Source organism: Spermophilus citellus (genome assembly GCF_964194105.1).
Source record: "Spermophilus citellus genome assembly, chromosome: 11".
NCBI lineage: Eukaryota > Metazoa > Chordata > Mammalia > Rodentia > Sciuridae > Spermophilus > Spermophilus citellus.
The window spans coordinates 88,862,210-88,981,521 of NC_138192.1; the positions used below are offsets into that span (position 1 = coordinate 88,862,210).

A 119,312-nucleotide genomic window follows, 5' to 3' on the forward strand; every position below is an offset into this window, starting at 1 on the left:
AAAATAAATAAAAGAAAGGTTTTGTGTCCATCTGCAACTAAAAAATAAATAAGTGAATGTCAGAAAAGCAAAAATTTTAAAGTTGAAAATATGTTCCAAATATCACATGGAATATAGATATAGTGAAAAAGTATTTGTTTATCTGAAATCCAAATTTAACTGAGCATCCTGTATTTTTATCTGCTAAATCTGGCAACCTTACATATACTCCCAGGAGTCTTTCTGCTCTCTAGGCTCCCCCAGTTGGAAAAAAAAAAAGGTGTATGTGTGTGGGGCGGGGGGGGAAAATAATACCATAAATGGCCAAGTAGCTGTCCTCTAAACTGTCTAGACTAATTGACTGTAATGTTGTTTCTCTTCCAGCCCAGACATCCAGGACTCTGTGACTTCCCCAAGCCAGGCTGATGACTCATTCAGTTGGGAGAGTAATGGGAACTTTACTTGCTGACTCAGGAAGACACAAACCTTGGCAAATTTTCCTTCAATCTAAACCAAAAGAAAAAAAAATACAAAGTGCTAAATACAGGAAAATATATTAAAATGTTTTAACTTGAGGCAGGATACATATTAATCACGTTTCTTTTAATTGATTAAAAATATATCTTTTAAATGATATTTTTGTGGTTTATTTGATTTTTTCAATCAAGTATTTTTCTTGAGAATCGCTGCTATTTAAGCCCCCTCAAAGGTCACTCTCCAAGAATGCATTTTAAATCCGTTTTCTTGATGCTGTATACAGTTTGCAAATACAGTGGCAAATATTTGGAGCCAAGATTGTGTGTTGGACAGTTGCCCTTTCTTTGTTAACTAACTCAAAACAAGCATTGCAACCATTGGCAAGTCTGATATCTCAATCCTTCCTCCTGAAATGAGCTTTTAATTCATACTCTGTATCAAACTTCTCAGACTGGCTTCAATCCTTCTTTACCCTGTTCACTATTTTTATGTTTAATTGAAATCTTTTGCTGTTATCAGAATGGCTCAAGGATAAGCTATGGCAGAAGAGAAAATTAAGTTTGCATTAGCCAATTCTGACTTTATTTTTCATATTTTGAAGTTTTCAATGGGAAAGTAAGTACTGAATAAAAATAGTTGTGAATAATTACACAATTCTGTTGAAGTATTAACGATGTTTCTTAAATACATCCATAGTTGGTTTTGAGAAGGTCCACAATGGAAAGGTAGCTACCAACTCTAGCGCGCGTACGTGCTCTCTCTCTCTCTCTCTCTCTCTCTCTCTCTCTCTCTCTCTCTCTCTCTCTCTCTCTCATGGTGCCGGGGAATTAAAACCAGGACCTTGTGTGTGCTAGGGAAACACTCTACCACTGAGTTTCATCACTATCTCTTGTTCTTGTTCTTCTTTTTGTTAACTTCTGAATATTCTCTGCTGAGTATGGACCTTTACATTTGATGATTCTATTAACCATGCTATTGACAATCATGATTTTAGGACCTGAGAGCAAACCAGCCTGTTCCTAGCAAATATTAGCAGAAATTTTGATCTCAAATCAAAGTCCATAAATTCCATATTCTAGAAGTTTCATAACCATTTCAATCCTTGTAGATATCATAGTAAAAGCTCAAAGTATAAGTGCTGTGGCATGGAGAAGAAATAAATACAGCTACAAATGCTTTGCACATCCTAGCAAGATTTCCTTTAGCACAAAATAAATGGAGCTTATTTTCTCATACTTTGAACCTGGTCTAGACTTATAACTTGCTTTTCCAATAAAAGTGGTAGGGGGGCTGGGGTTGTGGCTCAGCAGTAGAGTGCTTGCCTAGCATGTGCGAGGCACTGGGTTCAATCCTCAGCACTACATAAAAACAAATAAATAAAATAAAGGTACTGTGTCCAACTACAATTAAATATATATATATATATATATATATATATATATATATATATATTTTTTTTTTTTTTTAAGTGGTGGGAATTCTGGGTAAGCAAGCCTAGACTCAAGAGACCTTGCAGCTCTATCTTTGCATCTTGGGAAGCTTCCTTACAATGGCTGGAGATGAGAATTCATGAGAAGGAGAACTGGGGTGCCATGTAGACAGCAAGCACCACAGCAAATACAGGAGGGAGGCCATTTTGGACTTTCCCAGTCTTACATGCCTCAGTGATGTGGCTTGAGTGAGACCAGGAGAAACCAGATGATAAACTTCTAATCAACCCACATAGAATCATGAAACATAATAAATTGTTGTCTAATGTACCTAGAATTGGGGAAAGAGGTTGTGATGTCACAATAGGTAATTAAAAAGGTGAAATACTCAAACCTTAGTGTACATTAAACTTCCCATTAGAAATTGTTAAAAAGGAAGATCCCAGGTTACCACCACAGAAATTCGGATTCAGTAAGTCAGGTTCGGATCCTGGCATCATACTTCGTATATAAGGATGTCAGATAGCAGTAGTCCTCAGTCAACCCTTTAAGAGGACAACCTACTAAGATTTCCTTTAGCACAGAAGAGACCTGAAGCAGGTGGCTATGTAATTGTGCATTGCCCTGTGTATAGTGCCACTGGAGTTGACATCATCATCATTATGCACTGTCCCAGGTAAAGACAGATGCATTTTTAAATGTTTGTATGAAAAATAGAGCATATAACACTGTTATGATTTGGATTTGAGGTGTCCCCCAAAAGCTCATGTGTGAGACAATGCAAGAAGGTTAACAGGAGAAATGATTAGGTTATGAGAGCCTTAACCCAATCAGTGAATTAATCAGCTGATGGAGATTAACTGAGTGGTAACTGAAAGTGGGTAGGGTATGGTTGGAGGAGGTGGGCATTGGGGCATGGCTTTGGGGCATATATTTGTATCTGGTGAGTGGAGTCTTTCTCTGCCTGCTTTCTGATCATCATGTGAGCCACTCTCCTCCACCACACTTTTCTGCCAAGAATATAGTCTTACTCTGAGCCCCAAGGAATGAAGCCTGCTGTCTATGGACTGAGATCTCTGAAACCATGAGCCCTCAAAATAATCTCTTGTCCCTAAAATTGTTCTGGTCAGTTCTTTTAGTCACAGCAAAACACACTAAAACATTCTCTCTCTCTCTCTCTCTCTCTCTCTCTCTCTCTCTCTCTCTCTCTCTGACACACACACACACACACACACACACACACACACGCTAGAAAGAAGATTATTTCTTTTCTTCCCCATAACCCATTAATCAATGGATTATGAGGGCAGGGATCAAAAGAAGAAGCAGACTCTTCACAACCTCCTAGGGAAACAGATTTGATAGGAGAATTTGATTGAAACTGAAATGGGCTAAAGTATTGAAGAAAAAGGCTAAGTAATAAAAATGCAAGTAAGCTGAATGCAGTAGCCCACATCTATAATCCCAGTGATTTAAGAGATTGAACAGAGACCCTGAGCCTACTAGAAGAAAAAGTAGGCCCAAATCTCTATATGTTGGTTTAAGAACTGACTTCCTTAATAAGACCCCTAAAACACAAGAAGTAAAATCAAGAATCAATAAACGGGATGGAATCAAACTAAAAAGCTTTTCCTTAGCCAAAAAAAAAAAAAATCAATATCGTGAAGAGAGAGCCTACAGAATGGAAGAAAATCTTTGCCAACTGCACCTCAAATAGAACATTAATCTCCAGGATATACAAAGAACTCAAAAAAAACTTAACACCAAAAAATCCAAATAACTTGATCAGTAAATGGGCTAAGGAACTGAACAGACACTTCACAGAAGAAGAAATACGATCAGTTAACAGATATATGAAAAAAATGTTCAACATCTCTACTAATTAGAGAAATGCAAATCAAAACTACACTGAGGGGGGCTGTAGCTCAGTGGTAGAGCGCTTGCCTAGCAAATGTGAGGCACTGGGTTCGATCCTCAGCACCATATATAAATAAATAAAATAAAGGTATAAAAAATATAGCAACAAAATAAATAAATAAATAACTACACTGAGATTTCACCTCACTCTAGTCAGAATGGCAATTATCAAGAATACAAGCAACAATAAATGTTGGTGAGGATGTGGGGGAAAAGTTACACTCATACATTGCTGGTAAGGCTTCAAATTGGTGCAACCACTCTGGAAAGCAGTATAGAGATTCCTCAGAAAACTTGGAATAGAACCACCATTTGACCCAGTTATGCTACTCTTCAGTTTATACGGAAAAGACTTTAAACAGCATACTACAGTGAAGCAGACACATTAATGTCCATAGCAGCTGAATTCATAGTAGCTAAACTATGGAACCAACCTAGGTGCCCTTCAACAGATGAATGGATAAAGAAAATGTGGTATATATACACAATGGGATATTAATCTTAAAAAATAATGAAATTATTACATTTGCTGGAAAATGAATGGAGCTAGAAAATATGCTTGGTGAAATAAGCCAATCCCAAAGAAACAAAGGCCTAATGTTTTCTCTGAAATGTGATTCTAATTCACAGTGTGTTGTGGGGGCGGTCTAGGGGAAAAATAGAGGTACTTTGGATTAGACAGACAGGGGGTAGTGAAGGGAAGAGGGAGTATGGGGGTGGAATGAATTGGACATTATTACCCTATATTACATGATGGGTGTAACTCTACATCATGTACAACCTGAAGAATGAGAAGCTATAGTCCATTTATGTGTGATATGTCAAAATACATTCTAATATTATGTATAACTAATTAGAACAATTAAAAGAATATTATGCCAGTGATAATTTTAGTTTAAAAACAGATTTCAGTAACAGAATATAATATATATGTTAATATATATTATATTATTATATATGTATTGCATGTAGCTTATGCAATACATAATTATATAACATATAATTATATGAAAAAGAGAAAATTTTATCTGAAAATCTGGAAAAGAATGCTGTTAAGTTAGGGTAAGAACATTTTTAATTTAATCATATATATTTATATATAATTATATAATTTTCACAGTTGGTTTAAAAACAGATTTAAGCAATAGAAGAAGGACTAGGGAGATAGTTTTAAAGTTATCTAATCAAGATAACTGATTTATATTGAACTTAAAAATTTGGGGCACATTTAGGGATCCCTTTCCCCCTACATAAGTACCAAGAGTTTTATGTGAAAAATTTTTTGGGAATTAGACATATTTTTTCTTTTAAATTCTACTTCCTATATGTATTCGATTCTCACTGTATTGGCTAAATTCTTATATATATATACAATATATAATACACACACACACATACACACACATACAGATATGCTCATCAAACTTTTTTCAATTACTTTTTTATCTGTACAGTTACATGACTTTTTTCTTATATAGGTGGGGTCTCCCTGTGTTGCCCAGAATGGCCTTGAACTCTTGAGCACAAGCAGTCTTCCTGCCTCAGCCTCCGAAGTCGCTCCTAAATATTATGGAACAAGAATCCTGTGAAGTTAGGGTAAGAACATTTTTAATTTAATTATTTACTTGAAATTTTGTGTCTGGCAATATAAAACCTAAATGCAATTTGTATAAAATAGGACAAAACAGACAGATGTCTGAATTGCTCAGCATGAAATGTGAGAGAAATTTAGACATAGTTTTGGCCCGAGACAAGAAACAGGGACCTGGGGATGAGAGGAGAAGGAGATCTGGTAGAGGTGGGTGCAGACAGCAGGATATGGTCACAAAGGCTGAGGAGACCCATGGAAGAGCTGGGTGCAAGCAGCAGAATGAGGTCACAAGGCTGGGTGAGAAGTTCCCATGGTAGAAATGGCTGAGGACTTTATGGAACAGGGATATCTAATATTCAGCTGCAAGTGGTTGACTGTCCTCCACTGCATTAGCCTCAAACATTAGTCTCCAACTTTGTGCTCAAACTTTCTAAGAAATTCTGCCACATGTAACTGTCCTATATTTGGGTTTCTTTGTGGAATAATTTAGAAGAGGCCATGCTGCATCACTGGGTGAGAACAGTGGGTGTGCAAGGTTGAATGAACAGATCAGATGCAGAAGGTAATGTGCTCCTGAGACTGAGAACTCAGCCTTGGCTTAAGTCCTTTTGAGAATCTTTGAAAACATTGAGAAGAACACTTGTAATAGTAGGAATTACTTGCGTTTTGCAATCCTAGATGTACCACTGATATCACTTTAAAATCAACTTAATCTCACTTAAACCATCATTGTGCCTATGTGACCACATCAGTTTCTGTGGCTCTGCTCTTTGAGCAGAGGAATAGCTGGTAAACCTGAATTCCCTGCATTTAGGGCTTGGTCTGCAGCCTGGTACCTTGTCATCAAATTTGAAATGGGAGATGTCCCAGAAGGGAAGAGCTATTGAAGTCAGTAAAAAGGAAATGAGAGAAGGTCAGAAATGTGGATGCCAAAACAGCTTCTGTTTTTTTCTGCTGCACATGAAAAGCTATTATTTTGTGATGCTTAAATTAGTGAATGAAAAATTCCAAATATTAGAAATGGAAAAATTTGATGAAAAATGAAGCAGAAATGGAAAAAAAAAGTTTAACCACCAAATTTTGTAGCTCTGGCATTGAATCTGATTCTTTCATGTTTCTATGAATGCCATTTGTAACTATCTGTCCAATTTGGGAGACATTAGCCACACGTGACAGTGCCACTTTTTAAGAACTGCATTTCAATTTCTCAGTCATTCTAGTCATATTTCAAGAACTCAAAAGCTACAGGTGGATAATACAAACATTTGGACAGTATAAATACAGAATATTTCCATTATTGCATGAAGTTCTATTGGATGGCACTGATATATTACATCCCTATCAAATGACCATAGAGCCTTACTTTATGTTCGTTTTTTATTTATTTATTTATTTTGGTGGTACTGGGGATTGAACCTAGTGCCTCGAACATGCCTAGACAAGTGCTTTAGCATGGAGCTACATTTCCAGTCTTTATTAAATTTTATTTTAAGATCAGTTCTCACTAAATTACTGAGGCTGAACTGGAACTTGTGATGCTCCTGCCTCAGATTTTGAAATCACTGGATTCCAGGCATGTACCACCACACCCTGCCAGCTTATGTTCTTCCTAGTAAGCATCACTCACTATCGAATTTTGGTCCCACCATAATTGTTAGGCAGTCCTTGAAGTTTTCATTTTATATATTTATCTTAGATTTTTTTCTTTTTGGTACTGGGAATTGAACAAAGGGTGCTTTATAATTGAGTATACCCCCAGTCCTTTTTATTTTTATTTTGAGACAGGGTCTTACTAAGTTGCAATCCTCCTGCCTTGGTCTCCCCAGTCACTGGGATTATAGACATGTACCATGTCTATACATGGCTAAAAGTTAACTTCTTAAAGTATTTTTATTATGTCTAATAGTGCAATTAATTCATATAGCCATCTCCTTAGTTGCTATCATTTTTTAAAAATAAAAAAATAGTTGTAGAAATACCATGTTGCTTCACAAAAATGTTTAACATGTAACAAACATTTAATTCTTCTTTGTTTTTATGAGCTAAACCTAAACCAAATTATGTAATAAGAGCTCTGTGCCTAACTCCTTAAGGAACATAATCATTTCCTGTTAAATCCAAGTATTTAACATTTTATGAAAATGAAAAACCATATTTTCATCTTGTTTGAAAGGTGAAGATCCTTAATTAGGCTTGATGTTTTAGAGGAAGCAAGACTGGGAGATTTTAGAAAACTCCTCAAGTGAATAATTTAAAAGGTACAGAATTATCTGGACACATTATTAATACCACAAGACATAGGGATTTTATTACAAAACAAGACAAGGTCAATGAATATTGAATAGGTAGCTAGCACTCTTTATCAGAACAGGTGTACTATCCTTTCCATTGTTGAACTGGTTACATTTTATATACATATTTACATTGGAAACAGAGTTGTGTAGCAGTAAAGAGCAGAGTAGAGTTAGTGATCCTATGTTGCAGTTTGTTTTAGAGAGATCCAGAATATAAATGTTATATGCTAATAACAATATTGCTGCTAACTAATAATTATTACTAGTCCATCTATTACTGTCTTAAGTGTCCCAGTTGGACTATGAGTTGTGTGGTCACCTTAGCCATAATAAACTGGATGATACCACTTATACATACCAACTCTGCTATCTTAGCAAATTACTAACTTCTTTATACTCTTTGTATTAACTCTCTGCTACTTAATAACAAATTATTCACAAAATATTTTGATTCCAACAACAAATGTTATCTTACAATATCCATGGGTTATAAATTAAAGAGCTGCTTAGATGGATAGTTCTGGGTCAGTATCCAAGGGTTGGATGTTGGCAGGAGCTGCAGTCAGCTGAGAGGCTGCTTGGGAAGGAGAATCTACTATGAAGATGCTTTACTTACCTGGCAATTGAGAGGAGACTTCACCTTCACACGCGGACCTCTCCATAAGACAGCTTGTGCATTTTCACAACATGGTGGCTGGTTTCCAAACCTAGACAAGTGAAGGAACCCTGGGTACCTTTTAAAAAATTATATACGTATTACACACATACATACACACTTAATTTCATATATATATATAAATAAATATATATATATTCACACACATATATACATACATACACATATATGTATGTATATATTATGGACCTTTAAAAAATTTATTGATATTCAGTGCTGAGAATCAAACCCAATACCTCACACATGCTAGGCAAGCGCTCTACCACTGAGCCACCACTTCAACCCCAACCTGGGTACTTTGTATAATCTACTCAACAAGATCTCCCCAACACTCTATCTTTATTCTAATCATTAAAATTAATTCAGTCAGTCCTGCTCACACTCCAGGGGTAGAAAAATAGGTTCCTCTTGAAGACAGCATTTTAAAATCAGTACACTTATTTTTCTCATCTGTATAATGATAGAAAATTACTCTCATTCAGCAACTATATTGTTATTATAAGGCATAATTCATATAAAGCATTTTAAATTTTTTCCTATAAAGAACTTTTTTTGTAGATGGACACAATATCTTTATTTTATTTATTTTAGTGAGGTGTTGAGGATTAAACCCAGGGCCTCACTCATGCCAGGCAAATGCTCTACCACTGAGCCATAACCCCAGCACCCCTATAAAACATTTAAAAAATATTTTTAGTTGTAAATAGACACAATGCCTTAATTTAACTAATTTATTTATTTATTTATTTGTGTGGTGCTGAGGATCAAACCCAGTGCCCCAAGTGTGCTAGGCAAGTGCTCTACCACTGAGCTATAACCTCAATCCCATATAAAGCATTTTAATAGAGTACTTGGGACATAGCATTCTTATGTTAACTAATAATATTTATCTAAGTGTTCTTCTAATCAAACTTTAGGGTTTATTTATTTATTTATTTATTTATTTATTTATTTATTTTGAGATGGGAAAATCCCAATGTGTTGACTGGTCTCAAATTTTTGGGCACTAGCGATCTTCTTGTGTCCCACAAGCAGCTTAGACAGTAGGCATATACTACTACCTCCAGCAAACTCTAGGTTCATGAGAGGGATTGTATGTGATTTATTTTGGCAGATCAAGCTCCAATTGAAATCTTGCGCACATAATTTGGGGTGTGTGCTTAATAAATATTTGATTAAATGAATGATTAACATATCCTATAATATGACCAGTTAACTGGAATGTTTCTCTATATAGGAAAAAAAGTAGTGCAAGAGTCATGTAAACAAATTCATTTTATTGGTGCTGGGGATTGAACCAGGGCCTTGTGCATGCTAAGCATTCTCCACGACTGAGTGAGCTATATTCCCGGAACCTCTTGGTATTTAAATTTTCTCCTGAAAAAAAAAAAAGCATTTATGTAGACATGTCTAGCTAGACTTTTTGAAATGTGAAGATTATTTTTACTTACTAGCAAAGTATTGCAATAATTATTTAGATGACATGTTACTAACAATAGTAGGCTTAAAGTATGTAGCAAAAATAATTTCAGGAAATATACATTATTATATAAAATGTGCATTTGCCATTAATGACTCATATTCTTGTCATTTTTTTCCAAAGAAAAAAATAAACATATGTGTAACTTCCTAGATTGTAGTTTTAAAAAGGTCTTTTGGTTCTGAGTATTTACATTTATCATAAGGCTGAAGGAAATAATTGCTAGAAGTTTGGATCTATAAGATCCAGTAACAGCAAGACTATATTTGTACAAAATGATTAGTTGGAGGAAAGTATTAGCAATCATTTATCAAGTGCCAGAAACATTTTAGATTATCCCACATGATTTCTTTTATGAGTCATGACATGTGTAAAAGAGTGATTTTAAAAATTATGTTTTTTTTGATACATTATTTTTTTTAAATTCTATTATCTGACTCTAAACATACCATTAATGCTTTGCTTTTCTAGTTTAGCTTTTGAATGATAGAATGATAACTTAGCTTTATCCTCATCCAAACCTGATTCTTTCCTGTGATATAAAAGTGATGTAATGAGAAATGAGAAATTATTAGCACCCATAAGAGGTTTCAACACTTCATTCCAGTTTTCAAAGCAAATTAAGTCTCCTTCAGTTGTTACGATGTAAGAAGAGGCTGTGTTTTTTTGTTTGTTTGTTTTTGTTTTGATGCATTAAGATGCATGATCTTTCTTCCAAATTGATCATTTAAAAAGAAATTGCAAAAGTCACAAATCATGACCTTAACGTTCAGAAAGTCTGTCTGGAGAACAGATATTCTTGCAGTGAGGCACAGAAAACACTAGAGAAGTACACAAGACATTTGTTGCTATATGTGATTAATTTTGTTTCCTTCATAAATCCCAAACCCTAATCCTAATTGCAACAAGGAATGAAAAAACACTACAGAAACTAAGAAACACTTTCAGGATGTGAATAGCTGCTTATTGTAAAATGAATTTACTAGATATTCTTGAACTTTTCTACTTCTTCAAAACAATGTACTCATTTATGGAAGACAACTTATTATTACCTTCACTTTATGCATTCAATTTATAAAGATGCCAATTGCTGATTGATTTTGAGGTGCTGGGGATCAAATCCAGGGCCTCAAGCATTCGTTAAGCAAGCACCCCACCACAGAGCTACACAACCATCTAACTAATTGCTTTTTTTAAAAAATATTTTTTTAGTTGTTAATGGACCTTTGTTTTATTTATTTATACGTGGTGCTGAGAATTGAAAGCAGTGCCTCACACATGCTAGGCCAGCATTCTACCACTGAGCCACAAACCCAGCCCCCCAACCAATTCTTTTTAATTCATACTTCCCTTCATTTACCCTTCAATAAATATATAATTGTGGGGCTGGGGATGTGGCTCAAGCAGTAGTGCGCTCACCTGGCATGCGTGCGGCCTGGGTTCGATCCCCAGCACCACATACAAACAAAGATGTTGTGTCCACCGAAAACTAAAAAAAAAAAAAAAAAATTTAAAATTCTCTCTTAAAAAAAAAAATAAATATATAATTGTCTCTTGCTATTTGGTAATAATTGTGCTGGACACTGTATATTAAATGATGGATACCATCAACATGTTTGTTTTCCTGATGGAGTTTGTAGCAATTCATTGATTTCTTACTGATTTTTTAATATATCGGTTCAGCATTGTGTTCAATATTATGGAAGTATATAAAATTTTTTTTTAAATTACCCCTATATTTAAGGAAGTGTTAATTTTATCAGGCAATATACCTGTCTGTAGATGTCAAGAATTACTGTTAAATAGAATGTGTTCAAATGCTGTCAAAACCACCAGGAAGTACAGACAAGAAATTAATTGGATTCTAGACTGTGAGTGGATTAGACTTGGAAATATACACCATTTTTAAAAGAAAGGAGAAAAGCCATTTAAAGCTCCCTGAAGAGGATGAATCTTAAGCTGACTGCTGATGTTTGGAAGCAGTTGGAATAGGACAGCAGCTACAAGAATGGCATTCCAAGGGGAGGAGGAAAGAATCTTGGGGACAGGAGCACTGAGGAAGCAGTGAGCAAGGAATACTTGTAATAAAGGAGGTCTGCGTAGGTGCATAGCTTCCAGAAGCTTCCAGCCCCCGAGATGTGCTGCTCAGTTTCAGGTACAGATTTTCAAGGGCCTGGAGAGTATGAGAGTTATCTTTTGGGTGTGAGTGTGATACTGAGGATTGAACCTAGGCACTTGAATACTGGGCATGAATTCTCCCACAACTGTATCCCCAGGCCCCCAGAAAGTTAACTATTGTTTGTGATTTCTATTCTGGTTCTTGGAATCTCACTTCCCTGCATATCTTTCATTCTAGTGTTATCATAGATAGGGAGGAAATTAGAGATGATCAGGAATGGTAAAACAAGTGAGAGAGAGAGAGAGAGAGAGAGAGAGAGAGACTGATTTAAAAGGGCCTCTGATGGGCAATTGACCCAAAGTACTCAGTCATCATCATATGATACTATATGGACATAATAAGTTCCTGCTCCCCTTGTGTGAGTGGGGTGATGGAAGGAATTCATCATAGGAAGATGGGCAGACTACTCAGAGCCACCAAATGGTACCACCAATCTCCTCACCCACATTTATGTGCACATATTATGTCCCCAAGGTCACACACATGCCCACAAGTTACCACAAGGGTCATTTGACCATAACATGACCTTCTGTTGGATGGCACTAGATTAGAAAGGGCAAAATGGCCCTTTTGTAGGAACATGCTGTCAGTTTTTTACACAGCACAAGCTTATGACTTACCCCAAATGGGCAGTAGTAGCCGCATGAGCACTGAATCCTAAGAGGCATAGTTACCTGCTACTCCAAGGTTTCATGCCACTGCAAGTTAGTAACCTCTACCCTAACAAAAATCCAAAGCCAAATTCTGTCAGTGCATTTCCATCCCTTGTCAATCTGCCCACCCCAGTCTCCAGGGTGTATCTCACTTTCTTTTTCTTTTCCCTTGTCTCACCTGTGGCCCACTCAGGTAAGATATACCGCGTTCCCCTGTGAGTAGTGAGCTGGCGAAAAATCACACAACACAGAAATAATTTTGAAATGCGAGGGCATGATGGGTCTGTGACCTTAAGAGTCTTGCTTCTACACTGGAAGGAGAGAGTGAGCCCGTGTTTTTTATATTTATATGGGGGTTACACAAAAATCTTTTCTATAGAATATTCTTCACCAAATAAGGCAAGGGGTGGGCTGCCCAAGCCCAATGGGTAACACCAAACTCCACAGCTACTACAAAGCATCCTCTATAGCCCAGCAAAGACTGAGGTCATGTACTTTGCATAATAAGACATAACCAGACAGAAATCTCCTTGGCTTCAAGGCCAAGTAGAGGCTATGCAAATAGCTCAGAGGTGGCCCCCCACACCCTTGCTTACAATAAATGTCATCTAAATACTGTCTTTGACTTGCTGTACTTCTGCTTCCATGCTGGGGTAAAATTGTCCTAACATTAGACATAGTACTACTGTAGGACTGAAAAATAATTTCTTTTTAAAAAATTTTTTTAAGTATTTTTTTAGTTGTTGATAGACCTTTATTTATTTGTTTGTTTATTTATTTGTTTGTTTATTTATTTATTTATTTATATGTGGTGCTGAGAATCAAACCCAGTGCCTCACACATGCCAGTCAAATATGCTACCGCTGAGCCACAGCTACAGCTCCCTAAGGAAGAATTTCAATACTCCACTTTAAACCTCCAGGAACAATAACTTAACCAAACCCTGAGAGATTGTTTGAAAAAGAACTCTTAGGGCAATAGAACTCCAAGGAAAACACTTCATAAATGTGCATATATAGGAAGAAATATGGCTGTCTATTTAGAACAGAAGTTTGATTCTAATAGAAACAATAAGTTTTAATGTGTATTTTCTTCTTTTTCTTGTGTCACTTTGGATTGAACACAGGGCCTGGAACTCATATCTTCTTTCTTGATAGCAGTACTTTGATAAATTAAAACCATTTTTAATTGGGTACAGAAATGCATGCCTGTAATCCCAGCAGCTCAGGAGGCTGAGGCAGGAGGATCAAAATTCAAAGCCAGACTCAGCAAATTAGTGAAGCCCCAAGTAACTTAGTAAGACTCTATCTCAAAATAAAAGATAAAAAGGACTGGGGATGTGGATCAGTGATTAAATCATCACTGGGCTCAATCCCCAGTACCAAAAAACCAAAACCAAACCAAAACAAAACAACAACAACAAAAAACCTATCATTTTTAGTCTTAAATAAAAACATTGATCCAGGTCTACTTTCATAACTTCTTGGACAAACATGGCACTTAGAACTTATTTTGATGAATGCAACCAATGACAAAATTTGATTAAGACTTTTTTTCCCCCTGTACTGGGGATTGAACCCAGAAGCACTCAACCAATGAGCCATATCCCGAAGACCTTCATTATATTTTATTTAAAGATAGGGTCTCACTAAGTTGCTTAGACCTTGATAAATTCTTGAGATAGGCTTTGAATTCACAATCCTCCTTCCTCAGCCTTCTGAGCTGTTGAGATTATAGGCATGTGCCACTGTGCCCAGTTCATTAAGACCTCTTATAGACAAAAAAAAAAAAATATATATATATATATATGCTATAAAAATTTCAAATAAAGTTGGGTGAGGTGGTAAACTCCTGTAGTTCCAGTGACCCAGGAGCCTGAGGCAAGTTAAAGGCCAGCCTGGGCAACTTAACAAGACTCTATCTCAAAATAAAATAAATAAAAAGGGCAGGGAATATAGCACAGTGGCAAAGCACCCCTGGGTTTAACCCTCAGTTGTTGTTGGTGGTGGGGGATCAGTTAGATTTAGGGAAAGGAGACTTTGTTAAGTAAATTCTCAGATTACTTTAAATATATTGTCCTTCTTTTTCTTTGTTCATTCTTGTACTGTTACATTATATATTTTGATATTATGAAGATTTATGCCACACTAGCTTTGTGATTTTGGAAAATTATTTCATCTTTTAAGTAATCAATTTCTTCATCTTTAAATCGAGAATACTAATAGAACTTACCTGATAAGGCTTGTGACTAAAAGTACCTTGATATATACAAAGATTGCTTAGCACAATGCCCAACATAAAGTGAACAGTTAAATGGAAATGTTAGTTATTAAGTCTCTGGACAATGGAAGTAATTCCTAAGGCCCCAGGTGGAGCGCAAAGGATAGAAAGATAACACAGAGAAACCTTTCTGGAGGACGTGAGGATGTCTGATGTGAGTCTAGAAAGAAGAGCAGGAACTAGCCAGGTGGAGGAGAGTGTGTAGGTTTGTATGTGACAGGAGGATGGGGCTGAAGGAAGTGGTTAAAGAGGGAGGCTAATGTTTTCCAGGAAGATGGAGTTCTGTGAACAAAGATGGTGCTCTGGAAAAACGGTAGATATTTTAATACAGCTAAAGCTCTTTTGTGAGCTAGAGTGTTAAGAAGTGATAGTTGAGAGCTCAATAATAAATAAGCTCACCCAGGGCATGAGAAATGCAGTGAATCAAGGACAGGTACTCAGATGGGTAGTTTAGGGAAAAGGTCCAGAAAGGAGACAGGTTTCCTGCCTGCCTTTTCTTGTTTACCACTCATCTAAGGATCATGATACTGGTTGGGATGTTTTCTGATACATACCAGGTAGGGAAAAGGAAGCACTGGTGCTAGAGGTGCAGAGAGAGAGGCCATGCCAATTTCCTAATAAATATTTGGGAGTGGAGAGGCAGGAGAGAGTTCAACAAAGAAAGCAATACAAACTCTAGGACTGGGTTCATGAATTAAAGGTTCTGCAGAAATGCAGGGTGGTGGATAGGCATTTCAGAAATGTTTCTGTGCGTTATAGCTCAATTTCCCTTGCTATTATTTAGGAAATAAAAGTTTGAAATTTCTCTAAGATTATCTTGGTATAACTGAACTGAGCTCCTTTGTATACATAGGAAAGCCAAATGGAGCCTCAGTTTGATTATGGTCATTAAAGGAAGCATTGGCTAAATAGTAGGAGTACTAATACAGTGTAATAACAATCATCCAGATTAACTATTATTACTGTACCGAGTATTAGTGGCAACGAATACTGCTCAATTCTAATAGATAGGTACAATTATTATTTCCATTTTAGATAAGAAAATTGAGGGACGGAATGGTTGGATTGATTTTCCTAGGGTCACACAGCTAGAACTTGGTGAAGCCAAACATTGAACCTAGACACTTGAATTTACACAAGATTTTAAAGGACAGCAGATTTTAAAGGACAGGTAGAGGGTAACATTCAAAACCAAAAATTTTAAAGGACAGACAGGCAGAGGGTAACATTCAAAACCAAATTTTTTTTTATTACCTAAATATTTATTTCCTCTGTAAAAAGAGCAGTCAGTATTAATGTAGCTATCTTAGGCACTTCTCCTTTTAAGATGGAAACTTGTGGCAGTGTATGTATTTCAGAGTAGAGCTGTATGGGTGGAGGTGGGGCACTGCTTTTTCCCCCCTTAGAACAAAACATATTTTTTCCTTGTCCATGCACAAAGTACCCAGCACAATGTGGACTTTGAATAAGTGCTGGCTGAATTGATATGCTCTATAATACATTTTGCAAGGCACTTGTGTGGATGACTGCTCAAGCATGGTCACACAAAGATGCCTGCCTTTATAACCCCAGGTTCGTTGATGAGGGTTAGTCTATTTCATTGTCTCCTAATATAAATGCGTGTTGTTTCCTCCTCCTCCTCCTCCTCCTCCTCCTCCTCCTCCTCCTCTTCTTCTAATACAAAATGCTTGACTTGCAAGGCCTTTAATTTGAAATAAAGTCATAAAGAATAATTGCTTTTAGTAGCATTTTGCAGGCCTAGTTGAGGATGTGTTATTCCCTTAAGTTTTGGTGGGCACATTGTATCACCATTCCCTTGTTCCTCCCTTTCCCTGGTCCTCATGTTTTCCTAGTTTGTTGGACTTCTACCCTAGAATCAAGAGTTGAAGAGGAGAGCTGGGCACAGTGGTGCCCTGTACTCCCAGTGACTGGGAGGCCGAGGCAGGAGGATCACAAGTTTGAGGTTAGCCTCAGCAACTTTTGTGAGACCCTGTTTCAAAATAAAAAGTTAAAAGGGATGGGGATGCAGCTCAGTGGTAATGTGCTCCAGAGTTCAGGCCCTGGTACAAAAAAAAAAAAAAAAAAAAAAAAAAAAAAAAAAAAAAAAAATTGAGGAAAAGGAAGCTTACTGGGTCTACCCACATTCTAATTTGCCAGGTGTGTGTGTGTGTGTGTGTGTATGTGTGTTACTGGGGACTTTTCCACTGAGTTACATTCCCAACCCTTTCTCTTTTGGTACCAGGAATTGAACCCTGGGGTGCTTAACATCCACATCCTCAGCCCTTTTTATATTTTATTTAGAGACAGGGTCGTGCTGAGTTGCTTAGGACCTCACTAAATTGCTGTGGTTGGGCTTTGTACTTTTAATCTTTCTGCCTCAGCCTTCCAAACTGCTGGAATTACAGGCATGCACCATCACACCCAGTTTCCAACCCTTTTTATATTTTATTTTGAAATAGGATCTTGCTAAATTGCTGAGAATTTGTAATCTCCTGCCTTGAATTTATAATCCTCCCTCTTCAGCCTCCTGAGTTACTGGGATTACAGGCACACTGCCACATGGGTCCCAGCTAGCTTCACTTTAAACTCTTCTGCCTTCCCTAGCTGGATGGACCTCCATGTGGATAGCCTCTCAGATTTTTAAGGTATAAAAGATCCCAGAGTTTAGGTGTACATATTCATGGACTCTTGGATGTATTAGGAAACACTGAAGAGAAAGATGTATAAGATACCAAATACTTTGCTGCATATCTTTTTGTAAAATTTAAAAATGAAGATACTTAATGTAATGTTTAAACTTCAAATTGGGAGATACATATATATTATGTACTGGTTATTAGCTTAATGCATATTATGATTGAGATTGAGGATTTTTGTTTATTTGTTTCAGACATAGGGTCTCCTTGTGCTGTTCAGCCTGATTTTGAACTCCTGAGTTTAAGGGATCTTCCAATCTCAGCCTCTCAAGTGCTGAGATTGCAGGGATGCAGCATGCCCCCGCACCTGATCCATGATTGAGTTTTAATAGTCACTAGGGAAAACTTTGAAATTACTGTTCCAGTACTTGTAAAATCAGGTCCACATAACCTATTTATATTTTATCATTTTCATCAAATTCTTTAACAAGTGATGCACAACATGGGAAAGTCACTTCTCTGAGCAAAATTTACTCATCATTTTATCTGCCATTCATTCACTGATGCGCCATTTTATTGTTTATTATTTGCTTGGCAAGGTGGTAGCAACTGGGAGTATAAAGAAAAATGTCAGGGTTTTTGTCCTGCAGAAGTCTCTCAGTCCAGTGTTGCCAACAGCAAGGGAACTACCAGGGGCCTTTGTTTCTGTGGTGCATATTCCTTCCTCCAGCTCTCAAAGTATGTCTATCCAAAGTCATCGAATCAGTTTCCTGAAATTATACAATTTCAACTAACAAACCGGGAATTCGACTATTTTGATTTGCTTTAAAACGATTACTACCGATTCTCTGCCTCACCAATCTTTTTGTCAGCCACTGCAATTCCGTTTTAACACACCTCGCTTGTGAGAGGCTGTGCTAGCACTCTGGAACTTTATAATTATGTTCAGTGTTTGTGTGTGGGATGGAATGGGGAGGAAAACGACAAATAATTATAGTTTCGCTGGTGAGAGTCTGCCAGGCTAAGTAGTAGAAATACGAGAAGCGGATAAAGCTTTCAGCATTCTTAAAAGTCGTAGGGAAGTTCCTGGCACGACCGGGGGACGTGGGGTGCCTTGCCACTCCTGTGAACGCGGGAGAACACTTGACCATCACTTGACCTCAACTCTGCGTTCTCGGTTTGAGGCCATCGTCAAGGAGTACTGCCGCTAACCCGGGCTCTAAGGGATTGAGACGGCACGGGAGCCCCGCTCTTGGGACAGGCTGCGACAGCGCGCACGGAAGTGCTTTTGGCTCTCTCCAGTCGGAGAACGACTCTTCCCCTCCAACTTCCTCCCGGGGCTGGGCTGCTCGGCCTCCCTAGCCGGCTCCTCCTCCTGCCCTGCCTCCTCCCCCTGCCCGCCGCAGCTCTCAGGCCCGAGGTGCGGCGCTCACCCTGGCAGTCCCCAGCCCGTGACGCTGCGTTGAGCCGAGCTCAGAGGAGGCGAGGGGCACTCGTGCTGCCGCCCCCGCCCCGCGCACCCTGCGCCCCACTTCCAGGGCAGCCACTTGGAAACAGCCCCCCCTGCCTCTCCCAGAGCTGTCCCTGGCTAGCTGGGAAGAGAGCGGCCGACAAGTTTGGGCGCGCGCAGGCGGCGGGCCGCTGGCACCGTGCGCCCCGGGAGGGGCGGCCGCCGCTCTGGGCTCGGCGTCCCGGGCGCACTTTGGCTATGGATTCTCCCGTGCGAAGGCGGCTGCACCTTCGCTCCCGCCGCCTCCTGCTTCTCGTCTCCGGACTCCTTCTGCCTCTCTGCGGCGCCTTCAACCTAGATGTGGACAGTCCCGCCGAGTACTCTGGCCCGGAGGGAAGTTACTTCGGCTTCGCGGTAGATTTCTTCGTGCCCAGCGCGTCTTCGTAAGTGGCGGCACTTGGAACGCGAGCCCACCCCCTCCCCCACCGCGCACCCACCCTGCGTTTCCCCACCCTCGGGCTGATCTCCCCCGAGGATCCCGGCGTCTGTGTGTTCCAACCGTACCAACTCCGGGGTGGCTTATATCCGGAGTGGGAGAACGATCGACACCCAGTTCCATCTCTTAAAATTGGTTGGGGGCAGAAGGAGAGAGAGCTTTGAAGCAGATCTGTTCTTAAAATTTAGGAAAAGTGGGAAATCAACAAAGACTGGTCCTGCCGGACTTCGCCCAGCTTCTGTTTTGGTTAATTTCATCTCCCAACTTCTTTTTCTCCTGTACCAGTTAGCCCTTTTCTGCTTCACAGATTTAACACTCATTCTTTTCTCCCTCCCCCACTTTTTCCGCCTCTTAGTCTGATTCTGTTTCTTCTCACTCCTTTTCCAGACATTCTGATGACTAAAGTGACCATATTGTTGTATTAAATTCATTGTGTCTTATCTTTGGGACTGTCAGACATTTGAGCATTTGAGTTGAACAGATGAATTGAATGTGTCATCTGCGCTTTTTATAGTGATTCACTATTTAGGTCATTGTTCAGAAAGAACAAGAGTGTTTGCTGAGTTTTCACTCGCTGCAGGTCACTTGAATGCTGCATTATTTTTGCAATTCAGTTATGTTTTCAAATTGGCAGCGTTCCGCTTTGCAAGGACCCTCAGGATTTGAAACAGTTATATATTCATTATTGGATTGCAGATTGTCTCTGACTCTACTGAACACTGACATCATTCTCACCCCCACTCCACTCCCATTTTAGCCTTAGAAATACTGATTTAACGAGTGTTCACTGCATAAGTTATGGTGTTTAAATCTTTTCAAGAGGGATACTGTACATTCGGATCTAAGTTTTTAGAAGTTTTAACATATTTTTGTTTCTACGTTTTCTCTGTTAGGTATCCTTTTTTGGGAGGTTAGGAGGAAGGTACAGGATAATTTGGATGGTCAGTACTTAAGACCATTTTCCCAATACATTCATGCCTAATTTGAGGGTGGTCTACATATTTTTCTATGACTGTTAGGATATTCTTTAGGATTTGTTCTTGTCATTTTTTTTTCTGAATGTTACTGAGTATCATTCATTTTGATAACAACTTTTGCAACAATACTTAGATTGGATGCAGTTAGTGGAAACTAGGCATTGTTTCATGTAGCAGACTTAGATTTGTTTGTCATTTCCAGTCACAGTGGTTCTTGTATGACCTGAGCACAGATTTTTCCAAAGTGGTAAAAATGATAATAACTTAAGATAGCATTTACAACTTCACATTCTATGTAGTGTTTTTTAGGGGAGGAGGGAATACCAGAGATTAGATGAAAGGGCCTCATATATGCTAAGAATACACTCTATCAGTGTGCTACTTCTTGATTTCATCATTTTAGCTAGTCTTACCATTTAAAAATTTTTGTTCACAGATATTTTAAAGTACATATCCTTTGACAGTATAATACATTTCAGTTGCTTCTAAGGATGCACCTTTAGATTTAATTTGTTTAGAATTTCTGATAATTAAATGTATAATGTGTCTTTTGTGAAAAGCAAGCATTTAAATACTTCAAAACTGATGGAGAGTTTTGCAGATATTCTGCAACTATTTCCTTGAGTTCAGTGTAGGGATACTTGACAAGATGACACACTTTTAAGTATTATTATCATGGAAAACACAGTAATATTTATTATTGATGATATTTGCTGTTGCAAGGCACGTGGCTAATCTTTGGCCAGTCATTATGATCATTGAATATACTAGGACTTCATACATCTATATGACCTCATATGTTTATATAATCTCACCTGTTGGCCTTTAATGGTAACCTAAAATTGAAATAGGGTTTAAGTTCATGTAATATTTTAAAGTATTCATCAGCAACTTTGTTACTAGTACAGTAGGAAACCCTAGTATTAAAATTAAATTAAAAAATGAAGCAAATGGAAACCTTTGAAGTTTTTTAAAAAATAAAATATATAAACAAAGGTTTCTACTTATCTTTTCAGATTAAACACAGATTAATTTTAAAATTATGCTTAATTTTGTAGAAACACACTTTTAAATTTAATAAGCATTGAATCCAAGGTACATGGGATGTCATTTACTATATTGCTAGTTGGATTTATTATTGTTATTTGGTGTTATCATAAACTAATAAGAGGGAAAAACACATAATAAAAGGTGTTTGCTATTTAAGGAATTTCTTTCCTGCATAGGAGGAAGAATTAGCAAGCAACAGTTATGAAGTTTACTGCTGCCCCTTATAGTTTAAAGTGTCCAAATATCTTATGCAAGCTATAGAACTGTTTTATACCTTATTTTTATTTCTTCTTATTTTTTAAACTAAGATAAAGATGAACTAAGATACACAAGTAGTAGAAAAATTATTATTGAATTATCTCCATATTGTTGTTGTGGGCCAATGTTTATTAAAGAGAAGGGAAAATGAAGTACTAAGCAGAAATGTTAAGGTTGCTACTCAAAATATTGCTCCATAGATGAGTCTTAGGTTTGAAGTTGGAATTTCTAAAAATAGTTTTTAAAAATCATGATCAATAAAATATTAGCATTGCATAGTTTTCTTTTTGTACGCATTGACTTATGGATACAATGTTGTTATATTTACATAAAATTGAAAGATCAGATTAAGGCCAAGAACTTAATCCTGTTTTTCTTTTTTTTTTTAATATTTTTTTAGTTGTAGATGGACACGATACCTTTATTTTATTTTTATGTGGTGCTGGGGATTGAACCCAGTGCCTCTCATGTGCAAGGCGAGCACTTTACCACTGAGGTACACAACCCCAGTCCAATCCTGTTTTTGTGTGTGTGTGTGTGTGTGTGTGTGCAGAATAATTGGAGAAATTAAAAGCTGAATACTAGGTTTGAAGTACTATAATGATATTTTACATTGGTGAATCTATTTTACAATTTGCAAAGCGCTTTTACTTATATCTTATTTCAGTACAAACCACCAGGGGAAGTAGGGGAAAGGCCATGAACTAGTTCATATAGACAGGGAAATAGAAGCCAAGAGTTTAGTCTTAAGTTATTTGAGCAGCTTGGTGTGGGGTACGGATAAGGAAGGAGCAAAAGATAGCCTGTGTAATTCAAATCCCACTTGCTTTATGTCTTCAAATACTGCATCCTGTCGTGTACACCCTCCTACCTCTCTCCAATCCCTGCCTGCTGGGGATCAAATCCAGGGTTCTATGAATGCTAGGCAAGATCTCTACTACTGCACTACATCTCCAGCTTACTGCTCTCCACCACCCAACTTTTTCCACAAATAATGATTTCCCCCTCCCCCCCCCCCCCTTAATGACAATTGAGCCCAGGAAGGGTTTGCCACTGAGCTCTTTCTCCAACCCTTTTAATTTTTTATTTTAAGACAGGGTGTCCTCAGGTTGCTTAGGGCTGTGCTAAGTTGCTGAGACTGGCCTTAAACTTTTGATCCTCCTGCCTCAGGCTCCCAGGTTGTTGGGATTACAGGTTTGTGCCACTGTGCCTGGCTCCACATAATGATTTTTTTTTTAATATTTATTTTTGTAGTGTTAGGTAGACACAATATCCTCATGTTTATGTGGTGCTGAGGATTGAACCCAGCGCCTCACACATGGTAGTCAAGTACTCCACTACTGAGCTACAAGCCCAGCCCCACATGATGAAGTTTTAAAGAAAGCAATTTCCTTATGTATTCTCAAAGTAGTATGTCATAAGGGTCTCATTTTACATACATATCTACATATTGTACACATATTCATTCTCCAAGTAGTATATAAAGTTCTCATTTTAAATATATGTGTGTACGTATACATATATATATATGTATACATACATATATAAATGGTGTTGTACATTATACACACACACACACACACACATACACAAATAGTGCTATATAGCACTAAATTCAAATTTTTGGTTTTTTCCTCATTAGAAACAAATGGATTTGGGCTGGGGTTGTGGCTCAGTGGTGGAGCGCTTGCCTTGAACGTTTGATCCTCAGCACCACATAAAAATAAATAAAACAAAATAAAGGTATTATGTCCATCTACAACTAAAAAAAATATTTTTTTTTTAAAAAGAAACAAATGGCTCTTTTTTATAGTTACTGTGTATTGCAGGACAAGGGATGGATGAGTATTTTATGGAAGGAGAATTTACTTTTAAACCTCTGGAAGTCCTGACATGGCAATACCTGGAAAGTTTTAAAACAAAACTGCTGCCCTGGTTGCATCTCAGATCTAAAAGCAGAGCTCAGTTGTGATATTCCAGTGGATTGTGGCTCATTTCTCCTTGATGAGCCCATCTTAATTCATTCTGACTAAATGTGAGCTCCTTTTTACCAAGAGATCTCCGTGGTATCTCTGCTTCTATTAGTGGTGCCATCATTTTCACTGTTGCCCTGGAAATAATTTCATATTCCTCCCTCTCATTTTCTATTTTCCTTTTTCTCTCCTACTGCACTCCTCCAGCGTTAGTCAGTGCTTAGTCACCAGCAGAAGGTCTCAGAAGTCCCTCCTCCGTTAAGGTTTCCTGGTGTCCCTCTCCGCTTTCCACTTCTGTTACTGCCTTTTTTATCTCGGCCCTAGTCATCACAGGTGTGGCCCCTGGTGCTCAAGTCGTCCCTTCTCCCTCTGACCATCATGTGGCTCTTGGGGATGTATCAGACATTGTATATGTTTCTTTTAGTTTTATATTTCAGAAACATCCATTTGGATCCTAAAGTTCTTCTGCCACTCAGGTTCCTTCAAATGTGCTTGCATTGCCAGAGGAGTCCAGACTTGTCAACCCAGATAAGGCCATTGTGGTCTGCCTCAATCTGTGTGCACTTCTTAAAACTTCTCATTTCATTTCTCCCTTTACCATTGTAAACATTGTCACGACACTTTAAAAAATGACTTCAGTTCATAAACTTCAGTGTGGCTTTGGCTTTGCTGGCTGATTTTTTTTTTTTCATCATAAATAGCACCTATGTGGGGGCTACAGTCTTTATTACTTAGAAAGCAAATCCTAGGTAGATTACTCCTGATTAAGACCACAGGTTCATAGGACATTAGAGAAAGGAAAAATCTATGGGATTTTCAGTTACTGTTTCTGTTTTACATCATACAATTGCTGATTCTAGTATATTTTTTAAATAAAGGTAAATCTGAAACTGGAATTATAGCTGTGAGATAACATTCAGCACTACTTTATCTACATTGCTTTGTACATGCATGTATGATATATTTTCCCCAAAATTCCTTTTGGTGAAGTCTCATTGGTCACCTCAGAAAGGAGCTAAATATATTAAAACATGTTTTATCTTGAAAAGGTCAGTGCTGAAAGCAGCCAAATAACTTAGTTCATTTGGAGGGCTTGAAAAATGTCCTTGTCCTGGTTTGGCAGGTTGCCCTCCCTTGGTAGCCAGGGTCACATTCCCTGAAGCAACTGCCCTTCAAGTGCTCCTTGGATGGGAAGTGCATCCAAAGGCCATCTTCCTGGTTGGTTTTCGGATCCTGCTGTCTGTCTCTCACTTCTTTTTCTACTTCTTACACCTCTTCCCTCCCCTTTTTCCCTTCTCTTCTCTTGTCCTCTTTTGTTCCTTTCCTCCTGTCTCCCTCCTCCTGCTCATTCTTCCCCACACTCTCTCCCTTGCTATACTTTCCCCCCTTATCTTTGAGCAGTTCTTGGCATGTTATTAATAACATACCCTGGGGATATAAACTTTAATTTTGGAGTCCTAAGGAGTCACTTAAAGCTTAGGAATCCAGTCATGGCAAAAGAATGGTGCAGACGGGGATCCTGATATTATTCTTGGGCAAATTTTTTGGAGAGAGATGGAGTCTGTCAGGAAAAAGTTGAAGACATGAATTAAAGTTGTTATTCAGCCATAGATGAATAACTGTATATAGCCATAGAATGATGATTTCATTGTTCATCAGTGAAATCTCTTGTTAGCTTTCTGGAACTCTGTGCATACACTCAACCTGTCTGCTTTGTCAGAAAAATGTTGTAAGCTAAATTTTCTATCCTTTATCAGTTTTTCATTCATTTGAGTTACTGGACTCAATAGCCCTTTGAGAAAACTGGCTTTTCGAAACATATTTTTAGTTTTATATTTTCTACTTTGTTAGGGAATAGTTTATTAATTGTATTAATTGTCATTGATAGTTCCGATGCCATCATCTTGTATTTTTAGGATGTTTTTGGATTGTCTAAGTTTGCAGTTGTCTGCTATTCACCTTTAGAAAATTTTTCTTATAAATAATTGTAGTGGACATTGTTATTTACATTCACTGGAACAGGGAACCAGGGACTCAGAGATTTAAAGTGACTTCTTCAATTGATTTGCAGTATTTATAGCTTTTAATGCCAAACGTTCCATCAGACTGTGCTGCTTATAGTATGAACATTTTTTTTCTGGTTTGTTACCTCTCTCAACTGAATTCAGCTGTTATAGCCATATATTACACATTCTTAGATGAACTTTAAACTTACTTGATTTTTTTAAAAATAAAGCATTTCATAAACAGGCTTTTCATTTTTGCAACATGTATTGCTTTTTCTATTCCTTAATTTTCTCAGATAACATCTTTTACCATTCTATATGTTTTATTCTATGCAAATATTTATTTTTTTCACTACAAAGCTCTCTCTTAAGACTTTAACATATGTCTAAGGTAGTCTTTCTTTCTCCATCTCTCTGTTTCTCTCTTTTAAAAAATGCTTAAATATCTTAAAAGTAATTAAAGTATCTTTAGCTTTTTTCTTCTAGTAGGCTAGCATTTAGGTATTCCTTTTATATTATTCTACTATTTTTTGTGTATTTCATCAATATACAAGACTACACATGAAGGTATGTTTAGGAAAGCTGGGTGAGCATCCATATTAGTACATCTAATTACTGTCATTTCATGCTTATAATGTGCAAATGGTCTGATGAAAAGCGGCAGCCTTGTTTGTAGTCTTATTCAAGGAACTCAAGCTATGTGCTGCCAACACAGTGCTGTTTTCATTCCGAGGACTCTCCTACTGCGTCCTTTCTTCTGTCTTTGCTGAAGGCTTAAAATCATCCCAGCTCTTTCTGTCTCATGGTGCCAAGTAAAGAAGATATCTAGAGTCCAAAATTGAATAAAGTTTAGTTTTTTTTTTTGGTTTTGGGTACTGGGAATTGAACCTGGGGTGCTTTACCACTGTGCTACATCCCCCAGTGATTTTTCTATTTTTTATTTTGAGATAAGGTCTCTTAAATTGCTTAGGACCTTGCTAAATTGCTGAGACTGGCCTCCAACTTTCATCCTCTTGGCTTAGCCCTCTGAGTTGCTGGGATTATGGGCGTGCATCACCATACCTGTCTTTTTTGGGGGGGGCAGGGGCGGTGTACCAGGGATTGAACTCAGGGGTACTTCACCACTGAGCCAAATCTCCAGCCCTATTTTATATTTTATTTAGGGTATCATTGAGTTGCTTAGCACCTTGCTTTTGCTGAAGCTGGCTTTGAACTCTTGATCCTCCTGCCTCAGCCTCCTGAGCTGCTGGGATTACAGACATGTGTCACTGCTCCCACCACTGTATCTGTCTTTGAATAAAATTTTTGAATAGGGAAATTGTTTTAAGGATAATTAAATGGTTGGACATTTAGTAGAGGATGGTTTCTACATCCTAGGGATATTAGAGAGAGCATACTGGAAAATTACTTTTTAAAAATATGTGATTAGTTTGAGAACTATAATTATTAAATTTGCTTATTACTCCATTATGAACTTATATATGTGGCAGGCATAAGGGTGAATTAGAGCCCCCTATATTCGAAGAAGCAATTTATCATAAGGTGGGAACAATAGTTTTGACAAAACATAAATGGTTCTTTAAAGTGATAATTGATACCAATCTAGAAATGAATTTGAATGTAGGTGTCAAGGCAGATTCTGTAAACTAGTCCTAACTTCCTGGAGCCTGGTATGGTCCACAACACTCAAAACATGTCCATACCTGTGTATTACCCTTCTTAGGACTACTGCATAAATGACCCAATCCCTTTTCAAGGTATAGCCCTTGAAATGCACACTTGTGTGAAATGTTATTTTTCCTCAAGATATACAGGAAAAAAAATATTTAATTCAAATGATGGACAGTTTTGTGATTTTTGTGATCATTTTTTCTTTAATGGTGGTGGAGCTATAACTAGCACTAGACTTTCATGCTAGGCAAGTACTCTCTTACTGAGCTACATCACCAGCCCTGTGGTCAAAGTTTTAACCTACTGAAAGAAAAGAACATTATACATGTAATTTATATATTTACATAAATGTAAATTCACATACATATGTAATTTGGCTATGTAAATCAGCTCTGCTCTAGGAAAAGAATAGGGGGTTGTGGTATGCATGTGGGGGGTAAGGGTCAGGAGTAGGAGTAGGTGGCAGTTCATTTACTCAATCCTAATTTTTTTTACTTATGAAAGATTCTTACTGAATGAAAACTAAGTTGATTTCCTAACCAGAATTATTTTGTTATAATGGAAGAGACCCAGCATTGGTGTATTATTGATGCCAAATTTGACTGCATAAAGCTTTATTAAATAGGGCGTGGTTTGCTTGTGAGTTTCATTTTTATTTTCAATTTGCAGGTTTCAAGATAAGTGTCAGACAGGAAGATGCTTATAACTAGTAATTCACACAGCCAGTTATTTGTCTAGTCTAGATGAAATTCAGTAGCTCCTGCCCAGAATAAATGAAATTGAAATTGAACTTAAGAAAATTAAAATTAGTGCATTTCACATTTAAAATATAGGTTTGCTCATAATTTCACAAAAGGGGAAAACAATTGTAAATATACTCAGCATTTAAGGAAATGAATGATAATGACATAGCATTTACTTAGTGCTGTGTCTACCCATATCCTGTTTTTTCTTCCTCTGCATCTCAATCAGTTTCTTTAGAAGACTGAGAGTCTCCACTGTATCCTCTTTCTCCTGTGAATTCCTGAGAGTAGTTCCTCTTTGGAAAAGTGTTCTCCTAGGATGACTTCTCTTTAAAGCTCCTCCGGGGGTGAACTCATCTGTTTTATGATCTGATACTCTCAGCACACTATTTCTCAGGCAGAGCTTTCCTCAGAGCTCCAGGCTACCAATTAGGTGTCTCAGACATCTCAAGTTGACATACTGAGCTAAATTCATGAGTTCCTGTAAATACTTAATCTGCCTTCCACTCCTAGACTCTATAAGCTTCCCTCGAATCCATGCATGCAAGAAATATCCCTTTCTTCCATCTTCAGAGCCACCAACTCTCCCTGTTTATTCTACTGCAGATTTCTTCAATCTGCCCACCTTCCTCTCTCCACCCACCTTCCTACTGCAGGTCACTGTCACCTCCCGGCACTGTTGCAGATCTCTTGCTTTCCTTGTTCTATTTTTCTCTTTATTTTTGGTACTGGGGATTGAACTTGGGGAGCATTCGACCACTGAGCCACATCCCCAGCCCTATTTTGTATTTTATTTAGAGACAGGGTCTCACAGAGTTGCTTAGGCCCTTGCTTTTGCTGAGGCTGGCTTTGAACTTGAGATCCTCCTGAGCCTCTGGGATTATAGGCGTGTGCCACTGTGCCCATATTATTCTTCTCTTTCTTTTTCTTTTCTTTTTTTTGGAGACAGGGTCTCCCTACATAGCCACAGGTTGGACCTCAAACTTGTGATCTCTTGCCTCAGCCTTCAGAGTAGCTGGGATTACCAGAGTGTACCACCATACCTCGCTGTATTCCCTTCCTAATGCTTTCCCCAAAGGGCATGAAATTTAGTTTTCTAAAGGTTGCAAATGACTTGTGCCAGACTCCCAAACTGTTTTTCTGTGCCACTCCCAGCTTGCTCTCACTCCAGCCACACCTTTTCTCCTGTAACTCCTGCAGACTAAATTCTTTCCTGCCTGGGATCTTTCTGTCTTGCTTGGGGTTCCCCCATTAACCACTTCCTCCCACTCCCTCATCCCACATTTCTTCTCTGCTCTTCCCTCACTCCGATGCTCCTGAAGGCCCACTTTAGAATCTTGTTTACCCATTAAAAAAAAAAAAAAAAACATTTTACTTTTTAGTTGTAGTTGGACACAATACCTTTATTTATTTTTATGTGGTGCTGAGGATGGAATCCAGGACCTGGCATGTGCTAGGCGAGCGCTCTGCCACTGAGTCACAACCCCAGCCGGTTGTTTACCTCAATTTATTGTGAGTTTCTGGAAGATCATTTCCCTGACTGCTTTTTCTTAAGGAGGCTTCTCTTCCCCATTCTTTAAAGACAGCTTCCCTAGAGAAAATTCCTGTCCATCTAAAGGAACTCTGCTCTCCTTCATCCCTTAGAAAGAACCTTCCTTTATCTGAAGATCTCCTCTCCCTATTCCCAATAATCTTTCTTGGCCAATTGTTGGTTCTCTTCATTATAATATGAGTAATTTGTTTCTTTGTTGGCTAGTTTCTTGCCTCCAGGGGAATGTGCACCCCACTGAAAGCAGGTGTCCCTAGTTCTGCACTGCCTTTATGTAGAGGAGATGCTCAATTCACACCTTTTTTGAATGAATAAAGCACAACAAAAGACAGCATTTTCTTATACTTAAGATTTTTGGCTACTGATTATTTTGTCTTCAATTTATTTTATGCTAATAAAAAATGAAATAGTAGTCATACATAATCTTTGACCAGAAAGCCACTAGATTACTCTTGTGAAGAGAAATTTTTCAGTCACCATTAAATGAAAGGATCGAGATACAATAGTTCTAAACAAAGATAATTTTTTAAAATGGAAAAATGGTAATATTTATAATTATCATACTTTGTAATAGTCTATGTAGACTTATTTATTTTGCTCTGCAAAATATAGAAAGTACATAACAGGGCACTAAATTACAATTAGGTGTAGGAAGTTCTGGTGTTCTGTTGCACTGTAGGGTGACTATAGATAACAGTGTACTCTATACTTCAAAAAGCTAGAAGAAAGAAATGTGCATGTTTTCACCTAACAGAAATGATAAAATGCTTGTGGAGATAAATATGTTCACTCTGATTTAAATATTACATAAAGTATACTTGTATCAAAATGTATCACAGTGCCTCATAAATATACACAATTTTTATATACCATTAAAATTACATTTAAATTCAAAAAATGAATATCAGATCACATAAATTGACATAAAACTTCCTTGACTTTAGGTAGAGATATGTGACATACAATAATTTGTACATATTTAAAGTATATAATTTGACCAATGTGCATTTTTAAATGAATGTAGCCCTGAAGTTATCATGTGATATTTTTTAGATGAAGTAGACCAAATAGTACATGTATGTAAGAGAATACCAAATGAACAAGGAAAATTATGCCCTCTGTGAGTAGTTTTTAAAAGTAGTTGTGGATAATATCAAGAGAATGATTCCTCCTCATAAATTATAAGAGATTGCTGATGCTTGGTGTCAATTAAAATATTGTCCATCCCTTTTGTATTTTAGTAGGATGTTTCTTCTGGTGGGAGCTCCCAAAGCAAACACTACCCAGCCTGGGATTGTAGAAGGAGGGCAAGTGCTCAAATGTGACTGGTCTTCTAGCCGCCGGTGCCAACCAATTGAATTTGATGCAACAGGTAAATGTTGATACTGTGGCCTGTTCTCTTAATTTACATTATTTGTTTTTTTTTAAATGTTTTTTAAAAGTAATATTCGTTGTGTTAATAAAGTAATGAATATAATCACCACAGACCCTCAGGGATAGTTGTATAAGAACAAATAATTTGTGTATGATTTCCTCCATAATTTTGTGGCATAAGAAAGCATTAAAACTACATCATTTCTGGACTCAAACTAAAAAGCTTCTTCTCAGCAAAAGAAACAATCAATGAGGTGAGGAGAGAGCCTACGTTTTGGAACAAATTTTTGCCACACACACATTAGATAGAGCACTAATATCCAGGATGTATAAAGAACTCAAAAAATTTAACAACAACAACAAAAACAAACAACCCAATTAATAAATGGGCTAAGGACAGACATTTCTCAGAAGAAGATATACATTTGATCAAGAAATATATGAAAAAATGTTCAACATCTCTAGTAATGAGAGAAATGTAAATTAAAACTACTCTAAGATTTCATATCATGCTAGTCAGAATGGCAGTTATCAAGAATACAGACAATAGGGGCTGGGGATGTGGCTCAAGCGGTAGTGTGCTTGCCTGGCATGCGCGCGGCGCTGGGTTCGATCCTCAGCACCACATACAAATAAAAAGAATACAGTCAATAATAAGTGTTGACGAGGATGTATAGGAAAAGGCACATTCATACACTGCTGGTGGGATTGCAAATTGGTGTAATCAATCTGGAAAGCAGTATGGATATTACTTAGAAAACTTGGAATAGAACCACCATTTGACTCAGCTATCCCACTCCTCAGTCTATACCCAAAGAACTTAAAATCAGCATACTATAGTAACGTAGCCACATCAATCTTTATAGCAGTTCAGTTCACAATAGCTAAACTGTGTAAGCAACCTAGATGCCTCTCAATAGATGAATGGATAAAAAAACTGTGATATATACACGCATACACACACACACACACACACACACACACAATGGAATATTACTCAGTATTAAAAGGGAATGAAATTATAGCATTTGCAGGTAAATGGATGGAGTTGGAGAATATCATGCTAAGTGAATAAGCGAATCCCCCAAAGCCAAAGGCCGAATGTTCTCTCTGATAAATGGATGCTGATCCATAAAGTGGGGAGGGGAGGCATGTGAAAAATGGAGGAACTATGATTGGGCAAAGGGGAGGGTGCATGGGGGCAGGAAAGATGGTAGAATGAGATGTCCATCATTACCCTAGGTACATGTATGACTGCATGTATGGTGTGATGCTACATCCTGTATAACCACTGAAATTAAAAGTTGTGCTGCAGTTGTGTACAATGAATCAAAATGCATTCTGCTCTCACATATACCTAATTAAAAATAAATTAATTAATTAAAAAAATATATCATTTTCGTTGCTTTAGATGTCTTCCAATTTAAATTGATAGTGTTGGTGCAGAAATTTAAGGGACATCTATTAATGTGGTTTTGCATTTCTTCTAAGAACAAGGAGATCATAGGCCCAGAAAGCTTTTTGTCATTTCTCTGTCGGCCAGATTGAAGTATGACTTACTGATCATTATGGAAGATTAAGCTCCCTGATCATGACTTCTTCCAAGCCTTGGGCTGTGCTACAGAAACCAGCTGAGGAATCTTTTATATTCAAGTAGATTTAGGTGACTCAAAACAAACAAACAAAAATCCCTCTTATTCAGAATTCACTGGGAAAATTGTATGTTGTCTTTCTTTTTTTTTTTTTTTAATATATATTGTTTTAGTTATACATGGACACGGTATCTTTATTTTGTTTATTTATTTTTTATGTGGTGCTGAGGATCGAACCCAGTGCCTCACACGCGCAAGGCAAGCACTCTGCCACTGAGCCACAACCCCAGCCCTATGTTGTCTTTCTGGTAACAGGATAATTTTATCTTCAGGGAAAAATTTCAGAGTCAAGATTGTGATAGTAAGGAGAAAAATTGCATAATTTAAGTTTTAATTTATATCATTGCAACTAAATATCCATAATTCTTTGTACATTTATATTGATGTATGAAAGTGCATGTATGTGTGTATATGTATGTGTGTATGCTGACATATTTACATTTGTATGAATTTAGTGAATCCTCAAAGAAATAATGTGACATTTCTTCTAGTCTAATAGTTGCCCCCACTCCATCTACCACTAAATCTTATCCCTAGTCCTAGTGTAATGGTTTTATACAAATTTTTTAATGATTTTTGATTTGTTGCTTTGATTAGAATGCTTTAAGATAAGCCTGAATAAAATTAATCCATTTTTTTCCATATTGTTGTTTCCTCCTGGTTCAAAAATATATTATTTCTGGGAATTATATCAGTGAAACAGGAATCATGATGTAGACTGTTCCATTCCATGTGAGGGATGAGTGCCAAATGACGATCAGTCATTAATCCTGTTAAGAGGAACCAAGTCACGATGGTTCTTTTCCATTTGAAATTATCAACATTAAACTCTATTTTTTTTTCATGTGACAAAAACTTGGAAAACCTCCAGAGTTTTATAAACAGGCACAGTTTTAACACAAATAGAAAAATACCTCTTATTCAGAATATTCTGGATCAGAGGATTTATCTTCTAATACAATATGAATATTAATAAAATGAAATGCAGTTCAATTTTGATAAGATGAAATGTTTTGATATATTTCTGTTTTCAATACCATGAGTTTTGTATATTTCAAGATAAATTTGTTGTTGTTTTTTGAAATTTGGCTTCAGATCGTATTGTATTTTTTGAAAAAATAAAATATGTACATGATAATAAAAATTTCAGTCTGTCCAAAGGGGGATAAGATGAAAAACAGGATTCTTAAACTAGCTTACCCAGAGGCAATGTCTCTTATCACAGCAATTTATCCTTCTAGAATTTTTTATACATGTATGCATCCTTAAGAAAAAAACAATTCATAAATAGAAATGTACTGTTAGACACTGCCCCCACCTCTGGAGTTCAATCCAATATGGCAAGCTTACTTTCAGCTTTGCTTCCTGAATAATGTTTATATTTTAGCAAGCATAAAAAAATGGAAACCTCAATGTAAAATTTATTATCATTTGGATTTGTGAAATTTGGCTTTGAAATATTTTTGTTAGTTTTCTTTTAAGCTCTTCTGACTTACCACTTACTTATCTTCTGGGTTTTTCTTTTTCTCTCTGATTTTCTTGACATATTATGTAAACAAAACCACAACTGGGATGCAAAAAAAAAAAAAGAAAGAAAGAAAAGAAAAAGAAAAAGGCCCGGTTTCCTATTTTACATGTTTATGCAATGACTGAAATATCACAGCAGTTGCCTTCTTGGAATTTAAACCCTTTTATCCAGTAAATTCTCATAATTTGTAGACTTTTAACCAAGGTCTATATAATATCTGAAAACTGATTTTTTTCCCCCAAATAGTCATAATAATTAGAATTTTGAGGCATTATAGAATTAGTGAAAACAAAAAGATCATTTTGGGGCATGGTTTTGTTGTTGTTTTAGGCTAAAATGACTGATCTGTAGAAAAATCACAATTTTTCTGAATTTGAACATGGAAACAGAACTGAAGCCACAGATTAGCATATGATTTAGTTTAGGAATTAATGATCTATATATTTTTGGAAGTAAATGTATTCTGAAACTATATTGGGCTGTTATATAAAACAAACAATATGGACACTATTCATGTAGCAGACTAGGGCAGTCTAATCTCAGTTTTGTGTATGTGCTAGTCTTCGTTTCCTATTGCTTTTGTCATAAATTAGCACAAACTCAAGTGTCTTTTCTTTTTTGGTGCTGGGAGTTGAATTTATGGCTTTGCACATGGAAAGCATATGCTCTACCACTGAGCTACATCCCCATCCCCTAGATGTCTAAAAATAACACAAATTTGTTATCTTCAGTTCTGGAAGTCAGAGGTCCAAGATGGGTGTCACTGGGTGAAAATCAGTTGTTCATAATGCTGCATATCTTCTGCAGGCTGTAGCGGGAGACTTCGTTCCTTTCCTTTTCCATGTCCTAGAGGCCACCAGTGTCCCATAGCTGGTGTCCCCTTCCTCCCATCATCAAAGCCAGCAGTGACTCCAGAGTCTTTCTTGTATTGTATCATTCTAACATGGAATCATCCATCTCCCTCTCGGGGTCACACAGATAATCCAGAATAATCTTTCATTTTAAGTTTCTTAATTTGATAAACCTGCAAAGTCTTTTTTTTTTTTTTTGCCATTTAATGTCACTTAATCAAGAGAAAGTTTCTGCGAATTAGAATTTGGATACCTTGGCCAGCAGGTGGAGGATTACTCTATCTACCACAAGGCCATTTTAAATATCTTGTTAATTGACATTAGTTTATTCTGAAAGCTATTTCCAGGCAAAAAAAAAAAAAAAAAAATCTGCTGGCTCAGATTCAGGCTCTCATACTTACTAGGTGACCCTTGGGCAGGTGACTTATTTATGTTTGCCAGCCTCAGTTTTGCCATTTGTCAAAGAACCATAATATTTACCTCTCACATTGTTGAATAGACAAAGGAAATCATGTCTTTGAAGGTATTTTGTAAACAGGAAGCACCATACATGTAAAGAAAGGATGGTTTATATCAGGCTTATAGCTAAACTAAGGGAAGGTGAATAATTAAGGAAGAGGAAAGACATAAAGATAATTATGGGTGTGGATATTAAATGGATTATATATTGGCTTACATTTTTAACTTCTGTTATTGTGACATTTGGGAAAATCCTGCCCTTGCAACATATTTTCCTTTTCTAAAGGAAGCAGATGTTACTAACAGACTGATCATTGCCCAATTTTCTCCACAATATGTATTTTCCAAAAAAGATAGACTGCCAGTCTCCCTGGGAAAGGAAAATATATATTACCTGGACCTGCCAAAGACTCTTTGCTTAGAAATACAGGTTAATGGTATGCTTGTGAAATATGTCCTTTAAAAATAGGAGAAGGTCCTACTTCTATATGCCAGATACCGCGCGGATGTCACCTTTTGCCCACCACGACCATCCTAGAGAAGGTCAGAGGTCAGATTCTTTTTTGAAATATCTTGCTGCCACTCTTAGCTACTTCTTCAGAATGGCTGAGCTTTAGGCTGTGGGTGGACTGGCAGCGCTAGTTCTCTGTCAAGAAAGATGCTGTGGAGTGTTTTCTGCACATTACAAGACTTTGTATTTAATAGAGAATAAGTGGCTTTCTAGTCTCTGAGCCATACAGTTTGCATCTCATTGCAATTAAAACACTCAGATTGACTCTAAAATAGCCTCCTTTAACTCCCTCCTTTTGGTGAATTTTGTCTTCCAGAGTTATGTCTACAGTTTTCTACTATTGCAACAGTCCTGTAAATTTATAAATTAAGAACAAAAATAGTCTCCCTTCCTTGTTAATAGAACATAAATTTATACTAAGGATTTTTTATATGAAAATGTTTCTCCTGATATAATCTGTAATCTCCTGATCCTGAGTTATGTAGTTAGAGAACTGGTAAGCACCTCAGAAATGGTTTAGCCCCATTTATTTATCACTAATTAACTAACATTCCTGCAGTTAGTATTTTATTTTCAATGTTTTGCTGAAACTAAACCCTCACAATCCTTTAAAGTATGACTTCTTTGCTGTGCACTTTGGTCTTTGATTTGACTCACCCATTCTTCAATACTTAACATTGGATTGGATTTTTTTCTTTTTCTTTCTTTCTTTTTTTTTCTTTTTTTTTTTTTTTTTACATTTTCAGTAAAGCGTTTTTGTTTTAAAATGTTAGATGCTTTCAGGACCATTTCCTTCTCATCAGTAGGAGAAAACAAACCAGCATTGATAAAGCAGTGGGTGCTTTCAAAAGGCCTGTATTCTTTGTGCAGGATTCTAGCAGAACCAGTAGACTTACTCAAGGAAGAAGGGAGATTTTGATTCTCTGTTTCTGTGGTGGTGATAATTCAATAAATAAATAAATATCAATCCCAGTGAAACAAATCTTATCCTGTTTTGTTCTGGATATACTTTTCTGATGCTTTTCATTCATTTCTAGAAGGTATCTGTATCTTATGTTATGTACAAGACTTTTTTTTTTGTATAGTTCTGTGTAAATTAATTATACTTTCTCATGTCTATGGATTATGATTTCAGACTACATCTATTTATCTATATATGATTAAATTTTTAGTAGTTTGTGATTTGAAACACATTGGATTTAGGGACCTTTGTTTCTTGTAGAGTAGTTCAAAGAACTTTTGATGTTTATAAAGCAAATCAATACAGTTATGCTTTTAAGAGCATTTAAAAACATTTTAGAAGTTTATAAAGTAAATCATCCCCTCATCAGGTTCCCAGGAAGTTAATGCTTAAAAATGCAAGGAAGAGCTTTTCTAATTGAAATGTTCTTGGATTTTATGAACTAAAATTCATTTGTGTGTATGAGTTGAAAATGTAAATGTGTGTGTGTGTGTGTGTGTGTGTGTGTATAAATACATAAAGTCATAATTTACTCAATCTGTCTCCTATTATGTTAGGCATTGTGCTGCCTTACTACTTTAAAAACTTTGAACATGCTGAACATTCTGGTTAGTTTTAGTTTATATTTAAATGACTCTTTAATGAATTTCTAAATATAAAATTTAGAAGTCAAAGAAATATTTTTAGGACTTCCTTATATATTTATCAAGTAGGAAGATATTGATACAGCTTATATCTTTGAACCAAATTTGATACTGTCTTTTTTATCTAACAAGTCAAACAGTTATTTTGTTTAATTTATATTTCTATTCTTTTGGCGAATTTGATTTTTTACATGCTTATTATTTTTTTGTTGTTGTTTTGTATTATCTATTCTTATCCTTGATCTATTATATTATTAACATATCTGTTTATTTATTTACTTAATTTGCAGTGCTGGGGATTGAATCCAGGGCATTTTGAATAATCCACAAGTGCTCTACCACAGAGCTATATGCCAAGCCCAAATATAATCTTTTTTATTTCTATTTTTTTCTCTCTCTGTGTGTGTTTGTATGCATGTGGTGGTGGTGGTGGAGGTGGTGATACTGTGCTATTGCTGCTGGGGATAGAACTCAGATCTTAGAGCATGACAGGCAAGTGCTCTGCACTGAGCTACACATCTCTAGCTCCAAATCTGTTTATTTTTTATTAATTTGGAAAATTGGTCTTTATCATAAACATGCATTTCTGTTCGGTGTTGCAGCTGCTTTTCCACCACATGACAGATTCATTACTTTCTTCTTCTTTTTTTTTTTTTTTTTTTTTTGGTATCAGACATTGAACTCAGAAGCACTTAACACTGAGCCATTTCCCCATTTCTTTTTTGTATTTATTTAGAGACAGGGTCTCACTGAGTTGCTTAGTACCTCAATGTTGCTGAGACTGGCTTTGGACTCATGATCCTCCTGTTTCAGCCTCCTGAGCTGCTGGGATTACAGGCACACCTGGCCAAATTCATCACTTTTAAAACAGCATTAATAGTTAAAATTTACAATAAGATTCACCTATGTTAAATCTACAGTTGAATGAATTTTATCATGTTTTAAAACTTTCATATCATTACTAGAGTCTAATTCCAGAGTATTTTGATCTCCCTAAAAAGAAATCTTATGTTTGTATCAGTCTATCCCCATTTGTACTTTATCCCTAAGCAACATTAATCTTTTGTGTGTATTTATATTCTCTTTTTATATTTCATATATATGTGTAAGTATAAAATCCCCAATCAACCTTTACTTCTTTCTGTTGCTGAGTAGTATTTGTTTAATGGATAAGTATTTAGTTCATTCCTCATTTTGCATTATGCACAGATATTGGTTATTTGGCTACTGTGAACAGTGCCACCGTGAACATTTGTGTACAAGTCTGTGTGGGTATATATTTTCATATTTCTTAGGTACTTAGGAGTAACATTTCTGGGTCATACGGTAATCTACATTTAACTTCTCTGAAAGCTGCCAATCTGTTTTCAAACACCATAGGACTGTTTTGCCTTCCCATGGCAATATATTAGGGTTCCACTTTCTCTACTTCCTTAGAGACACTTGTTCTCTTTTTTATAATAGCCATCCTGGTGAGTGTGAAGTCATTTTTCATTATGGTTTTGGTGTGTGTTTACCTGTTGACTAATTAAGCTGACTATCTTTTCTTAGGCTTATTATTATATTCCTGTTAGAGAAATGTCTGTTCTTCTAGTTCTTTGCCCATTTTTAATTAGGTTTTCTATTAAGTAAAACTGTATTTTTTTTTGTATTTGTTTTTATTACTTTGGATACAAGTCTTTTATCCAGTGTGTGATAAGCAAGTATCTTTTCAGTTTTTTAATGGTATCTTTTCAGTTTTTTTTAGAGAGAGAGAGAGAGAGAATTATGTAATATTTATTTCTTAGTTTTCGGTGGACACAACATCTTTGTTTGTATATGGTGCTGAGGATCAAACCCGGGCCGCATGCATGCCAGGCGAGCGTGCTACAGCTTGAGCCACATCCCCAGCCCCTTTTCAGTTTTTTAAGCACAGAAATTTTAATTTTGACATTGTCCAACATGTCCAATCTTTCTTTTATCAGTAAGCTTTTGATTTCCTAAACCAGTCTAACCCAAGTCATGAAGATTTATTCCTCTGTTTTCTTCTAAGAGTTTCATAGTTTTACCTCTAATATTTTAAAATGTCTGAGATTTCATCTAGTTTTTTTTTTGTATTGTTTTGAAGTAGGATTCCAAATGAATCATTTTGCATAGGAATATCCAATTATTCCAGCACCATTTATTGAAAAGATTCTTTTTTATTGATGTTTCTTGGCACCTTTGTTGACTATAAATGTAAGGGTGTCATGGGTGTTAAAACATAATACTAATCACAAATGTTATTTCCCCATTGACTAAAATACACATTCAGATGTCAGAGATGTTAATATCTGAATATTAGGAGCTCCAATTTGAGGAAAGACATTTTTTTTCATTACACTATTAGGTGAATTCATGGAATTAGTAGCTATCTTACTACCTCGTCATTATTTTCCCTCAAATACATTTTATAGTGTTTGAGACTCTCTGAAAATATCTTATTGCTTATATAATTATTTATTATTTATTTTCATTGAAAAGCAAAGATCTAATCTCTCTTATTTACTGCTGTATTTTTAGCATTGGACATAGGAGTACCCAGGACTTATTGTTTAATGCATGATCAAAGAGATTTTTTTCCTCAGACCTGTCAAATTTTACACAAATAAATAAGCTCTATTGGGAAATTTTTCTTTGAAGCAAATTTGATTTAGGAAGTACAACTGAGCAGAAGTGATGTCTAAGGTAAAAAGCTGCTTGAGGAAGTCTGCAAATTATCTATTTTATTAAAGGACTGATATGGATGGCATTGCTTTTATAGTTTTTTTAAGCAAAAAACTCAAATTTTCTAGAGACCTAAATAATTTTATTAATCATAGAAATCATAGAAATGAATGGAAACCAAATGACTAAAACTGCATTTAGCTTCTAAATAAAAGTTTACTCTCTTTTTTTTCTAATGCTTTGCCATTCTTCCTCACTTTGGCCTTTTCAAAAATTCTTATTCCAAAGGATGGATGTTATTTAGGCATAAAAAGAAGTAAAAAGGGCTGGGCTTATGGTTCAGTGGTAGCACGCTTGCCTAGCATGCGTGACGCACTGGGTTCGATTCTCAGCACCACATACAAATAAATAAAATAAATATTTAAAAAAATATTAAAAAATATTTTTAAAAAAGAAAAAAATTAGCTCTAAGGTAACAAGGTAGTTTTTTTTTTATTATTAGTTGTTCAAAACATTACATAGTTCTTGACATATCATATTTCATACATTTGATTCAAGTGGGTTATGAACTCCCATCTTTACCCTGTATACAGATTGCAGAATCACATCGGTTACACATCCACATTTTTACATACTGCCATACTAGTGTCTGTTGTATTCTGCTGCCTTTCCTATCCTCTACTATCCCCCCTCCCCTCCCATCTTCTCTCTCTACCCCATCTACTGTAATTCATTTCTCTCCCTTGCTTTTTTTTTCCCTTTCCCCTCACTTCCTCTTGTATGTAATTTTGTATAACCCTGAGGGTCTCCTTCCATTTCCATGCAATTTCCCTTCTCTCTCCCTTTCCCTCCCCCCTCTCGTCCCTGTTTAATGTTAATCTTCTTCTCATGCTCTTCCTCCCTGCTCTGTTCTTAGTTGCTCTCCTTATATCAAAGAAGACATTTGGCATTTGTTTTTTAGGGATTGGCTAGCTTCACTTAGCATAATCTGCTCTAATGCCATCCATTTCCCTGCAAATGCCATGATTTTGTCATTTTTTAGTGCAGAGTAATACTCCATTGTGTATAAATGCCACAATTTTTTTTAATCCATTCATCTATTGAAGGGCATCTAGGTTGGTTCCACAGTCTAGCTATTGTGAATTGTGCTGCTATGAACATCGATGTAGCAGTATCCCTATAGTACGCTGTTTTAAGGTCTTTAGGGAATAGTCCGAGAAGGGGAATAGCTGGGTCAAATGGTGGTTCCATTCCCAGCTTTCCCAGGAATCTCCATACTGCTTTCCAAATTGGCTGCACCAATTTGCAGTCCCACCAGCAATGTACAAGAGTACCCTTTTCCCCACATCCTCGTCAGCACTTGTTGTTTGACTTTATAATGGCTGCCAATCTTACTGGAGTGAGATGGTATCTTAGGGTGGTTTTGATTTGCATTTCTCTGACTGCTAGAGATGGTGAGCATATTTTCATGTACTTGTTGATTGTTTGTATGTCCTCCTCTGAGAAGTGTCTGTTCAGGTCCTTGGCCCATTTGTTGATTGGGTTATTTGTTTTCTTATTGTTTAATTTTTTGAGTTCTTTGCATACTCTGGATATTAGGGCTCTATCTGAAGTGTGAGGAGTAAAAATTTGTTCCCAGGATGTAGGCTCCCTATTTACCTCTCTTATTGTTTCTCTTGCTGAGAAAAAAACTTTTTAGCTTGTGTAAGTCCCATTTGTTGATTCTTGCTATTAACTCTTGTGCTATGGGTGTCCTATTAAGGAATTTAGAGCCCAACCCCACAATATGTAGATCGGAGCCAACTTTTTCTTCTATCAGACTCAGAGTCTCTGATTTGATATCTAGCTCCTTGATCCATTTTGAGTTAACTTTTGTGCATGGCAAGAGAAAGGGATTCAGTTTCATTTTGTTGCATATGGATTTCCAGTTTTCCCAGCACCATTTGTTGAAGATGCTATCCTTCCTCCATTGCATGCTTTTAGCCCCTTTGTCAAATATAAGATAGTTGTAATTTTGTGGATTGGTCTCTGTGTCCTCTATTCTGTACCATTGGTCCAGTTTTTTTTTTTTTTAAATAAATATTCCCTGTGTGATTCTCCAGCAAGTTGAATGCTGAATGTTTGACAATGGCTTTTGAAATCCTGAGGAAATCAGAAGAGTTGGCTGCTAATAAGGAAGTTATGACAGTCTGCTCTTCTCATTTGCTTCTGTCCTCAAACATTTAGTCATAGGAGTCTGATAAAATGAAAGTCAAAAATATCAAAAGCTGAGATATAGACATTAAATTTTCAAATCTCTAGTGATTGACTTGCTAATTAATTTCAAGTTTCTCTAGCAGCATTTTCCTCTGTACTTTTGAAAGTGAGAGTACAGAATCTCATGTTAATTTTTATTCCACAGGGCAGAGTCTTCTCCTTTATGTCATTGTGTGAAATGCCCTCCAACATGGTGTGTCATTCTGCACAGCAATCTTTGTAATCTTGATCATTTCCAGAAGAAAGCATTTTTTTTTTTTTTTTCCTAGCCCTGGAACTTCTGCAGTTATCTGTATCCCTTTTCCTTTTCCAGGGCGGTGGCACACTCCAGGCAGTCTGGGGAGTTCCAACATCACCCAAAATGGTGACCTCAGGGCTGACTCAAAATATTGACTTCACTCATGTGTCCCAGAATAGCTTCCAGTTTTCAGGCAGGTCATGAATGAACTTCTTGTCAGTTTGTTTGGAGGGAGTTTTTCCTTTTCTTTCTCCCACCCATTCTGTTCATACGTCCTTTGAGGGAAACTTTTGCTGATGTTGAATCAAATATTTGAAGATATCTAAAAAGAAAATTCTGGTTAGTAAAGAAAACCTTCCTTTTGAGCACTTCATGAAAAGATGTTAATTTGAGGCTGTGACTGTTGAATCTGGAGGCATTGAAAACAGTGTGTGATTGTGTGTGTGTGTGTGTGTATTTTTTTTTTTCTTTTTTGAAGACTGTTGAATAAATTTGGGTGCTAATGCATGCTAATTCATTATATCCAGTTATGTTTGAATTCTTTCATTTGGTAATGTAATTGAAAACATATTTAATTACACGGTGCTTTCAAATATGGCTGTTGGTTTTGAGCAGATTTAAGTTTTAGTCAAACTCCTCAAGTTTACTTTTGAAATTCATCCCTGCCCACCATGGTGCTACAGATGGAATTTAGTATTTGGTACATTGTTATTGGAATGAGCTTTTTAAACTTACATTTTTATTAAAAAGAGTCACATTGTGTGATGCTTTGCTTTTTTAAAATTTTTTTTAGTTGTAGGGGGACACAGTACCTTTATTTATTTTATGTGGTACTGAGGATTGAACCCAGTGCCTCATACGTGCTAGGTAAATGTTCTACCACTGAGCTACAACTCTAGTCCTGATGCTTTTTTTTTTTTTAAGTTTTTTTTTTTTTTTTTGGTACTAGGAATTGAACCCAGGGACATGTAACTACTGAGCCACATCCTCAACTCCTTTTTATAATATTTTATTTTGATACAGGGTCTTGCTTTGAACTCAAAAATCCTCTTGCCTTAGCTTCCCGAGCCACTGGGATTATAGGTGTGTGCTACCACGCCTGGCTAAACTTACTTTTTCATCAAAGAGAATTACATTGTCTGATGCTTTTCCACCTCTGTGTGTCTTCATTTTTATTAATTACCACGTAGAAATAACTATTGATTCTTTTTGTTCCATAATACTTGTGAATGCATATAAAAGCAAAAATATAATAATAAAATTTATTCTTATTTTTTATGACACTTTCTAGCTTATGCTAAGCCTGATATCTTCAAAGACAGGTGTCCAATAATCATTATAGCAAGGGATGTTTTCTAACCATGTCTTTTAAAAAAAACGCAAATAGAGCATGGTACCTCTGATGAGCACAAACTACTTGACAAGGCACAACAGCATCTTATGCCACTACATACACATTTAGAGAAAAGTATATTTGTTCAGAAAAATATTTATGGAGACAGTTTTTCAAAGTGGTAGGGAAATAATTAAATAATAATTTGCAAAGCAGGAACTTCTGCCCAGCTTTTTAGTGATATAATAATTGAAGAAATATTGCTTAGCATAGAGGCCACTCAAAAATCCCATGAAGCCCCTTCTTAGCATAGCACAGATGCACTTGACAACGACTTCTTTAGGTGTTTCTTTCTAATCACAATGAACAATGCACACTTCTCTATAAGACTTCAGTATTAACCACTCTTCCTTTCTTTGCATGAAGTTTTCGGGCCTACAAAGCATTTTTCTCCTTTATGCTCTGTCCTCTTTCCCCATAACTCCTGACACATCCCTAGTCTACAGTTTGTCCACTATAATTGCAGGTTCCATGATTGTGTCTTGTGATAGACACATTGAGAGGTAGACGCCCATTTCATCATGCACTGAGGTCACAAGTGGACACTCACAGCTAAATTTCCAGGTACGCTTTGAATCTAGAATGGAAGGAATAAAGTTTTCCAGGCAAGAGAAAAAGGCCTCTGAAGAAAGACTGAGCATGACTTCTTTCAGACTGAAGACTGAGAAGAAGGGAACTCTTACATATAAAAGTAAACATACTTTGGAAACTTAACAGAAATGTATCCACTATTCTGTTTGACATACCATATTCTTGGGGAGCTTATCACTTTAATCTAGCAATGAATCTATGCCTGCCCTGAATGACGTGCTTTGCTGAGGGTCTTGTGTAAAATGGAGGAGGATGTAGATGTGACTTGAGAGAATATTGGTCTCTTAAATCAAAACAGAAATATTCCCAAATTTGAAACAGAAGGAGGTACAGGGGATTGTATGGGTGTGTAACGGGTTACTAAACCACAGTGAAAATGATGACATCAGTTTATCATTTCTGACATATTATTAAGGGGAAAAAGATACATGTGTGCTCTCACACATAGTTATCTTGTAGTGATATTGGGTCTATCCCATTGTACATTTTCTTTTTAACCTTGGAAATTTTAGAGTATAAGAAAATATATGGAGCCTTAGTTTGAACCTCTTTAATGTGACAGTTCTGTTCAACCTGTGATTTCTTCTACTCTTAAAAAAGTCTTACTTCTGCTTGGACATCTTAGAAGTTTCATATTGCTGAAAAGTCTGTGTTTTAAATAAAAGCAAAAGCAGGAGGTAGCAATTGTAAGAATATTACTTGTGGTTCAAGTACACTAACTTAGAAACTCAGTTCCCTTTTTAAACTTGCTGTGATTTCCTTAGTTTATGGAGTTGCTTTTTGTCTTCAGATACAAGTTAGTGGGGGGGACTCTTTCTAAGGTCAGCTGTTTTTTCACAGTCATACTCTGTTTCTCCTGCTTCATTGATGTGAAGGGGAAATACTCTTATTTCTGGAATAGAATAGAATAAAACAGAAACAGAAAAGAATAGAAAGCCCACAACAAAGTGAGAGAACATAGTTATCTTGTGTTGGAATAAACAAAAAATTCCCATTTAGCAACTGGTAAGTATGATTTTTCTTTAAATAGAATTCTTTGTGTGTGTGTGTGTGTGTGTGTGTGTGTGTGTGTGTGTGTGTGGTGCTGTGGATTGAACCTAGGGCCTTGTGCATGTGAGGCAAGTGCTCTACCAACTGAGCTAAATCCCCAGTCCCTATAAGTGTGAATATTTGATTAAAAATTTTAAAACATTATCAATTGAATCTGGTTCTTTTAAGGGCTATGTTTCTTTGTGGTTATTATTCAGGCTCTGTTGGAAATAGCATTATGTGTCTAGTACACACTACACAGTTTGTGCTAGGCTATACTTCAGTGAAAACATTTTGCAATTACAAACATAGGACCAAGTCTGTTACTTAAAAATAAGTCATTTATTTCTTAGCTACATGTAGTGGCATACACCTGTAACCCTAGTTACCTGGGAGATTGAGGAAGGAGAATCACATGTTCAAGACCAGCTCAGCAACTTAGCAAGATCCTGCCTCAAAATAAAATAAAATACAAAAAAGGCTGGGATATAGCTCAGTGGCGGAGTACTTGCTTGGTATGCTTGAGACACTGGTTTCTACCCTCAGTACTTAAAAAGAAAGAAAGGAAGGAGATTATTTCTTGCTCATGTCCCCATCTAACAGGGGTCCTGGGTGACCCAAAGACTTGGACCAAGGATGCTTCCATCTAGCAGTTCGACTAAGAGCCTCATGGATGGGAGAGAAAACATAGAGGACTCATCCACTCTTTACTGACTGGAACTGCTTTATCTTCTCCTAGCTTAGGGACAACAGTTAAATGTTCTGAATTAAACTGTGGGAAGATAGGAAATGTAAGGGAGCACATGTACTCTCGGGTGGTATATAGGTTACTTGTGTGTTATTTCACGCACAGTGAGTGCAGGCTTCAGAGGCAAGCCAAGGGAATACTCGGTTTTCATGGTCAATAATGCATATTAGCTACTTCCATTTCTTCTCTTCCTTCTCTCTGCTTAAAAAAGGGTGCCTTCGCAATCCCTGACCAAAAAACCTGGTAGTTTAGATTCCAGTTTGAGGCCTTTGGAGACTGACACCTTTTTTTTTTTTTTTTTCAGAAGAGGAAAAAGCTAAAAGAATAATATAGTGAATAACATTACAGGTTCCACCTTACATAGGATACCTGGTATTATTGAAATTCTCAATAATTATTTATAACTCTTTAGTTAGTCTTAAGTCTTCAGAATAGAATTGAATAACCATAACCACTATTAGTTCTATGGTGGTTAGAATAGTTACAAACGTAACCACTAGTGAGTAATTTCACTATCTTGGGTGGGTGGTGGTTGCGCTAAACCTCTTGATGACATTTACATGTTGGCTGGCATTCTTAAAATGGATATTTGTCTGCTGAAATGTCCAATATAGTTATTTAAACACATATTAATAAAGAATTATGACAACAGATTTAAGAGGAACAAACCTGACTTTAAAAATAGTCTCTTCTCAGAATAAACTTTCATAACTTTTTCCTTGAATAGATCTAGGGTTTTTCTGAGGAAAGGATTTATATACTTTCACAGTGCTTTATGTTATTAGTTCCTGGCACATTGGGCATAACTTTCTCAATAGTGAGGTACTGAAATATAAACGTTTGAATATAGTATGTCAGATCTCTATTTCCTGCCAGTTAAATTGCATTTCCTGGTTGTAACTTTTTGATTCATACTGTCGTTGGTGTTCATCTTAGCCTTGTCATTTACAAACTGTGTCATACAAAAGAGTTTCATAAGCTTTGATTTTTCATAAATATCCTTAAGCCATAGAAAGAACTTTTGGCAGTATAATAAGTGATCACAGTATTTTGTTGTATAGTTATGTAATGATTTAGTAACTGGGAAATATAATTTTTAATTACTTTTCACATGTGAATTAGGATATTTGCTGGGGTTCAGAGCAACCCTGGATCTTGTTTTTCTGGGTTGCTGAATATGGTATCTGACTAAACAAAGGTACACCATTCCTAACCTGGCTGGACAGAAATAAACTTTCTTATACTAAGACCAAAATATTTAGTTTTTCATCTCTCACAATATTCTGTTTTTTTTAGGCAACAGAGATTATGCCAAGGATGATCCATTGGAGTTTAAATCCCACCAGTGGTTTGGAGCATCTGTGAGGTCAAAACAGGATAAAATTTTGGTAAGTCTTTGTGATATTTCTTTTTAGGTGAGATGGATAGCAAGGGTGATGGTTTCAAGCTCATGGTGAAATTCAGCATTATCAGGCACACGGAATGTAGTGAAATAAGGTAGCTGTGATCAAAGACTGCTCCTCTGAGGATACCACGCTCCTGATTTTTCTACCCTTGTTTCTGCGTTGTTCTTTTTTCATGCCCCACTTGATAGCTCCCATCAGTTTATTTCTATCCACTCAAGTTTAGGAGTAGCATACCTGTGATTAAGAGAGCTCTAGTGCTCCTTCTTCTTAAAAAAATATAGCAAACAGTTTTCCCTTTACTTCCCCCATCTTCCCCTCTGCCTCTGCCCCATTTCTCTGCATCTCTTCTCATGGAAAGTGCTCTCTCCAGTAACTGTCTCCACTTCTGCTCCTCTTGTTCTCTTCCCAGCCACTCCTGTCGGGTAGGCAAGGCTAAGCTCACCATTCATTGACTGTCAGATCACTGAAATCCACTGGTACATCATTTTGTATATGTGTTCATGATATATATATATTCCCCTCCCCCCACCAGTTGTACTTCTTTCTTTCTTGCCCCTCAGCACCATTTGACAGGGTCACTGCCCCTACTTCCCACCTTTTAAAAATACATTTCTTCCCTTGATTTCTGTGACACCATACTTTCCTGATTTTTCTTCTTACTGGCTGCTCCTTTGCATTGTCTTTTCATGGCTCCTCTTCTACTCAGTTCCTAAATGATGAGGTGTCCTTAAGCTCTATTCTGGACCCTGTTCTTTTCTCATACCTTTTACCTAGGGGCTCCTATCCTGTACCATGTCTGTAAATACAAACTATATGTTACAACCTTCAAATCTGTATCTCTGGCTCTTAGTTTTCTCTAGATTATTTATTTATTTATTTTGTCCTGAGGATTGAACTGAGGGGCACTTGGCCACTGAGCCACATCCCTGCCCTATTTTGTATTTTATTTATGGACAGAGTCTCACTGAGTTGCTTAGCATCTTACTATTGCTGAGGCTGGCTTTGAACTGGAGATCCTCCTTTCTCAGCCTCCCCAGCTGCTGGGATTACAGGTGAGAGAGTTCCACCACACCCTGCTTCTCCCTAGACTTTTAAAGGCACATTTCCTAACTATCTATTTGGCATTTCCCTTTGGCTGTCTAATAGATTATTGAAAATGAAAATGGTGCAAATAGGACTCCTGTTACCCTTCATCAAAAAGCATAAAGAAGCACACAAACTTATCTATTCCTATACAAATCTTCCTGGAAATTGAGAAGCATGGCTCTCCCATCCACCAGGGAACCCTATCAATTCTGCCTTCAGAATGTATCCCACACCCATCAGGAGATCTTCATCTTCATCACTGTTGCCCTGTAGTGAGCTGTCACCACTCTCGCCTGAGCCTGAGCACTAGCTCTTCTCGTCCCTCTGCTACCTTGTTGCCCCAACTACTGTCTATTCTGCATAGAAGGACTGAAGGGAATCAGTCTTTCCCTTTGGTGAAAACAGTCCTGCACTTTCTGTCACTCTCTGAATGAATGTCAGAAACTTGCCCTGGCTTGTCAGCATCCTCCAAATTGGGTTTTGGCCTTTCTCTTTGGCATTTTCTCAATTCATCTTCATACTTCAGTCATACTAGTCTTTCTGTCCATTTATTCCATACATGGAGTCATTTCTGTTTGTACCTTAGTGTTTGTGTGTCCTCTGCTTATAACAGTCATCTTGTTGATTTTCTTTCTTTTTTTTTTTAAGAGAGAGAGAGAGAGAGAGAGAGAGAGAGAGAGAATTTTTTAATATTTATTTTTTAGTTTTCTGTGGACACAACATCTTTGTTTGTATGTGGTGCTGAGGATTGAACCTGGGCCACACGCATGCCAGGCGAGCGCGCTACCGCTTGAGCCACCTCCCCAGCCCCATCTTGTTGATTTTCAAAATCAACTCTTTATTATTTGTACTTCAGCTTTAATATCATTTCCTTGGAGAGTCCTCACCTATTTTAATTATCTGCTTAGTATTTATTACTGTCTTTTGTTTTTCAAGTGATAATGAATTTTGGGAAAAATTTATTCAAGAGGAGAATTTTTATCAAGACTTTAACAATTTTAGACGAAGGATGGGCTTGAGAAGGGGGGCATGTTACGCAGAAAGAAGAGCAAGGAAGCAAAAAGAAGCAGGAGGAGCAAATCAGCTACTCTAGAGCGTCACATGTGCAGAAGTAAAAATTCGTACTTGCTGTTTTATCAGGGTGGATATAAAATAGCCTAGTGTTGAGGTCTGAAGTATTTACGTTAACACTTTGCTTCAAGGAGTATTATAGAAATCCATTACACTTTTTCAGTAAATTGAATTGTCAATGCTTTTCGTAGATTTTGGTGCCATTAAAATGTGCGCTATTTTATGGCTTCTACATGACATTGAAATTAGAATTCTGAAAACAAAAAGTTCATGATTTACTTGGAAAATAAATAAGCACTGCAAATTCTAATTACTCAGTAAACTATTTACTGTATAATTTAAGGGTGTATCCTAAATACACTGAGTGTTACTGAGTTCAAAAGTTGATTTGGTCTGTGACCTTCAGCTTATTAGCACATAGCATCAGGAAATATGTTACTGCAGGGCTTGGTGATTCACACCTGTAATCCCAATGGTTTAGGAGGGTGAGATAGGAGGATTACAAATCTGAGTCCAGCATCAGCAACTCAGTGAGGCCCTATGAAACTTAGTGACACCCTGTCTCAAAATAAAAAAAGACTGGGAATGTGGGTCAGTGGTTAAGTGCCCCTAGGTTTAATCTCCAGTACCAAAAAATAAAAGTAAATAAATAAATAAAAGAAATATGAAATAATATCTTTTCTAATTATTTTGAATACACATATTTGGACCACAAATGTGGCTTTCAGAAGTAAATGAGAAAAATATTACTTTAAAAATTATTATCTACTACTATGATAGGATAGATTGATTAATCTTAATTTTAATTAAAAAAATTTTAATAGCAGTGGGATTGAACCACTTAGCTATATCCCCAGCACTTTTTATTTTATTCTCAATCAGAATCTTGCTAAGTCACCCAGGCTGGCCTTGATCTTGTGATCCTCTTTCCTCAGCCTCCCAAGTCATTGGGATTATTTATAGGCATGCACCACTGTGCCTGGCTTAATTTTTATTAAGGTTTAGAAAGTGATACTATAATTTTTTGGAGACTTTTTGTATCATGGACTGAACCTTTGGTTTCAGGCCTGTGCTCCCTTGTACCACTGGAGGACTGAGCTGAAACAGGAGAGAGAGCCTGTTGGAACTTGCTTTCTTCAAGATGGAACAAAGACTGTTGAGTATGCTCCATGCAGGTCAAGTATGTACAGGAAATTGTACCAGCCTTTAACAAGAGGGGCGGGAGCCCAGTTTGTTAAAAATCGGTGTGTGAGTGTGGGAGTGTATGTGTGATAAAACATGCAGGTTATGAGAGGAAAATGAAAGCATCATATTAATGAGAGCAACTGCAAATATGAAGTAAATAAGCTTATTGTTTCTAAGAACTCCTTTCACCTTCCTTTGTAAGTAATGAATATCTGACTTTGTAACTCTTGAATTCAATCATGGTATGTCAAAAAGTGCTCAGTTGAGCTTCTTTAACAGAGATGAAGGACCCTACAACTAAAGATTTTGATTCAGTAGGTCTAGGTTAGGCCAAGGTACATGCATTTTTAATAAGCTTTACAGGGTAATTTTGATGTATACCAAAGTGTGAGAACCTTTGCTTTACATTAATAATGATGGTAAAAATATGTCTTAAAGAGCCAGATTATATAGTTTAGGAGTCTTAAGTCTAAATTCTTAATCCTTATTTGGAGTTTCTAAGTAAATTAGCTACTAAACAAGTGATATAAAAGTTTCATGCTTTTCACTAATATTAATTGAAATTTTAAATGAAATTAATGTTGTGACTAACCATGATTTCAAGCTCTTATACATTTGATTATGCTTTTCCAAACTCTGCACATCTTTTTCCTCTTAGAGATTCCAGTCTTTTTGCACCCCTGTCTTTTGTTCAATTAACTGCTACTCTAAATCCTGTTTATTCAAGAAACATAAAAATAGAGGATCAAAATGCCTAGTCTGTGGAAGATACATTGCAGGATTTCCCATGAATGTTCAGAAACAGAACCGAATCCTCTGTGCTACTATGTTTTTCATACATACCTATGATAAAATTTAACTTATAAATTAGGCACAAATAAGAAATTAACAATAATAACTACTAATAATGTAGAATAGTTATAATAATATCCTGTGATTAAAATATATTTAAAATTTATAAATTGTTTATTTCTGGGATTTTCCCCTTAATATTTTCAGACAGTGATTGACTTTGGGTAACTGAATCTGTAGGAGGCAAAACCATGTCAAGAAAAGTGGACTGCTGTATGGTGTTTTTACCTGGAGCCCTTTTTAAGTTAGTTCTTTTTCTTTTCTTTTCTTCTTCTTTTTTTTAATAATACATTTATTTATTATATTTATTTTTAGTTCCTGGCACATTGGGCACAACTTTCTCAATAGTGGGGTACTGAGATATAAATGTTTGAATATAGTATGTCAAATCTCTTTTTCTTGCCAGCTAAATCACATCTCTTGGTTGTAACTTTTTGATTTGCTGAGGATTGAACCCAATACCTCACACATGCTAGGCAAGCACTCTACCACTGAGGTATAACCCTAGCCCTTAAGTTATTTTTTTTTTTATGTCCCTCTGGTCACCACATAGTTGAAAAGAGAGAATTCATAATAAAAATTCAACTTGTAAGACTTTTCCTGCTAGATTCCTTTTCTCCATGTAAAGCAACATGTAACACCAGGTCTAAGGAACTATTTGGTCCCCAAAATTATAAGTAGTTGAATCTCCAGAAAACTGCAAATTATTTCATTAAACACTTATTTCTTAGCCCACCACCTTGATTCTACCTATTGTAAGTGGAAAGTAAACATCCAAAGAATGTCTCCCCTCCATCCATTTAATGTGTGAATAAAAATTAAGTCCCAAAGCATCCTATACAGGATGGAGGGATTCAGAAGCTTCATCCTCAGAGCTTTGTGCCATCTGTCCTATTGGTTTTTGTGTTGGTTTTTTTGTTCATGGTACTGTTATTTTTGGTAGTGTAGAGAAAATCTGAGGAATAAATTTGTAATTTCTGTATTGCAAAAATGTTCTTACTCTGAGAGGATAATTTTATAGCCATGAGGAAGAAGCAAACTATTGTATGCCAGAATATAATTTATCAATTATACAACACACATACAAACACTCTTATTCTCATTTGAGAAATGTAGAAACAGATTCAGACACTTGAAAAAAAAATTTTCACTTCTTATGGGTACTGAGTGGTCAAATGAGGATTTGAACTAAGAACTGCCTTTTTTTTTTCTCTCTTTTTGGTGCTGGGGCTTCAACCCAGGGTCTCATGTTCACTAACCACAAGCTGTACCACTGAGCTGTACCCACAGCCTCCTAGGTCTGTCTTGTTCCAAAGGAACCTTTCTCCTGCATTACTGACAACAGAAAATGCTTTCTATTTCAGTTGCTTTGGTTTAAAACACAGCTTTTCTGCAAGGAATACATCCTGTGTCTTTCAAGAGAATAGATCTGGATAATTCCCGCAAATGAGACAGTAAACAGAAACTTCCTGAAAATGTGCATCCTAATGATTCCTTGTGGATCTATCACATAATGCTTTTATTATTTGGTTTAGGCATAGAAATTATAAAGTAATTCAAAACCTTGTTTTCTAAGGTATTTAACATCTAAATCTGATTGGGGAACTATGGCTTGTGGCCGTTTTTGTAAATAAGGTTTTATTGGAATAGAGCAACACACATTCGTTGGCATATTATCTGGGAAAGTTGAGTATTTTCATACTTGCCATGCTGTATGGCCCATAAATCTAAAATATTTATTATCTGGTTCTTTATAGAAAAAGTTTACTGAACTCCTACCTAAATAATAAAACCTCAAATCTTAGGAAAAGCTTGGAGAACAATCTTATAAACACAACAGCAAAGTGAATATTTTTTTTTTTTTCCTCACAGGCCTCACAGTTACCCTTGATTGTTGTACATACTCTTTGATCCAAACTTTGTAATGCTGAGCTGCCTTTAGGCTCAAATTAAGAGGGGCAGCTTATCCAGAGAAAAATCTCAAAAGTTAAAAGCTTGAAAACCTGAGTGATAATTTCAAATTCTGGTAATAATTAACCTACAGCTATGGGTTATTCACTTAATCCATCTGGACTTTTGTTTTCTTTTTGGTAAAACACTAGTTCCAACAAAGCATGGCAGAGGTACTGTTTTTATATATATATGTGTGTCCTCTATTTTTCATGATGATGTGGGTTTTGTAGGGCTATATTACCAACTTCTTGATACCTTTGCTTGTCTTGGTTGTACTTAGTTTATGTTTTTTGTTGTTGTTGTTTGTTTGTTTGTTTCTATTTGTGTTTTGGTTTGGTTGGTTGATTGATTTTGTTGTTAGCATGACCTGTGTGGACAGTCTGGACTAGGAATTTCCCTATCTACTCTCAGTTTTCCTTGTTACTGATTACAATTGCTTCCGGCTTTTCATAACTGTGTCTATGACCATTCTTGGCGTTATTCAATAGACCAGATGTCCAATCTGTTCTAGTCGTGCCTGAGCCACAAATCACATGATGTAAATAAATACTCTTTCAACGCCATGCAAAAGCTGAGTTCTTTGTTCCTTCTGCTCACTTTTTGATGATAATATTATTTGAACATAGATTTTTTTCAGTTTGGATTTCCAGTTCCTTCCATTTTTTCAGTACTTAGAGAATATTAAGTACATTGCTGATTTGAGATAGTAGAACATAGTAGTGTAGACACACCTGGATTCAGATCTGTAACTCTTTATTTATTTTTTTATTTTTTTAATATTTATTTTTTAGTTTTTGGCGGGCACAACATCTTTGTTTGTATGTGGTGCTGAGGATCGAACCCGGGCCTCACGCATGCCAGGCGAGCGCGCTACCGCTTGAGCCACATCCCCAGCCCCATCTTTTGTTTTTGTATGTGGTGCTGAGGATCGAACCTGGGCCGCAAGCATGCCAGGCGAGCGCGCTACCGCTTGAGCCAAATCCCCAGCCCCTGTAACTCTTTATTTGATCCAGCTGATTCAGCATGTCAAGTTACTTAATTTCCCTAAACATTAATTTCCTGATCTGTACAAACTGTGAATAATATCTTCTAGGATTGCTGTAAACATTTTAAAAGGAAATTCCATGTAAAATGCTTTAACATCGTATCTGGCTCACAGTGAGAGCTTCGTAAGCACTAGCTGATACTACTATTGTAATCAATAATATTCATACCTATAGTATCATTGCAAGGTGAAACAAATGAGAGAAGTATTAATTATCTGTAATAAAACAAACAAAACAAAGCCTTCATTGAAATATGTTCAACATGAAGGGTTTTGAATTGTTGGAAACACTCCATTCGATAGGTACCTGTTAAGACAATTTTAAGGAACAGTAATGTGTTTTAGCTGGATGTTCTGGGAAAACAAAGCAGTGAGTTGTACATATCATAATCAGAAAAGAATGTCTTTATAAATAGCCTGAAATAGTTCCCCAGATGCAGCTGGAATAAAAGAAATAAATGGCTAACTTGAGGTTAGAGCAGAATTCCTTGGTATGATTCACTAGACACTGGAAATCCCAGCCCCACATTTTCCCACTCTCTTTTGGTTAGAAAAATTTACATGGGGGTAGTATTACACTCTTGTGGCCATTTTCTAAAAAAAAGATTTTAAATTTAGATATTCAGTATGTAATCTTGGGGCACTTCCCAGGTTTAGAAATGGATTCAAAATTTTTGATGGGATTATTTTACACAAAATTCTTAGGAGTTGTCCTTATGACTAAATGTATATACTTTTGGTTCCTATATTTGGATGGCTAATACAGTAATAAGTTTTATATATTTGTAACATTGGTTGCAATAATTCTTTGATAATTGAAGGATGGTGCTTTCCATTGTTCCTTGCTCTCCTTAAAATAAAATAAGGAGGGCTGGGATATAGCTCAGTTGGTAGAGTACTTGCCTCACATGCACAAGGCCCTGGCTTCAATCCCCAGCACCACAAAATAAATAAATAAATAAATAAAGGAGAAAGTCTTTAGATTCATCCTGACTTCTATTCTTGGTAGAGTAGTACTCATGGCTAAAGCTAATTTAAATTAATTGGCTAATTATATAATTCAAAGTTAGTTTCTTTTCTGAGAACTACAAAAAGGGGAAGATAACTGCAGAAGAGCAAAACAACTTTGGTTGGGAAATACTTGAAGATGTCATGTTTAAAGATGTTCACTCTAATTAGATCCCAGTTTTAAATATGTTGTGAGCACAGTTTCATATTTTGTTCTTCATAGAACGTTTTACGTTTGGGCCTTGCCCTTTTCTGAAATTCTCAACTATCTTCTTTATATAGCTTTTATTTTTAGTGTTAGTATAAAATGTATGTATATGAAATGTATGTGCGAGGAATGTATGTATCTCTTTGCTGAGTTATTTTTAAATTTTTTTTGGTACTGGGGATTGAGCCCAGGGGCACTTAACCACTGAGCCACATCCCCAGGTCTTTTTTGTATTTTGTTTTAGAGACTGAGTCTCACTAAGTTGCTTAGGGCCTCGCTAAGTTGCTGAGGCTGATTTTGAACTTAGGATCCTCCTTCCTCAGCCTCCTGAGCTTCTGGAATTATAGGCATGCGCCATTGAGCCCAGCCTTTGTTAAGTTATTCACAACTTCTCAAAGACCTAGCAAGAGTAGAGTGACAGGAACAAAGAGTGATTTCAGATGGCAGGTTTTAAGTTGCAGGTGAAAACTCATTTGTGTTTTACATATAGTGGGACATAACTAGTAATTTTTTGAAAAGTAAAATAAAATACAAAGTAGAAAATATTGGAATATATTATCTGTAACAATAGTAATATTATTTTGTGAAATTTTTTAAAATAATTTTTTAGTTGTAGACGTGGTGCTGAGGGTCAAACCCAGTGCCTCACATGCGTGAGGCAAGCACTCTGCCACTGAGCCACAATCCCAGCCCCTATTTTGTGAAATTTTATTTATATTACATATTTAACATTATTTTATACACAGTGTATAGTGTGTTGTCATATAAACTATAATCTTGCTGTGGATTGTGGTTAAAACAAAGAAGTTTGAAATTCACACTTGTAGTTGATCTTTCTGTTACCCAGAAACTGGTCCAGATATTCAGTGTCTCTTTGTTTCCAAATCTGAGGAAATGGTGCTGATAAACGTGCATATTAACCTTTTCGGAATAGGATGATGGCTCAGTGCCTGTGTGATTGACCAGTCACAGACACTAGCACATTGTCTTGCAGTTATGGTGATATCAGACTTTCTCATGTTTGTTTATATTGTTTGTTTTTGGGTTTGTGTATATTTCCAATCTTTTTATTTTAGAAAATATTGATGCTGATGGACAGGGATTTTGTCAAGGAGGATTCAGCATTGATTTTACTAAAGTAAGTTCTTATTTAAAACTGAATGAGACTCGGATCTACCTTATCAATAATCTGTGCTTAAAAGTAAACTGGTCATTACTTCAGCGTCTTTATAGTTATTACCTGCTTAATGGAAATAGCTAATAAAACAACCCATTCGTTTTGACATTCTTGCCTTATATTATTCCCTCCCTAGTAAACATTGCTTATTTGAAATAGGCATCAAATAAACATGACAATGAGAATGGAGGGAAGTAAAGAATCTCCTCAGTAAATGATAGGTAACTATTGTGACTTAATATTAAATATTTCACTTACATGAACTTATAGAATAAAGTTTCTGTTTTCAACTGAAATTTTTTTTTCACAAAACTATCAATTGAAAACTTTATTACACAATTATACAAAAGCCAAGAAGCACAATGTTTGCCATTTATGTGCCTATAGGTACCCAGGGAAGCTGATGTGATTTCTTAATTGTAGCACATCTCATATCCAAGGCTCTAATATACCCTTCAGAGTTGCTAGCTTTTATGTTCTTTTCTAAAATAAAATTTTCTTTTATATTTTCAAAGTTTTTCTCAAGTGCTTTTCTTTATAAATTTTTATTTTATTCTTTATTTGTGAGTTTTGTAAACAATTTGTTGATCAAATTGAAATAGTAATTCCTTTTAGAGAGTTGTAAAAATATATCGATTAATTAAGAGTAGAGCTTCCTTGGAAAGCTTACTTTAATAGCTTTCTTGGAAAATGTAAACAAAGAAAAGTCCATAAATTTATGAAACAAACTGAAATTAAAATTGTGGGATGATGGAGTACTAATAAAGCATTTTCTTATATTTTACATTTGTTTTATTTCATTACATTTTTTTCTGAACTAGATGCTAATAATTATTGCTAACTCTCTTTACTATGTATTTGATTTTTGAATTCACTTAGTTTCATATTACTTTAGTTATAATTCAAACTTTAAGGAAGGAAAACAGAAATAAAGTATATTAATAAACATTAGGCTTAAACTTGCATGATATATTTTCTCCAGTAGTTATTTTTTAAAAAAATCCATGTTTTCTATACCTATGCCTATACAACTATTCCCCTAGAAGTATTCTCATGCTGCACAAGTTATTGCTAAATTAACTGTTTGCTTTCTTAAACCCATTTGTGAAGAAAGCATATATTTTAAGTTGAACAATTTGGAACCGTTTTTATATAGTTGGGGCATGAAGTTGTTGAGAGCCTGAAAGGAATATGTGTGCATTTGGAGTGAATTAAAAAAATTTCTTCTTGCCTCCAGCAAGAAGAAATTTCTAAAATACTGTGCTCAAATTTAGAATACTCCAATTAAAGCTTTACAGTTTGCTATAGATATAAGAAATGCTAGTCAAGTATAATTTGTAGAAATTTACCTTCTAACTTCACACCTGATGTGAGACACTAAAAATAATATTCTTTTAGCAGAAAATTCTTCATTGATATTAAAAAAAACTTCCTTATGAAGTCACAAACTCATATATAGTATTAAGAAGTGACTTTTTATTATAACCCAATAATTCTTTGAGCTAGTACATTATTCAAAACATGGAATAGCTGAGTTCTACAGAAAAAATGTTTTCATATTTTCATGCATTAAATATCATTAAATGATATTTAATGATGTTTTCATATTTAATTTTTTAAATAAAAGTTACAAAAATCACTAAAACCAAATTAGATGAATATGAACATTTTAATATTATTGGCTTTTATATGTAATAGGTATAAATACACATAAGTATTTTTTATGCTTATTATATTGATTTCTGTTTCTAATGCTCTTTGTTTTAAATATATATACTTTTGTTGTTTGATTCAATCTAGGCTGACAGAGTACTTCTTGGTGGTCCTGGTAGTTTTTATTGGCAAGGTAGGTTAATATGTTTTAAATTATGCTATACTGCCTGTGTGTTTCTGATTCACCTAGTTTATCATGCAACTATGAAAAATTTCAAACTGTTTTAAAAAAGAAATGTAAAATGTAATATGTTTATAAATATTCAGTTATGTAACTTTTTAAAAAAGAAAATAGCAAGAAATATTATAAATATGTATATATTCTTAGTAGAAAATAATATTTTTAAAGTAAAATATAAAGTAAAGTATATAAGATTTAAAATAACTTATTTTGATTTTATGTGGTGTGTATTTCTTTATGTCTGTATTCTGGAAGCCATGACACAACCACCAGTAGGAGTAGGACCAATCTGGGTAGGCAAATTGTGGCATTCTGATAGCTCAGAGTTTTAATTGTATTTTGAAATTGCTCATTAGAATAATTAAATGTTTATTTTCTCATTAATCACTGACATCAAGATTAATCTCTTAAGTGTTGGGGACTTTTTAAAACAGAAGATCTTATTATTATCTTTTTAAAAGTATAATTTAATTGGCATTGACAAAGATAAAACTATATTTTTCAATCATTTGGGGAGGCCTAATTAAATTTCCATTTGAACAAATGAATAACAGATCATTACTGCTGACAGTTTGAAAATAGTTAACTGAATCTGTTTATTTGCTTTGTTTATGTTTTATTTATCATTAGAGATCACAATTATTTATTTAGTCAATATATTGACATGATAATTTCTGCCCCAAATGCTATTTACAAGATCATAACTCTTGTTTATTATTCTTCTGATATTTAAACACTGTCAGTGTTTGGAAGAATTGGAAAACCTATGCATATATGGATTTGAAAGTACTTTTTAATTTCTGAATTTTACTTTTATGTTCTGCACTATGCTTTCCTTACTTGGTTCTTTGTAGGAACCTCATTCGCTTGCATTAAAGTAACAGAGAAGCCAAAGAGAGATTTGCTGAAGGAAAATGGGATGGAAGGGAAATAAGAAGGAATGATAATAGGAATAAATGAAAAGTTGAAAGGGAAATCAAAGGAGGAGATGAAGAAAAGAGTATGTGAGACATACTACCCTGAACAGCAAAATTTGAATTTCCATGAATTATCTGTCTATTGGGAAGAGATCTAGGAATATTATAATTGAGTTTTACTGTTTAAAAACAAAACTTGGTATTCTAAAATACATATGAAAAAGTAATAGGATGTTAATACTTTCCTGTTAGTTATAAAACTATGGACTTGTGGCCTGGGGTTTTGTAGCTCTGTGGTAGAGCACTTGCTCAGCATGCAGGAGGCCATGCCTTTTGTCCCACCAGTAAGAAAAAACAACCAAACAAACATGGATTTCCTCTTCTTCTGTACTAGGTGTGTCATTCAGTAGATGAGAAGGAAGCAGCTGATGGTCATGCCTGAGAACTAAAACTGTGAGGGAAGCTAGATTTTGTGATTCTCAGGACTGCAATTCTTTTTAGGTGTTACAGTTGTGAATGTTTTTAAATGACTTCTTCTTTTAATACCTTGAGTTATTACATCATATATTTTTGTGTTTCCGTTTAATTATATATTAGGACAAATAGATACTATATTTATTAGAGTTTTATTATAAGTGGTCTAGAATATAGGACTAAAAACTGAGTGAATTGGCAGAGAATCTTTTATTTTAATAAAATTAAAATCAACAGATTTCACCCTGGATAAATAGGTACTTTAGAATGAATTGTTTAATAGATGTTGGAATTGCCTCTGTATAAAAAAATGGTAATGTTTTATTCTAAACAGATTATCATTTTCTTCTGTTCTTTGATTCAAGAAACATTTATTGAATTCTTTTCTATGTTTTCAATATTGTTTAGGCACAGAGGATAAACTAGTAGCTCATAGAAAGTGCTGCCCCATATGACAGAACAAATTAGATCCACATCAAAAACTTCAGCTCTTATGTGTTTCTTTCTAAAATGGCAGAAATCAAAATTTTTAGGCAGGTGGTATTTAATAAATCAGCCAACCTTTCTTGGGGTGGAGGTTGTCTGATTTTTATGTAGTCATCTGGATTCCATATCTATCTAATAATTTAAGGTTGTGAGGCAAAGTGAGCTCACCCATCCAGATTGCTTCATAAGGGCATTCAGATAACTAGTTAAATCAATAAAGTGATTATTCTGATTATAAAGGTAACAGTATTTAATCATTGCAGTAGTTGTTTGTTTTTACAGATTTGGTTGGGAAATAGTTCTTGATTTCATTATTTTGAATTTTTGGTAAATTAAGACCAAATCTGTGTTCTTAATTTTTTATGAATGGAGAATAATTTTACGTATTGGCTTGAACAGTAAAAGTTTTAAGTTAAAGAATCTCTGACTTCAAATATAGCATTATAAAGGAGGATTAAGACTAATTATTAGATGTACATATATCTAATACTGTTTTATTTAATGTATGTAGTATTCATTGTCTATATCATAGAGTTCCCATTAGAAGATCATTTATTACATACATATATATGTTTATGTGCATGTATGTATGTGTATATATATATTTTTTTCTTTTTTTGGTCAGGTCAGCTTATCTCAGATCAAGTGGCAGAAATTGTATCTAAGTATGACCCCAACGTTTATAGCATCAAGTATAATAATCAGTTAGCCACTCGGACTGCACAAGCAATTTTTGATGACAGTTATTTGGGTAGGTAAAAGGGCTATATTTGTTCTATTATTAAAATAAATAAAAATCTTTTATGTGAAATAGATTAAGATTTTTTAAAGCATAATTAATGTACAATTTCAAATTGTTATTGAGTACTTAGGTTGTGTTACATTTCAGTAATGGACATTGGAAAGTGTGATTGTTTATGTGGTGATAACAGTGGCTAACCTTTCAGATGTGCTTACTATGGTCCGGGCATTCCTAATGTTTTGTGTGTATTCGCTCATTTAGTCCTCACAAGTCTATGAAAGTTTACTGTCATTCTCATTTTGTAGGTGAGAACACTGAGGAACAGAGAGGCAAAAGCACTTGCCCCAAGTCACACATAATTTGCTGTTTTGAGATTCAGACCCAGGTGGTCTGACTACTGCACTTTTAGCTACTATTAAACTACAGTTTGGGTCTTAGGGATTTATTAACGTTTGTTCTCTCTCTTTAAATTTCTCTTTTATTTATGAAAATAAATCATACTCAACAAAACTAGTACTTACTGATTGAGAGAATCTGTTATTTGTTTCCTCTTTTTGATGAACTGCAAATTTACCCTGATTTTAATAGACTCTTGTAAAGTGGATAAAACAGTCCTATTTTTCTAATACAGATAGTGTACTTGAGTATTTAACTGAATTATTAATTAATTAATTAATTAAATTAATTATTTATTTTGGAGGGGGGTACCAGGGATTGAACTCAGTGGTACTTGATCACTGAGCCACATCGTTAGCCCTTTTTGGTATTTTATTTAAAGACAGGGTCTCACTGAGTTGCTTAGCACCTTGCTTTTGCTGAGGCAGGCTTTGAACTCTCCATCACCCTGCCTCAGCCTCCTGAGCTGCTGGGAATACAGGTGTGCGCCACTGAGCCCAGCTGAATTATTTAAAATTTATTTGTCAAAAGATAAAACCCTACCTAGTTAAAGGAGTTACTTGATCACATTTTGAAGGCAATTTTACTTAACAAGTACGCTGTTAACTCCTGCTCTCATGGTTTCTCACCTTTGGTTCCCATTTAGGTTACTCAGTGGCTGTCGGAGATTTCAATGGTGATGGCATAGATGGTATGAAGCATGTGAACTATGTTTAATCCTTTAAAGAATTTAAATCAAGTGTTTGAAACATGTGACATTGAGATTCTTCAGCAATTTGAAACTATTTTTATGGAATTTAAATGGAAGACACTAGTAAGAGTTAGTACACTGAGGAAAGTCCCACTCTGGGTCTCTGTTACTCTCTCTCTGTTGGTTGTTCAAGGCCTGCTGTGGGCCTTGGTGTCTTTCCCATCCTAACCACAATCAGTGATTTCTTCAGCTCCTTCCGCTTTGCTTTCAGCAAATTCGACCTCTTGGAGCATTCCTTCTTTATTTAGGCTCTGGACAAGGTCTGTAAGATGTTATCTCCTTCCTCTGTGTACCAGTGTTCCTTCAAAGCCCAATGCCTCAGTCTTAGATAGACTTTGCCCAACTTTGGTCATACTTCTGTACCACAGCCACCTCTACCCCATTTCAGTTTGATTTATATTATTTTTCATTACTTTAAGCATAACTTTTCTTAGTTCATAGGTTACATTATCTTAATTCTTGCTTAGGAAGATTACAGTGATTTGAGGGTTCCTGTGCATATATTTGAGGACTTGAGATGATTTCTGCATTTTTCAGATTTTGATTTTAATAGTTAGAATGCTATTTCTTTATTATAGAATATCAATTTTTAAAAATGTTTATTTAGTTGTAGGTGAACACACAGTATCTTTATTTTTTTTTATGTGGTGCTGAGGATTGAACCCAGTGCCTCACATATACGAAGCAAGTACTTTATCACTGAGCTACAGCCTCAGCCCCTGAAATATCAATTTTTTAAAAAATCTCTCATTTTCTACTAAAGTTATAAAACAAAACTTTAAGCTCTCTGAGAGCTGCTTCTTCAGTTTCCAATGTTGGTCTTAAAATTGAAGACATGTTCGTTTATTTATTTTTTGTTGTTCTTTTCAGACTTTGTTTCGGGAGTTCCAAGAGCAGCAAGAACTCTGGGCATGGTAGGAGAGATGAAAATTGTTTTTAAAAATCTGTGTGTTACCTTTTATTTTACTATACTTCATGTGCTTATATTTTTTTTTAACACAGGTTTATATTTATGATGGGAAAAACATGTCCTCCTTGCATAATTTTACTGGTGAGCAGGTATGCTTTTAAAAACATCATCCTTACAAAAGTACATATTTATTAGAGAAATTGTGGAAGATGAAGTATAAGAGATATCTATCATCCAGTCAAACAGATAATCCATCAAACTGTCATTATGGTGTATTTCTCGTGTGTGTGTGTGTGTGTGTGTGTGTGTGTGTGTGTAAACAAAAAGTGGTTTATTTAGATTTTTATGTCTTGCTTTTTTCACTCAACATTCCCTAATATCTTAACACTTTGCTTTGTGATATCAAAATGGAGTAATGATTCTATAATATTTAATTTTTAGATATAAGATAGGCTTTATATATTTAACCTTTGCTTTAGCCAAGTAATTTAAGCAAAACTTTTGTAATTGATTATTATGGCTTTTTTGTTTGTTTGTTTGCTTTTTTCTTTTTTATTTTTTTTGGAAATAAAAAATCAAATTACACACACATAAAACTACAAAAACTTCCTTTGTGGAAGTTCAGAAAAACTTTTCTATGCTGATGATATTCAATTCCCTGTAAGGAATGATCTATATCTTAATTTTATTAGAGGCAAAACAGCATGGCACAGTTTTACGTATTATAGATATTATAAGCAAACGTGGTTTGTACTACATGAAATAAAATATTCTTCAATTAAAATGTAGTTCTTTTAAGTACTAGGCATTCTTTACAAGTAGAGACATTTTATAATATTGTATATCTCAGAATTAAATAATAAGTTGGCAATGATAAAAAACAAACAGTAAGTAGAGAAAAAAAGATACCTCATTGTGGTTTGCAGCTCTGGGATTCCAGCCTACATGCTCAGCTGAGGGCTAGGTTTTGGGAGAGGATTAATAGGCTGAGGAACTAGAACCCTAGTCTCCAGAAACCTCTTCCATCTGTGGCTACCAAGGTGGCTGTGCAACACGAATGGCCTGTAGTTGATTGGTATTTAGGGTTATTTCAGGGGTGATTGTCTCCTTCTGTTGTTGTGACTTCTTTGGCTCAAACAGTGTGTCCTGTCTGATGTACTTGTGTCTCTGGATGCTGACATATCTTCATGAAGCTTCCTTCATTCCTTCCAGCTATTATGTGGGGAAGGGCTAGAAAACATGGGCTTTGGATGAGTACAGATCTGGGTTGTCCATGATTTGTTTGCTATTACATTGCACAAAACATTCTTTCATAACTGTTTAGTTTTTTTTTTTTTTAATAGGTGGGCATGTGGCATAGTTGTGAGAATCCAATGAAAATATTTCAACCACAATGCTCAGGATCAAACTCCCCTGAGTAAATGCCATCCTTTATACTTTCAGGACAAACACAAAAGCCTGCAACTATTATTCTGTTATTTTCCAGTTACACATCAACATGGTACCTCAAACTCTGTGTACTTAACCACACAAGCTCTGATCTTGTCATCAAATACAGAATACACCTTTCACTTTTCTTGATTACCCTATATCAACTGAAAATAGATAATCTGAGAATTTCCCTTATAAGATGCTCTGATCAAGCCACTGATGGCAGACTCCAAGAGGTAGGGAAGGTCTCCATGTCTCTACAGAGAGCTTCAGGAGAATTCCAGACTTCCAAATTAAAATTTTGAAGCATTCCTAACTTTCCTTTTTCAGTGTGTGGATTCTTTCTTCCCCTTAGTCATCTTTACCTGTCCTTTGTCCTCATTTTGTTTTGCATGTGGGCCTGTCTTTAGAACTTCCTTTTCACATTTATTTCTAGCCAGGCTGCTCTGACTGTGATGGGCACTAGTCCCCTGTGGTGGGAAAGACATTTCTTTTACCTATGCCTATAAGCCCATAATAAGCCCACACCCATTTAACCATGTATACTTGAAAAGCAAAACCATCTGACAAGTAATCAAGTGAAATATGAGACAAAAATGAGCTCCTTTGTATATTTTCCAAACAGTAATTTTTCTATAGTAGTGGTTTCATATTGGAAAGCCAGTTATTATCTATCATTAATACCTATCGTCAATTGTCCTTACTGTGTAGGCATCCGTGTGTGTGTGTGTGTGTGTGTGTGTGTGTGTGTGTGTATGTGTGTATTTAATTTAAATGTCTGTCTGTGACCATCTGTCTTTCTGTTAGTGTGTCTGACTGTTGTGTTTTGGGGGAATGTAGAGGAAGTGAGATAATAGAACTGGGAAGGAAAATTGACTATACTTGGGCACATGTTGAAGATACTGGAATGATGTGTGTGGAATGTTTTTCCCATAAATCTAGCAAAATAAACAAGACTCATTAACTGATTGTCTTTGTTGTGTAATAAACAAAAGAGGCTCAGATTGAAGCCCTTAGTGCAGAGAAAAGAGTAAGAGTTTCAATGTGGGACGTATAATATGTGTAAATATTAATAATAAATATTGTCTAAGCCAGTTAGATGAAGTATAAACATTTCATTTTTGTCTTTGTCTTCAGATGGCTGCATATTTCGGATTTTCTGTCGCTGCCACTGACATTAATGGGGATGAGTAAGTTTAAAAAAATGTTTCTAGAAACTGTTTCCTCTCATGTTTATGAATGCTCTACTAAAACTAAACATTTTTTCTTTTGTTTCTTGATCCCCTTCCTGCTAATTTTCTTTCTATTTGTGGAACTAATTCGAAGCAACCTTAATCATGAATATTAGGCAACCTCTATGCTGGCCACAATTTTTTTCAATAGTGTTTATAATGAAAAAAAAATAATAATAAGCTCAGGAACTACTTGTAGATTTTTAAAAGAGCTGAAGCAAGGTTTGACTTTGAAATAACTGCTGTGATAATTTTGTACTTCAGCACAGCCATGAGAGAGGTGCAAAGAGGGAAGCAGTGTTTTAATGAGAAAGAAAATGCTTACTAAGAGATGGAATCCAGTCTTGCTCTGGTGAGAAGATTTTGTGCTTTCAGTTATGCAGATGTGTTTATTGGAGCGCCACTTTTCATGGATCGAGGCTCTGATGGCAAACTCCAAGAGGTGGGGCAGGTCTCCGTGTCTCTGCAGAAAGCTTCCGGAGAATTCCAGACTACAAAACTGAATGGGTTTGAGGTCTTTGCACGGTTTGGCAGTGCCATAGCTCCTTTGGGAGATCTGGATCAGGACGGCTTCAATGGTAAGATTGAAATCCAGCAACTGTGGGTTCCTGATTCTCTGTGTCCATCTGGGAAAAGTCCTAGCACACATCTGGAGAAGTTTGCATGAGTGAACCTTCCTAGAAAGATAGGATATTTAAAGTCAGGTTGTCTTTTTTTCCTTAAAGATCAGAGGGAAGTTTTCAAAAAATCAGCTCTCCTGAGGTATTATTCATGAAGCTTCAAGTTAGAGTGTCAGATGGTTAAGTTCTGGAAGAAAGCTTTATTCCTGTGGAGCCCAGTGCCAGCTGCTGATTTTTCTCTCTGCCTCCTGCTAAACGGCAGTGCCCTCTACTGTCCATTTAATTACAAGTGAAAAACAAAAAACAAAAATAATGCTCCCAGCACAGTGTCAAGGCATAGGTATGAGTTGCCACTAATATTTTTAAAGTCATAACTTTATTGTGTCTAAGACTTTCTGAGCCAGGCTCTTTGTCTCTTCATGGGGACATGTAAAAGGTCCATTGTTTTTATAATAGTATCATTTCAATAGCTATATGTATCTTTAAAAAGCAAAGTTGGCTTTTACTATAGAACTCTTTTCAGAAACATGAAATATATGCCACAAGTTACCAAGATTAAAAAAATACTATTAAAAATCTTTCTAGGGATCACAGGATAGAGAGATGAATTGTTGGTGTGTTTGTATAACCAACAGTGTTTAGGGATATGCTTCCCCAAAATGTAAAGGAAATTGATTAAGAAAAACATTCCAGAAGTACAGATGACTTACTCTCTAGTGGAAAGAAAAGTGTTGTTTGACTCTGGGCTCCAGTCCTGCCTCATGGGTAGTTGTATGTTATATACCACTCAAGTGTCATCTTGATTAACCCTAGAAATATTCAATATTAGTGAACAATAGGTCAGAGGCACACTTTGCTTCCTAAAATAATCTGGAAGATTTTAGACACCAAGATAACTTCACATAAACCAAATAAAACTGCGTTAAACGGCTCATAGTAAAACATGAAAAGAATACAGTAAAACATGCCAAACCATTACTTACTGATAACAACTACTACCTAGAAAGTATAGACCCATATTTGAGGTTCTGCTTTGCATAAAATTGATGAGTTGCTTGCTATATCACTGGGCCTCTGTCTCCCAAGCTTTCTGGGAAAGCCTGGACTTGTTTTCTGTCAAGGGTATTCTAACCAATTTATGGAAGTTTCCTTGATATTATGATCCAGTCATTATCTCATCCTTCTTATTAGATTTTAATAATAGGATATGATCTGCCAACACAACAAATATAAACAACAGCTAAAAATATTGAAGTTTTAGAAAGATTTTATAAAGAGATTTTACTTCCAGAGAGAGATACCATAGAGGGTGTTGATGGTCTTCCAAGGTTTTACCTTAGGTCTTATTGTCCCAAGTAGTAGTTCTTGAAAGATAAGGAATTTAGTGGAAAATTGTCTGAGCTGGATTTGTGTAAATATATAATTAATTATAATATAACCTGGATCTATTTTTGTTCATGGCTGATAACATTAAGTGTCATTGCTTCTGTATTTCTGTATCCCACTCTTTCTACCTCTCCCCATCAGGAAAACACTGGGTACTATCAAGAGGGTTATGAAAGCAAAACAATAAAGTTATATTCCATGATTTTACATAGCTCCAGGGTAATTTTGTGCAGTTTTTGTCAACATCTTTTCAGAAAAGCAGGGGGAGAAAAAAAAAAACCAACCAGAAGAGAGCAACTAAAATGATCAAAGGAGAAAATTGATTGCATGAAAACATAGTGCTTTTGAAAAATGACAGCCAAGGGAAAAGATAATAAGCAAGTATAAAATATTGAAGGGATTAGAAAAATTAAAGATAATTTGTAATAATAATATCTTAACTTTAGAGCCATCTTTTGTTGGGAAATTATATTTTAATAAATACTTTTTAATGCACATATTAATTTAGCAATTATATTTACCTTTTAAAACTTCAAAAAGAATAACAGAGGGATTCTTAAGTAATTTAAATACTGAATTTTAAAGAATGGTACATTCTTAGTTCCCATTAAGAACAAATGTTATGGTAGGTGCTGAAAATGAGCCCATTTTTTCACATATACATTTTCCCTCTTTAAAATTCATGAACCCACCCATGTCTTTATGTAGCGGCAATGTATATGTGAAAAAAATAAATACTAGAATGTGATTATCACAGTGGGCATAATGGTCTTATACAATGGGTGAGAGATAAGGTATCTTTGGTGTCTGAGGGGTTGTCATTGAGGAGGAATAAAACAGTTTGGATACATTAAGGAACTGGAGGCTATTTGGTGTGGCAGGTACAGAAGGACCATTAGATACAAGACAGATATTTATTTGTCCTTGATCTCATGAAGCTTGTTTTATGGAGATTCATAGAGTAAGTAAACAAAAAATGAGGAAATGCAGGTAGTGTGACTGGGCTTTGTTTTTTTTTTTTTTTTTTTTTTTTTAAGACAAAGTACTGTGATAGGGAGTTCCAAGAGTTCCAAGATAGTACAATACAGTAGGGGTCCTGAGGGACAAGTACTCAGCCTCTTAGAGTTTCTAGGAAAGGCCTCACTGACAGGATAGCATTTCATCCATGATCTATGGCAAGCAGAAGCAGCAAGGCTTGAAAAGCTGTGGAGCAAAAGCTGTTTGGACGAGAAAACAGCAAAGGTATGCCCAGAGATTAACTTGGTGTGTTTAGGAAACAGAAAAAAGGCCAAGATTGCTGGGAAGAGTGGATGAAACAAAAAGGAGGAGGGTAGAGAGGGTAGGAGAGGGAGATTTTCAAAGTGAGCAGAAGACATACCAGGCATGACTTAGGTCTTATTCTAAATGCTTTGAGAAATAATTGAAGGCTATCAAGAAGGGGGATCTGAGACAGTAAGGTTAACACTGGCTGGCTTTGAAGAGAATGAGCCATGGGGAAAGACTAGAAGTGCGAGGCTACCTGAGTGGCTACTCTAGGGGTGCAGGCAGAGCCTGGCAAGGGCTTCTCTAAGGTGGTAGCAGCAGAGACAGAGAAGTAGATGGTTTATAATATATCTTCGAATTTATAAAGATTGTAGTGACCATTTGATATTTTGGAGTTTTTTTTTTAAAGAATTTTAAATTCTATTTGTTTATGTCATTTCATTATAAATTGAGCAAGATCAGGATGAAGTTATAACCTTCAAATTTCTGAGCTGGATTTACTTCTGCTTAGGAAAAACAAAAGCTATGCATAGCTAAATAAGCTAGAAATTTGAGAACTAATGAACTTTAGATGAATCTTTTGACAAATGCCATCTCCTTCTCTACCTCCTAATTTTAAAAATAAAGCATTTTAAGTCTAGAAAGGTTAAGTGGTTTGCCCAGGGTCAGATCCAAAAATATCTGGCTCTGAATTAATGTCATTTCTACATAGTTTTGCTTGAATCTCCTTGAATTAGAATCGTTACTGTTGAATAGAAAGTACTCTATTGAATTTTGAATCAATATTTAATATGATCAAGAGGTTCTAAAATTTTTTTTTCAGTTTTTTAAATTGTGCATTATAATTATACTTAATTGTGGGATTCATTATGGCACATTTGTATATGCACGTAACATAATTGGATTAGTCTCATTCCCCAGTAGCTTTCTATAAATATTAAGATCACTATGTAAATAATTGTAAACACTAAGACTTTCTTCTCTCTGTCTTGCCCATCTTCCCTGTCCCCTTTCTCCTGAATCACTGTTACCCTTCTCTTCTCTCATCCTCGATCTCCTTTCCTCCCACAGATATTGCAATTGCTGCTCCCTATGGGGGTGAAGATAAAAAAGGAATTGTTTATATTTTCAATGGAAGATCAACGGGCTTGAACACAGTGCCATCTCAGATCCTCGAAGGGCAGTGGGCTGCACAGAGCATGCCACCAAGCTTTGGCTATTCCATGAAGGGAGCCACAGACATAGACAAGAATGGATATCCAGGTGCTTTTCTGTAAATGCATGTGGCTCGTGCACTTTTTCAGTCCAAATAGCCAAGAGTACTCATTGCCATTCTCTTGATTTATATTACAAATTATTTCAGTTGAATATTTCAAGCATTGATCAGGCCTCCCCTGTACAGAAGACACTGTTCTCAGTACAGGGGACAGGAAGAAAGGCAGCTGTTTCCTGGTGGCATACAATATGAAACACTTAACTCTGAGTCTGTTTCATTGTCTTGAGGTCTATAATAAAATGTCAGAAAAATGTTGTAGAAGCTATAAACAAAAACCAAGTGCTCATTCCAAGTTTTTAAATGTTAGCCATTGTTTTTGTGCTTAATGATGCAGCATTTTCGTGGACTTGACTAATCAATGTGATTTTTTAAAAAGGTAAATTATTTATTTAATAAGGCTTGTGAGGGGACACAAGCTAAGTTGGGTTACTATGAGGCCATTTTTCTATATGTGAGAAGAGATTGAGGAAGTCATTTGCTCAAACTTGCTCACTGGGTTAGTCCATTAGAACAAGCAAAACCTTTTTCAGGCTCTTATATACTTGGAGTATTACAATGAATCCAGGATCAAAGTAGGTCTTCTTTTTATTCTAAAAAAATAAGAGAATGTAGATCACCTTTGTTGTTGAAATAGTTAATAGAAGCTCAATATACAAGTATGTTGAAAGGTTTCTAGAAATAAGACATAAAGTTTACTCTTATCTATAAATTGGCATTATTTCCAGTTATATGTTATAATAAAATATTTATTATAGAACTTTTAGAAACTACAGCAAAGCATATTTTTCCTATGCATTCATATTATTATTTTTTCTTGGTACAAGGGATTGAACCCAGTGGTACCTAATCACTGAGCCATATCCCCAGCCCTTTTTGCATTTTTATTTAGAGACAGGATCTCACTGACCTGCTTAGGGCCTGATTTTGCTGAGGCTGGCTTTAAACCCCTTGATCCTCCTGGGTTTAATGCTGCTGGGATTAGAGGCATGCACTACCACGCCTGGCTTGCATTCATACATATTTCTTTTTTCTTTTTTTTTTTTTTTTAAAGATAGAGTGAGAGAGGAGAGAGAGAGAGAGAGAGAGAATTTTTTAATATTTATTTAGTTATCGGCGGACACAACATCTTTGTTTGTATGTGGTTCTGAGGATCGAACCCGGGCCGCACGCATGCCAGGCGAGCGTGCTACCACTTGAGCCACATCCCCAGCCCCCATACATATTTCTTAACAAAGCAGAATCATGTTTTGTAAACTGTTTATTATATATTTTGTTTTCTTAAAGTATCAGAAACAATTCCCCTATTTTTCTTCTAAAACATAAATTTTATGTTTCTCTAATAAATAGCTATATCATATCTAACTTTACCTTATTTGAGGGCATTTATATCTTTACATGTAATTCTGTTGCATACCACTGAATATTTCCTTAGGACAAAATTCTAGAATTGGTATGTCAAAGATGTGCACTTTATGAACAGCCTTAAAAAATAATCCCATTTCCTCTACAAAATGGCTTTTGTCAACTTTTTCAAAAACACTCACTAGCAGTAAAAAAATAATCATTTTTCCACACTGCACCTCTTTTAAAATAATTTGGAGTACCTAGTAGATGTATTATATTGTTGTTGTTGTTGTTATTATTTTTATTATTATTATTTTGGGATTGGGATTGGACTCAGGGCCACTCGACCACTGAGCACATCCCCAGCTCTATTTTGTATTTTTTCAGAGTTAGGGTCTCACTGGGTTGCTTAATGCTTCACCATTGTTGAGGCTGGCTTTGAACTCATCATCCTCCTGTCTCAGCCTCCTGAGCCACAGATAATATTATTTTGTTTCAATTAACAGTTTTTAACTATTAATGAAGATAAACATTGTTGTTTATTTGTATACTTACTTTTGGAATTTCCTTTTTATGTTTTTTTTCTCTCCTTTTCTATTGAGACACAATTTCTCTTTCTTTCATTCCTTCATTTTTAAACTTGTGCAGTGCTTTAAATATTGACAATTTTTAACTCCTTAGCTCTTTTATACATTTCCCAGTTTGTCATGTTTGTGTCTTTGGCATAAAGATGTTTTTGAATTTTCATATAATTCAATCTGTCTGTATTTGTTCTTGTATGCTTCTCTGCTTAGAAAAGGTTTCCTTAGATTGAACTTGGATGTATTGTAAAATGCATCTGTGGTTTCAGTTTTTTTTTAAATCATTGACCAGTTATGCTCTTATGTATAAAAACTAATGTATTTTATTCTTGCTGATTTGAATGCTGCCTGCTATCATATTCAACATATGTATATGTGCTTTCTTGGTTTTGTTTCTAAAACAAGAGAACTGGTGGAAAATTTTATAATAAAAGTATAAATACACAGGCATCTGTAAAGCTTTTGCTTTTGGGGAGTGTATATGTTTGCTGGCTATACACTTCCTTTTTGGTGCTCTTTTTATGAAATAGCCAACAAAAAGTTTTTATCTACCTGAATGAAAGTCTGGTTTATGATGAGCATTTGCAATGATGAACACTTATTATAGTTTTCCAGTGTTTTATCCTCATATATCTTATCTTAGAACCTTTTAGTTTTGAGAAAATGTTTAAATCTTATGTACATTAAGCATTTCTAGAATGATACATAAGCTTTAAAAACAGTTATCATTACTAACATATTCTTTTGCTTTTGCTTAAGACTTAATTGTAGGAGCTTTTGGTGTAGATCGAGCTGTGTTATACAGGTATGTTTCATGTTCTGTACTATGGGAATATTTTGAATTTTAAAAAATTCTTTTAGTTAAGTCCCAGTGTTTGAATTTTAGTTTTAATTTTCTTAGAGTAAGGATAAAACTTGTTTGTTCTTTCTATTCAGGATTTGCTGTGGGTAAAGAGTATTTATACAAGGAAGTCTCAAAGAAAAGAACAGTATAGACTTTTTTATTTAGAAAAATGTTCAGAGTTTTTGCTCATTGTCCTTAAATTTTGTTCAGAGACATTCCCCTATGCTTTTCATTTCTCTTTAAAAACTGTATGGATAGGGGCTGGTATGTAGTTAGTGGTAGAGCACTTAACCTAGCAGGTACCAGATCCTGGGTTCCATTGTGAGCCCTTTCCCCACATCAGATGTATAGGCTGTATTTTCCTATAAGAGGAAACGAGACTGGTGTTTGTGGCCCAGTATTCTGTGAACACCGTGATTATGTAATGGATCCCCACATGAATATTTTTGTTAGAGAAATATGAATTTTTACACATTTTTCTATTTCCCAGCTTCATGTATATTACCAGTTTTCTCTATTTCATCAATTCTCATAGAATATCAACTGGTATCTCAAGTGGCTTAATATTTCTACAGATGGAGATTAAGCATGGTAGGAAACCTAACATCAATGCTAGGTGGTAGAGTTTGTGATGGTTCAACCTAATTACAGCTTTGGGGGAATGTGTGTACTTACAGATTTCAGGGATTTGTCATTTTGAGGCAATCTCATTGACTTGAGTCTACTGTATTTTTGTACAAGATGTAAACTTGGATATTTGAAATTTGGAAAACAATATTTACAGGTTGCAAATACCTTATCTGAAATTCTTGGGATCAGAAATGTTTCCGATTTTAGAATTTTTCTGATTTTGAAATAGTTACATAGACTTTACCAGTTAAACATCCCTTATAATAAGAAATATGAAATGGTTCAAAATCCACAACTTTTCGAGCATTATGTTGGTACTCAAAAAGTTTCAGATTTTGGATTTTTTTCAATTAGGAGTGCTTAACCTCTATTTTATTGTTTTAGCTTTAAAATTGCTGCTAATGAAGTAATACATGCATGTGGTGCATATTCAAACAATGCAAAAAGGTCATAGAATAAAAATATATTTTCTCATGTCAATTACTAGTTTATTAGGTATGCCCTACAAAAAATACCCATGTGCATACATGTATGTGTGTCTGTAGGCATTCTTTCTTTATTGTGGGATTTTTTTTTCCTTTTACTACAGTTATGTCTTGGATGTACCTTAGAGATTATCTTATGTCAGTCAGATGGATTTATGACACTTATATTGCATTGCATTAAGTAGGGACCTTGTAACTTACTTAAGCATTCTGCTTTAATGGACTGAGTTCAGATTTGTTGTCCCGCTTTTCTTGGAACTGAGCAATTTCCCAAGATGCAGGACTTTCAGTGCTGAAATTGGAAAAGTTTGGGGCAAACTGAGGCAGCTGGTCATCTTACACTTAAAGTTTGTTTCAATGTTTTTTGCTCTTAGAAAGAATGCTTTAGATGTTACTGTATCATGGTGAATGTGAACCTAAAATGCTGGGATCAATCCAAGTTTCTGCTCCTAAGTTTGAACTTTTTTCTTCCTTTTTTAAAAACAGGGCCAGACCTGTTATCACCGTAAATGCTGGCCTTGAAGTATATCCTAGCATTTTAAATCAAGACAATAAAACCTGCCCATTGCCTGGGACAGCTCTCAAAGTTTCCTGGTAAGGATATATGTTTAATAATAATTATGATTAATGGTTTGATTATTGTAAGAACAATTAAAAATTAAGATGGCAGGGCTAAAATATTACTAAAGCAGTTTCTGTGGATACACTCCATGTTTAAGCCATAGATTGGATTATAGAAATAGTGTTCCAAGGAAAATTTCTAGAATGCTCCAGAAATACTCAATAAATTACTATAAAATTAGTTTTTAAAGAATTATATATGGTCAATGAATATATTTAAAAAGAAGAAAAATCTGACAAGATCTCAGAACTCATTTTATAAAAATTTCATTCTAAACAGGCCCTTTTAAATGAAATCTTTTTTTTAATTAAAATTTTTTTTTTCTTTTAGTTGTTGATGGACCTTTATTTTATTTATTTATTCATATGTGGTGCTAAGAATCGAACCCAGTGCCTCCCATAGTCTAGGCAAGGGCTCTACCACTGAGCCATAAACCTAACCCTTTAAATGAAATCTTTAAAAGATAATGTTCTTTTTCAGATTTCAAATCTGTATGGCTGTATGGTAAAATTACTTTGCCCTTATATTTTGATCTTTTACTTGTTTCTTTTCTGGTTTCCAAAGAAAAATATAATATTTTTTCATAAGTATAGTGTCTGACTTCTCTGCCCCATTATTTTCCAAGTTTATCATGTGTATGATACTCAGGATTTTTGCTATATTTTCTTCCTACCTATATTATAATTTTCTTAAGTTTCCTTTAAACCGACTCATATTTTATCTCAAAGTATTTTAAAAATACAATGGAGAGGGCTGGGTTGTGGTTTAGTGGTAGAGCGCTTGCCTAGCATACACGTGAAGCACTGAGTTCAATCCTAGCACCACATTAAAAGAAAAAAAAATGAAATAAAAGTATTGTGTCCATCTACAAGTAAAAAAAAAAAAAAAAAAGCCCACAATGGAAAAGACAATATCTTTCTCATATATGAAAATAAATACAAAACTAACTATTGGAAGTTTTTGGCCCTGTGTACTTTAACATCACTTAGAGGAACACTGTTCACATTCTTTACTTGCACAGAAAAATTGCAAAGAATTATAGATGAAGAGGAAAATGATTGGTAACCAGGAAAATTTTATTTAAAAAGAGCTAATGATAGTTATTTTCCTGATTTTGTTTTGAATTATTATGTCATTAAAATCTTGAAAAATTTAGTTTATTCATGGGATTACATTAATCATTCTATAATAATTGCTCTTAATTTTTATTGATTGTTAATCAAATTATTTTCAAGATTTTGGCTTTCAGTATTACTGCCTTTCTTTCCTTCATTCATTTTTTATGTTTCTGTGAAGATGCTAATAATATGCTTGTAATTATGCTAATACTTAGAAGGCTTCAAATGCACTAATTGAAGTACTAGCTTTCATCTAAATTTGACCATGGTACACAGCTAGAACTAAACCTTGCACCATAATCCTATAAACCCATTACTTACATCAACTTTTTTTTATTGTATTCACTTCTTTAAGATGCTGGATACAGCCAACTACACTGATTTCATGACCTGTTAAGATATTGTAAAGCACATCCTCTAAGAAGCTTGGTAATTAAAGGATGCTTCAGTGGATTGTTTTTTTTTTTTTTAATTATAGAAGATATTATTTTAAATCTAACTGGCATTTCCCTTATTTAGATTTATCAACAGGTTCTGTAAATTTGAATGGAGGTTAGGAAATTATTTTTCTCATCGAGGTACCCTGAAAGGCAACATGTTTAAATTACTGAAGAATGAGTTAAATTAATCTGGGTAGTTTCATGTTTTAAGAACAATATTAAGATATGAAGAAAGATGTAGGGCTTCCTGGCCTTAACTATGCACCATCAGCCCTCTGCACCTGCCATTTCTGCATTCTTGGTTTCAACCAACTGCATATAGAAAAAAAAATTATCGTCTGTACTGAACATGTACACACTTTTTGTTTTTACTTATTATTGCCTATATTATTGTGTATTCCCTGACAATACAGTAGAATGACTATTTACATGGCATTTTCATTGTACTAGGTATTATAAGTAGGTATGATTTAAAGGTAATCTAGAAATGACTTAAAGTATGAAAGAAGATATCTGTAGGTTATATGTAAATTCTGTGCTGTTTTATTAACGAGCATCCACTGATTTTGGTATCTGTGGAGGTTGAAGGGTAGTTCACAGAACCAATCTCCTACAGATACCAAGGGATGACTATATAAGAAATGTGAGATTTGAATGATATTAAATATATCTAAGCTGGATTATAGGATTTACATGTATATATTTTCTTTTCCTACAGTTTTAATGTCAGGTTCTGTTTAAAGGCAGATGGCAAAGGAGCACTTCCAAGGAAACTTAGTAAGTATCCTATGAAAAATCAAAGTATTTTAATACTCTTACATAATCAGCACTTCAAAATGTTTAGGATACTTAGTTACTCAAATTGTTATTGTTTTTAAACTGAATGTTTATGCTTAAACACATTTAAGATGGCAACCTAATTACTTTGGCAACTATTAAGCCAGTAAATACATTTGAGAAATAATATATTTATTAATGGATATTGTGTGCCAACTAGCCCACAAAATAGCAAATATAATGCACTATATATAAATATAGCTTTTAGAAAGGTAAGCATTTAATGATGTAAGATGAACTCTGAGGGGAATGAGTATCCTTGTTATGAGTAGATGATAGATATCTCAGTAGACTGAGATATCTAGCTTTATATTTCTGGGAAATACCGAACAATCTCAGAAATAGAGATGATTTAGGAATAGTGAGGAGAAAATGTTTTCTTTACTGAATTTAATCTACCCAGCAGAGTGTACTTCCTTTCCTAAAACAATTGATGTGATCCTGAGAGCAGAGTAGGGATATTAATCAATATTGCCAGAATTTGCCAGTGCATCAGATTCAGATAGTGACAGGTGCTAATGAGTAACAAAGCAAAGAGGAGGACTGAAGCCGTTGGGCAGGTGTTCATGTGAGTGAGTCCAGCAGGACCTCACTGGAGGTAACTTCTCTATAGAGACCTGCAGGAACAGAAGACTGGTTCACACAGAAGAAATGGCAATTTCAAGAAGCCCAAGGAAGGGCTGGGACTGTGGCTCAGTGGTAGAGCACTTGCCTAACATGTGAGAGGCACTGGGTCCGATCCTCAGCACCACATAAAAATAAATAAATAAAATAAAGGTCTATCAACAACTAAAAAAAAAAAAAAAGAAGTCCAAGGAAGGAGTGTGTCTGTGTGTTTTAGAGACTGCAAGAAGAGCAGTGTGACTGAGTAGAACCAAACATGAATCACAATAACCCTGGGTTTTCACCTAAATTTGAAATGAAAGTCAATCAGTATTTAAAGAAACTTGAAAAGAGAGCTGTTGTGTTAAAAATTCATACTCTCATCTGCTTTTAAGAAACTACTTAAAGAACTGAATTTTAGAAAGTGGTAATTGTAACAACTGTGCTTCTGACTCTGCACAGTCATGTTTATGTGATTCTTAACCCATCAAACAGTCACTTACTTCATGAGGGACATGTTTATCTGACCATTTGATATGGTGGCTTCGTTCAAAGCAGGAATTTCAATTGGTACAAATTGTTTACCATAGTTTTAATATGACGTGGTTTCCAATCAATGAGTACTTAATCAAAATCGACAGAGTCTTGTCACTTGGATTAATGGCAGAAGTTTGGTTTTTTTTTTTTTTTTTAGCTCATGCTGGAGATTGAACCCAGGCCTTAGGCACACTAAAGCAATTACTCAACCACTGAGCTATCTCCTCCTCCGAGACTGAAAGTCTTAATTCACATATATTTCACCCTCTGGACTTCCTACAGCTTAAACTAAAAGAACTTTTCCTTTTATATTTTATTGCCATTGTTATTTGGAATTACATATGATATTGCTTTGGGGATGGTTGGCTTAATTATTTAATTATTATAGTAAATTTATTCAGTGTTAATATGTTGTAGTGTCCCTCATTAAAAGATATTTTTAATGAATTTGAAGCAGATCACTTCTCAGAAATAAATATCTCTGTTGACATGAAAATTCTAGATATCTAGGACCGAGGTAAGTCCATAAAGAATACATTGGTTATAAATCCTTTGATTTATATAGACTTCCAGGTGGAGCTTCTTTTGGATAAACTCAAGCAAAAGGGAGCAATTCGGCGAGCACTGTTTCTCCATAACAGGTCCCCGGGTCACTCCAAGAACATGACAATTTCTAGAGGGGGACAGATGCAGTGTGAAGAGCTGATAGCATATCTGCGGGTAAGAGATCATCTGTGTTCTGTTATCTTTTCTTTTTAATTGTTACTTTTTCATTTTCATCTAAATGACTTCCAAAGTGAAGAGCACAAAAAAATATGCTTAAGGAAATCTGGCTCTTCCAAGCGTCAAACCTGACAGTAGAAGTCATGGATCTTACTTCTGGCAGACTACAGATGGCCTTTCAACAACAATATTACTGAATGAATTATGATAAGGATATTTATTAAATATTGCTGGACTCAAGACAGTAAAGGAAATCTCCAGGGTCCAAAAAGTCAGCAATCAACTAAACCCCTGAGCTCAATCTGAATTGTGAGTTGAAAGCAAAATTTTGAGCCTAAGCTGCTGGCAAGGATGGGCACTGGGGAAAGGGTGAGTAGGAATTCCAGACACCAGCTTAGGGATTCAGACTCTCCAGGGCCTTCTGCAATCTGAGACTCCTTCATTAGGTCTAGACACTTTCATGAAGCTAAAGTGTCCTTAGGATGGAGGTGCATCTTGACTACAGCAAGAGAAGATGCAAAGAAAAGACTATACGGAGGTCAGGGTGACCTGTAACTACTTCTTTTCAATATGTGACCTTGCACAAGTTACTTATCAAAACCCAAATTTCTTTATCCTTAAAAAGGGAGTATTAATAATATCAATTTTCTTCTCTTGTTGTAAGTATTTAATAAGATACTTACATGTTGTAAAATCATAGTCTGGCATGAATCTAAAAATCAAAGGTAGTTCTTATTACTAATATTCATGGATTTCCCTTAATCATATCACAAAAGAATGTGGTTCATATTCATCTGAATATTTTAGGGGAACTGCTTCCACAGATAAAAGATGGAAATTTTAAAAAGAAGACAAACATATCGCTAAAGCTTTAGAAGATTGAGAATCGTTAACAGGTTTATTTCACAGACCCATGTAGAATTCAGCACTGAAACTCAATAATTAGAGAATGTAGAAATTGATCAGGAATAAAATTGATCATGTATGCCACAGTCTGGCTGGGCAAAATAACTGGGGGTGACAAGCAACTTGTGAAGGTTGATACAGTGGGAGCCGCCTTATTGTAGGACAGCAGAGGTATTTATACATAAACGAATACACAGCTTGACTCAATTTAGCATCATCCAGTTACAGCAATCAGTCATTAAGGAATCCTCATTATCTTAATAATTATACACAGCTTAACTTAATTGACATAATCTAGACACAGCAGTCAGTCATTAAGGAATCTCCATCATCTTAATGGCTCGCTGGTGTTCTCAAACCACTCCTCCTGGCAAAGTGCCAGATGCCATCTTGACTTGTCTGTGCCCCTCAACACATGTATAGGCCATAAAGGTAATCTAAACATTTCAAAGAGATAGCATAGGAAATATGGTATCTGATCACAATGTACTTGTGTTATCTTTCCATCACTATAAGAAATACCTGAGGTAATCAACATATAAGAAGAAAAGGTTTGAAAGGTTTTAGCCCATGATTGGTTGAGCAACCCTGAAGTTTTTAGGGCTGCAGTGAAGCTGTAATTCTGAAAGAAGTTATGAGGCAGGGCAGTACCACCCACCTCAAAGCCAGAAAGCAAAGAGCAAGAGAAAGAGACTGGGGTCCCAGAGTCCCTTTCAAGGGCATCTCCAGTGACCTGAGGACCTGACACTAGCTAGGCCAGGCCTCTTAAAGGGTTCCCCACTTCTTCAGTAATGCCTCCCTAGCGTCCAGGCTTTTATCACATGGACACTTAACATCCAAATGGTAGCAACAGTTTTTAGAAACCAATAGCAAAAAGATAACTTAGGAAATTGAGTTCCTAGGAAATGTAGTTTTAAATAACTTAAGGGTCAAAAAGAGATTATATTGGAAATATATAATTGAATCATTGTGAAAATACTACATATCACAATGTCTAGATGTCACAGAAGCAAAATGTGAATGTAAGTGTATATCCTTCAATGCCATTTAATTTAAATGAATGAGGGAAAGTAGAGGTATTAATTAGACTAGCTTCATAGAATTAGCTGGCTTTGTGTTGTGCACTTGTAGATTTCTCCAGATACTTTAAGTTGATACCATCTTTAATGTGAAGATTTTCCATTTCTAGGATGAATCTGAATTTAGAGACAAACTTACTCCAATTACTATTTTTATGGAGTATCGGTTGGATTATAGAACGGCCGCTGATGCCACAGGCTTGCGTCCCATCCTGAACCAGTTCACCCCTGCTAACCTCAGTCGACAGGTACTGTCTCTCCCAGTGTGCTCCTGCTACATACTCGGATCTTTATTAAGTTCTTATAATTTGTGTTCTTAAATATCATAAGGGATTGCTTTTATAATGTTGGTAGATGTTTAGTTAAATAAGTCAGAGGGGTAGAAATGTGAACTTTCCTGTCAGAGATATTTAAATCCACTCTGACCTTAGTTGTATGCAGAAAAAGCCAGGGTCACATTTCATATGCATAAAATAATAAAATAATTCAAGGAAAACAACAAAACTCCATTCTTTATGTAGCGTTTTAGTATTTTGCTAAATACCTTTGATACACATCTTTAATATACATTTTGTTTTTAAAGTGTATATAGGTATATATGTATTTACACATTACACCAATATGCATATATAGTATATAATCATTCTGTACATAGGCTAAGTACAAAAACATAAGACTTCAGATTGATATTTTAATTTTAGAAAAACCTGTGAAAAACATGTATTTAAATATATTTAAATATTGTTATTTTCTGTTTCTTCCTTTTATAACATGTTCATATTTTTGGATTGATATTTTTTTCCCCATAAAATTATTTAAACTAAATATAGATTGACCTTTCTATTTTCTTTCTTTCTTTTTTTTAACCTTTATTTATATATTTTTGTGTGGTGCTGAAGATTGAACCCAGTGCTTCACACATGCTAGGCAAACACTCTACCACTGAGCTACAACCCCAGCCCCTCGTCATTTCTTTTTTATTTTCCTTTAAAGGATCTCATGACTTGCTCATTTGGTTTTTGGTTTTTTTAGGGGGTAATTTGAGAGAACTATATAACTACAGCATAAGGCAAATTTTTTTTAAAAAATGTTTAGTTTTTTGTAACTTTTATATTTTAATAATCCATTTTGTATATCAATAATCATATGTCATTTTATACTATCTATTTCAAGAGAGCCTATTATATATAGCTCTGTGTTTATATTGTCTAATTTGGTAGGTGTTCAGTGTTATGTTGATTAACAATTTAGTAATGGACATCTATGCCTCTTAAGGTCTGTCCGTCAGTATTGTGCTATCTTTCAAAGTTAATTTTTATTAGAAATTAATTTTAATAATAGGTATGTATTAGTTTTCTAGGGCTTCCACAACAATGTACCATAGAGTGGGGGACTTAAATAACATAAGTTCATTTTCTCACAATTTTGAAGGCTAGAAATCCAAGATCAAGGGGTCACCAGGGTTGATTTCTTCCAAGACCTATCTCCTTGGCTTATAGATGCTTACCTTCTCTTCTGTTCTCACATGATGTTTCCTTTTCATGTGTCTGTGTCCTAGACTCATCATTTAAGAAGCACAGGTGAGTAATATTAGATTAAGGCCTACCCTAGTTCCATCATTTTAGTTACTTTTCTAAAGACTGTATCTCAAATACAGTCACATTCTGAGGTACTGAGGAATAGAGCTTCAACATACAATTTGGGCAAATATAATTCAGCATAACAATATCCAAAATATTATAGTTTTAACTTGTAAGCAATTTAAAAATTGTCAACAAACTATTTACATTCTGTTTTTTTACTTTCTTCAAAATTCAGAATATATTGTACAATTATAATATATATAAATCCAGATGCTAAATTTTTTGAAATATTTTTTATTTAGAATTCATATAATTTATAGTTGAAAAAGATATATGTACTCAAGTTATTCTAAACATACTAAAAGTTTTTCAGTAAGGGATTTCAATATCAGTTTTTTTAAGTAAAATCAGTTTCTCAGTCACACAAGACAAGTTTCAAGTGCTCAAGGGCCACATTTGGCTTCTACATGGCTACTTATATTAGTGCAGATCAAAAGCTTCCTTTTTTGCAGTAGGAGATTCAGTGGTTTCTGCAGAAGGAATGGTTATCCCCCTCCCATTTTTTTTTCATTCAAATATATATCATATTCTTGCTTAGTCCAAGATATTAAGTATAATTCCAGGTATGGTGGCACATGCCTGTAATCCCTGCAACTAAAGGCTGAGGCAGGAAGATCATAAGTTCTAGGCCAGCCTCAGCAATGTAGTGAGACCCCATCTCAACATAAAAATAAAAAGGGCTAAGGATGTAGTTCAGTGGTAGAGCAACTCTGGGTTCAATCTCCAGTAGTTGAAAAAAAAAAAAAAAAAGAAAATATATAAATAAAAAAATATATATAAATAAATATATAACTGTAGAGATTTGGTTCTCTGGACATAGAAGACATTGCTTTGTGGGTTTCCACTTCTGAAACTATCTTTTCTGGTAACATGGTTGTTTGTTTGTTTGTTTGTTGCTTTTCTTCTATACATTGTCACTTAATTATTCTGTAGTCATTCAGGAATGCTGTGTTCCTGTTGATAATGTTTTAACCACAGCTCCAGTGCCAGCTTAGTTCTTTTCCTACCCTGCAAAATGGTAGTTAGCCATGTGTTCATTTATCACAGTTTTATTAATATTTTTATACAAATTTCTTATTCCAGACTTCAGATACACAACTTACATGAGTTTGTTATGCACAAAATTCACCCTTTATTCCTGAACTGAGCAGTGATTTCCTTTGTGTGACTTATAGAATCACCATAAATTCTCCTAACAATCCTGACCTTTTCTTTTTTCTTGATGCTTATGGCAACTGCTTGCATCTAGTAATTGAATTAATTCCATATATTTTGGGGTTTCATCCCAATTAAATTGGCAATTAGCATTCCTATCAAGTAATTCTATTCCAGGTAACTGCACTTCCCTTGTGACTTAGAAGTATGCAATCATCACCTGTTTTTAAATGATTCCTTTCATTATTCTTTTCCTTTAAATCCTTTTCTCTCTTCTTTTCATCTGCTTCTGGGTATGAAGTCCTTTAGATATTAAGAGTAGACAAACCAAGAATTTTCCTTCCTTCTTTTCTCAATTTTTATATTCCTGTTTTCACATCTTATCCAACATATTCTGCACCTTCCATTATTTCTCTTTGGGTTTTTTCCATACTGTTCTATCCAGCACATTCTCCTGGACAGACCTGGATAAGGAAAAGTTCAGATTTTTCTTGTTGTACCTATTCTGGTCATTCTAACACTTCTGGTTCCTTTTCCTTTATTTCTTTATAAATGGCCATGGACATGCTGCATCATTTTGACCAGTTCTTTCCCCCTTTGGTCCTCCTGTTGTATGGCTCCAGTATATTTTCCGTTCTTTATTCTTTTGTCTTTTGTAGCCATATTTCCAAGACATTGACAGAGGGCACACTCTTTAGTGAGGAATTCTAGGGGTTTATATTGCTTAAGTTCACACAACTTAGTTGTAAGCAGAGTCAAAACCTTCAGCCTAGCATGGTGGTGCACACCTGTAATCCCAACTACTTAGGAGGCTGAGGCAGGAGGATCACAAGTTCAAGGCTAGCAATATAGTGAGACCCTGACCCAAAACAAAATATAAGAAAGACCCAAGGATGTAGCTCAGTGGTAGAGCAGCACTGGGTTCAACCCCTAGTATTGCAAAAAACAAATCAAACAAAACAAAAATGAATCTCTCAATTTTTAATCATTAGTTCTATACCAGATTTTATTTCAAAATAGCAATTAAAGTGAGATAAAACTAAAAAGTCCAAATGTTATGTTGTATCCTACTAATATTATTCTTTTTTCTTATTCTTGACAAGCTACACTGACCTGTTTGTAAATAAATGATTTTTTTTTTATTCAGGTATACAAACAAGTTGATGAGTGTATATAAATACACATGTGTTCATACATGTCTATACACATATGTACTGATATACACTGCATATGCAACCTGCATTTTTTTTTCATGTAGATAAATAAATATTTTTTTTCTAGGCTCATATTCTACTTGACTGTGGTGAAGACAATGTCTGTAAACCCAAACTAGAAGTTTCTGTAAATAGGTAAGTTTTGCTCCAAACAATAAACATTACCATAAGAAATTCAAATAACAGAGCACATTTTCCTATTCAAAGTACTAATATTTTAATGAGAATTAGTTATATTAGGGGGTAATACATGATTTTATATAATAATAAAGCTATTAATCTTGAACTTAAAAAAATATCTACTTTGTTTTTACTAGTTGCCTAGCTTGACAGATTTGTGACCATTTAGCTTTGGATACTATCACAAAGTAATATGTCATCTTAAAGATATACTTCATTGTAGGAATGCTCTTGACTCAAGCACATCCTTACCATGTTTTATAGCATATACATTAAAAAGATTATTGTAAAAATCATGATTTTAGAAAATAATTAGGGGATTAAAATTTACATGCAGGGCTGGGATATAGCTCAGTTTGTAGAATGTTTACCTTGCATGCACAAGGCCCTGGGTTCAATCCCCTTCACCACAGAAAAAAAAAAAAAAGTACATGCTGAGCCAGGCATGGTGGTACATACATGTGATCCCAGCTACACAGGAGGCCAAAGCCCGAGAATCACCATTTTGAGGCCAGTCTGGGCAATTTAGTAAGACCCTGATTCAAAATTTAAAAAATAGCTGGGAATGTAAACTCAGTGCTTGCCTAGTATGTGTGAGGCCCTAGGTTCAGTCTCCATCCTTTTCCCCCACCCCAAAAATACATGCAGAGATATAAAATTACTTCAGTAATAAATATGAAAGCCAGTGATTTATTAGTGGCATCATGGCATTAATGTTTTCTTTTACAGAGAGAAGTGTTGGACTTGCTCCCAGTATGCTATTTTCTGTTTTCTATTGAACTGTGAAGAAGTCTTAAAATATCTTGAGACACTGTTGAACATGTTGGGGCTGTCTGTGTATTTATCTCTTGTTTCTTTGAACAGCCATACGCTCCCCATGTAGTCTTTTTTCACTGTTTAAATTCATATTAACTTTCAGTGATCAAAAGAAGATCTATATTGGAGACGACAACCCTCTCACATTGATTGTTAAGGCTCAGAATCAAGGAGAAGGTGCCTATGAAGCTGAGCTCATCATTTCCATGCCACCTCAGGCTGATTTCATTGGGGTTGTCCGAAATAGTGAAGTAAGCAAGCTACCTCTTTAAAAATTGAAATGCACTCACAGGTCTTATTAACATTAATAAGCTACTCCTCTATTTAGTGAAACACAGCTTAGCCATTCTACCTAAGGCTGAATTGCTAGACAATAGAGTGCCTATTCTATGTAATTCCTTTTAAGCCTAATACTTTACATAATGCATTGATACGACATTTTAAAAATTGCTTGCTAAGTGCCTGAAAATGAGGTCAGAAAGATAAAGTGTCTAAGCCTGTCCATCAATTTATTTGTCAGAGGAACTATGATTATGTATGTAAGTCCTCTAGGGATCTTTCAGAAACACTTTTGCATTTATATGTGGCAATCACACACAGTTCTGACTTCTTATTCCACGTTAGTTGAGATTTATTTTTTTCACTAAAAAAATAAATTTAACATCTAACTGCATGATACTCAGTTGTAACTTTATAATCTTGTGGTTTCTACTTTTTTTTTTTAGCCATTAATTTATTTTCCTTTTCCCGTCCTTTTTCTTTGTCTAACAAAGGACTTAGCAAGACTTTCCTGTGCATTTAAGACAGAAAACCAAACCCGCCAAGTGGTATGTGACCTGGGGAACCCAATGAAGGCTGGAACTCAAGTAAGACATTTTAATCGAGTGGATTATAGAATACTTTGCTGTTCTCTGCATTGGTTCATAGCATTAAAACAACAAGATCAAAAACATTTCAAAACAGTGTCTTTAATTTGGTTTTTGATTTTGAGTATCGTAATTAACAGAGTTCTTTTCAGTTTGAACAAGATACTAAAATAATGAGTTGTGCTATTGTACCGTACTCAATAATCTGCTTTTGATGCTGCCTTTAGTTTAGTAAATGGATGAGAACATGGATTAAGAACTGTTATAGCTGGAGAGGTAGCTTAGTTGGTAGAATGCTTGCCTAGCATGTAGAAGGCTCTGGGTTCAATCCCTAGCAAGAAACAAACAAACAAACAAACAAACCCAAACAAAAACCAAAAAAAAAAGGAACTGAAATTTTAATTTTGGTATTTTAAAGTGATGTTTTAATGGATCCTCAAAAACTACTCTGGCAAATATCAGGACTGTCTTCTTAGGTGAGATAGAATCTACTTATTAACTTGAAGCCATGTATTACAGGTCCCACACAGAAGATCAAAGGGAATTTGAGTTGGATCAGGCCCCTTCAGATGGTGGAGCAGGGAGCATAGGAGCTTGAAAAGAAGCAAACACCCAATGGGTCTCTTCCCAAACCTATTAAAAAGGAAACAAAATATACCTCTTATATTTCAGTATAAAGGAAAACATGACAGTCTACGTAGTGTTGCTTTTACAATACAATTAATTTATTTAATGACACATTAATATTGGCAATTTGAGATCTGTGTCACTCTGGAGCTAAACATTTCATATTTCTTGAAGTGTATATTTCTCTAAAAATTATTGTTTTATGTGTATGTTGTCTAGGGAAGAGGGCTTGAACAAATACTCTGATCAGTCCTTTTACTTTGTATGTACTCAAAGTTGTCGTTAACAACAGAACATCTTTTTATTTTTTTTGCAACCGTATTTTCTCTAGATCTTTCACTCACAGCCCATTCAGTGTAGAGAGTTCCTGGTCATTCCAAGTTGTCAGCTCCAGGCTTTCCAAAGTGGAAAGCAGGAGGCAGTTCCCAGGAGGTGCCATTTTTTTTGTCATTTGTATTATTTCCAAGAAGACTTCTTTCTTTTACCTTGACTCGTTTGTTTGTGACAGGCAGGAATTAGGATGTTTGTTACCTGAGGGGTTTGTGAAAGGTGAGAGGAGGAGCAATTCTGCTTCTGGCCAGACTTAGGCTTCTTTTAACTAGCTCCTTACTCTGGTAAACCCTCCACTTCTTTCTTCCTACCCCATTAACACAGTTCAGTTGTTAGCTTCCGATTACCAAATCATTGTGCCTAATTAATTAATTGAATCAACAAACATTTACTTTTGCACATTTTAGAAAGATAATTAATATCACAAGGAGGTATAATTATTATTAGTAATTGTTGTTAAATAGATTCCATTATGGATTTTATCTTAAATAAGAGATTCAACAGAAAACCATATTTAATTATCTGTGTTCACTTTTACTATAAACAGTGTATTTTAGGACATTTGTTTTTATTTGGACATTGGATTTGAAATTTCTCATTTTTGTTTAGACTTTGACTAATATTACCATCTTTTCCTCTCTTTCAGCTCTTAGCTGGTCTTCGATTCAGTGTACACCAGCAATCAGAGATGGATACTTCTGTAAAATTTGATTTACAGATCCAAAGGTATGAAAGCACCTTGTGTTACCTTTAATAACTATTGAGGAAATGTGTTACAGATATATTATATAATATATTTTAAATATTTTTGAATAGTATAGGTTAAAACTTCAGTACTTTATAGGATTTTTAAAATCAATATTTACATTTTAAGAATAATATTGTCAATTTTGAGTTTGTAAGACAAAATTAAACATTAAGAAATAAAACTTGATCATCTTCTGGGAATTAAATGCTATCGAAAATAATTGTTTTGACTTAGAAGGTTTTCATTTCTTTGTTGCTTTGAATCTATTCATTTTTAGTTTTGCTGGGTTTGCCTCAATAGGATTTTGATGATTTTTCTGTCCAATTCTGTTCTAAATTTGTTCTTTTTCTTTTTCAGCTCTAATCTTTTTGACAAAGTAAGCCCAGTTGTATCTTACAGAGTTGACCTTGCTGTTATAGCTGCTGTTGAGATAAGAGGGTCAGTATGATTACTAAGTTGAGTATCCTATTGACATGATTGCTTTTGAAATGTAACTGTGAAGCTCAGCCTTCTTTTGGATCATAAATACTCCATGTTAGTGGTACATTACTAAGGCAGGAGATTCTGTTTAAAAAAGATCTTGGATATGTTCTAAAGCCCCAAATATTTATTTGCCAGTCCTCTGAAAAGAAACAAGACATGACAATAATACGCTCAAAATAAGCTTATTGAGATTTTGCACAAATTGACTTTCCAATTTACCTGTTATGTGTAGATTTAATAATAGCAGCTATGGTATCTGTATGCATTCTCTAGTTTTTCCTTTTAATATTCTTTGTTACTAGGTCTAATTTTATTCATTTGAATATAGCATAGTTTTGAAATTGAACTGACCATATCATTTTGATATTCATGGTAGGTTTTCTTTGGTCATTGTTTAGAGTCTCAAGTCCTGATCATATCTTTCTTCCGATTCCAAATTGGGAGCACAAGGAGAACCCTGAGACTGAAGAAGATGTTGGGCCAGTTGTTCAGCACATTTACGAGGTTTGCAGCTGTTGGATTTAAGGGAAACCTAGTGAGAGAGCCAACAAAGAGAACAACTAAGCTATGTTTTAAAATCAATGCTATGTAATTTTTATGTAAACTCTGGATAGATTTAGTGTGTACCTATGGTGTACCTATATTTCTTTGAATTTTTCCCTATTTATAAGTTTATTTTTAGTAGATAAAAAGCTTTAAGTGTTTAAAGAAGGTAATTGATATAATTCAGTATTTAAAACCAATTTATTCTACTTGAATAAAAGAATTAGGTCATTGGGTATTTTCCCATGGGCATTTTGCAGTTCTGACTAAAAATTGAAAATGCCTACAGTTAATAATCACAATTTTATTTTCGTAGGTTGAAAATTTTTATTATCAATAACTCTTTAATATTTAATATTTAACTCTTTTGTTTATATTTTCATCCTGATACCTGTTACTCTAGAGACAAATGTTGAGTTTGATATTCTTTGTATAAGATTATGTTGTAATTTAGAGTCTATTTTTGGCAACTCTGCTGTTACTCAAATCCTGTTGTTAAATGATTTCTGAAGTTGGCACATGGAAAGGATTATAGAATAAATTTTTGCCTAGGGTATTTACATTTATTTTCCTCATTAGCTGAGAAACAATGGTCCCAGTTCATTTAGCAAAGCCATACTAAATCTTCAGTGGCCTTATAAATATAACAACAACACTTTGTTGTACATCCTTCATTATGACATCGATGGGCCAATGAACTGTACTTCAGATATGGAGATCAACCCTTTGAGAATCAAGGTAACCAAGCTATTAAGCACCTCTTCATCATGATTACTTTTTATTGCTTTCTTATTAAACCTGTGAAATGCATGAATAGAACAGCTATTTTATTGCATAGGCTTTGCCAAAATATTATAATTCATAACCAATACACTAAGAATTAAATTATTTGTAAAATGGTTAATAATGAATTCTGTGAAGTCCTGGTGAACCACATTTATGGAGTGTTTATTAAGCCTTGGAAGATATTCTTAAGTGAGTTGATTTGACCTTGGGTGCATCACATCTTAGTTTATCCAATGTATAATATTGTTTGAAGACTGTTCTTTTGTTGGAATTTTTATCTTTGGAATAAGATATACTATTTTGCTTATGATTTTCTTAATTTACATGACCTATGAAAATATTTTATAGAATATAAAAATATGCTCTAAGACATAGTCATCATCATCCTAGAACATAAATTTCTGTAAGAAGCTATTGCCCAACATGGTTCAAGGAAAGTTAAGAAAACTAAAAAATATGCTCAAAATTAATACTCATCACAGATGTACTTTAGAATTTCAGGCTGTTTCTATGTATTTTCATCCGTTTCCCTTTTAGTTTTGCAATGAGAGAGACAGTAATTGCAAGGGATAGCTAATTTTTTTTTCTTTTTTTATTGTTGGTCGTTCAAAACATTACATAGTTCTTGATATATCATATTTCACAGTTTGATTCAAGTGGGTTATGAACTCCCGTTTTTACCCCGTATACAGATTGCTGAATCACATCATTTACACTTCCATTGATTTACACATTGCCATACTCGTGTCTGTTGTATTCTGCTGCCTTTCCTATCCTCTACTATCCCCCCTCCCCTCCCCTCCCCTCCCCTCTACTCTCTCTACCCCCTCTACTGTAAATCATTTCTTCCACTTGTATTATTCTTCCCTTACCCCTCACTTCCTCTTGTATGTAATTTTGTATAACCCTGAGGATCACCTTCCATTTCTATGCAGTTTCCCTTCTCTCTCACTTTCCCTCCCACCTCTCATCCCTGTTTAATATTAATCTTCTTCTCAAGCTCTTCGTCCCTACTCTGTCCTTAGTAACTACCCTTATATCAAAGCAGACATTTGGCATTTGTTTTTTAGGGATTGGCTAGCTTCACTTAGCATAATCTGCTCTAATGCCATCCATTTCCCTCAAAATTCTATGATTTTGTCATTTTTTAATGCAGAATAATACTCCATTGTGTATAAATGTCACATTTTTTTTTATCCATTCATCTATTGAAGGGCATCTAGGTTGGTTCCACAATCTTGCTATCGTGAATTGTGCTGCTATGAACATCGATGTAGCAGTGTCCCTGTAGCATGCTCTTATTAGGTCTTTAGGGAATAGACCGAGAAGGGGAATAGCTGGGTCAAATGGTGGTTCCATTCCCAGCTTTCCAAGAAATCTCCATACTGCTTTCCAAATTGGCTGCACCAATTTGCAGTCCCACCAACAATGAACAAGTATACCCTTTTCCCCACATCCTCGCCAGCACTTGTTGTTGTTTGACTTCATAATGGCTGCCAATCTTACTGGAGTGAGATGGTATCTTAGGGTGGTTTTGATTTGCATTTCTCTCACTGCTAGCAATGGTGAGCATTTTTTCATGTACTTATTGATTGATTGTATGTCCTCCTCTGAGAAGTGTCTGTTCAGGTACTTGGCCCATTTGTTGATTGGGTTATTTGTTATCTTATTGTCTAATTTTTTGAGTTCTTTGTATATTCTGGATATTAGGGCTCTATCTGAAGTGTGAGGAGTAAAGATTTGTTCCCAGGATGTAGGCTCCCTATTTACCTCTCTTATTGTTTCTTTTGCTGAGAAAAAAACTTTTTAGTTTGAGTAAGTCCCATTTGTTGATTCTAGTTGTTAACTCTTATGCTATGGGTGTCCTATTGAGGAATTTGGAGCCCGACCGCACAGTATGTAGATCATAGCCAACTTTTTCTTCTATCAGACGCAGAGTCTCTGATTTGATATCAAGCTCCTTGATCCATTTTGAGTTAACTTTTGTGCATGGCGAGAGAAAGGGATTCAGTTTCATTTTGATGCAAATGGATTTCCAGTTTTCCCAGCACCATTTGTTGAAGATGCTATCCTTCCTCCATTGCATGCTTTTAGCCCCTTTATCAAATATAAGATAGTTGTAACTTTGTGGATTAGTCTCTGTGTCCTCTATTCTGTACCATTGGTCCACCCGCCGGTTTTGGTACCAGTACCATGCTGTTTTTGTTACTATTGCTCTGTAGTATAGTTTGAAGTCTGGTATCGCTATACCGCCTGATTCACACTTCCTGCTTAGCATTGTTTTTGCTATTCTGGGTCTTTTATTTTTCCATATGAATTTCATGATTGCTTTATCTATTTCTACAAGAAATGGCATTGGGATTTTGATTGGCATTGCATTGAACTTATAGAGAACTTTTGGTAATATCGCCATTTTGATGATGTTAGTTCTGCCTATCCATGAACAGGGTATATATTACCATCTTCTAAGATCTTCTTCTATATCTCTCTTTAGGGTTCTGTAGTTTTCATTGTATAAGTCTTTCACCTCTTTTGTTAGGTTGATTCCCAAGTATTTTATTTTTTTTGAGGATATTGTGAATGGAGTAGTTGTCCTCATTTCCATTTCAGAGGATTTGTCACTGATATACAGGAATGCCTTTGATTTATGCGTGTTGATTTTATATCCTGCCACTTTGCTGAATTCATTTATTAGCTCTAATAGTTTCTTTGTGGACCCTTTTGGGTCTGCTAGGTATAGAATCATGTCATCTGCAAATAGTGATAATTTAAATTCTTCTTTTCCTATTTTTATGCCTTTAATTTTTTTCGTCTGTCTAATTGCTCTGGCCAGTGTTTCCAGGACTATGTTGAACAGAAGTGGTGAGAGAGGGCATCCCTGTCTTGTTCCAGATTTTAGAGGGAATGCCTTCAATTTTTCTCCATTCAGAATGATACTAGCCTGTGGCTTAGCATAGATTGCTTTTACAATGTTGAGGTATGATCCTGTTATCCCTAATTTTTCTAGAGTTTTGAACATAAAGGGATGCTGTACTTTGTCGAATGCTTTTTCTGCATCTATCGAGATGATCATATGGTTCTTATCTTTAAGTCTATTGATGTGGTGAATAACATTTATTGATTTCCGTATATTGAACCAGCCTTGCATCCCAGGGATGAATCCTACTTGATCATGGTGTATAATTTTTTTGATATGTTTTTGAATCCGATTCGCCAGAATTTTATTGAGGATTTTTGCATCTAGGTTCATTAGAGATATTGGTCTGTAGTTTTCTTTCTTTGAAGTGTCTTTGTCTGGTTTAGGCATCAGGGTGATGTTGGCCTCATAGAATGAATTTGGAAGTTCTCCCTCTTTTTCTATTTCCTGAAATAGCTTGAAAAGTATTGGTATTAGTTCCTCTTTAAAGGTTTTGTAAAACTCTGCTGTATACCCATCTGGTCCTGTGCTTTTCTTAGTTGGTAGTCTTTTGATGGTTTCTTCTATTTCGTCAATTGTTATTGGTCTGTTTAGGTTGTCTATATCCTCCTGACTCAATCTGGGCAGGTCATATGACTTAAGAAATTTATTGATGCCTTCACTATCTTCTATTTTATTGGAGTATAAGGATTCAAAATAATTTCTGATTATCTTCTGTATTTCTGAGGTGTCTGTTGTGATATTGCCTTTTTCATTGCCATATGCTTGTAATTTGAGTTCTCTCTCTTCTTCTCTTCGTTAGCATGGCTAAGGGTCTGTCGATTTTATTTATTTTTTCAAAGAACCAACTTTTAGTTTTGTCAATTTTTTCAGTTGTTTCTTTTGTTTTGATTTCATTAATTTCAGGGATAGCTAATTTTTTAAAGACACATTAAAGACTCTATATTTTCTGTCCTCACTCTTCTCAACATATTAACTGGTGAATTTTCTGTCACACCAAATTTTCATGCATAATCGTATATAAGAGCCTTTTGTCAAAATGTCGATATAAAATGTTTTCCATTATTATTTATCACCTTTTTGCAATGCAATACAGATCTCATCTTTGCAAACAGCTGAGAAGAATGACACAATTGCTGGGCAAGGTGACCGGAACCATCTCATCACAAAGCGAGATCTCGCCCTTAGTGAAGGGGATGTTCACACTTTGGTAAGTGCCATTTCAAGTACATGAACTATAAACATTTGAAAATATGTGATTAAAGGACTGATGCCAAAGAACATTTCAAAAATAACAGCAGCTGTGCTTGAAAGAACTACATATATTTTAAACTGTTCAGTCCTCCTATTTTCTTTTTCCTAGTCAAATTAATGCCAAATTTTTAAGTGATTTGTCAATTGCTGATAAGAATATTTTATGTTCCAAATTATTTTTCTGATTCTGCTTCTTTTAACTGACCTCTTTCTTGGTCTCATCCTGATCTTTGAGATTTTAGTATAATACTGTAGAAAGAACCCAGAAGGCTTCAATGAAAATATGTTAGAATAACTAACATGATTAACTTTTGTTGAGTGAGATCATGCTATGACTATGCTTTAAAGGAGTTCATTGTTAACTTTGAAAATTAGCAGACCTGCAAACCACCACCACTAAAGAAGCTTTGGAGTGTTTATGTTGAGTACCAATCATTAATTACTTTTATATCAATTCTGTGTTCCTTCTTCATATTCACCTAGTTCATTCACTTTTGGCTCACTAAATTACTTCTAGGATGCTATTCTCTTCTGGTTGTCAATCTGCCACTTCTAGCTGCTCCTTCTTCTCTGCTTTACCTACATTCACTCACTTGATCTGTGCTGGTTATACTACTGATAGTATTGATCCCAGCCACATTTCAAGAGTTCAACAGTCCTGTGAAGCTAGCAGCTCTTCTATCAAGCAGCATACATGTTAATGACTATATTAATGACTCTGTCATCATGGAAAGTTTTTTTGGACAGTGCTACACTAGGTGATCATATTGAGTCTCATGGTTGTAAATACTATCCAGTGCACAAGAATTTGAATTATATTTCTGACCTAATCCTCTGTGTTAAACTCTAAAATCCAATATCCAACCTCCAATTAGATCTTCTCTTAAACATCTAATAGTAAAATTCATTCTAAAATTATACCTTGACTCTAAAAGAAAACAGGTGTCAGCCAAGACTGCTGTATTGAACAAAGATATCTTTCAGAATTGATAGAAAGATAAAAACTTTCAATGATAGACATAAACTAATAGAATTCATGACAACTACGCCAGCTTTATAGGAAATACTTAAAGATATACTGTACAGAAGAACTCAAAAACTAGCCCCTAAACTGCAAAATAGACCAAGATCATAGAAGAGTAACCAACTAAATGAAAATCAAGACCAAATTAAATATAACAATAACAACAAATGGCAGGAAATAACAACCATTTATCCATAACAACTGAATGTAAATGCTTGTGACTCCCCAGTTAAAAGTATAGAGTGACAGAATGGATTAAAAAAACAAGATCTAACTATATGCTGTTTGCAAGAGACTTATCTTATAGGCAAAGATGCTCATAAACTGAAAGTAAAAAGATGGAAAAAAATATTTCCTGAAAATGCAGACCAAAACAAGTAATAGTAGCTATTTTTAAAAAATATTTATTTATTTTTGTTAGTTTTTTAGGTGGACACAATATCTTTATTTTATTTTTATGTGATGTTGAGGATCGAACCCAGTGCCTTTTTCATGCCAGGCAAGCGCACTACCACTTCTGCCACATCCCCAGCCCAATAGTAGCTATTTTTATATTCTAGATTACAAGCAAAAATTAATAAGAAGCGACAAAATAAACCATTATATCCTAGTAAAGGGAACAATCCTATAAGAAGATATAAAGGTAGTATATATGTTCCAGATGTCAATGTACCTAATTGTATTAAACAGCGACAACAACAAAAAAAATACCTTCTTGACATTAAATACCAATTAGACCACAATAAAATAATACTGGGGGATTTTAAAACATGCCTATCACCAATAGAAAGGTTATCCACACATAAACTCAATAAAGATATTTCCAACCTAAATGATACTAAAAATCAAACAGACTTACTAGACATCAACAGAATTTCACCCCAAACAACTGAATTTACTTTCTTCTCAGCAGTCTGGGGAACCTTTTCTAAAATAGCCCATGTTCTAAATTATAATGTAAGACTTATCAAATACAAAAATAAATTTGACATAATAAAATTTATTTATAAAATTGATATAATCCCATGCATCCTGTTAGATCATTCTGGAAAGAAACTGGAAATCATCAGCAAGAAAAATAATAGCAACCCTATAAACACATGGAAACTGAATAATATTTTTAAAAATGAGGAATGGATCAAAGGATAATTTTTTTTTAATTTTTTATTGGTTGTTCAAAACATTACATAGTTCTTGATATATCATATTTCACACTTTGATTCAAGTGGGTTATGAACTCCCATTTTTACCCCGTATACAGATTGCAGAGTCACATCAGTTACACTTCCACTGATTTACATATTGCCATACTAGTGTCTGTTCAAAGGATAAATTTTTATAAACAAATGAAAACAGAGATAAAACACATCAAAATCTCTAGGACAGTATGAAAGCAGTTCTAAGAGGAAAATTTATAGCATTGAGTGCCTACATTAAAAAATTAGAGATATTTCAAATAAATAAGCGTATGTTCCACCTCAAGGTCTCAGAAAATGAAGAACAAACTAATTCCAAAATCAGTAGAAGACAGGAAATGATATCAGGGCCAAAATTAATGAAATTGAGAATTAAAAAAATACACATGATCAATACAACAGAGTTGGTTCTTTTTTTTTTTTTTTTTTTTTTTTTGAGCCATGTTGCCAGCCCTATTTTGTATTTATTTAGAGACAGGGTCTCACTGAGTTCCCCTAGCGCCTTGACATTGCTGAGGCTGACTTTGAACTCTATCCTCCTGTCTCAGCCTCCAGAGCTGCTGGGATTACAGGTTTGCACCACTGCACCCAGCCAAGAGTTGGTTCTTCAAAAAAATAAGTAAGTTTGATAAAACCTTAGCCAAACTAACCAAAAGAAAGAAAATGCAAGTAGACAAAATTAGAGATGAAAAAGGAAATATTACTACAGAAACTTCTGAAGTCAAAAGGATCATTAGAAACTATTTTGAAAACTTACACTCCAATAAACTGGAAAATCCAGAGTACACTGACAAATATCTAGGCATATTTTCTTGCCCAAATTGAGCCAGGAAAATATAGAAAACCTAAACAGACTGATATCAAGTAATGGAATTGAAACATCAATTAAAAAATCTTCCAAGAAAGAAAAGGCCAGGACCAAATGGATTGTCGGCTGAGCTCTATCAGACCTTTAAAGAAGAACTAACACTAGTCTTTCTCAAATCATTCTATGAAATTGAAAGGGCAGGAATAGTTCCAAATATATTCTATGAAGTAGTAAAACCCTGCTACCAAAACTAGAAAAACTAGGAAAGAAAACTATAGACCAGTATCCCTAATGAACATAGATGCAAAAATTCTTAATAAAATATTTAGCAAACTGCATTCAATACATATCAAGAAGATAATATACCATGTTCCAAGTTGGTTTCAACCAGGGATGCAAGATTGCTTCAACATATGCAAATCAATAAATATAATTCACTACTTAAATAGAATTAACAACAAGAACCATATGATTATCAGAATAGATGAAGAAAAGGCTTTTGATAAAATCCAGCACCAATTTATGTTCAAATGCTGGAGAAACTAAGAATAGAAGAAACTTACCTCAATATTTTAAAAGCTGTGTTTGACAAAGCCATATTGCACAGAGAAAAGCAGCTTTTCCTCTAAAATCAGGAACAAGAGGAAGATGTCTATCATCACATCTATTCAATGTAGTTCTTGAAACTTTAGCCAGAGAAATCAAGCAAGAGAAGGAAATTAAAGGAATACACACAGAAAAAGAAGTTAAATTATCTCTGTTTGCTGATGACATGAACTTATATCTAGAAGACCCAAAAAATTCCACCAGAAAACTCCTAGAGATGATAATGAATTCAGTAAAGTAGCAGTATACCAGATCTACACTCATAAATCAATAGCTTTCATATACTCTAACAATGATTCTGCTGACACAGAAATCAGAAACACTATTCCATTCACAATAACTAATAAACAAAAAACTTGGGTATTAATCTAACCATGGAGGTGAAAGATCTGTACAATGAAAATTATAGAACACTGACTGAAGAAAGAAATTGAAGAAAACCTTAAAAGATGGAAAGACCTCCCATGTTGTTGGATAGGCAGAATTTATATTGTCAAAATGACAGTTTTGGGGCTGGGGTTGTGGCTCAGCGGTACAGCTTGCATATGCAAGGCCCTGGGTTTTATCCTTAGCATCACATAAAAATAAATAAATAAAATAAAGGAAAGCAATCCTGAGCAAGAAGAGTAATGCAGGAGACATCACAATATCTGATCTCATATTATACTACAGAGCTATAGTAATAAAACCAGCATGGTATTGGTATCAAAATAGATATGAATTCCAATAGAATGGAATAGAGGAGACAAAGACAAAACCACACACTTACAGCCATCTGATAAATAAGAAAGGTGCCAAAAAATATATGATGGAGAAAAGGTAGCCACTTTAACAAATGGTGCTGGGAAAACTGGATAGCTGTATGTAGAAAAAAATGAAACTAGATTCCTTTCACACTGCACAAAAGTCAAATTGAAGTGGAGCAGAGACTTTGAATTAGAATTGAATTATACTAGAAACTTTGCAACTGTTAGAAGAAACCACAGGATCAACACTCCATCACATTGGTATAGGCACTGATTTCCTTAAGAAGCCCTAAAGGTCAAGAATTAAAACCAATAATCAATAGTGGAAAGTCATCTCAGATTAAAAAGCTTCTTCACAGCAATGGAATAATTAAGAACATGAAAAGAAAGCCTACAAAATGGAAGAAAAATCTTTGCTAGCTACTCCTCTGTCCATTAACATCCAGAATATGTAAAGAACCCAAAAGTTCAACACCAAAAAAAAAAAAAAAAAAAAACGAATAATCAAAAAACAATCTTATCAAGAAATGGGCAAAAGAACTAAATAGGCATTTCTCAAAAGAAGAAACACAGGCCTGGGGTTGGGGCTCAGTGGTAGAGCGCTCGCCTAGCATGTGCGAAGCCCTGGGTTTGATCCTCAGCACCACATAAAAATAAATATAATAAAGGTATTGTGTCCAACTACAACTAACTAAATAAATATTTTAAAAAAGAGAAGAAGAAGAAACACAGATGGCCACCAAATACATGAAAAAATTCTGAACATCTCTAGCAATCAGGGAAATGCAAATCAAAACTACACTGATATTTTATTTTATTCCAATCAAAATGGCAATTATCAAGAATACAAATAATAGTAAACGTTGGTGAAGATGTGGGCAACATCATACTTCTTGATGAATTTGCACATTAGTACAACCACTCAGGAAAGCAGTATGGAGATTCCTCAAAAAGACCAGCATAGAACCACTATATGACCTAGCTATCCCACTCCTTGGTATTTATGGAACCAGTTAGATTCCTGCCAATAGATGAATGGATAAAGAAAATGTGTTATATATACACAAAGGAGTTTTTATTCAGCCATAAAGGAGAATGAAATGATGGCATTTGCCAGTAAATGGATGGAGCTAGAGAACATCATGCTAAGTGAAATAAGCCAGACTCAGAAAATCAGGGGTCAAACATTTTCTTTCATATGCACAAGCTAAAACAAAGTAAGGGAAGAAAAGTGGGAAGTCAAATATCATAAAGATATAGGGAAGACCAGTGGGGTTAGAAGGAGGTCAAGAGGGAGGGAGAATGGAAGGGAAAGGGGAGGAAATGCAGAATGAATTTGACAGACTTACTCTTGTACATGTATTAATATACCACAGTGAATTCCTCCTTTATGTATACCTATAAAGTACCAATCAAAAATAAATAAGTGAGTGAAAGGAAGAGGAACAGAGTAGAGGAAGGAGTAAGGGAGGAAAAGTGAGAGTTCCTGGGACTAAAATGGATTAAATCAAATTTCATGCAGGTATGACTGTGTCAAAATGAACCCAGTTATTATATATAATTATAATGCTGTAACAAAAGAAAAATATAAAAATAGACCCTGGAGTTTTCTGAACTGTGCTCTTTCCATAGTGATCCATATTGCGTAAATATCCACCCCATTCTCTGTTCAAACCTGCATCTTCTCTTTTTTCTTAAATCACACATCTTACATTTCAGCCAATTCAGTCAATATCTATTTTCAAATAACTCAGAATCTGACTCCTTCTCAACAGCTTCACCACTTTTACAACCTAACCCAAGCCACCTTCTTCTCTTGTTTGGACTATTGCTAAACCCTCACTTGATCTCTGAATACTTTCCTTCTTCCCTCTACAGTTTATTCACCACATAGAATCCATGTGATCTTTTCAAATATAAGTCAGGTCATGTCACTCCAGTGCCTTCCCATCTAACTAAAAAGAAAATTAAAAACAAACAAAAAAACCCCAGAGCCTACACAGCCTTTAAGCTTATCATGACTAGAGTCTGCCTCCTTCTCTGCCTGCCCCCTGTGCTTACGTTCCCAGCTTCTCTCCGTGTCCACCTGGCTTTTCATTGAACCACCACAGCATGTTTCTACCTCCAGATTTTGAAAACTGCTCTTGCAGTTCCTAAAATTATTTTTGTCCAGATAGCCCTGTGACACATTTACCCATTTCTTTCTGGAATACTAACATGTCAAATTATAACAGTGGATATCCCTGACCAATCCACATGAAATGAAAACTGCCTTTACCTCACCCCACCCCCATAAATTTACTTTGATCCTGTAGTTTATAAACTATAAAACTATAATTTTAAAAATCGAGATAAAACTTACAGTAACACAGAATTCACACCTTAATCATTTTGAAGTATATGATGTAGTAGTTTTTAGTATATTCGCAACATTAGATAACCATGACCACTGTAATTCCAAAAGATGTTTGTCACCCCAGAAAGAAGTGGATCTACCTATTAAGCAGTTACTTCCCATTCTCCCCTACCACCAGCTCCTGGTTTCTTCTAATTTGATTTCAGTCCTGCATTTGCCGATTCCTGACTTTCCATAGATATGGCAACATGTAATATGTGTCCTCTTATGTCTGGCTTCTTGCACTTAAGATTCATTGATGTAGCATGTGTGAGTACTGCATTCATTTTTATAACTGCATAATGTTCCACTGTGTAGATACTACCTTTTGTTTATTCATTCACTAATTTGACGGAAATTTAGATTGTTTTTACTTTTTGCCTGTTTTTAATAGTGCTGCTGTGAATATTCATGCAAAAGTTTTTATGTGAACATGTGTTTCAGTTCCCTTGGGAATAAACCTAGGAATGAGACAACTGGGGTATATAGAAATTTTGTGTGTAACTTTTTGAAGAAACTGTTTTCCAAAGTGGATCCCAGCACTCAGGACGCTGAGTTAGGAAGATCACTTGAGCTTAAGAGTTCAAAACCAGACTGGGCAGCATAGCAAGACCTGTCTCAAAACAAAACAAATGTCTGCATCATTTACATTCTCAACAAGCAGTATATGATGGTTCCAATTTCTCTACTAGTCATTGTCTTGTTTTTGTTGGATTGTTTTTAATTTTTTATAGTCATCCCATTTGGTGTGAGGCACTATTTCATTGTGGTTTTTATTTGCAATTCCCTATTGACTAACATTGCTGAGCAAAATATACAAATTTTCATTTGTATATCTCTTTTGGAAAAATGTCTGTTAAAATCCTTTGTCCACTTTTAAATTGTTTTTTCACCCCTGTCTTTTATTATTGAGTCGCAAAGAGTTCTTTATATGTTCTGGATACCATCTCTATTAGATATATGATTACACATATTTCCTCTTATTTTTTGTGAGTTTCCACTTTCTTGATGGCATCCTTTGATGCACAAAAGTTTTTAAATATAAGAAGCTCAGTTTATCTTTGTCATCTTTTGTTGCTTATATTTTCAAACCATAGCTGGGCATGGTGGCACATGCCTGCAGTCCCTGGTTTGGGAGGCCAAGGCAGGAGGATGGCAAGTTCAAAGCCAGCCTCAGCAAAAATGAGGCTCTAAGCAACTCAGTGAGACAGACTGTGTCCCTAAATAAAATGAACTGGGGATGTGGCTCAGTGGTTGAGTGTCCCTGAGTTCAATTTCTGGTACCACCCCTCCCAAAATTATAAAACCATCAATAAGGAAAAGGTTATAAAATTTACATCTAGGTTTTCTAGTTTTCTAAATTTTACTCCTATAGCTCTTATATTTACATCTGTTTGTTTTGAGTTAATTTCTGTATGTTGCACGAGGTAGGGGTTCCAATTCATTCCTTGCATGTGATTGTTTAGTTGTCTGGGCATTATTTATTGAAAAGATAAATGGCTTAGGCATCCTTATTGAAGACAGAGTGGTCATAGATATGTTTGGGTTTATTACAATCCCATTTTACTTTTTGCATTATTATAACACATATTAACTCTATTGAGGTTCACTGTGATATTTCCATACATGCACACATTGTGCATTTATCATGTCCCTCTTCTCCCTTTGCTGTCCCTAATGTCACACCCTTCCCTGTCCCTAGTAATCCCTCTTCTGCTTTCTCAGTTCTATTCCATTGTCCCATGTGTGTTTTCTTGATGCCAAAGCCAAATTGTTTGGATTACCATAGCTCTGCAACAGTAAGTTTTGAATTTGGGAATTGTGAACCATCTAATATTTTTTTATTTTGCAAGATTGTTTTGGCTCCGTGGGGTTTTTTTGCAGTTCTATATGAATTGTAGGAAGAGCTTGTACATTTCTTCAAATAAAGGTCATTGAAATCTTGAGAGAAGTTTTGTTGAGCCTGATCAGAAACTTGAAGGGTATTACCATCTTAAAATATCATGTCTTTATATCATTGAACACTAGCTGTCTATTCATTTAGTTTTTCTTTGATTTTAGTAATATTTTGTTGTTTCATTGTACTATTCTTGCATTTATGTAGGTATTAGTTATGTTATTCCTGTGTATGTTGTTCTTTTTGATGCTGTTTTTTTTTAAATTCTTAATTTTCTTTTTGGATTTTTTATTGCTTATATTTTTATGTTGATCTTGTGTCTTGTACTTTTCTGTACCTGTTAGCTTTTATTAGTTTTGGGGAGTATTATTTAGTGATTTCTATATATAAGATGTTGTCAGCTGCAAAGAGAGAGCTTTTATTCATTCTTTCATTATGTTCTTATTGCCTAATTGTCCTGACTAGAACCTTACATACAGTGTTGACTGGAAATGGCATGAGTGAGAAGTCATTCTTGTGTTGCTTGTGGTCTTAGAGACAAATATCCAGTGTCTCACCATTAAGAGTGGTGTTAGCTGTGGGAATTTGTAGATGCCCTTTGTCAGATCTAGGGAGTTCACTTCTGTTCCTGTCCATTCATTGGTGGTACCACTTATTAGATAGCAATTATATGCATGTGATCTGTTTAATGCACTGTGACAGGTACACAGAAGGTGATATATACTTGTTTTCTTTGGTTACCAGCCTTCAAGTTACTGATTAAAAACATCAAGTGTGGCAGAGGTCATCAGCTTGCTATTAGATTTCTACAGGCCTGACATAGAATAACCACTAAAAATTCACTCGCTTTCCTTTTCTTTTGCACTGGGATATTGTGATCTGATTTTCATGCTCTGTGTCACCTTAGGAATGTTGAATTCTAGCTATAAAAACAAGTCTTTTAAGTTATAGGTTTTATCCTTCTATAACCAATCACACTAAAACCAACCTCCTCATTACAAAATCAGTCTTAACTATTAGTCTAATTATTTTAAGCATTAATTCCACAAGACAAACGAATCTAGATAATCTCTCTTTGGCTTTTACATAAAAATAATAAAATACAATGTATAATATTTAAATGTTGCAGAGATTATGGAATGCCTCTTTTTTGGGGTAAGTAAATCATTTGTTTTGACAGGGTTGTGGAATTGCTCAGTGCTTGAGGATTGTCTGCCAGGTTGGACGGCTAGACAGAGGCAAGAGTGCAATTCTGTATGTAAAGTCTTTACTGTGGACTGAGACCTTTATGAATGTAAGTAGACAGATGTAACAGCAGATTTATCCACTTTTTTCCCAAAGAAATCAAAAAGGTCTGACATCTGGAAAATCATCTTTTTGTTATTTCCATGCAGAAAGAAAACCAGAATCATTCTTATTCTCTGAAGTCATCTGCTTCATTTAATGTCATAGAGTTTCCATACAAAAACCTTCCAATTGAGGATATCTTCAACTCCACATTAGTAAGTTATTGGTTTAGGGAAATAGGATAAATATACTCCATTCAAAGGCCTTAAATGTTTAAAAACATTTTTTTTATTTTTTAATGGCACTTCAACTATTTTGATATTTAAAGTAATGGAAGAGTTATTTGATAGGATTATAACCTTTTTAAAAATAGTATTATTCTACTATTCCAACCTAGATTTATCAAAACTGGACTTTCATTGTCACATCTTGTCTTATATAAGAGAGTTTTTAGTGTATACTAAATTATGTGGGGTATTTTTAAGGATATTTTCTTCCCATTAAATTAGAAAGTGTGAAATTCACTGCAACAAGTGAAGGCATTTGGAAGATTTTTTAGGATTGAAAATGAGATCAGCCATCATACGTAAATGGCTGGACTGGAATATTTAGAAATCATTTTAGATGCAATTGGAAATTATTCTATTGTTAAGAATTTTATGTGTATATTTATACTTTGATACCAAACATGTGACCACCAAATTATGTATGCAAAAAAAGCATTCAGTGTGACTACTATTAAAATAAAATTTAACAGCACCCAAGTACTTAGTCATCTATAAATTATTTTTAAGACTAAAGATCTTTTTTTTTTCCTGACAGGTTACCACTAATGTCACCTGGGGCATCCAGCCAGCCCCCATGCCTGTGCCTGTGTGGGTGATCATTTTAGCAGTTCTGGCAGGATTGCTGTTGCTGGCTGTCTTAGTTTTCGTAATGTACAGGGTACGTAATGGACTTAGAAAGAGGGAGGAAAGGATGGAGGAAAACAGAAGAAAATGGGGAGGGAGGGAGAGAAAGAAGGATTAAAAAGAAACAAGGGAAGGAAGAAAATGGCATAATGCTATGACTTATTTAAAGGAAGAGAAATTGCATAAAGTTTTATGTAAATTTTCTTAGTTATAATATAGTCACTAAAAAAGTATTTTGGGGGGGGGAGAGGATTTCATGAAAATTGAAGAGGGACCAGTAGGAATTAGGAAAGGAACTAGGAAGAGGGAGGAGAGCTAGGAAAGGGGAGATACTGGGGAATAATACTGAACAAATTATCATGTTATATTGTGTGCACCTATGACTGTATATCAGTAAATCTCACTATTTGGTATAATTATAATGCACTAAGGAAAATATGGAAAATATTATTAGTTTTCTATATTGAGGTGAAAATAATGTTTTTACTTCAACCAACAGATGGGCTTTTTTAAACGTGTTCGGCCACCTCAAGAAGAACAGGAAAGGGAACAGCTTCAACCTCATGAAAATGGTGAAGGAAACTCAGAAACTTAACTGTGATTTTTAAATACTGCATCCTAGATCACTAGAATTACCAGCTTGATTGTAGAGTTCAATTTTCTTCATGAAGAATAAAATTATAAGACTTCTGCTGAAGGTATTCAGTGACTTCCGTCTAACCACAAAATTGAGAGCAATATTTTTTGCCCTTCTCTTTATAAATAAGTTCAGACAGGTTCATACACATACATTGCCCTAGATATTTAAATAATAAAATTTCACGTGATGGTTTTTATTCAATGTACATAAGACAGGTAGTGCCTCACTTACTACTTTATATAAAATAGTATCTATTACAATTTTCATTTCTGATTTAATATTTTGGGTTTTGCTGTTTATTGTTGTTGTTTTAAAGCAATCTAAATTTGGACCTTAGCATTCACATTTTTTTTTTTTTGTACAGGTACTTAATACATATTACACTACAGTTGACTTGTAAAGCTACTAAAAGCTTTGTAATTACCTGAACTTGGATTTTAATATCTGTTACATAGTAGAACTTTTTAAAAAATTTATGATACCACCAGAATTATTTCCTGGAAACTGGGTGTTTAGGTTTAGCTCAGTGGTTGCGCATGTGCTTAGCATGTATGACCTTGAGTCAATCCCCAGCCCTGGGGAGAAGTTTTTTCTGTAATAATAACGGTACAATGTTTTAATATGAAATTGGGTACATATGATTAATTTTTATTTATATTTAATCCGTAATCTGTTTTATTACTTTAATTTGTATAGTTTAAGTCCTACCAGAAATCCTTTAAGCCAACCTATATAAAAATGTAGTCTGTATTCAAAAATACCTTTTTGTGTATGTGATAGTGTAATTTCAGCTCAATATCCTGATGGTTAAAGCCATACGAAGTTGGAAATCATTTCCAAAGCACATCTATCCCATTGTTTTCATCTGGCTATTTACAATACACTTAAAGAAAGCATTTTAATTGAAAGACTATTACTTTATTAATAGTATGTTCTTAGATTAGAGTCTTTAGTTATTAATTTATTTTCCTCCTATATATGTATTTTTCCTTGTATTTCTAAAATTGTTGCAATAATGGGTCAAGATCATTTTCATTACAGACAGGAACCTGAATCCCCATTCCCACCCCATGAGAAATGCATGAGATCAAAACTCTTCAGGTAGCTCCGTGGTTTACTTCTAGCAGTAGCATGATGTTACTCCCATGGGTGGTTCCTCAGTTTAATCAAGGTAATGTGCAAAACCAGTCTCAGTTATCAGAATAACTACAAAAAGGTATTTTTATAAGCTGTTCAACTTATTGAAAACCTTTTAAAGCTTTCTAAAGTTTTTTCTTTTTTAACAGAAATTACTTTTTTAATAAAAGCAGCATAGGCAGCAAGTTGTAGTTTTATATGCCTGCAGGGTGGTGAATCTTCTGGTGGAATGTATGATTTATTCACAGTTCCTCAAGGCCTAGGGATGACTTTTAATTATCCCTATTTTGTGCAATTACATCATGTTGTACTCAAGAAATTAAGACTTTAGTAGCTTTTTAACTGCTGTCCTCATTAGGCAATGATAAATGTTTCCCTTAAATAATTGACTATTTTTTTCTGTATTTTAAAAATAATTGCAATTTATCTTGCCATATTGTGTTATATAAGCACAAGTGGATGACCTGAACTGGAGAATATATTCACAAAGTAGAACCACATTTAGATGCAAGTTAGAACACAGAAAAAATCTTATATTTAGCTTTAGTGAGTTTTAAAATTAATGGGTTTTGGAATGTAGAATTTATTAGTAGCTTGAAAGATCTCAATCATATGCAATAAGTATTTTTATTGCCAATAAATTTAAATTCTTTTAAGAAAAAATATTTTTATCCTAGGGCCAAGTGTTGCCTACCACCAAGCAGTCACTAAGTTGGTCTATAGCAACTTTTTCCATATCTGTTTTTCCATCTAAGAGCTGTCATTCATAAAAATACACTTTCAATAGAAATTCATTCTTCAGTAGGTATTAGTATTTGCTTTCATTTAGTCTTTTCCTTTTATGAACTCTATCTCAAGGAATTTCTATTGGAGATTGAAAGATGCTGTAGTTGGAAATTAACAAGATGTTTTAAATTGCTTTTATGAAATGTAGTGTTAGGTAATAGTATGGATTTTCTTTCAAAAATGAACACATATATCTCTACAAAAATATGGAGTATAATTTGAAAGTCTATTCTGAGGAAAATGTTGGGATTATTACCCTAAAGTGGCACATGAGTATATTTGACTAAATAATAATAATAAAAAAATAGTTCTATGGAATCTATTTTAGTTGTCAAATATTTCAAATACTACCGTATTTGTGATTTATTGAAAATTAAAATTAATTTCAAAGTAGAAAATTCTCATTAATCTGAGAATTTTAAAAAAAAACGAGTTAGAAGATATTAAAACCATTTGCCATAGTTGAGAAATATTGATACTGATATTGGTTTCTTTTTTAGGGTATTTATTTTGGAATTGGTATTTTGAGAAAATTTGTGTGAGGGTCACTTTTTTCATTTTCCTTTCTTTTATGATCAATTATCATAAATTCTGATCAATTCTTTGTCATTGTAAAAGGTAAACAAATTAGAATGTCATTGCCACAGTTATGCCTGTGTTATGAAATTACTTATTCATAATTAATTCTCGTGAATATCATATTTATATTTATATAAAGAGAAAATCCAAGTGTTGATAAAAGAGAGTTTACTGGCTTCTTTAAGAGAGCTGAGAAAGATTTTTGATATTGAATCATGACCCTAAGAAGAGATTTATGGGGCACATTTATAGTATATAGCAAATCAGCTAGTTTTTGTAAAGCATACAGAATGTGAAGTTGCTATACGTTACTATGTTGATGAGCCGGATGGACAAGAAGAGGTTGTTGTTATACCTGTGGTGTGGCCATTGCCTATCTCAGTTTCAGCTTGTTTGTACTCTTGGATAACTTGCATATGTAGTAATTTGATAAATAACAACAAAAAATCTGATAAATTAATTATGGGATCCAAAAAGTAAATGAAATTAATTAATATATCTGTGCTTTGGAAAAATTTCCTTTTAACTTGTCGAATGATGAGTTTGAACAATGAACTTTTGGATGTGCAGCATGGAATATGTTCTTGTATTTTGTTGTAATTTCTGATACCTAATGAACTTCTTGGAAAAGGTGTTGAATCTTTGGTGGTTTTCGTTGTCATTGTTATCAAGTGCAATATAACAATGTAACCAAACCTAGCTAATATCAAATTTATCATTAATTTAGTAAGCCTAAAGAGCAGAGATTTAGTAGTATTTCTGTTAGTGGGAAAGAATGTTTCTGCTGTGGATGTACAAAGAAGTTATTTGCCCTTAAACACTCCATTCTATGGTTTATTTCAGGCTGAATATGAACTGTTCCTTACCAGCTTTGAAACACTTTGAAATATCTTAAGGTAACTTGGAAGCTGTATATATCAAAATAATTTGCTACCTAAGTAACACAGAAAGTAATCATCTTTATTTAGCTTCTCTTGTGATCACCCACATTGGGTGAGACATGAAATGAGTTTTTTCCTCAAATCTGCCATTTGCTAACTTGGTTTGAGTTAGTGAAAGCTGATACAGTGTTCTGCTTAGTTTCCCATGTGTAACTTGTGACTGTACAATAAACTTGAGCATATGGTGCCACCTTTGTGTATGGACTTTATCCTTTTCTTGTATGATGTTTTATTTTTTTAATAACATGAGCCAGCACTAATGCATCAAAGGGGTGACCTCAAAGTGGTGACATCTCTCTAAAAGTTAAAATTCTTAGCAGTGTTAAAGGAAACACACACACACACACACACACACACTCACACACACATACATATGGAAGCCTAATGTTAAAATATACCCTTAGAAAGGGAAATATTTATTTGCCTGAAATGTAAGAATCCTTTACTCAGTGGTTGAGTGCCTGGCTAGCATGTACTAAGTTCAGGGATTGATCCTAAATACCACTTAAAAAAGGAGAGGAAAAAAAAAAAGAATCCTTTGATTTCCAAACAAACTGAATTATGTCTGAATTTCATTACACAGATCTTTTTTATTACATTATCAGATGACTTTAAAACTGTACATTTCCAGGCTGTGGTTATAGCTCAGTGGTAGAGTGCTTGCCTAGCAGGTGTCAGGCACTGAGTTCAATCCTCAGCACCACCTAAAATTAAAATAAAGGTATTGTGTCCATCTAAAACTAAAAAATTAAAAAACAAATAAACTATATATTTCTTTTTTGTTTCATAATTTTGTAATATATATCTCTAATTCTAGCAGAGGTTGAATATACCTAATGCAAAATCTGAGATCCAGAATGCTCCAAAATCTGAAACTTTCTGACAGTGATATTGAGGCTCATCTGAGGATGCTTAACTGGTAATTTTCATGCAGATATTAACAAATCTCAAAAATTCTCACATCTGAAACATTTCTAGTTCCAAGCATTTCAGGCAAGGGAAATATAAGCTGTCATTTTATAACTTTCTACAAATAGATTGGTGAATTATTGGGTCATTTTGAATAACATATTTGATGGTTTTTCTCTTAAGTCTATTTTATTCAAAAAATCTTTTGTTCTTAAAATTGAGATAATTTGTTAAAAAGCACTCATATTTTAGTTTCAAAAACAAATTAATTATGATACAAGAACAAATATTACAAAAACCTATTTTTATTCATTCAATTTTGAAATAAAATACTTCATATACAACATACAGCAGTTTGCTTTTCACTGAGGAAGTGGAGAGTGATCAATTTTATATTGTTAAAGCAATTTCCAATAAAAGTTACCATGGAAAGTTATGGATCAACATAAACATGACATTTTGTTAGTATCTGTTTTCTCCAAAATGCTTAAAAACTACATATGTGTATAATCTACACTCAGGTATAGATTATAGATTTTAGGTTGCACTTGATGACTACATATGTTCTGCCATTAGAGAGGTCTTGTCAGAGACAAAGCAGGTAGGTTAGTTTTAGCAGCAGCTGCAACTTTATATGGAAGTAGTTATGCCATTGTTTTTTTTTTAATCAATTTTTTTATCATTTAAAACTATGAAAGAGAAATGGAAAAATTAGTATAGCAGTAAGAAAAGACTAAGTAAAAAAGTGACAAATTTTTGGCTTAATCATCCAAAATATAAAATATACAATATTTATGTAATACATAAATATAGTATATATACATTATTATATTTAATTGGCCATTTTCATGGTTTCATGGATACCTAACATTTATATATTTTTAGGATTCTTATGAAGAAAACTGCCTGACACGTCTTCTTTCCTGCAAAAAGAAGTTTACTTGATTAAAGGGAAAAACAGTTGTCTGGCTCTAACCACATCCAGTTGTCAACACTGATCACTAGCATTTTGCCACTTGCTTAGCTAATCACAGTGAAAAGTTTTCAGACTTCCCTGAATCAGATGCAAAGGGTCAGAAGGCAAGTCTTAGCCAAGGAGTAAACAGGTTGATCTTGTTCTTTGAATTTGGTGATGCCAAATTTACATTCTCCTTAATAAATAAATACTGCTGAATGTAGATTGCCTTGAGATGACTGTTTTTTTGGCAGAGACTCTTCCAATAACCAGGAAGAGGGTGGGGGTAGTTAGCTGTGACTGGAGTGGATATGTTTATTGTCAGTGAGGAAAATTATGGTCATGGCTGCTTCTGTAAAACTGATAGGATAACAAGTGTGGCCTGGACTAATCACATCTGAATGAGAAGGAACCATCTGACTAGAAAAAGGATGGGCCTCCTCAAAAATACCATGGAGTCTCTAAGAAGAGAAAAAACAAAACTGGGGGTCGGAGGGCGGTGAAGGAGCGATTAGGGAGAGAGATACTTTTTAAAAGAAGCATTTTTCAACTAAAATGAAGTTCATAAGAATTTTTTAGGATTTGGTAGACAGGATATTCTATAAGAAACTTTCTGGATACCTGAATTCATATAAAGTCAGAAGTTCCTAAGAAACAAAATAAATTTTTAAGAACAAATTAGGTTATAAGTTTCTAAATGGGTATACAGATGTGATTTGGGAGAAAAATTGGGGTAATTGGAAAAAACATGTTAAATGTATTTATTAATTTTTTACATTTCATTTTATGTTTATTTTTGTGGTGCTGGGGATTGAACCCAGGGCCTTGTGTGTGCTAGGCAAGTACTCTATCACTGAGCTTTATCCCCAGTCCTGCATTTAGGTAAGCCATATGAAAATGTTAAAATTCTGGTTTGTTAGACAAGGAAGCTAACTGAATTATTTCCCCATATAATAAAAAGTATTTTTGTAATGTAATGCACAGAGAATAAAATAAAGAAGTGTTAAGATTCTTGGGAAATTACACTGAAGTAGCATAATACATAGCCATAAATTTCTACTGAAAAAAAAAATGAGTTCAGAAATAGAGCATTGCTGGCCTGCAGAAGCTGCCTTCTGTCCCTTTCCAGACATACTCTATTTACAAAAGTAACCACTGTCCTCATTTCTAACACTATACATTAAATTAGATGTGATATTTCTCTTAAGCCAGCAAGTTGTACCTATGCTGACCACCGTAGTTCTTATTAATATGTAAAATTTACAGCCCCTAAACTTGGTGAGAACGCAAATGTTTGCTCTGAATGTGAGTTATAAAATGGGCAAAATCTTTTGTGTCCTAATTTAGTAGTTGCTGTTTAGGATCAAAGGAGATAACATATATGAAATTGTTTAAAACATATATGAAATTGTTTAAACAACCTCTTGGATTGAAAATTCTGTCCTACCATAAGCTTAACCTCTCTATACCCAAGACGTATCGGAGTCTAAGGTTGTTAGGATTTTATGAGAAAATACAAGAATGGGAGTTATCAAAGACACATGTTATTTACTTATCAAATAACAGTCTTATCATCCTCCCCTTTATTAGTTGAGGAATAGGAAGAGAACTTCAGGCAGCAGACTTCTTTTTTCCCAGGTTAATTTTAAAACATTTCTGAACCCTACAGTGGTGTATAATGGTGACACATCATTAATTAGGCAAGCTGATAATTAGAGACTCATTTACATGCAGGCCTGAAATACCACAAAATTCAGTCATCTGCAGCCACGTTGGTAAGAAGGACAGAAGTGCATGCATTTTAGAAGAGGAGACTGCATCACTTATTTCTAAGAAGTAGCTGGTAGTATAGTCAGAAACACCTGGTTTGTTTTGTTTGTTTTACTTTGGTGATATTTCTATTCACATTCTTTATTACAATTTACATATCAGCTAATATTTAGATAATATATTTTTCCTCAATTTATTTGAAAAATCAACTCAGAGAGATTAAGATCTCACAGAGAGCAAGTAGTAGACTTGGATATGTAGGTAGGGTGTGTTTTCTTATTTGTCCGATAGTCCCTGAAGTGGAACACCTATAAAAACTTAAATTGAGAAAATTATGTCAGTCTTGGTAACTTTGAAATAATTAATTTTATTAAATTAACTGAGAACTTGTTTTTCCTTACACAAGCCACCTAATGCTTCTATACATCTTTTTCTTGTACCCTATAGGATGGACATCTGAATAGCAACTTCATTATGAAGTGTTGTCTTTGGAGCATTAAATGTGTACAAAGGGCTTGCATATATTAATGTACTAACATTACAAGACTTAGAACAGTGACTGGTGATATTTTCCTGTTACTTCCAAAACTGGAGGTAATAGGGGCTTACTTAACCCAGTAGGGTAAAAATGGGAATGGAAAGGAGGAAACATATTTTGGATATATGCATTGCCTAAAATCCATAGGTTTTTGGTTTGGGGGATGGATTGGACTTTGAATTGAGATATGAGATGGGGTAAAGAAGCAGAGATTTGGGGGAATATCAGGAAGGTCAGGAGGGGAAAAAGTACATTTAAGTTTGAGATACCTACAGCACATCCAGATGGAAATTTCCTGCAGGTTCTTATAAACATAAATCTTGGTACTCTGGCAAAAGATTAAATCTAGAGAAGCAAAATTCAGAATTTTAATAAAGGTCAATAGTAAAAGGGAATGTTCAGGAGAAATGTATAATGTATGTTCCTGGTGCGGTGGCCCATGCTTATAATCCCAGAGGCTCAGGAGGCTGAGGCAGGAGGATCACAAGTTCAAAGCAAGCCTCAGCAACAGCAAGGTGCTAATCAACTCAGTGAGACGCTGTGTCTAAATAAAATACAAAAGAGGGCTGGGATGTGGGTCAGTGATTAAGTGCCCCTGGGTTCGATCCCCAGTACCCAAAACAAACAAACAAAAAACATGTATAAAGTAGGGAGACAGAGAAGATGGTGGAGCACTGCATTTTAACATTTGAAAAGAAGGCAGGATGGTAAGTGCCATCTAGAGGTACAAAGAATATCAAGGCAGAATATGACAAAAGTACCATGAAGAGACAAGCAAGATGTTTGGAGAATAGGAGGTTATTGGTGACCTTACCAAGAATGGTTTCGGTTGTGGGATGAAGCACAGAAGCCATATTACAGTGGTTCAAGTGGTGGATGAGAATTAAACAAGTAAACTAGGCTTTGCTGGGCTTAGAATGGAAGGGAAAGGGTTATAGCTTCCGCTTAGGTGTGACCAAAGGTGCCAAAGCTTATTTCACAGACGAAAAGGACTTGAGAAGTTTTATATGTTGAGAGAAAAAAAAATTTTTAAGGCTATACTGTAGATAAGGAGTAAAGAAAAAACTGGGGAAGGCAGATCCAGGACATACGGAGGAAAAAGAAGGAGTGGCAGGATTAAGCACCAAGAAATCGGGTAGAATAATCCCAGAAAGCATCTTGGGTTAGGAGCAGAGTCACATGTTGGCCAGCCATGGCATTATGCATTTTGTTTTGCCTGCTAAGTACTTTAAAAATAAATGAACCAGTTGGCAACATTAATGTCTGAGAGAAATTTACTCGAATGATTGAGATTCCAGCTTCTCCTAAAAACTGCAACATTCTGGAAGATCACCATCTGCATTCTTTCTCCAAAACAGCATTGGAACTGAGTAACATTGCTCTAAGATGGCCAAGCAACTTTTAGTTTGACACAAACCTCAGAAGGTATTGTTTCTTACATTAGATTAGTCCCTTGTTAGTCATTTGCCTAATTTGCTTGACCGCTCCAGATATTTGAGGTTGTAACTCCTGATGAACATCCTACTGGCATCATAACTGGATCTCTGTTAATCAGCTTTCCTTCACGATAACCAAATATCTGAGATAATTAATTAAAAGGAGAAAAAGTTTATTTTGGCTCATGGTTTTAGAGTTTTCAGTCTGTGATTGGTTGACCCGGTTTCTTTGACCCAGGGGCAAGGCAAAGTATATCATGAGGAGCTACTTGCCAATCCTGTCCTCTTTTAAATGTTCAAAATTAGTGCTCTGTTTTCTTTTTGTCTCCTTACTTAATACACTTCTCCTGAGCAAACTCATTTATGACTGTTATGATGTGGTAGAGCAAAAGCTCTCACCTCATGGTCAAGAAGCAAAAGAGTGAGGAGGAGGCTGGGTTTCCACCATCGTCTTCAAGGGCACACCCCAGATGACCTAAGGAGCACCCAATAGGCTCACCTCTTAAAAATTTCACCACCTCCCAATGGCACCATCATGAGGACCAAGCCTTTAACACACGGGCCTTTGGGGATCATTCAGTATCCAAACCGTAGAAGGTTCAGAATTACCTGATGAAGTTGCCTTACCAAACACTTTTGCCAGATTATATCCAAAATACTCCCTGTATTGATTCTATCTTTTAACTTGCACATAAGCTAGATATAATCAAGACACTTGATCCCAGATATTCTAATATTTCTACATACTTAATTGACTTGATAGGACAAAAACATTGTAAATAATTATAGTGTTCAAGAGTAAAATCACAAACATTTAAAATTTAAAAGGCTTTCAAATTTCAATAATGGCAGAACCACTTGGGTCAGATGACAATGGTAAATTCTGAACAAAATAGGAAAAAACACAAAATTCTGAAGATATAAGTGCCTTGAAGCAAACAGAAATTGGAGGGAATTTGATTCCTAAAGCAGGAAGTTACACATTTCCCTTGAGACTGCTCCCCGTGGTGTTCATAGAAGAGGGGAGAGCTGTTCTCCTTCCATGGAGTGCTGGGACTGCCATTGCTGCTGGAAATTGAGGAGGAAAATCCAGGAAAGAAAGGAGCTACAGGGAGAGGGGGAGAACACTTCCCCACAAATCCTTGGCTAACCTTTAACTGGGCATGCTCAAGTGAGGGAGGCACCAAGGGGCCCAAAGGAAAACAGCAGACAGCAGGCTGAAGGAGGAGAGCAGTTACTCCAGCTACTGTGTACATTAGGAGAAAGATTGGCATTCAGATCTTACCCAGTTACAGGGGCTTGGAACAGCCCATCTTTCCATTGAAACCCCAAAGAATCTATTCCTTAGGAGGAAGCTCTACAACCCAAGACCAGTTAACTCACCTTATAACAAAAGGTAGGGCTTGCGTTGTAGCTAAGGGGTAGAACACTTGCCTAGCATGTGTGAGGTTGGATTCTCAGCCCTGTATATAAACAGTAAAATAAAAGTCTGTTGATAACTACACACACACACACACACACACATATATACATATATATACATACATATATATATATTTTTTAAGGTAAATTTTAGGCTCAAAATGACAAGGCACAAAGCCAAGCCTCCCCAGGTTTAAGGTGAACTACCCGTAACTGAACTGTCTGCTAGTGAAGAGATCTTTTTAGCGTAAAATTACACAGCCCCGTAAATGTGTAATCCACAGCCCAGTGAGTGTGCATGTAAGTGGGAAGGAACAGAAAAATGTGAGAAAATATGGCCTACAATGTTGATAAAAACCCACCAATAGAAACAGACTTACAAATGATTGATAGGATATGGCTTTAAGTAATAATGATGACTATGTTAAAGAGTCTATGAGAAAACATGATCACCATCAGTAAAGAGATGGGCATTTTAGGAGAGATTTGCAAACTAACAAGAGACCAATTAGATATTTTAGGATTAAAAAAGTATGTGATGTTTGAAATCAGAAATCTATTGGCGGGGAATTAAAGAGAATAGAATAAAAGAAAGGACCTATGAGTTTACAGATAGATGAATAGAATGAATGTATCCCAACTGAAACACCCACACACAAAAAAAAAAAAAATTACAAAAAATAAATAGTCTCAGTGACTTGTGAAACAATCCAGCTAGGTAGAAGAGGAGTCTCAGAAAATAGGATAGACAAATTATTTGAAGTTAAATTCCAAATTTGATTTTTGAGAATAACAATCTACAATCCTGAAACCTCAATGAACTCCAAATGGGACAAAACCAAAAAAAAAAAAAAAAATTCCCTAGGCACATCACAGTCAAACTGCTGTGAATTACAACTATGAATAGAAGGAGTCTACCTTAATCCCTTCAAATGCTAATGATGCCCAGAAAGTTCATTACCTGTCCAAAGCAGTTAACTGGCAGGGTTGGAACCAAAGCTTACATATTCCAACCCCTGCTTCAGTACACCTTGTGCTATGTGATGCTGCCTAGATTACTAGGCATAACTTATAAAATAGATTCTCTATCATCAAGTGAATAGTCTGGCATGCTCAAATACCAATTGGTGCAATGTGATTATTTTTTCCAATTAATATTTTTATTCACTTTCTGCTATTCTGGAATCTCTAGAAAGCAACATGTTTAGATTCAGTTTTGCATCCTTGCTTCCTGTCCTTGTCATCTCTATTTTCTGAGGAATAAAAAAGTGCATAAATTATTTTAATAAAAATAGGGTTTAGATGTGCTGGGGTTGTGGCTCAGTGGCAAAGCGCTTGCCTAGATGTGTAAGTCCCTGAGTTCCAGCACCACATAAAAGTAAACAAAACAAAGGTATTGTGTTCATTTACAACTAAGAAAATATTCTTTTTTTTTAAAAAAAATAGTGTTTAGATTTTAAATGTGGCCTTAACATAGTAATTTACTCTCTCTCTCTCTCTCTCTCTCTCTCTCTCTCTCTCTCTCTCTCTGTGTGTGTGTGTGTGTGTGTGTGTGTGTGTGTGT

General features: G+C 35.1%; 1 protein-coding gene across 2 annotated transcripts; it reads left to right on the plus strand.

The window, feature by feature from the left end:
- Positions 1 to 18,708: 18,708 nt before the first annotated feature.
- On the plus strand, positions 18,709 to 110,908 carry ITGAV (integrin subunit alpha V). Of its 2 annotated transcripts, XM_081261939.1 has the most exons (31): positions 18,709 to 19,485; positions 31,007 to 31,137; positions 47,982 to 48,073; positions 51,314 to 51,428; positions 57,576 to 57,637; positions 59,477 to 59,522; positions 62,073 to 62,198; positions 63,232 to 63,276; positions 64,207 to 64,250; positions 64,339 to 64,395; positions 66,815 to 66,867; positions 67,285 to 67,487; positions 71,250 to 71,441; positions 74,139 to 74,184; positions 75,825 to 75,932; positions 78,237 to 78,295; positions 80,061 to 80,215; positions 82,314 to 82,451; positions 86,283 to 86,350; positions 87,315 to 87,462; positions 87,985 to 88,077; positions 89,681 to 89,760; positions 90,140 to 90,220; positions 90,664 to 90,769; positions 91,388 to 91,546; positions 95,608 to 95,721; positions 105,618 to 105,731; positions 105,832 to 105,939; positions 106,547 to 106,669; positions 107,135 to 107,207; positions 110,621 to 110,908. In XM_081261939.1, exons 1-31 carry the CDS (start codon positions 19,301 to 19,303, stop codon positions 110,623 to 110,625), a joined length of 3,129 nt encoding a protein of 1,042 aa, XP_081118065.1. In that variant the 5' UTR covers positions 18,709 to 19,300; the 3' UTR covers positions 110,626 to 110,908. The 2 variants fall into 2 exon arrangements, with proteins under 2 accessions (XP_081118065.1, XP_081118064.1); XM_081261938.1 differs by having other exon boundaries at positions 18,710 to 19,485; positions 107,135 to 110,908.
- Positions 110,909 to 119,312: the final 8,404 nt, after the last annotated feature.

Coding starts and splice junctions, on each gene's coding strand:
- ITGAV (XM_081261938.1), top strand. CDS start 19,301: ATGGATTCTCCCGTGCGAAGGCGGCTGCACCTTCGCTCCCGCCGCCTC. Junction 63,277..64,206: donor CAATGGTGATGGCATAGATG/GTATGAAGCATG, acceptor TGTTCTTTTCAG/ACTTTGTTTCGGGAGTTCCA. Junction 91,547..95,607: donor TCAACCCTTTGAGAATCAAG/GTAACCAAGCTA, acceptor AATGCAATACAG/ATCTCATCTTTGCAAACAGC.